General features: G+C 40.7%; 9 protein-coding genes across 15 annotated transcripts; 3 read left to right on the top strand and 6 right to left on the bottom strand.

The window, feature by feature from the left end:
- Positions 1 to 9,612: 9,612 nt before the first annotated feature.
- SPPL2A (signal peptide peptidase like 2A) lies at positions 9,613 to 33,328 on the bottom strand. 4 transcript variants are annotated; one of them, XM_058033466.1, is made up of 17 exons: positions 33,182 to 33,325; positions 29,303 to 29,422; positions 28,400 to 28,582; positions 27,542 to 27,631; positions 24,203 to 24,336; positions 21,989 to 22,140; positions 21,084 to 21,180; positions 20,473 to 20,574; positions 19,786 to 19,867; positions 19,451 to 19,525; positions 18,764 to 18,820; positions 18,553 to 18,606; positions 17,987 to 18,086; positions 17,093 to 17,170; positions 16,633 to 16,793; positions 14,500 to 14,533; positions 9,613 to 9,947 (listed from the first exon to the last, which is right to left on the bottom strand). In XM_058033466.1, exons 1-17 carry the CDS (start codon positions 33,233 to 33,235, stop codon positions 9,916 to 9,918), a joined length of 1,605 nt encoding a protein of 534 aa, XP_057889449.1. In that variant the 5' UTR covers positions 33,236 to 33,325; the 3' UTR covers positions 9,613 to 9,915. The 4 variants fall into 4 exon arrangements, with proteins under 4 accessions (XP_057889449.1, XP_057889448.1, XP_057889450.1 ...); XM_058033465.1 differs by lacking the exon at positions 14,500 to 14,533 and having other exon boundaries at positions 33,182 to 33,324; XM_058033467.1 differs by lacking the exon at positions 18,553 to 18,606 and having other exon boundaries at positions 14,498 to 14,533; positions 33,182 to 33,324.
- Positions 33,329 to 39,584: 6,256 nt separating this feature from the next.
- On the bottom strand, positions 39,585 to 46,784 carry LOC131089114 (CDC42 small effector protein 2-B-like). Of its 3 annotated transcripts, none has more exons than XM_058033658.1 (5): positions 46,697 to 46,784; positions 44,724 to 45,313; positions 43,183 to 43,390; positions 42,656 to 42,757; positions 39,585 to 42,137 (listed from the first exon to the last, which is right to left on the bottom strand). In XM_058033658.1, exons 3-5 carry the CDS (start codon positions 43,234 to 43,236, stop codon positions 42,063 to 42,065), a joined length of 231 nt encoding a protein of 76 aa, XP_057889641.1. In that variant the 5' UTR covers positions 43,237 to 43,390; positions 44,724 to 45,313; positions 46,697 to 46,784; the 3' UTR covers positions 39,585 to 42,062. The 3 variants fall into 3 exon arrangements, with proteins under 3 accessions (XP_057889641.1, XP_057889642.1, XP_057889643.1); XM_058033659.1 differs by having other exon boundaries at positions 44,740 to 45,313; XM_058033660.1 differs by having other exon boundaries at positions 44,784 to 45,313.
- A 129-nt stretch (positions 46,785 to 46,913) lies between these two features.
- Positions 46,914 to 47,590, top strand: LOC131089094 (putative uncharacterized protein PAK6-AS1). The gene is made up of 2 exons (XM_058033630.1): positions 46,914 to 46,936; positions 47,122 to 47,590. The coding sequence occupies exons 1-2, from the start codon at positions 46,914 to 46,916 to the stop codon at positions 47,588 to 47,590; spliced, it is 492 nt and encodes a 163-aa protein (XP_057889613.1).
- A 116-nt stretch (positions 47,591 to 47,706) lies between these two features.
- Positions 47,707 to 50,686, top strand: LOC131088836 (nicotinamide riboside kinase 2-like). The gene is made up of 8 exons (XM_058033179.1): positions 47,707 to 47,989; positions 48,135 to 48,225; positions 48,601 to 48,646; positions 48,786 to 48,972; positions 49,209 to 49,280; positions 49,992 to 50,098; positions 50,294 to 50,385; positions 50,493 to 50,686. The coding sequence occupies exons 1-8, from the start codon at positions 47,964 to 47,966 to the stop codon at positions 50,496 to 50,498; spliced, it is 627 nt and encodes a 208-aa protein (XP_057889162.1). The 5' UTR covers positions 47,707 to 47,963; the 3' UTR covers positions 50,499 to 50,686.
- A 355-nt stretch (positions 50,687 to 51,041) lies between these two features.
- Positions 51,042 to 60,701, bottom strand: SQOR (sulfide quinone oxidoreductase). Of its 2 annotated transcripts, none has more exons than XM_058033178.1 (10): positions 60,635 to 60,701; positions 58,012 to 58,257; positions 57,511 to 57,681; positions 56,984 to 57,037; positions 55,241 to 55,435; positions 54,156 to 54,365; positions 53,512 to 53,695; positions 52,606 to 52,673; positions 51,592 to 51,770; positions 51,042 to 51,392 (listed from the first exon to the last, which is right to left on the bottom strand). In XM_058033178.1, the coding sequence occupies exons 2-10, from the start codon at positions 58,237 to 58,239 to the stop codon at positions 51,335 to 51,337; spliced, it is 1,347 nt and encodes a 448-aa protein (XP_057889161.1). In that variant the 5' UTR covers positions 58,240 to 58,257; positions 60,635 to 60,701; the 3' UTR covers positions 51,042 to 51,334. The 2 variants fall into 2 exon arrangements, with proteins under 2 accessions (XP_057889161.1, XP_057889160.1); XM_058033177.1 differs by lacking the exon at positions 60,635 to 60,701 and adding an exon at positions 59,538 to 59,608.
- Positions 60,702 to 61,482: 781 nt separating this feature from the next.
- Positions 61,483 to 66,503, bottom strand: BLOC1S6 (biogenesis of lysosomal organelles complex 1 subunit 6). The gene is made up of 5 exons (XM_058033295.1): positions 66,396 to 66,503; positions 65,525 to 65,669; positions 64,872 to 64,959; positions 64,183 to 64,269; positions 61,483 to 63,428 (listed from the first exon to the last, which is right to left on the bottom strand). Exons 1-5 carry the CDS (start codon positions 66,451 to 66,453, stop codon positions 63,309 to 63,311), a joined length of 498 nt encoding a protein of 165 aa, XP_057889278.1. The 5' UTR covers positions 66,454 to 66,503; the 3' UTR covers positions 61,483 to 63,308.
- Positions 66,504 to 70,943: 4,440 nt separating this feature from the next.
- SLC30A4 (solute carrier family 30 member 4) lies at positions 70,944 to 86,234 on the top strand. The gene is made up of 7 exons (XM_058033716.1): positions 70,944 to 71,348; positions 76,139 to 76,285; positions 81,207 to 81,360; positions 81,612 to 81,870; positions 82,159 to 82,264; positions 84,454 to 84,588; positions 85,213 to 86,234. Exons 1-7 carry the CDS (start codon positions 70,958 to 70,960, stop codon positions 85,365 to 85,367), a joined length of 1,347 nt encoding a protein of 448 aa, XP_057889699.1. The 5' UTR covers positions 70,944 to 70,957; the 3' UTR covers positions 85,368 to 86,234.
- Positions 86,235 to 95,437: 9,203 nt separating this feature from the next.
- Positions 95,438 to 99,199, bottom strand: C13H15orf48 (chromosome 13 C15orf48 homolog). Its single transcript, XM_058033770.1, has 4 exons — positions 99,113 to 99,199; positions 98,695 to 98,783; positions 97,883 to 97,943; positions 95,438 to 97,247 (listed from the first exon to the last, which is right to left on the bottom strand). Exons 1-4 carry the CDS (start codon positions 99,152 to 99,154, stop codon positions 97,179 to 97,181), a joined length of 261 nt encoding a protein of 86 aa, XP_057889753.1. The 5' UTR covers positions 99,155 to 99,199; the 3' UTR covers positions 95,438 to 97,178.
- Positions 99,200 to 101,328: 2,129 nt separating this feature from the next.
- AFG2B (AFG2 AAA ATPase homolog B) lies at positions 101,329 to 108,154 on the bottom strand. Its single transcript, XM_058033769.1, has 8 exons — positions 107,045 to 108,154; positions 105,857 to 106,042; positions 105,092 to 105,256; positions 104,417 to 104,626; positions 103,802 to 104,029; positions 102,821 to 102,955; positions 102,044 to 102,169; positions 101,329 to 101,681 (listed from the first exon to the last, which is right to left on the bottom strand). The coding sequence occupies exons 1-8, from the start codon at positions 108,119 to 108,121 to the stop codon at positions 101,529 to 101,531; spliced, it is 2,280 nt and encodes a 759-aa protein (XP_057889752.1). The 5' UTR covers positions 108,122 to 108,154; the 3' UTR covers positions 101,329 to 101,528.
- Between the last annotated feature and the right edge of the window lie 11,047 nt (positions 108,155 to 119,201).

Raw genomic sequence — 119,201 nt, 5'->3', positions numbered from 1 at the left:
GATGTTAAAAATGGAGCTTCCGAGAGAGAAACCCGGCTGGCTGGGGAGGCGCGGCTCGCAGAGGAGCCCCGCAAAGGCAGCGGCTCCGCTCGCGTGGGGCTGCCGTGCGTGTTCCCGAGGGGACGGAGCCCGCAGCACCGCACACCTCGGCCCGGCTCCATCCCGTGGGCTCTGCCCCCTGAGGGGACCCGGCCTTGCTCCTGTCAGAGCCGCAGGGCAGCGAGCAGCCTCAGCTCACATTAGTTCACGCTTTTCTTGCCAGCCCTGCTCGCACATGGCACTGCCGCCATTAGCTCCGCGTCGGAGGCATCTTCTAACAGGCCTGAGCCAAACTGGAGGGAATTCCGCTTGGGAAGGAAAAGGAGGATGCTTTTCTTCCACTTCAGTCAACTCACTTTCCCGTTTAGATTAGGAAGTGGCCAGGGGAGGAACCTTGTCTTCTTTGTCTCTGTGTGCAATCTGCAAACTAGGAGAATCCGTTCCACAAATGAAAAGCTTCATACAATAATTTCTGCTATATATGTCATTATACAGCTTTTGCAACAACCTCTGTGCTAGAGCAAATAGCATTTGTAAGGGAAGAATGAGAGATTGGGTGGTTTGGCTTAAATTATTTGTGTCCCTTAAATTAAAAAAATTCAAGAGATCCTGGAAAAATCTCTCATCTCTTTCTGAAATACCATGACCATACAAGAGCAGTAATTATATATAAACTCAATCCAAACATTCAAAGTAATTTAAAACCTTTGGTTTTTCATATCAGGTTTGATCATTTGTCAGCTGTTGTGAGTTATCTCTCTCCCCTTGCTGCAGAATGCCAGCATTAATGTTGGGCTGAGCTAACGTGTGCTCTCACCTGGACCCTGGGCTTGTGCATCACAAGGTAACAGAGTTCACTCCAATGATCAGACAGGCACGATCAGAAATCAAACCCAGCATTAATTTGCAGCAGCCACTTTAGCCTTTTTTTTTCCTTGCCTTTTTTTTTTTTTTTTTTTTTTAACACAACTGTAGCTAACAAGAAACAAAGCATTCTTGCATTAACAACCATTTAGCAGGACAAGTCCAGTTGTAAATTCTGGTGTCAGAACACCTTTGCTGCAGACAATAGGTGCAAATTTGGGAAGCCCCAGCAGCTGAGGCATCCAGCTCAAACTAGGGTGTTGCAGGGAGTTCCTCAGCTGCAGGGGAGCTCCTAATGCTTGTTTTAAGTTAACTTCAGAAGAATTCCTGCTATCTTACATAGATATGAAAATTAGGCTCTTAGGACTCTCAATTTCCATAGAAATGGAAAATTAGGCTTTTCCAGGAAAAACTGTTCTGAGTACAAGATCACACAACAAAGAGGCTCCATTCACTCTCTTACTGTGTAGAAGTCCCAAGCCTGCTGATCTGCCACTACTTGTTCCTGCCCAGATTCCCGTGTGCTAGTTCTTGGCTTAGGGAGCAGGAACAGAAGGAGCAGTGGAACACCAGTAGAATTTATTTTTTTTAAATGGTTCAAGAATCTTCCAAATTAGAGAAAATTGGGGATTTTTGAATTCTTCAGTTGATACCATAAAGCATTTATGAGAAATCACCTCATTCCTTCTCCCTCTCTCCCTCTTTTTCCCTTTCTAATTAATTGATCTAAAGCTCACATCCCACATTAGATGAATGAGTCAGTTCTTCTGTTACTAGATTCTTCACCTCATTTCACAGCAATACTTGGGCTACACTGATTTGATTCTCGTGATTATCATGTTGGCCTCTAAGTTTCGTATTTGTAAATCCAAGAGCTAGAAGAGACAAGGAAATTAGGAAAAAATAGCTGAAGACCAACGGGGGTATTAGTCTTCTCTGGTACAAGCTATTAGTTTAGGAGAATGTGTGTAAGGTGAGGAATTTCCATGCCTTGTTTTCCTGTTGATCCTGCAAAACCGAGATCAACATCAAACTGTTTCAGAGTTCAGCTGCGATAAGCTCAGTTGGAAAGAGCACATTGTTTCAGGAACAGCTTGGGATGAAAATGAAAGGAAAATGAGTCATCAACATCCTCTGTGCCTCGTGCTGTCTGGGGGAGCGTGAGCCTTCGGTGCTGTGGAGGCAAGGACAGGGCAGCAGAGTGACACACATCCCTGTGACCCGGCAGTGAGGCACAGTCACCTCATATCCTCCTACTACCTTGATCAGCCCGTGCAGAACATGGCATGATTTGACCCTAAACTAGCAGTTAGTCATTCAAAAGGTGAATTCTTGTACATTCAGATGTTAAATCTTGTATTTGCTACTCGATTTCTAAGTGTTACCTTTCATTCACACCAAAAGTCAACTCAAAATTCCTCTATCTCTTTCCAAATCAACATCTGTCAGCTGTGAATGACAAGGAAATAATGAAGCATTATTTTATACCTTATGGCATTTAAGGGCCATTAACCTGAAGCAAGCTTCTGTTATCTCAGATTGAAAATAACTGTTTTTTAAAAAAACTCCTTTTGTTATGTGGTTCCAGCAGTTCTCATATCTTATTTTGATATCTCAAATCAAGCTATCAGTCTGTCCTTGACACATTTATGGTGTAATCATCACTAGACCTAGTAGAGTTTGTGATGTCAGCTGCAGTAGGTTTTATGTCCCATTAAACCAACTGTAACTGGATTTCAATGTAAGTGCTAAAGGATAAGAAATTTTTCTTGGGAAGCTCTTATCTCAATATTGCAATGCCCAGTAGCCAGGATGCTGCCCTTTGATTGCTCACCCTCACATGGATTAAACACTGACTCATGCTTGGGAAAAAAAACCACAGCATTCCATTTGATGGGAAACTGAATGAGTTACCATTAAATGAAAGTGACCTGGTTTTGATTTTGTTTGTTTGACACTATTAGAAGTTCTACTAGATATGTGCTATAACTCTGTAGTTGTTCAAAATAAGTTCTAGAGTTCAAGCAGTTAAACAAGTTGCAAATGCTAACTGATAAGGAGATCTAGTTAATGTCCCACTCAAAGCCAAACAGATTCTCTGTAGAAAACATTTTTTTGGTCCCACAGTGAAGTAATCTGTGGCAGAAAAGAGTTATTATTTATTCACTTTTCATATTTTTGAAAAAGGGGTGAATTCTCCCAAATGCCTTATTTTTTCTATGGCCACAGGTTTGTCCTTTTCTGATTTACCCAGGTAAATCATTTCTCCAGCTACAGCTGTAGTGGTAACTCAGCAGTTTACATCCAGACTGCTACTCCTAAAAACTGAAGATAACTTTTTTTTTCCCCACATGGAAGTTCAAAATTTGTCAAGTAAGGCAAAAAACATACAATGACACAGATTAATGGGATCTGTAGGTCCCCTCCATTATCTGTGGAGACTTTTTGGGCTGAAGTTGCTGATTTTTTGGGACAAATTTGTAACTTCACAGTTTTTAAATGGTTTAGTTATTTCAGTTACTTTGTTGGCTTGTGGTACAACTCAGAGTCACACATCCTCTGAAGAGGTCCTGAAGTTTTAGTAATATCTGCATTATATCAAGGTTCCTTAAAAGCAAAAAGCAGTTAGGCTAAGCAATGTGTTAGCTTTAACAGCTGAGACATATTCCCTCAAAAGAAACAGGCATACAGAAATAGGTCATAAAACCCAAGGTAGATTCAAGATACACCAGGAGAATAATGTACACAAAGTTAATTTTGTATATTTAAGAGTCATTAAACAAATTATCCCCTGTGACTGATTCAGACTCCAATCTCACAGACAATAGATGTCTTTAAATTCAAATAACAAAACTGCTCAGGTGTTAAAGTCTTAATACATTGGCATCTCTGTACCACACAGCCCCAGAGAGGGGGGCATGGCTTTGGAGATAAGAGAGCTGATCTGCTGTCACCTGAAGGCCACCAGTGCAGTTCAGCTCCTCTCTGACAACTGCATGCAAGTGTTAACTAAGGGCCAGAGCATAAGGCAAAGTCAGACAGAGGCTTGGGGACACAGATGCAGGGAATGGCACCTGAGGCTTCTCAGTTGTCCGGTGCTTTGCTGGCAATGGCAAATCCCCACTAACCCAGGGAAGGACTGGAGGGTGGCTTTCTGATTTCTGCTTTCTGATGGCTGCACAAAGGGCTCGATGACCAAACACACCAAGCTCGGAGTGCAAAACCAGTAACTCCAGTTCGACTTTGTGCTAGGACTCCTCACATCCAAATTATGCAACAGAGAGTGTGGGTTTTCAGTTTAAAAATCTGCATTAAAGATATTCCATAGTTATAGCAAGGGATATCAAGTTAATGAGGTTATTGAGCACAGGCAATTCAGAATGTTCTTCTACATGCTCCATGAGTGCACAAAAAGAGATACATTACCCAACCCATCATCTAAAGTAGAATGTAAGCAGATCCTGTATTTGGGAATATGATATGTTACTTCCTGCTCAGAAAATAGTGAGAGCTTAACCAACAAAGGCCACAGCCTTGCACAGAACTGCCAAGGGTGTGCCTCCACACATGTCTATTTAGATGTGTAAAATCAGTAGCTGCCAGGAACTGTATGGGTGCATTTACAACATAATGGTGACCCTTTGCAAGATTTTATCACTGCCTGCCTTTAAAAATACAACGAAAATGACTTTATCTCAGTTTCATTCCTTCTGAACCTTCTCCTCCCTTTAGCTTTTTAGAAAAGCTTCCCTGTGAAAATTGTTTCTGCTGCAATCTTTGAGCCTGTAAATTCTTGTGTTTTCATTGGCAGTTGAGCAGATGGTCAGGCAGTGAGGTGGCCTTTGCACAGAGATGTTCCAGGTGCAAGACACAGAGGTGCAGCATCTCCTTCCAGGACTGTGCTGCTTGAACCTTGAGCAGGGAAAGCAACAGCAGCTGAAGGTACCTGAATTTTACCAATGCAAAAAGAGAAAGTTCACAGAGCTCTGCTTCTTGATGTTTTGGGTTTTTTTAAAATCCAAGGATAGGTAACCCATAGTCAAAACATAAAATTTTATGTGACTCTATATGGGACAGATCATAATTGTACAATTTGAAATTCTTACGAGATCATGACCATGATAAAAATGTCACTTTGTCCTGCAGAAGCTTGCTCCTCCGTTTCTTAGAGAAAGAGGTACCAGTGGGCATGCATTTGCTCTTGGTTCCATTGTTACTATAATGTAAATTTACTTAAATTTACTTTACCCAAGTTCACAAATTCCAACAGCCTTTTCACAAAATATAGGGAGAACCAGCATGAACACATTTCAGCCTGATGAAACTGCAAAAACCCTTACTTTTTTTGTTTCCAAATCTAAGCCTGGCAGTTACACCATGATTAATGGAACCCCAGAAAGTCAGTGGGACCATCACATGCAAAAGATCAGCTTGTTTTAAGTTCCTGTTACTGGTGGCTTGAGCTGGTGGGCACGATGGCCGTGTTTGTTTTCACAGAGTCCAAAAGATCAAACCTCCTCATTAATGGTCTCCATACTGGAACAGAGAAACATATTATTGGTCCAAGATTATGTGCAAAGTCACTTCAAATCATGCTGGTACTGCTCCAAATAGAAAAGAGAAAATCAAGGAGGTCCTATGTTCATGGGCAAGGAGAGAGCACAGAAATCAGACAGCAGAATACCCACGAGCACACCCCCAAAAAAGCTCAAAGCTCTTTGATCCAAGCACTTTCTTGGTTAAAAGGTCTTTGAGCTGCAAGCAAAAACCTATTCTCAGCTATTTGATGTCCTGAGTATTCAGAGAAACAGGATCTTGCACATTCTTTATCAGTAAGAGGAATTCCAGAGATACCTGAGCTTCCACCATCAACCTTTCTCAAGAACACAAAACCTTGAACTTTGATTGCTCACCACTGACAAAAAGGATAACAGGCTGAGTTGCCCTTCTTCTTTCCTCAAAAACTGTAGAGATAAAGCATTCACCCAGAAAATGTGCTGTATGGGCTACTTGAAAACAAAACTTTAGCTTCTGAAAGCATTAGAAATCCAAAGACAACTTTTAAATATATTTCAATCTGACAGTTTAGTATAAATTATTCCAAATGGAAAAAAAAAAAAAAAACCAAACCTCAAACTCATGTTGGGGTGATAAAATTTGAGTTTGCCCATGAATTAAAAAAAAAAAAATTGCAGATCATTGGAGCTGGAAAACAAGGAAAAAAAAAAAGCAACCACTTTATAACCAGATCAGTAGAGGTGGAATGCTCCTCTGTGGGTTGCCTAGTTCCAGCAGATTGCCAAGGTCTGTGGCCACTTGTATTTTGTCTGTCTCCAAGAATGGAGACTCTACCACCTCCTGTGTGCAGCCTGTGCCAATGCTTGACCAAACTCACAGGGGAAAGTTTATTTTTGTGTCTAAATGGAATTGTGTTGTAAAGATTGGACTGATCCAAACTGTCAAGTTTAGAAGAAACTGTCTCTTCTACTTGCAGTTTTGAGATTTACAGTTTAGCCAGTGTGTCAGAGGGAGCAGCCTTAATAATGGACTGCATGGGGAACAGACAGTGAAAACCAATCTTGCTGATTGCAGCTATGTCTGTTCTTCTTAACTTCTACTTTTTAAAATAAGTAAATTCAAAGAACATTTTGGAGTGTTCTCTCCCCATTAAGCACTCCCTTACTGTGACTCAAAGCTACTGGAACCTCCAGTGTACAAGCAAGAGAGACTTTAAATACCTAAGAACATGTTACATCCAAAGCACTGTATGAAGGGCTGTAGGGATGGCTCAAGGATCACATATCAAGTGCACTCAGGTTCAGTGATTTTTTCTCTTTCCTCGCCAACACTCCCAACCCAGCCTGGGTTTCAGTTTGAGGCTTGGCTGTTTCCTGTCCTCATGGCTAAGCACCTTCAGCTGAACCATGCCTCTGCAGCACCAGTTCCTGGCTGACTGCAGGGAACTTGTTTCCATCAAGAACTTGGCAGCTGTGAAGTTTCCAGCTGTTTCTCAGGTGTACTTCCAGGGAGCCTCAGCACTAACAAATGTACAACAAGCATTTCCTGAGTCACACACCAGGAAAACTGATGTAGCTCAATTCACTTCACTTCCTCCCTCTTCATCCCAGGGGAGAAAACAGAGAAAAGCAATGTACCAAATGCATCACACAGGTACTTACAAGTGGAATCATCACTTTGATACATCGAGAAAAACTGCAACTACAAATCCATGGGGGTGCATTATGGATTTTTAACTTGGTATTATGAAGTGTTAATTGCTTTGCCATGAACATTCATAGTAGGAAAAGGATGAGTTAGAACAAAGCAATTACTCAACTATTTTTTTCCAAGTAACATTTATTAATAACATTTTTAAGGTGATAACTTAAGAGTCATAAGGAAGGGGGCAGTTGTCAGTAAACATACAATGAAAAGGTAGTAAGATTTTTCTATTAAAGTATGACTAACAAGGCTTTTAACAGTGTTTAGCTCAACCAAATTTAATATTAAAAACATTCAAAATTGCTAGAAGTGTTGCAATCAGTTCTACTGAACTTATAAAAACCTCATTTCAGTAGTCAATACTAACCTACTATTTATATAAAATTTTAAACTCCATTCATAATTTTTGTAAACAAAGCACCTAAGCATTTGAAAGAAAAAAAAGTTAGTTTACATCCCACTAAATGGCAACACGTGTGTGAAACCTCAGGCATGATCAGGCATGGAGTATTATTAGGCACAGAACAAGACAGAGCTTCCACAGCCAGCTGCTGAATACACTTATGTTGCCAAAGGTCTTTTTTATTTATACTAATTCCATTATCACTTACAGCTGAAAATTTAATAAATCCTCCATGTGGAAGATTTCAAAGAGACAAAGAAGTCATCTTACATAGGTTTGTGAAGCTTCTGAGGATTTTCAATTGTACGTGATTTTGAATCAGTTATGACTTCTTCATCTGCTTCAGGAATTTCCAGAAACTTCTTCAAAACCACTGAGCTTTGGCAGATACTGGGCTTGTCAAAAAGCATAACACATCAGAAGACACATTTTCAGTCTGCTATTAAAACACTGAGGTATGCTTTACTTTATTATGAAATGCCAGTTAAAAAAAACAGAAGATGACCACTGTACTCTGAGGCTGTCAGTTCAAGCTCGAGTCAAGGGGGGAACTACTGACATATAAAAACTGCTTTTAATTTCTATTTTCTTAGGGAAGCTGCAAACAAGGTGAGTTATCTTACCCGTATCAACTGGCACCACACTCAATCTCTGTGAATGGCAACAACTGATATCCAGGCTGTCCTTAGTCTGCTCCTGACTCTTGCAAACAAAACTTTAAACTTGATATAAATTAGGTAAATTTGCAGTTAGCCTTTGTTAACTGCCAATACAGATTTTCAATTGGCCTAATTAGCATACTTGCAAAGTAAATCTAGCTAAACTAGATTCAATCAGGGTAAATTTTCCTGAGCTGACATGCCCCAAACTGACTAGAAATGTCTAGAGGTGACCTTCAAACAAAGGAGGCACTGCAGGGAAGCCTCCATGGCCACTGCCCAGCATGTGCTTACTCAGTTGTTTTCTCCAGGGTTCTTGAACTTGTCCTTGCTATAGGAATGACATTCATTTAAAGAATAGGAAAAATGTTTTAACAACTACCTGACATGAGCACTAAGTGAACTCAGTGGTCTCCCCTTGTTGCCTTCTCCAGTTTTCTTTGGTGTCAAGTGTTAGCATTACAGCTATACAAATTTTCTATGCCTAATCCCCTCAATTTGCAGTTTCCTGAAAAAAAGACCAGGTGTCAAACAAACTCAAACTCTTCTAAATGCAAACTAATGATTTAAACTACTTATCCTTTTTCCAAGTCTTCAAAAGCAAAAACAATTTAAGATTAAACAAGTTAAACACATGCATTTGCCTTAGCTAACACAAGTACTACTTTGCACTATTCAAACCTGTTTTGTCTATCAGTTGCAAAGAATTTTCAAAAATACTTTTAAAAAAAGTATGGTGCAGATGCAAAAGGTTAAAAAAAAACAACAAAAAAATCCTGTCCTGTTTTCCCCTATCCCTCTGAACTGATCCACAGCCAAATGAAGACCACAAATACACACCTACTCTCAACAGGTGAGAGAACCAGGCCAGTGCTTAACATTTTATCCCATCCCTTAAAATAGCACCTTCTGAGCAAAAAACCTCTTGCCTGCCACACCAATCTTGTCTGTCAACTATTCCAGGAGTGGCACAGAAGTATTCAGGATTATGTGTAAGTGCCTCCCCTCTTTTATTATTTTTAAATGTTTGGACATGTATATAATCCAAAGACTTGCATCAAAGCTTAACAAATTTCACAATTAAGGCATAAGCCAGTGATACAATGAGGGGAAGTGGGGAGGAAGAGTTCACAACTCCACACTTAATTTGCCCTGTTATTTATTTCATGGCTCACAATGTACATCAACATACACACTATTTACTGAATTACTTGTAGTGATGGAACTATAGTTTCATTCTTCAGTTGCTATAGTTACATTACTATCCAACTTTGCATTCAAAATCTGGAATGAAAACATATGAAGGGTACTTTATTTTTTTTTCAAAGAAACCTAACTAGTTTTAATCAAAACTTTAAAAGAACATTTCACTTATGATGATATGGGCAAGCAACTTTTATAAAAATATACTGTATAGAAACACAGTTGGAAAATTGCATAGAAAATATCCTTTTATTTAAATTGAAATAAGGCACGGTTTTACTAGCTATGGTTTGGCTGTAAAAATGCAACTCTATTTTGATTACTTTTATGTTATTAACAGTATTTTCCATAAAAATATAGGTGCAGGAATAAAAAACCCTTTTACACAGAGTGGGAAACACTCTATTGTAAAATTCACCAAATTTACTGTAATTCAGCTGTCAAAAATTCAAATGCTATTTTAATTCAGGATATCCCACATATTATTGTCCTCCAGGCTGTTCAGTGGCTGATGCTGTGCTTTCTTCATTTCCTGTGTAATCCAGGTGTTCCATCATCTAAAAAAGGGGAAAAAAAAAGGAAAAAGAGATGGCTCTTTATAAAGAAATACTGCTTTACCTCATTGATCTAAAGTATTTGTTAGCTAAGAGAAATATAATTAAACATGTGTTAGAGTGCATTTTAGCAGCGTACATTTAGGAAGTCCTTTATAGATCAGAAGAGTATTTAAGCCAAATAATCAAAGCTGTATTAGCTAATGCTTTCCACTACAAAAGGAGTCTCCAACCAAGGACCCGAGTCCTCTACAAGAAAATGAACTTGTGAGTCAGAAGTATCTCAATTATTAAATACAGAGAACAAAAAACAATTGGGGTTAAGCAAATTTTTCAAAGATATGGCTTGCAAAACTGGAAGTAAACTCTAGGATCTTACCTGACATTTACAGAATTTAATTCAAGCAATAGCTTGATCAGAAAAGACTCTCTCTTGTCATGGCTGTAAAGGCTACCTATATTACACTTAGTCAAAACTAACTGTAGTGTCACATTTCTTTGTAAATTTTCCTTTTATTTCAGAAAGGATAAAGGAAATGGAACTAAAGTCCTGCTTTAGGAGAGAATCCAAACTAGATTATTAAATGGACTGATTCTACTTGGCATTGATGTAACTGATTGGATTGCCTGAATAACTCAAACCAAATTTGTAGTTGCCCTGACTAAAAAGCAGCCTGTTTCCCTATCCTGTTTCCCTATCCACTGTTGTACTGCTGGAGGCAATGAAGGTTCTGTTTTTTCTCCTGGGACAAGGCATTGAATGAATGACAGAGGTAATACACACAATTTGTTAGTGTGACAAACTGAGCCCATCAGTTTGAGGGCTTCAGAACTGAGCATAATTAACAAGGGGCCAAGAACTGCACAGTTTGGGTAGCTGACAGCCAGAGACAGAAGACACAGAATAGTACAACTAAGGCTGAAAAAACAAAATGTCCCAAGGAGGTCATACCCAGAGTGGCAGGATTACTAGGACAATAGATAATGCTTTAAGCATCAAAAGGTAGAAAACCCTACTTCTGTTCTTCCATAGTGGCATATCCTGCCTGTCTTTCTGTGCAACAGCTGCTCACTGTGTGGGTTCTGATCTAAGGTAGGCAGATTTCCATACAATTATTTTCTTGTCTTACTAGCACCTGCTCAGAATCCTTGCCAGGACAAAGGCAGGCTCTGAGACTGCTGTGTTGTACACACTTAGTGTGGTATAATTCTATGTACAGGGTAAAAAGACTTGTTCCATTAACTTTTCTCCTCTAGTTATGACCCAGCTCTGTGCCATTCCTTCTTTTATGCCACCAGAATTGTTTCATGGAAAGTACACAAACATACCTTATCAAAAGCACTTTTGCCTAAATAAGCTGTTTCACAGTCCAGCCACACCAGCATGCTGTGCAGTTAAACCAAGATGACAGTTCCAAAAAAGAAGTCAGTGGGATTGGGGAATGTTTAGGAGAGCCCAGTGGCCACAATATCCATCTAAGACCAGAAAAGGCCGTTCACAACCCTCCCTTCACGTTCCAGAATAATGACAGTAAGAACTAAGGCAGGCACAGTCTTGCCAATAGGCTTAAGGACTGAGTTAGAGCAGCAGCACACACTCAGTCCAGCAGTGAATGCCCAGCTCTTGTGCTAATGACAATCTTGCATTTATTTCAGTAGATCCAGAATTTTCCTCTACATTGACCCAAAATCCACATCAAAAGTCACCAAAATCAAAACACTCCCTACAATTACAGAACTCAAACCATCCCTTTGAATGAGGATTAAAGTATTCATTTCCAGGATAAAACAAGAACAACCTCTCCCCACAGTACCATATTACATCAAGTCATGCCATATATCTCCCTTCAGCCTAGGGAGGATCATCTAATGGCTGGCATAGAGAAAGTAATCTTGCTAAGCATTTTTGTACACTCTTCTCCTATGCAATTGACAAGATGCTTCTAGAAATAAGAGGTAAAAATACTTGCAATAATTCAGTGTATTCCAAAGTCAAACATTCTTCTGCTAGTCTACAACACTAAGCAGTAAAAATGTTCTTTTTTTGTACAAATGCTGGTGATAGCACCTGTATCTAAATCTCCACTTAATAATCAAATTTTGAAGTTAAAATTTAAAACCAAATGCCTTGTAAAACTCTAAAGGTGTTGGAGAGGGGAGGGGGGTGTCTTTTCTATAAATGTTTCAAGGCTAAAAAAGCCACTCCACCCCACTTTTAATCTTCCCTCCACACAGAAGGACAGCCCACAACTTCAAGCTGGGGACAACAGGCACCTCTCTAAAAGCACAAGGTGGCATTTGAGCAGCTTTGTCCACTCAGGTGTCTCCACTGTGGATGCTCTCAGGACAGCCCCTTCCTCAAAGCCTCAGAAGAAGCTGCAGGAATCTTCACAATACCCAGCTGCAGGATGGAGGCACCTGGCTACACTCCTGGGCAAAGCTGCTGTTTTAAGCTAAGAATGAGGCAAAGCAATCTGATTGTACATTGTGGAGAGCTCATGAACATCTCTAAAGTGGAGGAGACTTAGAAGCTTTGCTCTCACATCTGAATTTCTGACAGTTTTTAAGGGGGAGGTGTTAAGACAGCTTTGCAACAAAACCATTTTTGTTTAACCTATCTACTAACATGGTGAATCATTAAAAACTAAAACCAGCAAACTCACCCCCCAAAAATCCACTTCCACAGAGCCAAACTAGAAATGGCAGTACAAGTCTCTCCCTGCAAGAGCACACAGTACCTATGCACACAGTTGCTTTCAAGATTCATGGCAATAATGTTGCATTCATGGAATTCTTAACAACTCCCAGTTATGATGAATTTTCAAGAATCTAAAGAAGTGATTATAAAACTTACTAAATAGCAGGTGCATGCTGTATAACATGCCAGTGACAAATCTGTTGATTTATTACTTCAAAGTCAGATAAGAAGTGCTAAACACTTCAAACTGACAAACTCCAACAAGTTTCAAGACTACTCTCCATGTAGAAGACTTCAGAGTTGCCTTAGGCCACTAGATTTTCCATGATTTTGCTAAAATTATTTCAAAGATTGCACTGATACAAAACCCAGTATTCTAAAATTAAATCAATAACTCTCAAAATAAGTATGAAATTAATTTATCATGAAAGCATCCATGAGCAGTATAAGCAATCCAGAATTATTTTACACTTCACAGCAGCAATACTGCCAGTTAGATGGCAGGAAAGTAAGTACATTACTCTTTCAAGATATCTCTGCACTTCAGTGAATAGTTAAAATGTTTTCTGTGCAGCAACTCTTTACAGCTCAAGACTACACCATAAAAGAGCCACACTGAACATAACTAGAATTTAAGACTGCATCATTATGCAGAAACAGAAATTACCTCAGCTATGAATTATGGGACCTTAGAGCTATCTTGGGGAGTCAAGCATTTGTCATATGTGTAAAGCAGAAACTAACAAAGTGATTTTAACCAACCTATCCAAGAACTGGAGTGTGCACAGCAGGACAGAAGAATTCTAAGTTATAAAAATAGTCTGGCCATCTGCTTTTAATTTGCACTTAACCCCTCCCACTTCCTAATATCATCTTTGGTTTATACCTAATTTCTTTATTATTAAGGCTTTTTAACAAGACTTAAATTGTTAAAGTACTCTTTCTTAGAAGAAAGGAGCTAATGAGAAGAATACTTTTTATTTGAGAATTTAAGATACAGTCAGGCAGAATTCACCAGTTTAAACTGTCTGCAGAGCAGACACCCTATGCTTTATAAATAGATGTATAACTCCAGCAACTATAATTCAAGATTATATTTAAATGCTTAAATTCCACGAGAAGCTGAAATTTGAAAGCTTGCACTGCTCTCTGCAAGCTGTGTGGACAGCAAAAATAAATGGCATCAGTGTTAGCAGTCAGGAGCTGCTGCCAAGAAAGGTCAAAGCTCGCTGCAGCCCAGACGTGCTGTGGCAGGGAGCTGACCCCAGCCCCTGCTCCCCAGCCCAGGGACACACAGGACAGCAGGGAGGACACTGTGGAGCAGGAGGGTGACACAAGAGCTGCAGACATGATTACTGAAGGCAAATTCATAATGCTCAGCGTTGTAACACAAGACAACAAAATTGTTGTTTAGCACTAAGCAGGTTTTCACATCTATGCCGTGACAGAAAAATCAGGTGAAGGACTGCAATACAGGTAACAGAAGAGCAACTAACACCAACTGCAATATTTGAAGACAGCCCTAGGGTTTGGGAAGCTGGAGGGTAGAGAAGCAAACAAAGCCTGCCTTCAGGCTTAGGAATTACAGCTTCATTGCTACTCAATATTATGTTTTCCTGCACTCCTTCAAAAAAGAAAAACCCCAGAAGACCTAAGTGTGACCCCTATTCACACCTAAGTGTGAATACAGATTTGTATCTTGTCTTCAGTTCTACCCTCTTCTACCAAGTAATTTAAACAAAATTAAGAGCTAGATGCAAAAATAGACTGAAAATAGGAAGCAAAAGGGGAAAAAGAAGAAAAAAGGAACTGTAAGACAATTAATAAAGTTGCATTAAAAGAAGGCCATAATCACACCTTGTAGCAAAGGCGTCCTGGAGGAGTCCGATACCTAAATAAAATTCATTCCATTATTAAAATCATATACAACAAAACCAACAAAAAAAAAGTCAGAAAAACCCCAAACTCCAAAAAGGTAACTAATGGACTATTATTATGAAGTTTAGTCACCTGATGCACTCTACATGCTCTTCTACCCCTATTCTTAGGACACTTTGCTCTAACAACTCTGCAAGGTTTTTCTGCTCCCATGAGGGCAAAGCAAACCTCTACACAAAGAGCAGCTCTGCCTGAGCCTCAACCACTGATGTAGCAAAAAAATTGTCTTCTGACACCTTTCCATATCTTTCCTCCTCAAAGTGAGCACTGAAAGCTGGGGATTTCAACCCTGGAGCTGTGTGGGCTGGGGCTGTTTGGGGTTTTGTTTGTTTGCTTGGATTTTTTTGCATGTTTGTATGTCAAGTAAGGACAGTTCAAAATACAGTTTTAGATAAGAAGGACAACATATGAGAAAGATCAACCCTTCAGCTTTTCAAGAGTGACACTTCAATAATACTCTGAGAACAAAAAATAAATATATTCTTCACAAAGTTATAGAAAAATAGAAGTTAGTAAAGTTACACAGAGCTCAACTGCAAGCTCAGACAAGTCTAACTCAGAGATGGTGGAGTGGGGGGTCGAAATCAACATTTTAAATTCTGCTAGAAATGAAGTAATATAACTCAAAACAAGCCGAAGTTCAGAGTAGTTTTAATCCTTCAAGAAACCAGTTGAAAGGACATGAAATAACTACTATGGCAACATAATTCTTTCAAGTATGAGTTTTGCTACAAGAAGTACAAGAAATTTTTGTTGCTAAGGAGACCTGCCAAATTTACTTAGGCCAATCTTACTCAGAACTCAAGTGAGGAAAATAAATTGCAAAGTGTTTTCCCCACAACAAACCCAGAGTTACTGGGCTTCATAAATGTAACTTTGTTTATTTTACAAGAGCAAACAGTGACCAATTTATGTATAAATGCACAGTGAATCAAATTCATTCTGACCTACAGAGGAACATTTCTTTTTCACTGGACATATGAAAGGAGGAGTTGATTTTGTAAACAAAAAGACAGAGTATTTAGTTAAAGCTGAAAATCTGAGTAATTTCACACCTAGGCCAACCTCCAGCTGAAGCAGGTGTAGTGTATTAGATCAATAAAAGGTAGCATTTTGCTGATAATACTTTAGGAGCTGGTGCCTGTAGTTTTACAAGAATTACTCTTGACTTCCACTGATCCACTTAAATTTTCCAATGCTGAAAAAGCAGGAGCTGCTTCTATCCACCATGAACATGACACCCACCTTTTCCCAGAACAGACTATCCAAGCTCCAAGTTCAACATGCCCTAGATATAGGTGATGGTAAATTCAAACAATACTGAACTTAGGTCTCAAGCAAAACACAGAATAACCTTGAGACTGCTCTGTCTGATGATAAATGCCAGCTCACAAGGGTTACTGGCACACCCAGTTACTACAGCACATCTCATGAGGGAAAACGTGCACACGTCAACAGGTGAGAGTTTAAAAACTGCAATTCCTGGGCAGTGTTAGACATAACTAAGGGGTCATACAGAATATCCAAGCAAGTGTGCCCACAGTGTGTGCTGTGACAGGAAACAGTTACAGAACCCAGCTATTTTGTTTCTGAATGCTCCATACAATCCTGATAATGCAGGCCATCTGTGATGCATGGAAAGTTTCTCAAGTTCTAGTTGATCACCAATTTTTTGGAACTGTCTCTAATACAGAACTAGTGCAGTTTGGAGTCTGCATGCTTAGTTCAGTGACTCATGTTATACCACATCAAGATGATAGATGGGGAATGTTAAAATACAAGAAAACATTTCAAAGTAAATAGAACAAATTACTTTTCCTCCCTGAGGATTGAAGCAGCTATTTCATCTCCCTTGAGCTTTCTTCTGCCATGTCAACCACTAGACTAAGATTTTCTAAGAGTAAAGACTACTTTTCCTTATTAGTTCCAGAAGATCACAGGAAAACTTGCAAAAACTGGGTTGCAGGTGATCTATCACCAAGTTCTCAGAGAAGCATATACTCCAAGGAATTAACAAGAGAATAAATAGAATACTCCAGGCCTCCAGCCTACCTGGTAATTGCTTCCTTTCCAAAACTTCTTCATCTCTTTGCGCCTCCAGGCAACCAGGGAGCTCGTGATGAGTGTACATGGCACAAGATAGAGGAGGGCAGGCTGCCCCATCTTCATCAGTGCCAAAACAATGAAAGTCAGCACCATGCCAACAGCATAAGCTATAAAGAGACATTCATATACACACAGTCAGGAACAGGAGAACTTTCAGATTAGTAAGACAATTTCTTTTTAAGCAGTATTTTCCTTGTTAATATAACTGAAGAGACACAATAAGTTGCTCTATATTTCCAAGCAACTCACTGCCATAAAGAAGTCACCTTAAGTACAAGTAGGAACACTAAAAAGTTTCTACTGAGATTCTTGACAACATTGAACCTTACCTGAAGAAAACCATCTAGGTCTGCCATTTTAAAAAAGCTACCATGAAGATCAAGCATGCTGAAATATCACAATTTACCTATTGTGCAGGAAATGTAGTATATAGAAGATGATCTTGTTTGAACATCAAATCTTCGACAATAGGCAACCAGAAGGCCTTGAAGAGAAAAAAAATTAAAAAGGAAGATGATTAATGAAATGTTTAGTCATGATTTTTTTCCTCCCCAATTATCCAAATGAAAGCAGCATAAAAGAATTTATAGTAAGACTTCACATTCTGGTATTTTATCTTCTTCCAATATTTTTTCTGTAAAGGCAAGAACCAGTCTAAGAAATTCTACAGTAAATGGAGAAAAAAACATAATGGAAACATGAGTCAAGCAAGCTTGGAATTAGAGGTTTGGGGTTTTCAAGCAACCTAATTACATTGTGCTATTTTCAGCTTTCTAATACAGAAGTGTAACAACCTATTTTTAATTTCTTCAATAGGATTCTAATGCTCAGTCTTAACATTCAGCAATTTTGTCTGCACATTCTTGATTAAAGCAATTTGCTCAAGACTCCAATTACGGCCAAATTCAGTTCTTCTGAGAAAGATGGAAAAACCTGGCAAAATATTTTACATTACCTCACCTCTAATTACATAGTCTAGGATATGAAAATCCTACGAAGTCACAGAATATTTGCTTTCTGAGATTTTAGTGATATTTAGTTAATACTGACAACTGGATTTACCTACAGTTGTGTTTACTCAATCCAGTACAACAGAAAATGAAAAATCTTTCACTATTTAATTATTCTACAGCATAGTGAGCTTCTTCTCCTATGGCTTTTGTTCTATTCTGCACTGATTGATCAAGGCAAACTGCTGCACTTGATTCAGTAATTACCCTGTGAAAAAACTCTGCAAGCCAGCTAAGAATAAAACCCAAAATATTTATTCATAAGTTAGTTACCAAAGCCATTTGCTCACCTGGGACAATGATGTCTCCAAAACCCAACAATGAAAAGGGCAAGTCACAGAGTGTTGATGCAGAGTGTTCAAGTCTAGGCACTCTAATAACCACGGGTAACTGGAAAACATTATTGCAGAAGCCACATAAATCTCATCTAAAGCATTCTGGTGTTCTGGGTATTTTTGGTTGCTTGAATTAATAAACAGTTATTAATAAACAGTAAATAAACAATAAACCATTAATAAACAGTAAATATAATTAATTTATTGTTAATGCAGACTTCAAAATAGGTAGAACCTGAAGTAAAAACCAGAAACCAACATAGAAAGTAGATAAAGCTTAAGGCAACTGGTAAGCTGGAATTTCAGATTTACAAATAATATGAACACAGAAAAAAAAAAGTTAAAACAATATTTAACCATGTAACAGGAGTAACAAATCTTGATTATTAACCTAACTATAGAATACTGATCAATGATATCCAGGCCCTAAAGAGAAATTTGGACAGTAAGGTTTTCCCCAAAAGAACAGTCTTTTCAGAGGAAATAATTTAAAAATCCAGTATCTGAAATACAATCCTTACTTTCTCATGGGGAGCTGAGCGTTCAGTAGGGACATCCACCAAGTTTCCATCACTCTAGGATCAAACCCAAGTCAACAGGCATTTAATACTTATAAGAAAATAGCAGAAGCTGGCTATATTTTGTGAGAAAGTTATGCTGAAAAGCACACTATGAATTAGCTACACAGAGTCAGTACTTTAATGCTGCACTTATTACAATGACTGTTCATACCTTTTCACTGTTTCCAAAGGGACCAGCTGCAACTTCAACCATTATACTTGCCCCATTCTGAAATTAAAGTTATTTTTCAAAATTAGTGGTTTAATGAACCAAAATTTTCATACTACATTGACAAAAGCTGCTTGTACCTCCACTTACAATTCAGGATTGGAAAAATCCTGAATATCAAAGGGAATGCCCTGGTATTGTACAGTATTATACTGCATTGTTTGACAATAAAAACATGTAGTCCAGCCTAAAATAATGTTAAAAAAACCCCAAACAACAAGTCCACTAGATGTAGCTGGAATTTTAGATAAAAACATGTCAGCTTTTTCTGCCATGAGCTTTCAGCTTCAAAATAAAAGCAGGTTACACTTGCACACAGTTCATACCACACTGCAAGTGATCACTGCAGAAAGTACTAGAGCATATTCCAATAAATGGGTGTTTAAAGCAAAAGAAGGACAAAAACTGGAGGGCAGTAATTTCTCATGATCACACTATCCCTCACATGAAGTGGGAATGGTTTACTTTTGACCATGTGATTGCCATAAAAATTTAGGCCGCTGTTGTCTTACATGGGAAAACTAGAAATCAGCTTTTTCACCTTGAACACTGCACACACTGACCTGTTAAACAAAAATATTCTCCCAATGAGCAGACATTTTTGTTCTTACAGTAAATTCACAGACATACCTTTGTGATAAATGGTGTTATGAAGACAAAAAACACATCATATAGAAGGAGGAGGCCTAGAAGTATTACACAGGACTGGCAAAAAAAAAGAGAAGAAAATATCACTGTAGGTTTTCAAGTATCACACAGCTAGATTCTGGAACCATTGCAGTACCATGTATTTTAATCTGGCATAACATTTAGAACAGGATTCATTTCTTTAATAATTATTAAAAATTGTATAGTTTATGTTTTTTAACATATTTCTTGCATATTGAAAAGACAGTACTTCCTGATAGTAAACTTGCAGGTTCATGGCAGTAGAATATTATCTTAAGTTAAGCAACTTACAGTACCTTAAAGTTGGGCATCTTCAGTGTTTTAATGAAGTTTAGGCAGAAAGCAACTCCCAAAATATCTTGCAAAATCCAAGCCCACCTGAAAAAAAATGCAAAAAATTTTTACAGGTTGTTCAAACTGCTGCTGGAATCTAGATTTTTCTGGAGATAGCAAGGAAAATTTCTCAGAAAGGAAGAAGTTAATTAGTTTTTCAGAATTACTGCTACCAAAACCACAAAAGTCCTAGTTTCAAGATGGTCAATTTATACAACCTCTGATCATAAACAGGTAACTGTGCTGGTAATGGCTGGGATAGATAATTTTCTTCACAATAGCTGGTAAGGGCTGTTTTGGATTTGTGCTGGGAACACTGTTGGTAACACAGGGATGTTGTAGCTACAGCTGAGCAGAGCTATTCCCTGTGCTATTTATTCTGCACCTCTTCTGTGGCAATCATTAGCAATCAAGCTAGTTCTTCCTCATCTTCATAGTTTTTTTATAACTTCAAATTACCACACAGCTCATTTGCATTGCTTTGTTCTCTATTACTCCCATGCTCGTTAAGCTTCAAAATACCTTCATGACTTTTTTTGAAATTGGCACTGGAGTTTAGAAAGGTGCTGCACTCCAGGATTAGCTGTATGCTGGGAAGTTCATTAACACCAATTATTCACCTTACTCTTAAGGTAGAATGCACCACTTACCTGTCTTCATTTCGAAATACTGCCCAGACAACAGCTGCTGCTATGCAGAATATAGCAAGGAAAATAAGCCTCACTTCAATGGTTTTGCTGAAACATGTAATCCTAAAAGAAAATAATTGAATTAAAAGAGAAGGCCTGCAACAGCCAAGACACATGCCTGCTATCATACATCCTTAAGCTGACAAGGTGTTCTCAACCCAACTCCTCTGCTGCCTGTAGCACAGTACTTGCTCCAAACAGGGTCAAATGTGCAGGATCCTCCCCTTACAGAGCCCCTTGATGAACACAATAAGCACACATGACAGGCAACCAGAATTTTGTGAAACCAAGCTCAGACAGCCAACCAGAGTTTTTCAAATTTTACTACAGAATGCTTTCAAATAAAGGTAATGCAGCAAATCTACAACTACTTTAACTGTTGATTATGCTACATATACCTTTAATATTTATTAAAGCAACTTGTAATTTTCTTTTGTAACTATCCCACACACTAAAACCATACAGGAAACAATTCATCAAACTCTTCTTGTATTTCCATGCTGCCTTGAGTAGCAACCAGAAAATACCCAGAGGAAGCCTGTCATTTTTAATAAGTTAAAAGTGCACAATACCTGCACTGCCCAAATGGGATCTCTCCTATTAATGCTGCAAGACAGTTGTACAGGCTCATTGCAGATGCCAGGCAGAAGACTGATATTATGACATAAACTAAATCAAAACAATGAAGACAGGAATCAGGGCCAAAAAATAGAAAACAGCAAATAAACACAGTAACATACATGTGATATTTTGTGTTTAGGAGGTGTCTGACTGGCACTGGGTGATGTGGTTTAAGGGTTACAGTGACAGTACTGAGTAGACAGTTGGACTGGATGATCTTCCATGTCTCTCTCAACCTTGAGGATTCTATAATTCCATACTATAAACTGCTAACAGTTAGAGCAGTGCTCAACAGTCATTGGAGACCACAGCCAGCTCCTGAGTACAGAAAATGCTGAATTCTGAGTGTCTCTGCCATGACAAAGTTCTCATCGAGCAAAAACTTGACTCAGAGGTGTCAGAATTGCTTTCTGGCCAGATCCTCACCAAAAAACTAAAACCAAACACCAAACCCCAACTAGAAAAAATGCTCCCATCCAAAAAACTAAAACCAAACACCAAACCCCGACTAGCAAAAAATGCTCCCATCAAGCAAACTCTTAACACTACTAGGTTGTGACTGCCATCCTCCCAAGAATGTTGACATAAATCTTTTTTTTTTTTGCTCATCATTAGTCACCTCTCTCCCACATGACCTCATTCAGAACAAGCACTGTCAAGGCAGTCTTTGAAAGACAGCTGAAGAAACCTTTCCTTTAAGTAGCAACTGCATCCTTTCAACCCTGAACTCATGCATGGAGAGAATAATTTAAAAAGTTATATTCATTTTAGTTTAGAAATCGAGCTTTTTAGACTTAAACACTTCATAATATCATGTACAAAAGTAAGTCAAATGAGATTATTTATTGTTTCTTACCTAACCATTTGTAGAAGAAATAAAGTAAGACCAGCATGACACAACAGATGACAACAAACAAGATAACTGTTACAGGGGTGAAAGTAACATTTTCTTCCTTTTTCCATCGTGTCTCTCTCTCCCCTGGACTTGCTACTGCTTTCAGATTCTCGCTGTTTAAAGAAAACAACAAACACATTTACCTCAGATGACAGATTATGAAAATGTCTTGCTACAACCAGAATTGATGGTTATAGAACATTTAGACTGACAAGGTTTCAGTTTAGTCCCACACGTTATCATTAGACTTAAACCCAGAGAAAACTGTATGGTTCTTGTTTGAATTTCTCTCCATTTTTAAGAAAGATAAGCACCTCCAACCTAGCACAGATCACAAAGAAAAGATTCTTAACTGTGCTCCTTTCCAATGGTGTGGTAATTGCCAACTTTAAGGGAGCATCCCCAACCAAAAACCTGACCCACGTGAAGAAAAGTAGTACTGCACTCTTAAACTGCTTTTCAGGATGCACACACTGAGTTCAATTAGTGCATCACCTCTGATTAGAAAATTTATTGGGCTAAATGTGGAGAATCTGACAAATATGTCTACAATAAGTCAAAACCAGAGGTATTGCACACTCTTAAAACCTCATCTAGACATTAAGTGTCTGCAAAACCCATTTATGTTAGAGAATGAAACGTGCTAAGTACTAGTTCTTTTACTCTTACACCTCATAATTACAGAGTAAGTGAAAGAGAGGTGGTATAACTGGGGATTTTTCACTGGGAGTAAGATTCCTGTGCATACTTCATATTTACACTTCACCATGCAAAATAAGGAGACTTAAATTGCTGTGTTTGTTCTTTGAGCAGAGAGCCCTTCTACCCTTTAGTACAGACGTGGTGCAAATTGCCCATCAGATAGTGTGCTCCTGAGGAATCCCAAGACCTACCTGCCAAATGCTGAATTCAGCACTGAAACAGCTACCTTCAAAAGAGAGCAACCCACAGGAGCAAGGCACCTTGTTAGATGAATCACCTTCTCAGAAGACATGCTTTGAATAAGCAGCTTTTTTTTAAAAAAAAAAAAGCTTGCCCCAGATTTATGAAAGAGCATTTTAACTAGTTTAATAAATTACATCTAGGTATTTTTAATATGGGAGACAGCACCACATTTTGTTATTTTAGCATTCAGTACAGCCACACCCTGCAGCACTGCAGGGTGAAAAAGAAGCATAATCAGATCCAACCTTTAAAAAAAGAAACACACACACCTCCCCTCCTCCTACTTCTTTAATCTCTTTAAAACAGCTCATTTGCATAACTGTGGGAAAAAGGAAGCTGTTGTTATCACATACAATCCTCTCCTTGTTGTGCTGGGGAGCAAAGCACCAGAACACCACTGAGACCCTGAAGGTAGCAACACATTTAGCATACACAGCCACCCAAGAAATACTGCAGAATAATGCCATGCTCTCAAAGACCAGCTACAGCCAGTTTAACCTCAGAGTAAAAACTTAGAGCTGCGAACCCCTCAAGCACAGAGTAGAAACCCCCAGTACCCCCAATTTCCTCTGCCTTTGCCACACTGTGCACTGCCAATCCCTCCTCCCTGCTCAGGGACTGCTGCTGCCTCCTTGTCCTTGCCCAGTCCTAGAGCTGCTGCTGCTGCCCCAGCTCTGCTGCTCCAGCAGATAAAATAAAAAGCTGAAGCAGATAAGCCAGGCCGGACTTTATCTGGAGCCAGCCAGACACCCAAACTGTGCTTCCCACTGCTCCCAGTGACAGCAGTGCTGCACAGCCAGCTGGGATGGAGCAGCTGAACAGATCCCTACCAATGCAGACACTACAAACAATATGTATTTACCTCCTGAATCACTGCACTTGAAAGTGTAACTAAAATTACCTAATTTCTATTGTGAATATTGGAGAATTATAATATTAGTTACAGAGTGTTTGGTAATTTGTCAAAATGTTTACTCATGCCTCTTCCCAAGAGCTGCATTATCCCTCAGGAATTTTTACAATCTATGCTTGAGGTTCCTCAAAGTCCTCTGGTGATTTTTCAAAGGTTACAGTGCTCAAACATTTAATGACAAAGCAGCTAATTGCACTTAGGTCTCCTAATTTTTTAACTAACAACCTAAAAGAAAATAATTTTTCACTGATCATAGTGACAGCTTTCACAAGCTCTGCAGTCCATGTAATTTAAGCACTTCCATTTAACCAACTTACAGTTCTGCTACTCCACTCCAGTAGCCTCCCAGTGCCACTGTAAACACAGCAATTAGGAAGATGACAACCATACTGTAGTCAAACTCTGGCAAAGGTGGTGAATACAGAGTCACATTAACTTCATTTCCAAGCACCTGAAATATAACACACATGTTGGTTCATAAGGGGAAGAAATTATATTGCTTATTTTCCAACAAGATGTACATCATGATTGCCTACTCTTAATCTACACAATGCTGAGAGGAAGTTTTTAACTCGCTGCACAATGTTTCCCATGCTGCCTTTCAGGGTGGTCAGGTTTGGAAACAAATCTATTACTGTGCAAATCCAGAGATACCACAAGAGAAAATGGAACCTCTTTGCATTCTTCCCACACTTCTCAGAAGTTGTGCCTCTAACCCAAACACCTCCCCAAAATACACCAAGTGCTACTGAAGACATCTGCTCTGCAGGAAAGCACACCTTGAAACACCACTCACAGTTCCACTGGGGTACCAGCAGATCTACCTCTGGCTCTCAAACCCACAGAACCCAGTTCAGAGCCTGACAAGAGGCTTCAGACAGAACACCAGTGACAGCTCGAGGTGGCAGGAAGTTATTCACCAACAGCTTAACACAAACATGTGTTGAGATGGATTCAAAAGAAAAGAAAGCAATTTCACACTATTTTAAAAATTTAAGAGCTAAGGAAAAAGACCAATCAGCTGAAGTACACAAAAGAAAATGGGAGAGAACACGGAGATGTAACTGGTACTGAATCGTACAAAAATCCTGAAAGCAAACCCAAGGTGCTTCCATTTAACTGAAAGGTGAGATTTAAAAAATAAAAAAAGGATGATAATTTGACAGGAAATGGAAAGTAGTAGGGAAGACAAGTTTGCTGTTGCAGTCAAAGTAAGTCCAGACATCTAAAGTAATTGTGCAGTGAGAACAGACTTCAGAGATGCAGAAAAAAACCCCAGATTTGTTTACAGTCTGCATGTGAGATAAAAGCAAGAGGGAGAATACATGCCAGACAGGTTTGGCTTCAGAAAGATCAAACTGGCACTAAAAAGGCTGAATGGGAAGGCCAGTGGTAGAATGGAATACAGTGGCCACAGATGAAGAAAGCTGAATCATTTCAACATCTAAATTTTCTAATTACAGATAATAACCTTTCTGCAGGCTAAAGAAGTCAGAATCATTCCTTTTGCCTGAAGTTATGGAAGTTCAGAAAACAAGGAATAAAATTAAATTCTAGTGAAACACTGTAGTTGTATGAGGTGGAACATAACATTAAAGGAAAAAAAACCTATTCAAATTACAGCATCCTCTATGTAAAAAAAGCCAAACAAAAAAACAAACCACATACACACAAAAGTCCAAACACACACCACAAAGAATCAAAAAGAGGCTAAAAATCCTAAGAGGCTTATACATTTTTAGTATTCCATTCCAATATATCTTAATCCACTTTTTCCCTGAAGTTTCATAAATCTTACAAAGTATAATTCACATTAGAATCTAGGGCAATTGTTTCCTTTTGCTCCTATTGTTCCTCTCTTCACTAAAAACTTCCTAAATCTCAACTTCCACCACAGGGAGCACTAGAATGAAACAGACTGCATCAGGTAACAAACCTGCAAGAGAGCTGTGCACTGACTAAAAGCTTTGTAACACTCTGCTATTGCTATCAAAACTCTTAACAGACTTGGCTCTAAGGGTGAAGAAGGCTAACAGAGATGATTTACTTGTCAAGTAAAAAGAATGCTTATACAAACTACTTCCCTCAGACTGGTGTTGTCTCTCTCTTCTAAAAAAAAGGAGGAAGCTGGAAGCTTTAAAGAGAGTTAAACAAGAAATACAACTGTAGTTGGAAGTGTACAATGGCTGCTGGATTCCAAACAGTGCATATCATTAAAAATAACAGCTGCCAGTGACAGGACAGAAGGCTTTGGCAAAAAAGCAGAGCAGAACCAGGAAAGATCACTTGTAGTCTAGGCTGTGTTCCTCACTACTTTTATGAAGGCAGTCTTATTCTAAGACAAAAATGAATTATTTGATTCAGCAGCAGTGGGAGACATCACCTGGCACACCAACCTACAGCAGAGGTGCTTTGCTGAGTTACCCCAGCTGTACAGAAGTGATTCCACATCACAGCACTCCAAGCATAACTGGGCAATAAAGAAGTGCAGAGAAGACCCAGACCTAACCTGCTCTAGTTCCCTTTCATGTTAGGAGGGCATCCTAAAATCACTCCAGCAAGCAAACAACACCTATCTGACTGAAGAAACAAATCTGAAGACAGAGGACAGCCTGAACCCAGCTGGAGCACTTATCAAGGCTGTGGCAGTCTGGAGACAGCACAAACCTTCAGTCATGCCAGTGCCTATCTGCAGTGACGGCAGCAAACAGCCAAAGTCCTGCCCATCAGGCAGTTCCAGCTTGCATACTCACCTAAGACAACCTCCCATGGCAGCTCTGAAGGTTAAGAGCAGAAATGGTGAAGTGAGCTTGCAAATTCAACTCAAGAAGCTAAGACTACACAGTGCTAGCCTCTGCTATCCCCAGAAAAACATGCAACACAACTCCTGCTCAGCAAAACTATTCAAGACTAAATAAAAAACTCAAAACAACAATATAATAACAACAGAAAAAGCCACACTGATGAAAATATACTGTTTTCCTTAAAACCCTGTGCAATGTTTTGTTATCCTAATATTACATGCCAAGGAAAATAAACTCCAAATACTCCAAAAACAAACTCTCCTGCCTATAAAGTGTAGGAGATAGCACAAATGCTGTATTTTAATAACAGGCATTTGGCACCTCACCAGCAGAAACTCAAACTACACAGCCTAACCACTCTTCAGCTAATGCTGTCACATTATACAGCATCTGGCAAAGGCAAAAAACTCTGTCTTTCCTCAAGATCCAACCTGCCCAGGTGCTGCTTGCCTGAAAGCTCTGGTGCCAGCAGCTACAAGCTCAGCTGTTGTAGCTTCTGCACTAAAGAACTTCTGCACTCTCAGGCTACAGCTCTTCATGTGTGTCAGGCACCTGCAGCTGTATCCATGTCTACTGGAAGACAGCTTATCTTGTACAGCAGGAAACTTTTAAAGTTCCCCATTTCCAGTCAGGTATTGTGTTTCCCATTCTCAGTGTTCTAATCAATCAATCTCTCTTGTTCACCTAATTAGGAAGACCAGTACTTTCACAGCTATATGTCCATCCTCTGTTAGGAATGAAAGCAGCATCTGAGCACATTGAAATCAGGCAGACATCCAGACCTGACACTAAACTATTTGGTCAAATACCTAAGTTTATACAACCATAACATGCTGAAGTTCTGTTACTTACCAGCTGCATATCTACTATGTCATTGTATCTTATGAGAGCAATTGGAATAGTCACATCTTCAAAATCAGTCTTGTTATCCGAAATAGCAGACTAAAAGAGAAAGTGTAAGTGGTAAGTATGTTGAGCCTATTTACAAAGTAGGTTAGATCCCTAAAAGCAGATTATTCTTTCAATTTCAGTGTATTTGTAGGAAGGTAAAAACCAAAAAGCTCATTCATCACCCTTTGCAAAGATTAAAAAAGACAGATGTACTTAAATCAAACAGGTGATAATAGCAACGCATCTGGATTCATACTGCTGTTGTGTTTTTATAGTATTACAAGGGATAATCAAAACTGGTTTTAATTTCTACACTTCTAAAACAAGATGAACTTTTGGTGATGATCACACAAATTCATGAACTGTACATATCTGTACATACATTTTGCAGCTGCAATGGAGAACAAAAAAGCAATGAGACCTCACAAGACCTTTTTTGATTTCCAGTTTTGGATTACATTTCCCTAGCTTATTTTAACTACACACATCTACAAAACAGGATCACCTAAGTTTACATGGAGTTCAGAATGCACTAAATTAGGGAATGATAAAGACAAGTATTTGCATTCAGAAACATGTTTGAAGCTACAAGGAGCATTTAAAAATCCAGCTCTGCAGCTCCTGTGAGCTGATTTAAGCCAGCACTGCAGACCCAGGCAGCACAGCTCTGTGGGGAGGGTAAATGACTGTGCTGCAATCCCACACGTGCTCAGGCTCCTCTGCTTTTGGGGCTTCTCTCAGCTTACCCCGCACAACACTGCATGGCACCAAAACAAGACACTGTTTCAGCAGAGAAGAAAACTGCTTGTTGTCACTTACCAGCCTAGATTTACTGGCAATCAGAAGCATTTTAGCACCCAAGCTTTGTGCAATTCTTGCTTTCTCCAAGAAAGTGCAGTTTCCTCTCATCACTACAACTGCTTTGTCTTTCATTGAGCCAGAAGGAACTTCAGCTGAACTGCAGAGGACTGTAGAAGTCAGGTTTTCCAGAGCCCTGAAAGTCTGCAGAGAAAGAGGGACAAAAGGAATGTGATTAAAGTAGGAAATTTGATATTACAAACAAATTCATCCAGAGGACTACATTGCTATGCTCCTTAACTGGAGATTCGCCAGGAAGAGGTGCAACAGAAAAGAATAATTCAGGAATATAAAATCACAGCAGCAGTTTCTGCAGCCTGCAATAGTGAGGAACACTTGAAGCAGCATAGAGCTGAAATAATCTGGGCATTTCTAAGTGCAATTTCACAGTAGTTGGTACTGTAATTTAAATATGAGAAACTGATTACACAGAAAAATCACCTGTTTTCAAGACAATTAAAGAGTACATGAAACTGATGAGCCAATATAAGAAAAGCTTCAGAAGTTTACCAATTTTTTTAAACAAATAAACAGAAATTTAACTCCCAAATACAGAACTCAGACATAAGGATAACATCCAAAGGGAAAAAAATTAACAGGATAAAATTAATATATAAACACATAAATAAATAAACACAAATACAAAAATTAGTTCTAAGCACAGAGAGAGTATTCCCTTTGTCAACTCTAGATGTTCACTATAGATTTTTTTTTTTGGGTGATTTGAGGGGGACAACATGAAGCAAAACAGCAAATATTCAGTGTAGCACGTATTTAACTCAAAGTTTTGAAGACCATTTATAGCTGACGCAAATTTATACTGCATTCTAGTTTTCTTAGAGAGTATGACTACAAGCTACTTACAGCATTGTCTAAGGTTTTTGGAAGAGATACCCAACTGGAGTTGTAAATGATGCAATAATCCTTAGTTACTGAAGGCACTCCACTTCCAGAGGCGTGCAGGATCCCCTCATCAGCAGCCACCTGCAAGAGATCACAGAGTTCTGAGTTCCACCAAGTTCAGAACATCAGTTATGCAAACATTCTTCTAAAAAGCATATGAAGGGAAAGACCTGGTAGAAAAGAAATTTATTAAATTCATTATATTACATAGTAACTGATTCCATGAGAGAGGGGGAGCTTGAGAGCAGGTTGGAAATCTAGTAAGAACCTAGTTACTGTATAATGCTGCTTATCCTCTTTGCAAATACAGTGTATTTATGTATATGAACAGTCCATGTCACCAAGCAGAATACCAGCAAGAAACCAAAGCAAATGACTTCAGATTATCTTGTGCCTTTTTGTGTAAAATTTTACATGGAAAGCAATTAGAAGAGTACATGGAAAACAGGTGAAGTTCTAGAGTCTTCCTTCCTCACAGACTCTAGAATTTTCCCTACTAACAAAAGTGGGGGATTATATGCATTACATATACATATATATATATATGTATGTATGTATGTATATGTATATATATCATATGACAATTCCCCAAATATTTTTGTCAAGTTACTTAGAAATAATTGTAAACACAAAGAGACCAACTAGTCCACCTTAAGAAGAATTTGTGTAGTCAAGGAAATACTGGTATTTCTTAAGATTAGAGCCCCTCACATAATGACTCCTTTTATTTACAAATACAGCTGAATTTTAAAACACGTGGTAATGTTAGGAATGTGTACTTCTCCCCAAGAATAAATAAAAGTCAGGTATCTAAGTGGATAAATGAACAGACTAAAGATTAGATGCAGCTACAGCTATAAAGCAGTGAAAAGAAATAAACATTATTTGCATCTCAAAGAAGTATACCCATAAAAAACCTGGAAGATGTTCTTATTTCAACTGTTGGTCTTGAAACTGACCTCAATAGCAAGAAGCATCATCAGAGTAAAAAGAAAACTTAAAAATCTTGCTGTAAATTTCAGATGTGTATAGAAAAACCACTAACATATTAATCTAGAAGTAGGCATGGCTATGGGGGAGAAGCTCAAACAGTTAGATACACAATGCTAAGCATTAACAGTGCTAGAGAGGCATTTCTCCTGCAGCTACAAGATCTGTATTCTGCAGCAAGGGAGAGCTGGAGAGAAAATAAAGGCATGTGACGATATTGTTTCAGAGGTTTATGTCTGCCTGGTTTGAATAGCAAAACCCCTTCTTCAGAGGAATCCATTCTGTTGGCCTCAGCACACGAACATCTGCTGGGAGAACTGTGTCAAAGGGCCTGAGCACATTAACTGTTTAACACAGAACAGCTCTTCAGCTGTCAGCTGAAATCAATTGGTCCGTGATTTATGATCAGCACAAAAATGATCAAGCTGCCCTCTTAAATGCATTCACCTAGAAGTACAAGCTAATGGTGAATTAAAAGCAGTAAAGACTTCTAACAGGTGCAAGCCCCAGAGGTTTACATCCATTAAAAGCTCTTTCTGCTTCACCAAATAGAATAAGAAGTGTTTTCTGGGTTCCAGGAAATCAAGTGTTAACACTACACAAGATAAATTCACGTAGAAGGAGTGATTACTTGCTTACATGATATGCATGTTTTGTTTGGCAAGCTTCCCTGCTCTGGGGATTAATCAGGGCACACAATTCATCCTCATCAGGTGGAGAGAGGCAGGACCTGAGCATGACGTGCAGCCACACCTACTCATGCTGAGCTCCAGAGACAGCATTGAGGAGTTAAAAATTAAAAGAAACACCACATGATATGCCTCGCTTGGAACATCTCCAGGGAAATCCTCTTGCATCCAGCTAAAGTCCTGTTACTTTCTAATGGTTTCAGTGTCCTTTCACAACAGACAAGGGCTAGGTTTGGGTAGGTGACCTTGCAGTCAGCTGTGCCACTGAACAAATCCTATTCTCAGTATACACACATTTTTCACCAAGCACATTTTCAATTTTGTTACTTAAGAACAAAACTAAATGTGTGATCACAAAAACATCTCTTGAAAAGATCAACCTGCTTCCCTAGGCTGATTTGTTCTGGCATAAAAGCATTCCAATGGAGAAGAGGCATGACAGCTGTCCTTAAGGGGCATCACCATCTCCTTTGCCTTCAGGTTCAGACAATTCCCAATAACTTCCAAACAAATTGCTTCCTATTTCTGACAGGTAGTTCTCTCATCATATTTCCTTCCCTTATCACCTTTAAATTTTTGTTGTATAATTCCTTATCTTTGATAGAGAAGAAGTCTCTTTCTGTCTCTTAATTGCTAATTTTCCAAAGGTGTCCCAGTCACTGCAGGGATATAACCCTGGGCTGACTGCTGAGTGTCCCAGTAACTGCACCACACAGAATACAGGAAATCAGATGAACCAGGAGACACAGAGACCAAACCAAGCCTTATGCTTACAACATCCATCACAATTAGTACCTAAATAACCCATACAGAAACTCACAGGTACAGACTAGGGAGAAGGTAATCTGTATGTAGCAAGTGACAACATAAAACCCACAGAAACATAAAAAGGCGGGGGGGGGGAATAGCCATGAACAGAACAACCATGATTTTGTTGTTGTGCTGACAGTGGCCCTGTGACACACACAAAACAGCCCTTCTCCCTCCCTCCAGGCACTGTGACCAAGGAGAACAGGAGCCCACGCCCAGAGAGCAGCAGTGACCCTTCCCCAAACCCAACTCCCCACACTCTTCATGTCAATATACTGCTCCTGAGGCAGAATGACCGGGTCCAATGCTCACCACTGCTACAACTGCATCTGCAGAGTAAAGAAGGAGGCAGGACACGGCCTGGACTCTTATAAGAGGGCAGAAGCCCTTTGCTGCCTTGTCAGCAGCAGCAAACCATTGGGGTAAAGGGCAAAGCCAAACCCCAACACGCCAGTGACAGCTACGTGGGACTCAGGAAAAGCCAGGGAGACAAGTTACTGCCCCCACAGGCATTCCCAAGGTACTAAGAGACTGCTGGGCACCTGTTGCTGAGCATAACCAGTGGGGACTTCCTACACAGGAAAGAAGTATTCTGCATCCTGTCTTACTAAAACAAGATAAATTCTGTTAAAATTAAGTAAAAAAACCCCCAAAACCAAACAAGAAAACAATTTTATGGAACAGCATTTAATGCATACATGTCCTTTATACTGCCTAAGCAGATTATGGAGGTTTCTGGCTTCCCCATTTCACTACCTCATTTGGCAGAAGGTGGTCAGCCAGATTTCCACGGCAATGTACAACTGTGGAGAGGGAGAGGCTGCGAATGTGTGCCACACCGAAACCAAAACTGAAGCTGAACGAGATAAAAGTCAGGATACACACGCGCACACACGAGGAGCTTCCCCCTTCCCCGCATCCGAATTTAAACACCGTGTTTATCCACGAAGGCACCCGTGAGATTTGTTATCTCAGCTCCCAAGGCGTGACCGGAGCTGGCCCGGCCTGAGCTCCCCGGGCCCGGTGGGGGGAACCGAGAGGCCTCGCCCGAGGCGCGCCCAGGAGGCCCAAAGCCCCCGGGCCACACTCCGGCCCGACCCCGAGGAGCTCGGGGGCAGGGGGAGCCCAGCCCAGCCCAGCCCGGCCGAGCCGCGGGAGAAGGGAGCTGCGCGGGCCCTGCCCGCCGCGGCCGGCGAGCTCCCGGGAACGAGCCCGGGGGAGAAGGCGAGCCCAGAGAGCCCCTGGGCCGGCAGCGAACAGCAGCGACAGCAGCGCCATCCGCCAGCGCCGGCCCCAGCGGCGCCGCTCGGGCCCGGCCGGCGCGGCAGCGCGGGCCCGCGTCCGTCCTTACCAGCGGGAGCAGCAGGGCCCACAGCGCGGCCCACGGCAGCCCGGCCGCCCCCATCGTCCTCCGCCGGCTGCTCGGGGAGGGGCCTCCCTGGGCTCGGGCTCCGCACGCCCCCGCCGAGCCTTTCACCGGCTCCCGGCGCGGCGCCACTTCCTGTTCCGTCCTCGGCGGCCGCCGCTGCCGGCCGGGCCCGGGACGCCGCGGGCACGGCGGGTGGGGGCGGTGCTGCGGGCGGGGCGGCGCTGCGGGAGCCGGGCGGGCTCGGGGCAGCGCGTCCCGCCCCCGGTGTCCGTGTGTGCCTCGGTGCCCACACCGAGTGCGTTCGCTCGCTGCGGTCCGCAGGGCTCCGTGGCTGTCAGCGGTATCCGCCCAGCAGCTCCCAGTGTTGCAGGCACTGAGGGGCTCACTGAAACTCCTCAGAGCCCCTACAGTAACAGGAAACGGCCGCGTTTGCCTCACGTCTCCCCGCACAAAGCAACCCGAGTGCTTCGCCTCGCGGGAGTGGTGTGGTGAGGATAGCAGGGTGTCGTACGTGAGTGCAACGAGCATGAGAAACAGAACAGTGTGACCTATAACACAAGACTGAGGAAGTTGCGTTGTTTGCTCTTAAAGAACCAAACAAACAAACAAACAAACAAAACCAAAAATCCAACAACCCAACAAGCGCATTTCAGAGATGTCTTCCAGGTTTCGAAAGTATTAAAAGGGCTGTGATGCATCAGATGTAGGAACCAGCAGGGATTTCCAGGAAGGAGATGGGCTGAAGCAGCTCCGTGATTTACCAGCGAAGGAAGTTGCCCAAGATCCCTTTTTTCATGGAGGTTTTCCAGCCCTGGTTCCGCGGTCCGCCCCCTGCCCCTTCCCCTTCCCCTGCCCAAGAGCCAGCACAGGGAGGAGGAAAGGGTGAAGACGAGAAAGATTGTTGTAGGAAGAAGGGAATGTGGCTGTGACTGAGACGGCCGAGGTGTGAGGGAAAGGGAGACGTGAGAGTAGGAGAGTTGAGGTCAACTTCAGCATCAGTAAATCAAAGCCTTGAGTGGGTAACTCAGTTTTGAGTTCCTCACAAACAAAGTGTTTATTAGTTATTACGACTGAGGAAGGAGATCCCTGCGCGCATGGTTTTTCCCCTCTCTCTGCATTTAAGGACAAAGGCATATGGAACATCTCCAGAGAACGTTCCCCACTGCATTATGGCAAATTGTCAAGAAACTGTTCTGTTGCTGCAAAAACTGAGTAATGTTTACATACCTGTACATAAGTAGTGTAATGATCAGTACTGATATTTTGATGGTAACAGACAGGCTTTTTATTTCACTCAGTGACAATCTGCAATTCATCATTATATCAGCAACAGAACAGGCTTGTGCATCTTGTAGAATTGCTGACTTGCAAAAGTGTGTCTAACAATTTCATGTGCTTAAACAGTTAAACAGATAATGGCACACCAGGACACAGCTAATAATTAATATTCTATGCAGAACTGGTATTTAAAAAACAGGCTAGTACGTTGTCCATCTGTGTGTTTCTATTCTGGTGCTGTTGTCAGAGTAACCGTGACACTTTACGCCAACTACTATCTCTTCTACTGAGTCTAACAAGATCTGGATGACAAATGAATACTGATTTACTTCAGTAAATCTGCCCATTCTGTGATCTGTAATGAGCTATGGGCTATGGGTATGTACATTGCACTGTATTTTGGGAATGGAAGAAGTGTTTAATTTGAATTACAAGTGCGTAGCTGCTCCCAGGACCAGATTCCATGGCAGCATGTCCTGCCCTGACACATACTAATCCTTCTCCTTGTGTTCCCCAGGAAAACACAGCAATTTTTACTCTGTCTACAGATGGAAATAAAAATGGGCCAAGGAGAAAGGAATACAATTTCTTCAGAATAAAAGGAAATTGCTCTCTCAAAAGTGTATGTTTGGTTTGATGTCCCCTGCCTTGATGGTTGTTTAAAGATACTGTGAAAACATTTTTACACTAAACATGTATTCTGCAGTCCAGTGGGACTGTGTGGGTTAGAAATACTATGCATATATTGAAATCTTCTTCATGGGCATAATGAACAATTCCTTCCCTCTGCAGTTTTCCACCACTTACACACACTTCTAAACACGAATAATTTCATTCACAAGGAAAGAAATCCAAAATAGCATCATTTCCAGGGCTGTTCTCCTAATTCTAACATTGCATTTATGTTTTTTCATAATGAACAGCCTCTTGGCTTTTCAGTAAATAGCTTGACCAAAAAACATTTTACTCTTCCTATTAATTCTTTCAGTGCCTCACATTTTCACAGCTTTTTGGCTGGAGTCTGGAAGCAAACAGCAAAATAACATAGTGAAACCTCTTGGGTACAGGAAACATTGTTGCTGAAGCCTGCAGTCTCTGTGAGACAGGCACACATGGCAGCAATGGGGACATGTGCAACAGCCCCGTGGGACCTGCATCTCCTGGCAAGAGACTGATCCAAAACATATGAGGGACAGCACTTAAGAACTATTTATTAATACAAACACATGTTCAGCAACTTTTCCCCATGTACCAGCAGCCTTATCTGCACACCAGTAAATATTAATTTCTGCAAGGAAGAGATACCCTAGTTCACTGAATATTATGCAGCAGAGAGAATAACTAATTGAAATGTATTTTCAAGGTAATGTTTCAACTAGATGAAAGAAATGAGTGAAAGCCTGACTCATATACCATTATGTGGCACCATTAGCATGCATTAATGAAGCACTGTGAACCTTACTTTTGAATTACATTCTTAAGTCACACCCTCAAAGGCATTGAGTCAGGTTTTAATATTCCTTGGTGGTAGAGACTGCAGGGGTGAATGTGGGTGACTGCATTTAAAAGGGTATTTCTTTCACCATTCATCTGCAACTTCAGTTCATGTTGAGTCCAGACTTTCAAACTTGCGGATATTTGATCAATTTTAAAAACAGATTTCTGACTGGAATAAATACCATTGTTTTGTCAGACCTGTGAATCCTTAATAATGCACAGCTCACTAAATACCGGTTAATAGGGCAGTCTTCATTCACCTTTACACTCATGTAACTTATGTAAAATGTACACCTATTTCTTAAGCACCAACAAGGTCAGATGCATGTAAATACACTATTATATATAAAATAAAAAGAATCCTGTAACCACTTTTTCTAGCTCTTTGATGAAGAAATACGAAATTAATTAGTCATCCACTTGTACAGGCCAATGTCAGCTTTAAAAGCACATTCAATTATCTTCCAATGATTTAAATGTAGATTTTAAGTCAATTTTTTAACTTTTCAGTATGCCAGAGTATCATACTAATTTCAGATTAAAAGAATGGCTTATTTTCTTACACATTACTTAAGATGGTTTAAGTATATACATATATATTAAGACATATATATTAAAACAGTAAAATACATGATTCAAGTTTTTTTTTCCCTCTGAATTAGGATGGGCCCTTAGTAATAAGAACCTTGGTTTTGTTCAGTTTGGATTCATATGCAAAATATTAGAGGAAACTTAACATTTGTTAGAATATTCTTCCCCTTCATATTGTTTTAATAACAACAAAAAAACTTCAAAGTTTCACTGAATAAAGCAGTTTCAACACAGTTTTGTAGCCTTAATTTCATGAGTAATTCATTGCAGAGGTCTCAACAGACACCTCAAAGCTGTGGTTCTTGTCCAGCCATTACAACTCTCTTACATTAAAAGCAGGTTAAGAGAACTTCCACTTAAACTAAGGTTTTGGGTATCATTTTAGGAATTGGTCATGCTAATGGGGTGCACACAAACAGGATGTATGGAGCAAGTGACAGCCACAAGGTGTTCAGTAGCCATCCTGCAATGCCTGGTAAGCTGGGTTTAGGCAGTGCAGAGGCCAAAGCAGGCCGTGCCATGGGTGCCCTGTACCTCATCCTCCCTGAAGGGACACAGCTTTAGTTGTGAGCTTGTTCCTCTCTGAGCTCCCAGGTGCAGACAGGAGCTGCGCTTCAGTATCAAGCACCTCAAGCTGGGAGATTTTTTGGCACAAGAACACGTACCAGTACCATCCCTGTCTACTCAAAGTGCTTTCCCTATTCTGTTTCATCTTTCCATTCTCTACACAACAGCAGGAGAAAAAGTATTAATGGAAATCTGGTATAGCCATGGTGACCTTCTGGCATCTCAGTCTGCAGAGTCCATCAAATTGTCACCCAGCCCTCCTCAGGCACAAGGAATTCTTCAGGACATTTCACTCCAACCTGTCCATATCCTCCCAATACCTGGAATCTGAGTATCAGCTGGATCTACTTCATTTCCCTGAAGTTTTGGAACTGCAGTGGACCAAAGGCAGATACCCTTTTACTACTGCTAATTTGTATTAATGTTTTTATTTGGCTACTGTTCCAATGGGTGCAGCAAGGCTTGCCATTTAGAACATCTACAACCTCACATACAGCAGAAAAAAGGGAAGAATCCCTCTTGTCTTTCAAACATAAATGTGACATCAGTCTGCAACTGCTGAAAGCAGAGCTACCTTTGTGGGTGGCTCTGTACTTTCTGAAAACAGCTTTGTAAGCCACTGCAGGAAGAGGATACTGCCATTCATTAGAGTTATATTGGCAATCTGTGTCTCAAAGTCCCAGCTTAGTCATGCATTTAAGTGCCTAATTTCCTCCATATACCAATTATGCATATATTATGGGTATTTTCCAACTGATATCAAAGCTGTCTTGTGCATTGCAGATAAGAAACGTCAACATGAGCATGTTCTGCTCCTTCCTCATTAATGTGCACCACATTGCCTCTCTGTGGCTAAATCTCCCTCACTTCCATACCTCATTTTTTCTGTAGCTCCTGATCAGCCTGTTGGCTCTTCAACACCTTCCCTGCAGTAGGAAGAGTTAAGCAATAACAAGGGGATTTTATGCTTTCCCATAGCAAAGGAAGACTGGCTTAGAGCTGTGTGTGAGGAAAAGTTTAATTCCACAGCTTAATGCTCTGTTGAGGAAACAACTGTCCAACAGAGCAGTTGTTAGTGAGGACCTGTTCTGTACAGGACCTGTTCTGTACACATAAAAGGATGAGAAACCTTTTATGTGTACAGTGTAACCACATAAATATTAACAGGAAAATTACTGGTCTGAGTACCTTGTGTCTTCTGTGTCAGACAAATCTCTGTGTCTGAAGGAAGAGCAGTTGATCTGTAGAAGTCCAGGCACCAACCACGTAGAGCATCTCTTTAGGCACTCAGGACTCCACCTTTATAGGTAAGCAGCTAAAATTTTGAATTTTAAGCATTAACCACAAAGTATCTGGAAGCCTTATAGGAACGCACTCACCAGAGAATATCTTAGCACCACTGTGAAGCAGCACTGTTTTCTTCCTGTAGTCCCACAGCAATTATGAAAGGCAGATAAGACTGTTCTCATCTTCAACTGTTGGCTTTTCAAGGCAATGTCACAGTGCTGACAGCAAAGTAAATCCAAGCATGGTCAGGAGCAGCCATTTAATCATCTTTCACTGACAGATTGGAGTTTCTTTTTCCAGTGATACTATATTTAGTAGCATATAATGAATTTCATGAACATGGATTTTAACACTGTTGAATTGTGCTTATTCTTACTGGCATAGTTAGATTAAGTATTTATTAATCTCTCAACATGTTTTGTCTCTACAGAGTGGAAGCTATAACAGCACCAGGTAGTCCAATATGGCAAGAGCATACAAAGGAATAGTGCCACGTGTGTGTGTTGCAAGTTATCATATCACAGGCAACTTGGAGCATAGCACTGACACCCTGTAATTGTATAAAGCTGCTCTGCAGGAAATAAAAAAGACATGTTAGGCTGTGAAAAAGACAAATACATTTTCTATATACTGACCACAGGTGCCTGCACTATTATGGAACAGTCAGTAAAGCCTGGCAGGAACATCAAGGGATAAGACAGCAAGAATTGAAAATACCTCCCCCAAATTCTTTTTCCCAAGGAAGCAAACAGTGCTAAGATTCTGCCAGACTACATAAAAACCAGTTGATCCTGCTCTGCTTGCAAGTTATTTTACTTCTGACTAAAAAAGGGAAACCATAAAATGGCATCATGTCAGAGCTGCAGTGTTTCTTGATTGTCTTGATGTAAGGTCTTGACAGCCTACAATGTAGATTAAAAAGTTTGATCAATTGTTATTATTTCTGTATTTTATTTCACTCAAGCTCAAAAATCCACCAAACCCCACAACGGAGTAAGAACTTGCATAGAACAGAGAAGACTTGATGTAAAATTGTGCTCTCTAGTGGAGAAATTTCATTCTGTGCAATAAAACCTCAAGCCATGCTGATCCATCCACTTAACCAACAGATTTTCAGTGCAGAGAAAGTATCAACATTTTCCACTATATGAAAAGAGTGCCAGTGCCCAGTTCAAAATGTTTATTATAGCTAAGATAGGCTCATAATGAGTTACATGACAGATTACAGGTACATAAGGTTTCTAAATATAGAAGAAAAAATACCTAAGCCCTAAGACATGTGTTATGTTTGTTAGATTTTTTTAAAGTAATGACACTTTTAATGTAATAGCAAAACATTTCTTTTTATTAATGTTACACTTTATTATGATCCTATATAATACTATATAGCCTGATGAAAATAGGTTACTTTCACACCAGATAGTGCTACTTGGTTTACATGATCAAAACTAGGATTTTTCTCTAAATTAAGTGTTTAATAACAAATTTTCTGTTCATTTCTTTTTAGAGAGAAGAACGGAAATATTCACCAACTCCTTTTTTCCTAGTTCTAGCACTAATTTTAAATCTGCTGAATGGGTCTTCAAGAAACCCTCACTCCCATTCAATGTGTGTTCTTACAGTGTTAACAAAATACAGCCCATTTCTTACATGACAAGTGCCCTATCACCACTTTTTCTGGGCAGATATAGATGACTGAATGCATTAATTCTGTGTAATAGCAGATTAATTAGAGTCTATTCTTTCAAAAAACTTGGCCACTTTCTACTTCCTCAACACAATACAGGATTTAGATTCTTTAAACTCTGTATCTTAACTAGGCTGTTAGAATATATCTCAAGTTAGAAGACAGAAATGTAAAAAATTTGTAAAAGCTAAATGTACAGTTAACGATGCTAATTTTAAAACATATTAATATCTGGTGTGCATTCTAATTCAAGAATAAGGATCTAGCAAGACATGGATATTAAATTTCTCTTATGTGGTTACAGAATGCTGTGATCAGCTGTTGACTGTTACAGAAAGCAATACTCCCTCTTCCTTTTTGTAACTAAAAGATAAAATGGGGGGGAGGGGAAAAGCTGTTTTTTTGAACTTATTCAGAAACACAGAGCTACCATTCATGTTTTATGTTCCCAAATATACTCAGAAAAGGCAGCCTAACAATTCAGGAAAGCTAGCAGCCTAGATTTAAGAAGTATCACAACTATAAACAGAATCATACAAGTTAAAAGATTTGCTATAATATATAATATTTTTTTTTTAATGGAGAAAAGTTTGTAACTGATCTTCTGCCGAGAGCAAGGGCAGAGTTTGCTGACTTCCAGCATAACTTGTGCTGATATGGCAGCAATTTAAACACTTATAATTAGTTAATCCCATGAGAGCAAGCAGATTTCCTGTTTCTACAATGGCAGTCATACAGAATTTTGAGCTGGGGAACAATTGTCAGTGATTGGGTAAGAGAAAAACCCAGTTCTGCTTCAGCAGTTTTGTCATGTCACTTAATAGAAAGATGAATAAGAACTAAGTAATAAACTGTAGTTTGAGTATGTCTAAATATTTATGGATATTTATTTAAATATTTATGAAGTGCTGGAACTCTGCAAAATGCTGTTCCCATTTATACTCTCCTGCAACTTTTCACAAGTTTCTTTAAATGTGTGTCCTTCACGTGGCCGTATCACTTACACCACACGCAAGAAAAGATTAATTTCATATAAAACAGACAATCTTGAAATTAAGGAGCCAGAAAGACAAGCAAGATACCCCTTGAAGCCTTGTGTGGTTACTGTTACAGAGAGGTAACATAGAAAGGGATCTTAAATGTGTTTAGTTTAAAATTCAATGGTAGTCAAGCACAACTAACACACACTTGTGAGCACATGGTAGCACCACTGGAAGTTAACTGGCAGGTACAATTAGCTGTGTTGCAGTAACAGCTGCCAGTCACAGCAGTGTGTGTGCATGGATGGGAGACAGCCCAGTCACTGAGGGACACAGCTCTTGCTCTCAGTCTCATCTGAGAGTCAGAATGTTAGCAAAAGTTTCATTTTTAGATAAAAAAGTGCTATCTTGGCAAGGCAGAAGTTTCACTGTGTTTTGCAGACTCAGCTAACTGTCCTACATTAGAGTTCATTCATTATCAAAAGGCATTAAAAATACCAAAGATTTATGCATTAGGTTGTAAAGCATCAAAAAAACAGATCCAAAGTTATCTGACAGCTACAAGGTCATACTTAGCAACTCAGTTTAGCTCATGTAAGAAGAGAAATCATGCAACACCTTCGAATTAAACATCCTCTGCATTTCCTGAGAGGAGAAAAAGATGCCAAAATCCCAGACAATTCATACTGACCTCCAACTGATATGAAAGCTTTGAGAAGCTTTTGGGACAGAGCTAGGAAGTCATCCACAGTGACAAATTACAGTTGTTACTACAACACTACCATGAAAGACCATTTTAAGGATAATTTACAATAAATCCTTCAGATGATGCTGTGCAAAGAACACCAAAGCTTTTACTGACCAATTTTTAATTCAGGTGCTCTCCCTACTCCATGACAACAAGGTTTTAGAGAATATGAAAGCACAGTCCAAGGGGTCCTCATAAGACAGCAGATTTCAGCCTTCTCTCAGTTTTCTATATTTCAACAGTTGCAGAAGTGCCATTTGTGTAGCCTCCTTTAGACTTCATGTGGTCCTGAATTGACACAGTCTAGGAAAAAAAAAAGCCTATTAGAAGACATCTTATAAATTCTGGTTGCCAGAGCAATTATTAAAGGCATCAATTTGAAAGGGCAGGTGGGCCATATGTTTGCAATGCTGAGTCCCAACAGTAGGGAGAAATAATAACTAAAGACAGGACTGTTAAATACTATTTTAAGGCAGTTTTGGGATCCATTTTGCTATACAAAATCCACTTATTCTTACATCCCTCACCCTCCACAGCTTTGATTTCAAGGTGATTTGGTTCTAGCATCAAGTGCATCCATAGAATCTGCATCCAAAAGGTTCTTATAGCATGTAAAGATACTGAGGAAATGAGCATTTCATTCTCAGTGTATCTCCCACAGTATCTCATATTTACAAAGCAAAAGACAGTTCTTCTGATGCTACCCTATACCCTCAAGATTTTTCTCTGTGTTATAATTACCTAGTATTTTATTAGCTACCTGCTCTGCAGGTTACTGAGGGGAGAGGTGTGCCTCTCCCTCCCCAGGGGTGCACACTTACTGAGGAATAGTCACTGCTCATCTCCCCAGCCCCGACGTGCGCGGTGTGCACAAAGTTCATGGGCTCTCCAATCATATTCCGGTCCAGTCTCCGGCGCCTCTTCTATGAGAAAATAAAATATCTTAGGGCTCTATTCAGAAAACATCAGCAGCTTTCAGCCAGAAACAAGTAGCCAAGATAAAAATAGATAGCCAAGACTGACCCCAAATGTCACCTCATGGCAAGCAGGCTGAAGTGTCAGACTGTTCACAGTAGGACACTATGAAAGTCACTTTTATTCCTGCTAATTGAATTCTAGCAAAAGCTTTCTTTACTGCTGGAAAGCCAGGGCCTGAGAACAGCAAACAGTCACACTGTCTAAGTTTCTGGCAGAGAACACAGTTCAAACATAGCTTAACAGGACTGGTTTTAGCTTTTGCATTACTTTGCCCAAACTAATCAAAACAACAGTAATGAAAGTGTTTCCCACGTAACTGGAAGACCAAATTTCAAATCCAATAAAGGATGGCAGTTGTGCATCGACCTACCGGTGGGGGCTGTTCACCATTGCACCAGTTAAAACAAACCAGGAACTCAGTCATTATATTTCTCAGGAGGTAAAAGGGTCTTGTTGAGTGTAATTCTCTGGGAGTTCGAGCAGTACAAGGACAAGTGCAGTTCCTAGAGTGAGCTTAGAAAGGAAATGCTTGTGCAGGGTCACTGGTAGAGATCACAGAATGCATCTGATAAATATACCTGCAAAGAGATTAATATTTAAATTTATATTAAAATATATCAAAATTTTGTAACAGTTATTGAGCAATAGGCAGTTCCTAAGACTAAAACAAACCTGTTACATTCTTAAACATTCCTATAGAGAAGAGGAGCAACAATTTAAAATTACTATGTTCACATCAGAAATCAGGGTTAAGAACCCTGCATATTTACAGAGAGTACTTATGAACCATTCATAACTATAAGTAACCATTACTTATGAATTATTTTTAGAAGTAATTTAAGTCATGAAACTTTACTGTTCTGTAAGAAATCAGCTTTGAACAGATTGATCTGCTAACATTAACAAACTAAGGCCTTACATATGATATGGTTACTCTACTTAGGGAAAAGCTCAAAGCAAAGAGCCTTCTACAATTCCAAATAGCCCTTAAAAGAGAAAAGAAGAGCCTTGCATACCAGCAAGAAAACCATGCATCAGAGCCTAGAGCTTCCCAGAATGTATAAAAGTGTTAACATAGCAATCATGAACTGGAGACACAACCAGGAAACTCACTGACTCTAAGTACCATGAGACAGCCCAACTTTTAGTAGTTACTGACTTCTTTTTTTTTTTTAATGTATCTTTGTTCAAAGCAAGCCTTGGGTTATAGACTAGCCTTTGCTATCAAATTTTTCATACCCCAGATCATTAAAATAATATCACAACATGTTCATTTAAAGAAACTTTTGTTGTTTTTCTGAAGTTTACAGCTTAACAGAAGTTAAACAGTATAATTTCATCAATTCAGTCTTTCTGAACTCTCACTAAAGCTTTCACAGCAAACCAGCATAAGCTTCAGAGGCATTTCCTCCTTCATAGGCATTTCTTATTAGTCCCACAATTATGTAATTACCACATCTATTTCTTTCACTTTTGTGGTTTTCTAACATTTCATCATGTCTCACTTCAAGCAGATTTTTAAAATTTCTGTGATTTATCTTTCAAAGCATGCAATGTGTGCCCCTTTGTTTTAAGCAGTCTATATGATACATTTCTGCAGAATGTCTTACATTATTCCAGTTTGTCCTAGGTGGTTTTAATACAATTCATTATCTGCCTCAATTATCATTTTTCACCTCATGCCCACCACCTGGAGGGACAGTGGTTCACACAACCATAAAGACAAGCACAAGTCAAAGCTTTTGCCAGCACTTCACATTAACTGTGGATTTTTGGGGTTTGTTGCATGTTAATGAGACCACATCAAAGCTAAGCTTTTCTTAAGTGTGTCAGTGCACAGAGATCACCTATTTGCAAAGCAGAGTGACTGATGGACCCCTGCCCTTCCCAAAGCAGCAGCTGAACGCCTACCGTCCTCCTGCCGTACCCCCGTGTGCGTGTCCATCTCCCTGCGCGGGGCTCCGTGCGTACCTCGGCGCTGCCTGCCGCTCGCGGAGAGTCCTGACAGGATGGTGTGTCCTCATTCAAGCGCTGGCACACTCCCAGCTCCCGTCTTGGCAGCTTCAGCACATTTACAGTTCATATTCCTGGGTTATAATTAGTCCTGTTGGCTAAGCAAGAACGCTCCGCTGCGCTCCCATGCCCTGCGGCGGCTCCTCCGCTCCGGGAGGTGCTGCACAAGTCTCCTGTGCGCTTCACGCGTCCCTACAGGTGTCAGAAACGCAGAGAGGAGACCAAAAATAGAGCCCTGCTCTGGCGTCAGATTTGTGCAGCCGTGCAGTTTTCTCAGCACTCCCCATGCAGCCTGTGGCTCACTTCCACCCTGCGGCAGCTCTGCAGGTGTCCTGCTGGCACACGGCGTGCTGAACGCCTTCCTGTTGTCTTTTACATCAGAACGCTTCTTTTCCTCTGCATGACTCAGAGAATCATCCCCCAGGACAGGAACGTTTGTGCCAGGGCATGGGACACCACCTTGCTCCCAGAGACTCAAGGTTTCCACACTAACCAGAAGAATTTTAAAAACATCTGAATGTTTTCAGGCTCGCCCGAGACAAGTAAAAGCCAACATGAATCCCCGAAGCAAGGAGAAAACAACATTTTGTCACAGTTGGCACACAGAGCAGAACGGGACAATATCCTGTTGTTCTTTCCCTCTGTTTTTCACCATGGCAGCAGTATCATCCAGGCCAGGAGACAAAGGGCCTGGGAATGGCTAGCACGCGCAGACACGGCCCTGGATGTGCTGGCAGGATGCACAGCCCTGCCGGAGTCCAGGACTTAAAGTGCCCCAGAGCTTTGGGAATGCTGAGATAAACCTCCCTGAGTGTAACAATCAGCTTCTACCACTGCTGTGTATTAAAAAGTATTCAAAGTCTTGCTGTATTTTACTTGTAAAATATCAACACAAAATGTTGGCCTGAATTGAACCAAAACCTGATTCTTTACATAGACAGGGGAGACACATGGTAATGTTGATAAATAGCATCACTAAACATATTTATTCTTCCCAACTGTCCTTCGGACTCAAGGTCAGATCATGCAAAATCCTTGCCTCGAGCTGTTAGTGCAGGACAATGAGGGTACAGTGAGTGAATATTGTCTCAGGCTGCCATCCCCCTGCCCTAAATCAGTGTTAAACTGGGATTACTGCTGGGCCCACTTCATTCCAGCTCTGGCAGCACCGAGTTCATGCAAGGAGCAGTGTATTTCAGCCTAAGTGCCTTTCTAAAAACCACCAGGCTTCTAATTTGTTCATTATCCCTCCTTTGCTCACTTGACATCAACATCATGTTAAAAGCCTCAAACTGTTGTATGTTTACATATTTGAATGACAAGGAGTGGCAAAAGACAGCAAAACTTGTATGAGTTTTGAGAATGAAGCTTGGAGAGTGCATCTTGCTTGGTAAAAAGGTGAAGAGTACAAAAACAATTATTAAGAATTTGGAAGAACCTTGGGGCCAAAACAGCTAAAAGATGCTGTAGAGTGAACTTAGCTGCCTGTAAATAGCATTCTGATTTTACCAGTGTATGTAAAATACAGATTACAGATTCCTCAAACTATATAATAATAATGCCACTATGTATCATTAATTTATATACTGGTCTACCTTCCTGGAGCTTTGCAGAAAGCTGAGAATAAGGTTTTACCTATGTAGGATTTTAGAATCCTACCTGTGTAGGATTTTTAACCTAAGAAATTGGGATGTACTCTCTGAGGACACCCTTCTTTCCAAAGCTAAGTAGACATATATTTAAAAAATAATTCTTCAAAACCTAACCGACCAACCAAAAATAAAGAAACACCAAAAAATCTCCTCACACATAAAACCCCCCAAACCACAAAGGCAGTCCCTCTGTTTAAAAGTGAAAATGAGCTAAATTACCTTAATCTTGAAAATAAAAATTTATTTTCAACTAAGTGTCTGTTGTCCTTAAATAAGAAGAAATGCCAAGAGACCAAAGTATGTGTTCTATTTGGAAGTTAAAACAACTGCAAGAGAAATCAACTAAGGTTTGCTTGCAGTTTTACCAGAAAAACCAGTAAAAATAAAGAAAAACAAGTAAATGGTTGGCAACACATCGACCGCCAATAGTGTAAACATGTTGAACGGATTAAGTGGCTTGTAAATTATGAAATTCACTGTTACTAAAAAAAAAACTATGATCATAAATTTCCCTCCTTTACAGAAGGAAAAAAAAGCCTTAACAAGAAAAGGCAGAGTTCCCCAGGCACAGCAGAGGAGCAAACACGACGGCCAAAGAAAAGCCTATGAGGGCAGCGGAAAAAGCAGGAATTGCCGCCATTTAGAGAGGGCCGCAGGACAGAATCCCTCGGTGTGGCTTTCGCCGTCGGTGTTCCCCGAGCCTCCCGAGGCCCCGGCCAGGCCCGAGGACGCGCCGTGACCTTGACCCAGCGATGCTGCCGGGGCCGCCCGGGACAGCGGCAGGGGGCGCCCCCCGCGCTCGCGGCCTTCCCGCCCCGCCGCTCCCTCAGGAGCCTCGCGCGCCCTCACGCGGAGCCACGGCCGCTCTCGGCCCCAGCGCGGCCCCGCTCCTCACTGCAGAACCGGGCCGGTGTCCGGAGCGGGGCCCGGTCCAGCCGCCGGCGGCCCGAGCACCCGGCACTGCCGCAACTCCGCCCTCACGGGAGGGGAGCGCGCGGCCCGGAGCCAGCAGGGGGCGCCGCGCCCCCACCGGTCCCGCCTCCGCCCTTCCTCGGCGCGAGGCCGTCGAGCGCCCCCGAGCGGTCGCGCTTTAACACGGCCGGACGTGAGTGAGCGCGCCCCAGCCAATGGCCGCGAGCCGTTCGCGGCACGCCGCTTTCTATTGGCTGCGCGGCGGAGGCGGCCGCCCAATGGGCGCGGCGGAGCGCGAAGGCAAGGCGCGCGCGCGCGGGCACCGCCCCCCTTTGCGGAGCGCGCGGCGCGGCGCGGACCGGCCCTGCTGCTGCTCTGAGCGACCATGGCGCTGCCCAGCAGTTGACGTTTGGCTTCTCCCCTCTCCACCTTCTCCTCTTTCTCCGGCCCCTTCCTTCCCTCTGCCCGGGTCCCGGCTCAGGCACCTAGACGGCCGGTACCGGAGACACCGGGTCCCCCCCCGCCCCTCAGAAACAGGCAGTAGGAGTCGGGCCGGGCGGCCGCCGGACGCACCATGAACATCATCATCGGCATCGGCGGGTGAGAGCCGGACCGGGCGGGGACGGCGGCTCGGGCCGCGGGACGGGCGCGGGTCTCTCGTCCCGGCCCCTCCCGGTGCCGCAGTGGGGGTGGGGGGTGGACCGGCCGCACGTGGCGCTTCCCGACGGCCGCGCTCTCGCCGCAGGGTCACCAACGGCGGCAAGACCACGCTGACCCGCCGGCTGATGCGGGCCCTGCCCAACTGCAGCGTGGTGCACCAGGATGACTTCTTCAAGGTGAGCGGGCCCGCCGGCCCCTGCAGGCCGCGGCAGGGCGCGGGGTGACCCCCTGCGCTTCCGCCCGCGCTGCTGGCGCGCCGCCCGCCCTGCGCCGCCCTGCCCGCGGCTCTGCGCTCCCGGCGGGGCCGGATAAGGCTGCGCTGAGCGGCACCCCACGGCTTCCGCGCTCGTGTCCGTGGGAAGATAGAGCAGCACGCGGCTTTATCGTACCGCTCCTTTTATCTGCATGCAAAGGAACCTGGTGGAGGGTTAAGATTCCCCTTGAAAGCTTCAGGGTTTGGATCTTGAATTTTGCTTTGAAACGGGTATTGAACTTCTCAGTAGTTGTCCTGACCATGCAGGTTTGTTTTTTTTTTCTTGTTACTGTTTCAGCCCCAAGATGAGATCGAAGTTGAAGATGGGTTTAAACAGTATGATGGTAAGCCTTTGTTAGTGTTTGCAAAGCATAACTCAAAATCTTTGAGTATATTGATTCTTTATGTGCACTGCTTTGTACTGACTCTATCACTAGATGATATTGAATTGCTGCTTAATGAGAGTTGTCTCTTTTGTCTTAGTGATTAGTGCATTAGATATGGAAGCTATGATGAGTACCATAAATGCTTGGATAAAAAACCCAGTCAAGTTTGAACGTTCTCATGGGATCAACAACACACTGGATGCCCAGATCTTGGAAGATAAGGAGGGAGGAGATGAAACAATCCACATTCTTATTGTCGAAGGCTTCCTACTTTACACCTACAGGTAATCAATGGTGCCGTCATACATTTTGATTTTTACATTATTTTATGTAATGGGCAAACCTCCAAGGGAATGAAAAGACATTTCTAAACCAAGAGTTAGTAGCTGGCATTGACTACTGCCAAGTTTAGGAGTCACAAGTCTAAAGGTGGCTCTAAGTACAGGAAATAGATAAAGTTTACTTTTCTGGGTCTTGCTACTAATTAGTTGAGGTGTAATCAAGTAGGTGTCTCTTTCAGGCCACTGATTGATGTGTTCCACCATCGGTACTTTCTTTCCATTCCATATGAAGAGTGTAAAAGGAGAAGAAGGTAAGTTTGCCTGATTTCTAGCCCAATACCATCTAACTCATTCAAGTAATTTTTTCAAAGAGTTTAAAATTTAGACTTTAGTATTAGCCATTCAAGACTTTGTTTCTCTGAAGCTTTTAGATGAGATGGGATAGAGGCAAATATAGCTGCTGAGTTAGAATACTGTAGCTTCCTTCACCAAACTGACCTCTGACTTCCCACCAAGCTGTTGTGTCATGCATGTAACACTCAGTTTCTGCACACACCTTCCACTAAGCTTTCTCCCATCCCATGCTGGTTTTCCAGTTACACAGTTCCCAGGTCTCAGACTATCTGAGGTTTTACATTTGGCTGTGTTGTTGCACACACACACTGTTCTTACTGCAAATGAAAACTTGAATTATATTTCAAGAGGAATAAGACAGCTAATTTACCCAAAGTTCTGTTAAAGCTTTTAAGAGTTTATGGATCAATATTTAGATCAGTCTGTCTTGGGAACTCTTTTTGCATTTTAATCACTTTGGCCCTGCACATCAAATTTCAGTTTAGTTGCGTGAGTTGATGCTTGCAGCTCTTGCTAACTATGAACTTCTGATAAGCTCAGAAACCAAACTGGAGTCAATGGGCTCAGGCAAATGTTTAGAGAAGCCCAATGAAGGATCTGTCATTTCCCTGAATTGTTATTGGAGTACTTGTGAGTAACAATGCCTTAATTGTTACAATTCCTTACAGTTCAAGGAATTACACTGTACCGGATCCACCTGGATTGTTTGATGGCCACGTTTGGCCTATGTACATCAAGCACAGGAAGATAATGGAAGAACTTGAAGTTGATGTGGGTAAGTCTAATGACAAAAGCACTTTATGAGATTGCTTTTCAAACCTGTGCATTACATCCTGGTTAGATGCATGAGAGGTGAGGCAGGTGGAGGGAGTATATTTCTCTGATACCAGCTAGGTGCATGCTTTTTAAGTGAGGATCTGGCAAGCTTACAAAGACATTGTTATAGTTCTCTTATTTTACTTTCTTTAAGTGCATTTGAATGGGACAAAATCCAAGGAGGAGCTGTTTAATGATGTGTATGGACAGATCCAGAATAAGATTGAGGAACTGCTTAACACCCAGGTATATGTCCAGGTTATGTTGCAAATCAAAGGCAAACTTTTTAAAACCTGTTTTGGAAAGTATGAAGCTGCAACTCAAAATATGTTCACATCTATTTTTCTGTTTAGAAATAAGCTGCTGCTGATTCTTGTGAGTGAAGATAATTCCTGTTTGCTCCACGCTGTCTACCTGACTGCCTCTAAAGTTCCAGCTTCTGTGAAGACTCAACTCCCAAATTCAACTTTGTTCAACCTTTCCCTTGAAAACTGAGTTCTGTATGGCCACAATTAAAAAGCACTTCCCCCTTGTCTGTGATCCTAAATTGTGCTTCAGTCTAGTATGCCTTCTCAGGTGACTCTTCATGATGTTCTTAGTGTCACAGTTTAAAACATTATAGTGGAACTGATGTGAAGTGGTTCAGCTATCCTAGGAGAGTGTGTGTATCTATATACACACACTGCTTTGACTATTTTGCTTTCAAAACTCAGCATGCATTCCTCTAAGAATTATGTAGCAGGTATGCTTAGAGATTAGGATTTATGTTCTTCAAAAATAAGAGAACTGGAGGCGTTCAGGCCATTTTACTAGCACTGAATAACTGTTAAATCTAGTGCATGCATTGATTTTGGATGCAGACAAATCAGTTTAGGTTCAGGAAGAAAATTTTGCATACAGAATAGCTTTGAAAGTATTTATTGCTGTAGCAATTCCTGTAGTAATCTGTAAGGTAAGGCAAGGTAAGATTCCTGTGCAAATACAGAAGTAGTTTAAGGCCTCAGGTGACATAAAAGAGCATGAAAAGAGCACTAAAGAGGCTTTAATCTATAGTAGGAGGAAAAGTAAATTATTGACCAAAGCTTGATTTAAAAAAAATGTCTGCCAGGTATTCCAAGAGGGAAGATATGTACTGATCCCATGTGAAACCAGTCCACTTCTTTGGAAGGTTTTGACCAATGCTGAGAAGCAGCAGTTACTTCAAGCTCAGATGCATCATCTTCCTGACAGGAGCTGGTCCTCCCCAGTATCCCCTGGAAACAGAAAGTTCTTTCACATACTATCAAAGTAGGGCCTGGGGAAAGGGTTTTTTCTTATAAGATACTGTACTGTGAAGAGATGAGCATTAGAGTGTTGCTCTGATCACAGCTGAGGATGTACTTTGCTTGTATTTCAGCAAGGAACTAAACCAGGACAGGTGTCTATACCTGATTGGGTTTTTTCAATACTTACTTAAGTAGTGCATTCCAATAGAGCAGAGGCATCATATCAGCTTTCATGTGGTACATGGTTCTTCTCTCCTTACTCTGGTCAATGGGAAAGGTCTCCAAAGGCTGACCATTGTAGTCAAACTCTGCCAGAATCACCTTGTTGTAGGCTGTCACTAGTGGGCAGGATGTGTATCCATCATACTGCAATGAAATACACCCACTGCTCATTATTCTGATCAAAGCCTAAAGGCCATGGCTAACATTCACATTTCAAAATAACTTTCTAGGAGGTTTCAGCATTTCCAGTGTAAATATCAGTGAAACTGGAAAGCTGCTAAGCCAGTTCTGGTTTATTACCTGTAATATTAAGCCACTCTTTCAAATTTACTCTTTTTAATTTGCTTAACATTGCTTAAATTAGACCTAACCTAGAACAAAACAGGGCATAATGTCATTAATGGCTGTTCAGTGTCACCAGTGGAACTGGTGACCAGCAGACCTGGGTGAGAGCTGGTGTTTGCTTCAACAAGGCAGCGGGAACTGCAGTGAGAACTTCGGGAGAATTGCAGGATATTCAGGTTAGTGCCCCCAAGGAAGCCATGTCTAAAATAAAAGTAAAGGCTCAAGGACAAATTTGAACATAATTTAGGCTTAACAGCTGTCGTACAGAAGCTTCAGTTTACCTCCGTAGAAGATCATATCCTACGCAGGAGAAACAAGTTTGCAAGAGTTTTTCTGGAGCAGGTATTACCTCAACAGTGTAAGTAAATCACTAGCACTGATGAAAACCCTGACTAATCAGCCTCTAACCTCTCAAGTCAGAAGTCAGGGCTTCAAGGAGGTAATACTTTCAGTGGCAGTATGTACTGTGCAATTCCATTACTACTCTGACATGCAGCAAGTGACCATTTAGCACAACTGCAGAGGCAAAGCCTTCCCTGCCTTCTGGTTCACACACTCAGCTGCTTGCAAGACTTCCTGCATAAGGAAGAAAACATTCAAGAGAATTTCTCTCTAAGACAAGAACTGTAAGTACCTTTTTAACTGGCAACTTGTTCTTCATTACCAGAGAAATGGTTTTATCAAGGACTCCAGACTGTGCAGCTAAATAAGAAAGAAATAGAAATGTACTAAGACTATTTCAGCCAACAATTGTCATTACTAAAGCAAACAGTATTAGCCAGGCATTTTGTTGGACAATTCAGCTGCAATTGAAATTACATGTAAATTTACTGTCCCAGATTAAAAAAAAGGACTAATGCTTTGGCCTCACTGTTTCGAACATGTTAACATGTTAAAGCTTAATGAAACTTGAGCTGATATTTTTAGCCTATGCCCATTCTGCTATGATAAATTATACTTGCTCAGTCTTATCAAATACTGACATTCTGGCACACTGAAGTTGTGTTTCATTTTGAGTGCTGTAACTGTAGACCCATTTACTGAAGTTACGTACCCTACCCTTTCATTACATCAATAACATACTGTATAGCCTGGGGTTTTTTCTGCTCTTATTTGCATTTTATCAGTTGTGAGACCATACACTTAAAGTGTTTTAATTGTGGAACCTATGGCTACAAGGCCAGAACGTGTGACTTTTTGATAGTGACTTATCAGTTAGGTGGCACATGCATGAGGAGCTAAGATAAAGCAGAATGGTTCATTACTGAATGATGATGTAACACAAGAACACGTCATTCATTATGTGACATTCTATGAACACAAAAAGTAGAATTAGTTAATCTGTGAGGCATCTGGAACAACAGAATTGTTGGGTTAGTGGCATCAACATGGTCTGTAGGTAGCTGGTTGGCCCAGGAGCCTCTGGTCTTTTGGAAAGCTCAAAATTGAAGTCATGACCTCAGGAATAGCAAATTAAACAAAAAGCTTACTGTCTCCGCTCTGGTCACTTACACACACAAACATACACGTGCCACTTTACCTACAGCTGCAGCAGTTTTTGATGTTGGAAGGTTAGTGCAGTCTCCAATACCAAAGACATTAGGATATTTTTTATGTTGTAGAGTCTCCTTATCCACATCCACCCAGCCACTTGCATCAGAGACAGGACTGTCAATGAGTACAGCAGGTGGCCCCATTGGGGGTGTGACATGAAGCATTTCATACTGAACAGAAAGAAAAGACAATGGTTAGTTCATCAGAACAAACTATCTGTTGGTATAAGGCAATAAACAGAGTGTGGAGAGAGGGTTTCTTGGGTTTGTGTTTGTTTTGGTTTTTTAAACACAAGTATATAGAATGAAAATCTGCCCTCAAATTTCAAGTGCATCCTTTAATTAACATGAACCTTATCAAGCAACTCCATTTGGAAGCAATTTGCCTTCCTCCATACACACCTGAGACATTCCCATGGTATACAGGACTCCAGGCATTATTTATGAGACATTTTTTCTTCTCTCCACCTTGGTTTCAAAATTTTTAATATTCTGCTAAAGTTAGAGATAGTACTCTCAGGGGGAAGAGCAATGCACAATGAGGCAGACTGTGTTCTAACAATGTAAAAGTTACTTTGCAGTACACAAGGAAAAGAAATAGAACCAAATGAAGGGTCTGAAAGCTCCTGACCTGAAAAATTTCAGTCTCTCCAGGTATGTCCAACTTTTCAAACACAGCTTCTTGCTTGTCTGCTCGAACTTCGATGAGGTTGCGCTTGTAGTTAACAACAATGTTCTTGTCCTTTATTATTTCAAGCAATGCATCAGCATATTTCTTTACACCAAAAATCACACCAAGTGAGGTGTTGAATATGATGTTTGCTTTGGAACGTTTTCCTGTCTGCAGGAGGAGATCCAATTAGCCTTTTCTATTAAGAAACTGTGACAAGAGGAGACAAAAGAACTGTGCTGCACTACTAAAGAGCTGATAGAACTATTCATGCAGTTCAATTATTAATGAATGTTTAATTAATATTTCACAGCATGTTGGAAGGTAGACTCTTTCAGCATGAGGTACTGAAGATACATCACACAACTCGTGAGAAGAGGTGGCTGCAAAGCACTGAGGAACTGCTGTATGCAGGTTAAATTCTTTAAGCAGTTTAGTGTTAAAAAGCTTTCAAAAATCTTCACTTCTGTGCATAATTCAGGTACTCACCCAGCCAGGTAGCTCATGAAACTTAAACACATATGAAGCTGAAGTTGTCTTTTGCTTCCACTAAGCTTGCTTTAACAGCCTGGCTAAGACTCCTCCTGATGCTGAGACAATGCACCCCAAGGAGCAAGCATAACCATTTTTCAGACTAGTAGACAAATGGCAACAGGTATGAAGTACTTAAAGTAACAAGAATGATGTAATACCAGCCAGCATTCTTTTGGTGCAACATTTATAGTAATAAATTAGGCTGAGAACAGTTGTATTTCCTGCTCACCAGATGCAGGGCAAGCCATTTTTTCAGTATGAAATTCTGAACTGAATTTCTGAATTCTACAAGTTTCTCTGGTATTAAATATTTGCTAAATATTTATGTACAATCCATTTACCTGCATTCCTGACATATTAAAAATGAAAAACCAACTCAGTCACTTCAATAATCCTGAGTCACAGCACTCTCATGTCTTTTATATTTGTTTTAAAGATAATATGAAACCCTTAGAACAAGCCTTCCTTCCAACTGTGAGGAAAAGCACTGGCAGAGAGGGTAAAAGACTTACTTTTCTCAAGTATGCATCTGCTAAATACATAATCTTCTGAGGAGCCCCTGCACACTTCACTGGAGTATTTGGAAAAGTGAAGATAGCATTTCCTTCTTTAAAATCTTGTAAAGCTCTCCATGTTTTCTCTACTGTCTGGACTGAATAATTGGAACCTATTTTAGGGTGTTTAAAACCTTCAGGCAAGCCTTTGATCTAGGAAAAGAGAAATCAAGGTTTCAAGTACAGATGGCAAAAGTTTTGTCATCATTGACAAGTATTAAATACAGACTGAGAAATAACTACATAAGAAGTTTCTATCAATAGGAAAGTCCATACTTACTTGCTACTTGGTATTTTTAAAAATAGGCCTAGCAATAAAACAGTTATTTCCTTTAGAATTTAGTATATGATTTTGTAGATGTACATTTAGTGAAATTGGTCTGCAACATCTGAGCCTAAGTCTTCAGTGCAGACCCAGTCCCAAGTTTTTGTTGACTGAAATTCAGAGTAAGAATATATAAAGTCACTGCCCCATCATCACAAGTAAAAATAATGTTAAAAAAAAGCCTTATGAAAATGTATAAGGTGAATAAAACTTTTCTGTAGTCAGTTGCAGATACTTGTATTTGCCTAGGATTTTGTTTTAACCAATCTCCATCCAGTAATTATTTCCCTAATACTCCTACTGTGACCTGAGCATGTGATTGTGAGAAAGGAAGTGGTATCCATTTCAACATAATGGATTGCAGAAATTCTGTGAGAATATGAAGTCATGTTACATGCATTGCCATGTGTTTGGGATGTTCCAGTCTGCACCAGAATACACTGCTGGTGAAGAGAAACCATCTCCCTTTTTCAAGTGTCCACTTTTGTTTTAAAGTTGCTATGAATTTGCATTACAGAGTGTGATTAACTGTGTTAATGGCTTCTACTAGTGAACACTGAATTTATTTTTATCAGCTTGTACTGAAGCAATGGATATAAAGACTGAGAGGAGGGTCACTGAACATGCTGCAACTCCTCATTCCACTGACCTAATCACCAGAGCTTATTTGTGACTGTAGCTGAGACCAGCTCTTGCTTGACATATATCTTGAAAGCTTTTCAAACAGATACTTAAATATATTGTCAGGTACTACATCATCGTCAGGTCAGGGTAAAACCACAAGAGTCAAATTGCTCAGACATCTTGCCTTTGTGTTTTCCTCCTCCTACATATCACTGTGGTCATTCTTGCACCAACATTTTCCTCAGAGTGTCACTGTGTGCAGTGTACAGGAAACATTTCAAAGGGAAGGGCCCCAGGGCCTATTTAAACACAAGCCTGTTAACCCAGCTGGCTCCTTCTGAAGTGCATCCTTTAAGAAAGGTGAGGGTAGCTCAAATTAATTCTGCAGGTCAGATTCTACTGACTGCTCCGTTTTCCTCATTCTGTGTACATCAGAGATGCCTCAGATTCCAGTCAGTACACCTTATTATCTCATTATTACAGCTGCCTTAAAGCTCTGGATTTAGCTTACTGCCCCATCTGCTGATATTGCTACAGAGATGCAACAAAGTTGTCATAAAAGGCTTTCCCAAGAGTAATTTGGATTATTACACAGGGATCTGTGGAAGGGTAAAGACATTAGTCTGCCTTCTAGCTCTAATTCATAGTATTCAATACCTTGCAGTATATACAGTTCTGAAAAGCCATTTTCTTTTATGAATGTACATGTTGCTATTAAAATTAGTAAATATATGATTCTGTAAAACAAATACCTTTTCATAATGCAGACTAATTCCAAGAGCAATTATCAGATACTTGTAAGATACCTGTTGTGTAAGGAATAAAAAGAATTTTAGACAAAGAAAGCAAAGCATTACATCAAAGTAAATTTCAGTTACCTGACAGCAACAGAGTCACAAGGAAAGAGGTACAGGGAGCATCAGTAGCATAAATTAGGCTCTAAAAATTCTAGTTAAAATGCTAACTGCATTATGAGTTACACAGCCTCTGTTATACACAGACCCAGGTATCTGGAGCAAAAATATTCTCTCTCTTCAGTTCACCATAAACAGGGCAAAGGCTTATGATAATAGTATTTTAAGTTGATGTTATTCTAACCTAGTTATCTACCACAGTTTTTATTAAAAAAAGATATTAGGATCAAGTATATAAGACTAATTGGAATTTCCCAGCCTCCTAGATGCTGGAGGCCTTGCTCAATAGGCAGTTCTAAGGGAATCTGCAGGGAAGGGACAGAACTCATGACATAAAATAAAAAACTTCTTTTTTTCATTATTACCTTGATGTCATTCTCCAGGCAGACATAGTTCTTATCTGGATTGAATGCTGTAACTTGAGATTTGATCCACTCAACACCTGAAGGAATCAGACTTTCTGTGGGACGTGCAGAAGCTGCCAGCTGCTTTGCACCACCACCAACCAGGGTCCACAGGGGCTGATAGTAATGAGTCTGAAACAAAAGTTCAAACGGACATTTCAAAACTGTTTAAAGGGACTTAAAGGCACATCACTCCAAATGGGAGCAATGTGCTCTAAGCATTGTACTATTCTTAACAAAAGAAGCTGTATAAACAACCAAGATTTTTCCATTCCAAAGCTGCAGGGATGCACCAATCTCACAAAAAAGAAAGTGTAATATGTAATCTTTTGAAAGATGGTTAGTTGGCTTACTTTCCAGAGTTAAAAACTTGTAGGGCTGGAGAGGGATGAGAATCAGACCCATCTGGTCACATGTAAAATGCTTATTCTTTACAGTGCTTCAGAGCAGAGGGACACTCACCTTACTTGGCTCAACAACAGCCACATTTTCTGCCCCCACTCTCCTCTTCATGCGAGCACTCATGGAGATGCCACCAGCGCCTCCGCCCAACACAAGAACTTCATAATAATCCCTGACAGCACACCTGGCTGCTGTGTGTAAGGAGCTCATCTGCTGCATTCCTGGTTTCAGCAGCCACAAACCAGAACGGAGACAGGAGCAGGAAAACACTGCTCCAACTGCTGACATCTTTCATTAAGTGGGAAGCTAGGAGATAAGGAAAGGCACCAGTAACAATTACAGGAGACAGAATTTATATCTATTTAAATGCCTGCGTTAGTTTTCAAGGCAAAAATTATAATAATAAATTCTTCAAGTCATCAGGCAAGAATTACAGCTTTTTCATTTATTTACTCATTTATGTTACTTACAGACTGGAATTTCAAAATTACACCCGAAACCTAAAATACTTTCAAGAAAATCTGCCAATGTCAGCTTCAAAAATTCTCCACTACACTAGATGTAGTTCAGCAACTCATTCTGCACCTTTATGTGCTATCTTGACATCCCTCATGTCTGTGTATCATGAATTCTTTATAATATATGCCCTGTTATTAATCCTTATCGTTACAATTTAGGACACAGAGGGAAAAAATCTCAGAGACATCCACTGTAAAAAAATGTTACTAATTTTGTTTTGCAGATGCAAAACATGATGCAAATATTTTCTTCTCATCCCCTCCCCATTCAGAACAAAACACCCAAATCCACGGGAAGTTAGTTTAATTTAAGAAGGCTGTTTATCATCTGCACAGGCAGCTATTTAAAAATGTGCACTTCCATTTATAGATCTCTTTTCCCTTTCACTCTAAGGCTATTTGCATGTTTTTAGAATAAGTCTGTTTAATAATGAAGAAAAGGCACTTTAAAGAAATCATAGTTAAGGCTGAGCAGGAGAGCTCAGTACCTCAGTATCTCAACTAGAGCCTAAACAAACACGTCACCCAAGCACGGCAGTTCCTGCAGAGTTCTTGCTCAGTACAACTGCAATTTCTTCCTCTCCAGGGCACCGACCGTATGCTAAACTTCTCAGACTGCCCGCTTTATCGGACCAGTTTATTGAAGGAAGTTGGAACAAATAAAGTTAGACAAGTCCTACTGACAAGAAGTCCAGACAGATTATTGCAACTATTCTTTAGCAGATAGCCCAGATCAGCAGTGGAAGCACTCCACCCATGCGCGTGGGCGAGCTCGGGGGCAGCTCCCGGCGGGCTCCAGACCTGCGAGCCCTCAGCCGCGGTCACAGCGGCCGCTGCTGCTCCGCGGCCCCGAGGCGGGGGCACCCGGCCCGGCGGGGGAGCAGGGCGCTGACCCCGGGGCCGGGGCACGACCCGCTCCGCGCTGGGCGAGGCCGCTGCGGCCCGCAGGCTCCCCGCAGGCTGCCCACCGGCACGGCCCCCGCCGCCTCCCGGCTCGGCCCACGCCGCCACCCGCGGTCCGTCACGGCAGCCCGGACCCCCCGGGCCCGCTCCCCGCTCCGCACTCACCGCTCCTTGCGCCGAGCGCGCTCCTTGTGTGCAATCGGCGCCGGTGCCGGGAGCGGCGGGGCGGAGCTCGGGGCTCCGGGTGCTGCCCAGCCGCGGACAAAGGCCACGGTCCGGCCGGGAAGGGCCGGGCCGGGCTGGACCGGGTGGCGCAGCCGGTGGTGGTCGCGGAACCCCCGCGAGCGGCTGAGCCGGGCGTTCCGCTCGGGCCAGGTACCGCTGGCACCCGCAGCTCCAACCCCGTGCTTCCCAAAGTTTGAAACTCCAGTCCTAACCTGGCCCCCTGCCAATCCCCGGTAACCCAGCCGTGCATTCGGCATTGGCCTCCGTCCCAGGCAGCGGCGCAGTCCCACCCGGACACGCACGGCACGGGACGGGTCACTCACATCGCCGTTACCGACAGCAGAATCACCGCTAATACAGTACCGGCCATGGCGGGAGCACGGATACTGCAATAGCTGAACTTTCATGGAGGGAGCAATGATACTTCAATATCTCTTTCTCTTACCTTATAGTTTGAGCGCCAGCCCAAACTATAATCTAGGAGCCCTTTTCCATAGACATAGAGAACTAGCAAAATTATTAAGCTTAGTAAAATAACATCAAAGGCTCTCTTTTCAAAGCTGCTAACACCCAGAGTTCCTGGGTTTCAGTGGACAGAAAATGCACTGAAAGAAGACACAAATCAGTACTTTTTAAAGGGTGCCATAGAGATCAGACCTTTTGTTAATACAGAGACTTCTCTAAAGAGAAAAAAGCCCCAGGGTTTATAGTTCTATCCTTTAAAACACCCAAACTACCCATTTTACAATTTTTATGAGTTTCTCAACTTCCTGTTTCCAGCTGCCTTTGTATTATCACAGTGCAGCCTTTTTTCCACATTTTTTGTTCTAAGAGGTTCATCCTCATCTCTGTTCATGAGAAAATTGTTGGCCTGTTTTTTTAAACATGTATTTTTAAGACTGCCTTTAAACATTGCAGTATTTTCTTTAAGCTCCCATGCATATTTCCCCACAGACTGCAGTTTTAATTAAAAAAAATTACTCAGATGAATTCCCTAATTCAGAAACTCACAAAGCAAACGTGATGAAACTCCTCACCTGCAGCGCAGACGCCTCCAGCAGCCGTAGGGAACAAGCACTGCCTCAACCTTTCCAAAGTCCAGGCTGGATGAGAGGGTGGGAGCTGCTGTGAGGGCTGGGCAGACACTGCCTAACCCTAACCCTAACCCTGGACTACCACATTTATCTACTCCATAAGGAACTTTTTATAAAATCAAGCATGACTGAGTGTACACAGCAACAGAACTGCTCACTCAGGCTGTGCACGATGATGCAAGCACATATTTTTACACGTCAGTATTGTTAATTTCATCCAATGCAGCATTTACTTTTATGCATTAAGACTTACAAGAGTATTTGGTAGAACATCCTATAGATGTAGAACAAACTATAATGAATTATAGTTTTCACTGAAGTAATTTAAGAACACATTAATAGAAGTTATGTAAATGGAACAAACGTCATCCTATACATTTTTATTAATTTCCCCCTTTATTACAGAAATGTCATTTAATAAAATTAGGTCCTTATTCATAGAAAACCCAGATCTTACCATGCTTTTAAGGGAAAATTAATCAATCTCATTTTTATGTACGTGCATGTGATTCCTCAACTGAGCACCACTGTCAGCTTTTACTCCTTTGACTGGAAATGATCCCAAATGCTGAAATGTACCAAATTTCAAAAGTATCAATTTCTATGAATTTCTTAGAATTGTCTAGTTTTAATTAAAGTAATGATTTTTTTGAAACAAAAGAAAACAAAATCCCACAAAACCACAGTCCTTTGGAAAAAAACTACACAGTTCTTGACAGAGAGAAAGAATATGACTTGATACAGTAAACTGGATTCTATGAGGGCACACAAATCAAGAAATATCAAAGGAATTCAATCCTGATTTGGATACTGAGGCATCCAGTTTCATGTTATAGTTTAATGAGAACGATTTTAATTCCCAGAATTTGATTGTGAAATTACATAACAAAATAAAATACTTAGACAACATTTAGTTATGTACATTCTGCTCCAAAAAAATGGACTGTGGAAATTCTTTACATTTCTCTTAGAAATACATACAAACCACAGCAGAGGCCAACAATCCACTGGCAATTAACAGCCATGAGTCAACTTCAGGGAAAAATACCTGGGGAAAGTTTTAATCTAATACTGCTTCACTAAAAGCATTTCAGTTTGTTCTCCTTGTCCCAAAACATTAACCCAGTTTACCTTGCATGATGCCTGGGTACTTAGAGTACGTCTTTCACAGAAGAAGATAACAAATATTAAGAACAGGAAATAAGGAGTTCAGAAAATGATAGTACAGAAAGTCCCGGCAGGTGCACACTGTGTGAGTCACCTAAAACAGAAGGAAAACAAAATGGACTGTGCCCCTGTAAGACATTCCTATACATATTTTAAGGAAAACTTTACATAGCTTACCCTTTATCTCACTTCAAAACACATAATTTACATTATTACTTAAGAAGAAACACAGATATACTGGAAAAGAGACACAGTTATAAAATAACTAGTTTGTTAGCCTGTAGGAACAAATAATTTAAAGCTCTTTCACTAGTCTAGACAATTTGTACATTCATTTGAATGGCAGTCCACACCAAGTGCTGCAATTACATTCAGAGAAATGGGTATCAACCTCCATTCCAAATTTCTCATCAATAGACACTAATATAATCATCATTCTGGGTGAGGACTCTTAAAAAAATGTCTTAGATAGCCCTGAAGTGCAAATGATTCATTTGTTAAGGAAAAAACACTAAATGCAGTAGTTTTCCCACAAGTGGCTGAATTTCACATGAAGTGGAAAAGTTTAGTTTTGTTTATGTTTTATTTTGTCACACAAGATAAAGAAATTACAACTTCTAATCCCACAAAAATATGCTTAGACCACACAAGTCTTCCTAATAAACCATTAGAGAAGCAAAAGTTTCCTGGTTTGACTTAAATGTTTGTGAAAGCACAAATTCATAAATCTTTGCATAGTGCACACATCAATTATGACAATCTTTAGTGTTCTGCTTCTCCCCTGCCAATCATTTCAGCTGGGAACTTAGGAACTTATTCAGAAGTTACCTTAAAGCTGTTCTTAAGTTACTTGATGACAAAAAAAAAAAAAAAAAAGAAAAAAAAAGATTTCTGCAATGAAGTGAACTTTTAAGAAAATACACTGCTATTTTCTTCAGTTCTTTAGAGATGAATCAAACTGAGGCTGCACAAGAAATCAGTATTTATGATCAAAGACAGATCCCAACTGCAAGAAACAAAGCAGTTTCAGTGAAAATGGAGCTGCTAAAGTCTGGTGTGACAACTGAACTTTAAAAAGTTCTCTGCATTTTGTCTGAAAAACATGTGCCAGCCATCAGATCTCTCAGAATTCTGAACACCAAAAGAACAGACGACAACTAAAATGGATAGATACTTAAAACTGTGATGCCTAGTTCTCCTATATACATATATATAAAAATTAACTTACATTATAATATCAAACTGCATAGCATTACAAAAGAAGGCAACTTGAATGGCCGAAATTAAAAAACGTGAATGTTACCAACTCTATTATTACCATTTTGGAATTTATAATACCAGAGAGTAGACTGTTGCTAGCAACAGCTGTAGCCCAATTTAAGCAAAGTCTGCCTTAATTCCAGTGAATGTAGAAATCATTAATTCAGACAAGTTGTTGCATGCTCTGTTTTCAGGTCCTCTTTGCAGGTTTTGCTGTTAACTGTTTCTCTCTTTCAAGTTCCTTTTCACGTTGCTGCTCCCGTTCCAACTCTTCCTTCTGCCTCTTTTGTTGCAGCTTAAGTGCCCTTTTCTAAATAGAAAAGACAAGAAAATAACTGTAAGTTTTACAGATATATTTAATTTGAAGCAACAAACAAAATCCCTCCCATTGTGCCTCTCTCCAACACACCCTCCTTATGACTGAATGTAGCATAAACTGTTCCTTTTTGCTTCATCCCTCCCACTTTCAGCTTACTGTTCAGAAATGGGAAGTTTGTGATCCACACTGGGAAAACACAAACTGGAGCCCCTTCAGTCTCACTAAAAGTCACCCTTTGGGTATACCTGACAAGGTTCTTACCATGCAATTTACTGCCTCCAAGAAAAAATTCTCTTGTTGAACACACTGACTAATCTTGCCAGAATGTAACCAGGCTGTCTACACAGCATGAAACTAGTGAACTTATGCCACTGTTCATGGTACATTAAACAAAAGGAGAAATTCTTACATTGGTGACAATCTAGTTTTCATTGAAATGAAACTGAAACACCAAAGAGAACTGCTTGGAATGGAGTGGACTAAAGCAACAAAACAAGGCATGATTCTTACACCACCTAAACATGAAGATTACACTGAAAGAGTAGTTCAGATGTGTAAGATGCCTGAGCACCATTAAGAGCAAGTGAAAGGTTAAAAACATACATGGCTTGGAGCTACTGAAAACATAATTTTAAGATAAAATTATATTTTAATCAGAATCTTCAGCATGCATCCAAAATAAAAGTTAGAAGTCAATAATACATAAGTATCTGTATTGGAAAGTGAAAATATTTATCCCACTTACTTTTAACTTTGATGTCTTCTCATGCAGCATCATCATTTCATTTCTAATATTCACTAACTTGTTGTGATAGTGTTTAGCTTCTGAAAACTTAAAAACCATAACTGTTAAAGCACTGACTGTCAAGTTAGAACAGCTGTTTTCTAAAGCTACACAGTAAAATAGCAATCAAAAACAGTGATTACCAGAACAGTTTGATAATGGAACAAACATGTTCAAGTTTATATATAAAATTTACATATCACATATATTAATAGAGAAAGCTACTACATCTCAACACTTGCACACAGTAATCTACTGAGTTAAGATTCATGAAAAAGAACAAAAATATTACAATTTTATGCACCATACAGGAGTGTTTCATGCACCATTCCTGCTAGTCTGGAGGGGTGCACAGAGCCCATGGTGGAATCTCAATCCTACTGAAAAAATGTGTACAATTGCTTTGGCTGCTGGCTATGAACAGCCAGTGCCACCAATGCTGCCTGCCTGAGCCTGCACTCTTCCCACTGCCCTTCCTATTTAAGGGAAACATGCTGCTTCCCACCCTCTCCAGCAGCTTGTCCCTAATATCTGAGCTGGTTTTCCTTCTGTAGGTCATTAAGAAAAAGGAAAGGACACAAGTTGCTAGGAATGCTTCAGCAAGAAGATCTATGCTAATCTAGAATTTAAAAAGCATTAGTGATACTTACCAAAGCATTGATATCAACGATGGAGTTACACTCTTTGAATTTTGAAATTTCTTGTTCTAATGTTTCTAGCAGTACCACTTGGTTCTGTCTAAAACAAAAAAAAGATGCATAAACCCAAAGTACAGCACCACATCTGCTTTTCAACCAGCGCTTTAAACAGACTTTTAACCAAAACAGTATCAATACACACTTCCCAACACCACATCAGTGTACAAAGAACTCTTATCTGTTTAGCTCCCTAGTTGTATTTTTCCAGTGTTTTGCAATATGGCTTAGAGACTGAACAATAAATAATATATCTCACTACAAGCTTCCCTGAATACAAACTGCATGTCTCCTACCAAAATCAATCCAGCTTTTAGCACACTTTTCCACTACAGAAGTGAATAATCATTTAAGAATTCTAGGTCTTCTGTTCTGCCTGGCTTAGGGGATTTTACTCTTCTAGTGTTACACATTCTTCAGCCATAGTGCTCACAGGCTGCACTGCAGCTTACACACCCCCTGCTACTCCCACAGATCTGCATTATTCAGACTGCTCGAGTCAGGATACAGAAATGCTGATAAACTAACCTCCAGATAAAGGGAGCTGGCACATTATATTGAAAAGAGCAGCAAACCAAGTATGAAGTTGGTTCCAAAAATCTGCTTACGTAAGTTCCTGCAGTGCTGATTTTGATCGCTGAAGATCAGGCAGATAGTGGGAAATCAATCCTTCAGTCAGCTGCTCCACAGCCTTCTCATCTATTAAAGGCAGATCTTCTACAACTCCTTCATCTGGAGACGCATCACTGGGACCTACACCAAAGAACAGCAAGGCTGAGTGTAGTGTGACAGGTCAGCACACACTTCAAGCTTCACCTAGAGCAACTATATTTTACTTTTCAAAAAATGAAATGCATTAAATCACATTAAAATTCTCTGCACTTTTTCAACAAAACTTGACTTTCGTCTTCCTCCTCTTCTTTATTCCTTCCTTGTTCTTAGTCCTGTATCACAGGCTTCCTGGTAAACCCTTTTATGTGCACAGCAGCAGAATAGAAAGAGGGAAATACATCTGTTACATATATATCTTTAAAAAAAATTTGAGTATTCCAGTCTACTGAAGAAAAAAATGGGTAACATCAGTGTTCTAACTATGTATCAAGTGTACCTAAAACATTAACAGCCCCCAACCTTTGCTTTCAAAATCTGAAAGCCAGGCTATGAAAGGTCTTCGCCAGTCACTCCAAACACGAAGAGTCCATGCCGAACTCCAAGAACTGAACTTCACAGCCTGGAAGTTTTGTAGGGGCACGCTACGATTATTTTTTGTCCTCTGGTGGACGATAAAAGCCTTCACAGGTCCCCGCACGGGGGAGATCGCTGCGGGAGGCAGCCCCTGCCCTGGGAGCGAGCCCGCCCGGAACCCCGGCTGTGGGGGAGCCTCCCGGCGGGCGCTCCGCTCTGACCGGGCCCGGCGGCGGCTCCCGCCTCTCCCCGGCTCTCCCCGCGTCCCGCCCGGCCCGGGCTCCCCTCACGTACCCAGCGAGCGCCCGGGGTCACCCGCGGCCGCCGCCTCCTTCCCCTCCGCGCCGCTCATGGCTGCCGCTCCCGGCGCCCTCAGGCAGGCCAGAGCAGGGTACGGCAGGGCAGGGCAGGGCAGGGCCGCCCCAGCCCGCGGCAGGCGGGTCCGGCTGCCCTCACCGAACGGGCCGGCCCGGCGCCCCCCGGCCCGCGCCCCGCCGCCGCCGCACCATAGAGCCGCCGCCGCGCTCCGGGCCTGGGCCGCGCCGGGCACGGAAGTGACGCGGAGTGACGATGGCGCCGGGCAGCGGGGCCGCGCCGGGCAGCGGGGCCGCGCCGGGCAGCGGGGCCGCGCCGGGCAGCGGGGCCGCGCCGGGCAGCGGGGCCGCGCCGGGCAGCGGGGCCGCGCCGGGCAGCGGGGCCGCGCCGGGCAGCGGGGCCGCGCCCGCTCGCGCGGTGGCAGTGGCAGTGGCGGTGCCGGGCGCTCCTTGACGCCGCTCCCCGGGGTGCCTGACTCGCCCGGAGCGGTCGGGAGCCGCCTGGCCCCGGGAGCAGCCGCTGGGGCCGGGGCCGAGCCTCGCCGTGCGCGGGTTCCGGCCCCGCGGAGACCCCGCCGTGGTGCCGGGCCCTGAGCGAGCGGGGCGCGATGGCCCCGGCCCGGCCTGCCCGGGACAGCGGCTGCCCGGCGGGAGCAGCACAGCGCGGCCCAGGGAGCTGCTGCCGCCCAGGAAACACCTACTGTCACCGCCGGTGCCCTTTCCTAGGGACATCCTTGCTCTTGTATTTTATAGATTTGCATTCGCCAGAAACCGTGAAAAGACTTTATAGTACTTGTAGCTTTTGTGTATGTGTCTGTCTCTGCGTCCCCCCAACAGTGTGCAAGAGCAGAATCACTTCACGCAGAATCTTAGGATGTTCTGAGTTGGAAGGGGCCCAGAGGGATCATTAGGCTTGGCTCTTAAGTGAGTGGCCCATACGGGGATCAAACTGCCCCCTTGGTGTTATCAGCACCCTGCCCTGACCAGCTTGCAAGTATATATATATATTCTTAAATGAAAATCAGTTTTGTATGGTAGGATTTAAGGGTTTTTTCCTCTTTTACCTATAAAGGTCTTTTCAGGAAATGCAGGTGCAACTATAGAAAAACTGAAGGACTACTCAGAAAAAAAAAAATTAATGCTGTATTTTAATATATACCCAAACCTTAAAGATTAAATTCAATTCAGGCAGTCCCCCTAATGATTTTCAGAAACAGATTGAGGCAAAAAAGGGGCTTTTGAGGTGATCTGTCAACCTTAAAACTAACATTTCTAACAGCAAGATTGTTGCAAATTAATTTGCATTTTTCTTCTTATGCATATTCTAATTAACTTTTGCTCACAATTATGTCACTATTCCATCATCAGATTAAAGACCCATTTTTCTGCTTTTTTAAAGAAGCAACAAGAGGAAGTTGTTAACTAACTCAAAGAGACTCAGATTTTTAATTCCAACTGGTTAGCCATTTTACTTAAAGTTTCTTTTGGTAAGGGGGAAAACCCACAACTTTTGTTGAAAGTTTCACTGGGAAAGACTTTGCAGTTTCCAGATGGAATTTCTAGTAAGAACAAGTGAGATAATGACACTGAAATAGTCTCACTTGAGATGTGGGAGTTTCAGATTTGTGCTCCTGCTTTGCCTGTTCCAGGCCTTCCCACGTCTTGCAGAAATAGACTAAGGATTGGAATAGAAAACTGCTATCTGGTTTTCTAGACAAATTAAAATTTAACTGTTTGTTAACCCAAATGTTCCAAAAAAGAGAATGATAGAAAACTTTTCTTGTTCCTTTTCTTCTGCAAAATGTCCTCTGTTTCACAGTAACTATTTCCCAAGTGCCTATGTTTGTAATACTGTTAGCACCACATAACTGTGTGTCATTTTATGCTGTAGCAACTGTGTTCAGAAACCATTTATGAACACTGTCACATAGGCATTTTGGATTTTATTGCTTGCAACTGATTTAAGCAGTTATATCTATTGTAACCGTGCCCCACCCTAGAAGTGTGAGTGAAAATGGAGTTAAGTTTGCTTGAACTGTATAGCAAATGGGATGTTTTAAACCATCAGCATTGGAGGTGCCACGGGACTTCAGGGATGACAACATGAAAAGGAAATACTTCACATTAATAGATAACCTCTCAGAGACTCTCTGTCCTCATTCAGTAAATGCGACTATAGAAAGAGTGGAGCCTTGGCTGTTACAATGAAGAAATCGAGTGTAGCTGGTACAAACGGTTCTGTTCAGAGAACAGAGGCTCATCTTTCCAATGCATGAGCTGGTTCTTGACTTGATAACACATCTGGTCTTAGTTATTCAGTAAAAGGTGAGCTGGCAAACCTTGGTGCCCTGGTTTACTGTGTCAGCCCCCCAGCTAAATATCCTTCCTCAGTGCTGGAACTTTCAGTTCCAGTTCCAGTAGGTGTGGCAAAGCTTCAGTGTAAAGCCCAACATTTTAAGACAGTTTTAAATGCAGTTCTTTTGGTGCCTCCTGGCTGCTCATGCCTGTGTGTCCTTCACTCACTTTGTGCTGGTACAAGTGGTGAAACTCTTGAAACACAGAGTGAGTTAAATCACGCAGAGAGAACAGAAACATCCAAAATGGGTGAACTGGAACACAGCTGGGAGCACTTTCCTGGGCAGCAAGGCTGGCTTAACTGGTTCCCATCCTTGGCTGCTCGTTCTGACTCCCACACTGTTCGCTGTCCCCTCCTTGTCATATGGATGTCTGTGCAAGCTGAGATCATGCAAGCAGTCTCAGTTACACATACAAATATATCCAAAACCCTCCCAATATGCATTGTTTAATTCTGACCCATTTCAGGGACTCAGTGTGTTGTCTGGCCCCTGAACAACTGTGCTGGTGACAATGCTGGGGAATCATGAGGTGGGTTAAAGGGCAGGAGATGGCACTTTAGCCACTTGAAAAATAACCTGAGTATTCATGCTCAGGAAAACAGCCACGTTGTAAAGTGGCAAGGGAGCTCAGATAAAGCGTCATACTTGTCTATTTTTGGACATCATTAAGAGAACAACAATAAGCAACCTCCACCCAAGGCCAGTTTACCACAGAGGACTCCCTTCCCACGGGGCCAGTTCCAAGAAGGGGCTCACTCCCTGTCCTGCAGCTCTACCCTGATGCCTACCAGAATCTGCTATCAGCCTTTGGCCAGGAAAGGAGTGTCCTTCTCCAAAATCCTGCACTTCTGTACAGCCCTAAAGTCTTCCCTTGGTAACTTCCTACAACCCAGTAACAAAGCAAGATATGTACTTTCTCTCTGACAGGCATGATTTCCCAGAAACGTTTATGGCTTAGCAAACTGACTGAAGACAGTAATAGAATTTGGCTATAGGTACAAACTGATGCAGAACACGTGTAAGCTGAAACTCAGAAAAAATTTCAAATACTCAGACTATGAGGAGCAGGAAAAACCTCTCAGAAAAATTAATAAAGGCAAGAATCTAATTGCTATTGTGTTAGAGCACAGCTATGAAAGGAATTATACATCAGCAGGGTCTCTGAGGTTTGTTTCTCCTTACATCCTTTAAGGAATGTGCAGAAAGGCATCTGAAACTTCCTACAACTGTACCTTAACAGAGTTACTGAAACAATGTAAAGAGCTGTGCCGTGACAGAAGAGCAAGACAAAAGCAATACAATGCAAACTTCTGCCGTTCAAAATCTGAAGCCAGAGCACGGAACTATGCAGTTCAGGCTTCCAGCGTACTGAACACAGCTTCCTGCCTATCAGGGACAACCATACCTGCATTGTATGGCTTTGGCAGTTCTAAGCCTCTACGTCGCATGGCATTTACCCGCTGAACACAAAGGCACAGAGGGACGGGAACAGCCCCTCAGGCCACTCCGAGGGACGCGCGGGTGCCGCCGCCGCTCCGGGCGGGCCCCTGCGCCCCCCGAGCCCCGCAGCGCGGTGCCCCCGCTCCGCGGGCAGCGCGGGCGCGGCGGGGCGGCGGCGGCGGGACTCGAACACGCGGCCGTCCCGGGCGGGCGGCGCAGGCGCGGTGCCGGCGGGGTCCGCGGGCGCGCAGGGGACGCGACTCCCACCAACTGCGGCCCGGGGCGGCCCCGGGAGCGCGCAGGGATTGCGAGGGCGGCGCGCTGCCCGGCCGCGGCGGAGCGCGGAGCGGAGGGATGTGACGCGCATGGCGGCGGCGGCGGCGCTCCCCCTGCGCCGGCAGGGAGGCGGCCCCGCGCCGGGCGCCGCCTGCCCGGCCGCGGCGTGACCGGGGCCGCGCCGGCTGAGCGCTGCGCGGGGTGACCGGGGCTCGGGCGGTGACAGCGCCTCGCGGCGCGGTGCCCGGCGCGGAGGCGGCGCTGCGGTCCGGCGGTGCCGGGGCGCTCCGCGGCGGAGCCCCGCGCCCCTTTCCGTCCGACCTGCGCGGGGCCCGGCGGGGCGATGTAGGGGACATGCCCTGACGGGACGACGAGCGGTCGGGGCGCCGCCTGCGAGGGCACAGCTGCGCCAGCGGAGCCGCCCGCGGCGGGTCGGCCGCGCCCGGCGAGGCCCCCGAGCGCCGCCGCTATGGCTGGGGCCGGGCTCTGGGCGAGCATCAAGTCCCTGCTAGGGAAGAGCGAGGACCCTCTGTTCCTGAACGACTCCAGTGCCTTTGACTTCTCGGATGAGGTGGGGGATGAGGACTTCCCCAGGTTTAACAAGCTGCGTGTGGTGGTGGCGGACGACGGCTCGGAGGCGGCCCCGGAGACGCCGGTGAACGGGGCGTCCCCGGGGCTGCCGTCCGACGACGAGTCCCTGCTGGAGCGGGACATCGCCCTGCGCAGCGCCCGGGCCGGCCGGCCGGACCCCTGCAGCGGCTGCAGCCGCCGGCGAGAGCGCTCCAAGCAGAGGAAGGTGAAGAAGCGGCTGACGCTCGCTGCCCTCCTCTACCTCCTCTTCATGACGGGGGAGCTCATAGGTGAGTCGGGGGCCTGCGGTGCCTCACAGCTCGTTAGGCTGCTCTGGCCTTGGCCTTGAACCATCAGTCCTTTAGAAAGACCACAGAGATGAGCTGCACGTGCAGAAGTGAGAGGGAATTAAGTCTGCCTGTATTTTCCTTGAAAGAATTTGCAACTTTCCTTACCCGAATCTCTTATCAATTCCCCGGAGTGGCATAAAATATACAAATTTTTCTTTGACTAATGGATTTTATTTCTTCTTGTAAGTTTTTAAGTTGTTTTTAACAAAGGAGAAGTGGCATGAACAATTTCAATCACAATATTTTAAAATCAACGGCCATAAAATCTTGCTGTGCTTGCAGCAAGAGAAGAAGAGGAAAATACAGTTTTAAATGTGACATTTACCATAATAATGGAAGTAATACTCGGGGGTATTTGTCTTTATCCAGATACAGCAACACACACTATTACTTAGAACTAAGAAGACAAGTCCTGAGCTGTCAACAGCAATCCAGTGGAGACATCACTCCCTTGAGAACTTCTTGATGTCCTGCTGTGCTCTGGACTAGCATGTGCTCCATCCAGACATAAATCATATGAGCACAGTCATTTAAAGTGACTATTACTTTAATGCTTCCTGCTACAACATATAGGAATACCAAGTAGTTGCATGAAATTAGTTGTGGTTTTTGTTAGTACTTGCAGAAGTATAGTGGGGTTTTACCTGAAAATTCGTTCCCAATATAAACACCTGATTGTTGAAGAATGAACCCATTTCTCAAGTTCAGCTTTTATTGCTCCCTCCCAATGGCTATGCTGTGTAGGATGAAGGACGAGGAGAACCTGTGCATTATACACCAACATTATACAACTATGCTTTATCAAATAGGCTATAGCAGCATAGACTTGAAATAAAGTATGAGTGTCCTTGAGATGCATGGATTAGCTGTTAAATATTATGCCTTTTAAGATTTAAAATGCCTTTGCCTTATCATTTTTACAAAGTTCAGTATTTATCTGTTAATCTCTGTTCACTTACTGTGTCCTGTTGCTATCTGTGTTTTGGATACAGCCATGCAGTGCAAGTGTCTGTTGGGTGTGACTCAGCCTCCTGAAAAATGCTTTAATGTTCTCATCCACTGTCCCCTGATTTAGAGTTGTGAGGAACACTGCTCAGTGCCAGTACCTTCATATGTATGTTGAGCCAGGTCTCTCCATAGCAATTAATTGCTTTTAAATGTCTTAAATTTCAACATTCAAGTCTGAATCAGAGCTAATCAGATTAATTACTTGCCATAATTCAAGCACACACACAAAATCAAATCATAAAAACTTTCTGGAAGTGAAGAACAGCAGCATGGGATCTACATCCTCCTCCTGACTTCTGCAAATTGAGTCAATTGAGTACTTGTGTGAAGTGAGCTCATGCTCTTGGATGCTTTTGCTAGGACAACTGTGAATCGTGTTCTTAAGACAAACTTGTGCAAGATGGATAGGGAACAAAATAATTGCTAGAGGACAGCTATTGCAGTTTGTCCCACAGATGTAGGGGGAAAAAAACCCCTACAATAGATTTTCCATTTTTCAGAGAGAGACCATAATACTGCCTGTGTCTACAGCAGTTTTATTTGGGGCCTTATTTCAGGAATGTGGGTTAATGGAAAAAAGTGGCTTTGCCTTTCTGCATGTCTCAGTGTGTGGCTGGTCATTAATAACAGGCCACAATACATCAGCTTATTATTACTGCTAAGGCAGTATGTGTCAAACCTGTGGGGATTTGGCTGAATGCCTCCATTTGCCCCCTGGCTCCATGTTTTTCCTCTGGATGAGATTTTGGTTCAGCATGAACTCAGGTAAATTTGATAAGCAATAGTGTTGTATTTTAGGCTTAGACATCCTTTAACATGAGAGTGATGTTAGTTGATTGTGTCAGAGTTCTGATGTACACTGAATTTAGTTTATCTGGAGGGCCTCATACTGAATAATGTCTGAGCTGTTGGCAGATTGATGCTCAGGTCACTGGGAGTGTTTCTGTTTGGGGCTGTGGATCCAATTCATGCTGTTGGAGACCTCTCCATAGCTAGTGCAGGGAGAGCTCTAGAAATAATAGATGTTGAGAGTAAAAATACTCTGATCACTGTCACATCATCTTTGTTCTTCTCTCAGAGGGCTTGGGCAGGCTGGATTTGTCTGCACAGAGTGTTAGTGCTGTGCAGTGGACTCGTCCTCCTCAGCTCTGGGTGTGCTGTTCCCAGCCATATTTCATTCTTTGGACACAGAATCAGAGCACTGAAGTTCAGACCCATCAAATATTCAGGCATCCATCTTCCACAGAGAATAAATAGAGGGTTTGGATATCTCTGTAATTCTGTGGATCTTGACCTGAATGACTTGTCACAGGGCGAGTAATAATGAGCACAAGAGTAATTAGAGATACAGCCCCCAAGTCCTGGCTCAGTGTCCCACCTGTTTAATTTATTTCACTCCAGCCCTGTACTGTGTTGTCTTTGGTTGGTTTGAAATTTCCAAATTTTATTAATTGATCTGAAGCTCAGGTATTTGGGAAACTCTGATGGTGTAGGGTATTTTAACTGACTTCTTTCTATGATCTTTGACGGATTTGAGTTTCTAAATGAAAGGCAGAAGATTCTATCAGACAATTAAATTTTTCAGTAAAAATCTTTCTGGTGTCTGTTACCGATGTCAAGATGAAGGAAATCTTGTTTCAGCAGCTTTTTTTGTGAGATCTTGATTGGCATATTTTCTCCAAACTCATTACTTCAGCCTATCTCAGTGTTTGCTGCTTCATTTGATGACCAGTTAGATAACAATTTACACTTTGGGGAAACCATTGTGCATCAAGAAATGAAAAACATATTGCAAGTCCTAATTAGCTTTTCTCACAGGGTTTTGATGTTTTCAGCTATGTTTAGAGATTTCTAATTGATCATCCATGAGGAGAACTGCTGTCCTTCATGGGTCACTGAAAACAGTGGTGAGCCATCAAGCTATTTGTAAAGGTTACAGATGTATTTTTTTCCAAGTTACCAATTGTATCTAAACAGCCCCTAGGCAATACCTTTAACCACGTGATGAACAGATACCTTTAGAAACAGAGAACCTTTGATTTCAGGATTTTCTAAATGGCAATTATGTTTTCTTAATCCACATGCTGCATTATGTTTAGCTTCAGTATCTGAATTCCTTCCTCATACTTTTGTTTTGAAAATCTTTAAAAGTGGGAGGCTAGCTGAAGTGGAATTAACTCATCTTGGATGAAGTGATGCTCAAAATAATACATAAGAATTAACATATATACTGTAAATAATGATATATGTAAAGTGCTGAACTAAATGTCCTTACATATAAATTATTGTTTCTTTGTTGACTATAAAAGAGGTTGAGTTGCACTTTCTAAATATTTTTTTTAAGTTATGAGAGAACACAAATTAATTCAGAAAGGAAAGGCATAACTCATTTTACCCAAAAAGCTGCTGATTGCTAAATCTTAAAAAGTCATTGTTTTTGAGCTGCAATGGCCTTTTGGAGAATTTCAGCCTCAGAAGAATTTGACATAGAAGCTTCTGAACAATGGAAGAAAGGGGCTGGAGGAAAGGAGCTGTGTGAAATGTAGTGCATTTGATAGGTGGCCACAGCACAAACAGAACTGCAGGGCAGCTGTGCTCTGTGTTTGGCTGGGAGGAGAGAGTAGCTCTCTCTGCAGGTGTGTACATAAGAACACCCACAGCCACACACACACAAAGGTTTTATGACCAGTCTTAAAAGCCATCAGCCAGTTGTGAATTCCCCTTTGCTATTTCCTCTGGTCAGCCTCTTCACTAAGACAATTTTAATTGTATATGAAGATTTCTTTATTTGAAATGTTAGTTGGAGCCTGAAGCCTGCCAAATGGCACACCAGATGCACACTTTGCTCAGTACAATTTACAGGCTGCATGACAATCTCAAGGTAAAAAGAGAAACCAAATATTAGCTGAGCTGACACTGAAGATTTGATCTTTTCTGAGATAATGGGCTTACCTTCAAGCATATGGAAGACAACACAGCCTGTCCTTGATTCCCCTCTGTATAAGGGATACTTAGGTGAGAGGTGCATTGTTTAAATCTCTCACTCATCCAGCAGCAGCTCTAGCAAGTGAATTGGAACAAAGATATTAACCTTTGATCTCAGGTTATTTGTCTCAATGCAGCTCATTATTACAAGAAAAATTATGGTAATCAATAACAAAGAAAAATGCTGTACAAGTGAAAGTCATTGTCTGCAATAGATATTGCAAGAACTTCCACACTTCTGCCAGGATGGGGAATAATTAACGTTAAATGATAAAGTAATGAAAATAAAAAGGTGACAGGGTAAATTTCATGGTCATCGAATCTATGGAGTTCTGTTCCCGTTCTGTTATGTCAGAGTGTTTAACAGATGTAGTTTAACAAAAGAATCAGTTGATTAAACACATGTGCAGTAATATGAAGAGAAAAGATACAAAACTGTTTTGGACCTGATCTTGCAAACATTATGATGCAAGTAGTCTCTGTTAGAATAACAGGAGTGAATCCTTTTTATGTTACTCTTAATAGAAAGCACACTTGACTGCACTTTTAACTATGGTAGCTTTAAATTACAGCATGGCATTTTGCTTGTAATGGCAAACACCCCTCCATGTTTAGTGGGTATAAGAAGGGCTCTCATATACTATTCTGAAAAGAAATAACTGTAAGCTGTGCAAGAGGATATTATGTAAAATAATTAAAAATGTCTTATGTTGTGACTTTTCCTATTATGTTTTCAGGTGGCTATGTTGCTAACAGTCTAGCAATTATGACAGATGCACTTCACATGCTCACTGACCTTAGTGGTATTATTTTGACCCTCCTTGCTCTCTGGCTGTCTGCAAAATCTCCAACAAAGAGATTCACTTTTGGATTTCATCGCTTAGGTATGTAGCTATCAGATTCTGCTGGTAAAGAGTATTTGAAGCAAGGACTGTAAAGAGCACCTAATTCTAGAAGAACAGGTAGCTAGAAAGAAAGTAGCAACAAGCCTAAGAGTTGCTTTAACTGACTCTCAATGTCCTGTCACTGGCCATTGGGGATGCACTGCTTAGGCTGTATTGCTACAAGTGAATAGATTAAAGAAACCAAAAAACCAAACTCGGCCAAAAGTTTGATGGCAGAATTTCATTCACTGGGAGCAGGGCAAGTCCCTCCATTTCTGTGGGACTGGCACTTAGCAGATTGAGTTGAATTCTGAATGCTTGATTCATCTTCCTTCTTGAAGAGGAAGGCTGGGGAATTGAATTCATGGTGACATTGATGGTGCAGGAGCTGTGCATGTCAGCCCGTGGTTGTTCACAACAGATTATTGCCAGTGCCCAGGAGTTAAAAAATCTTGTTGACTTCAGCAGAATTGTGATACTGGAAAAAGGTCCTATTCAATGTGAAAAATTACATTTTAATCCACAGCTAAGAAGTTATGTAGAACATATTATTAGAGAGCTCTGCCCTGCCAAAGCTCATATAAATCAGGATTCCTCTTGCATTCCCCAAACCACAGAAAGCTGAGGTCAAAATGCCCCATGGTTTGCAAAATACAGCAAGTTACTTAACCTCTGTTCAGTTTAGGTGTCTCTAAAAAGAAGTATAAACAGAATTATGGACTAACCCTTGGAAGAATATTTTCAGGATTTATTACTTCATGTTTGGAAATGTAATGATGATAAAGGGTGTTTTCGTGTGGTTGCTAACTGGATATAATACCCAGCTGCAGGTCTGTAGACACTTTAGCAAAAACTTCAAAGTATTTTTTTCATTAAATAGATAATTTCTAGTGTCCCAGTTTTCTACCTGTTTTCTATAACACTCTATAGCATACATTTTTCAAGGAATTTCATTCTTGTGTAGTCAATATTTGCAATTCTTATTTTGGCTGCTAGAACAGCAGTAGAATTCAACAACTCCATCACTCCTTGTCATTTGTCATCAGTTAGTCACTAGTGCATGAATGCATAACTCTGTACACTAGCAAAGCTCTTTGGGGCTCTAGCAAGAAAGCATTAGCAATGCCAGCATTTCCCATTACAAACTTTTCTTTCATGAAGTTTTAATTTTGTGATAGGAGCTCCTCTGATGCTGAAACCTGACCTTGCAGGTATGCCCCTGGCATTTGCTCATACTCTCCAGAAGGATGTTAGCATTTATACATACTTTAACCCTATTTCAAAATAATTTGGGTAGTTTACATGTCTTTGTAACTTTTCTAAAATCAAATAGCAAATACCTTGAATCTGCCTAGCTGAAAACAGGGGTTTATGTTAAAAAATAATAGGACCTTACTTAACCATTAAAATATTCTCAGTTCTGTAAATTTTTGCTGACTTTTCAATTAATGTGAAAGAAGAAATCCCTGAGCATTCCTGCCACCTCATTTTCTGTATGTTTTTTTCTTTCCAGTTTACTGCCAGGAAAAATACTAGTCATGAACTAGCCAGACTGATCCAGTGGTGGTTCCTGGGCCAGATGTGGCCCATAAAATTAATCTGTACTGCTCTTCTCTCTAGGAGCAGCTACAGGGAGCAGCCTCTCAGTTCTGCAGCAATTGCTCCTCCTTTTCTGCTCCCAGTGCCAGCAGGTGGTCAAAGACTAGAACAGGTTGTGGAGTGGAAATAGATGAAACCCACCTGGAAGCAGCCCTGAGCAAGCTGCTGTGGCTGACCCTCCTTTGAGCAGGACTGCACAGGTTCCAGGGGTTCCTTTCCACTTCAGCCACCCTGCATGAGCAGCAGCAGTGCAGCTCTCTGGATGAGCAGCAGGAGAGCCTGAGGCTGGGAAGGAGTTTCTGTGCAGGAAGGAAGAGGAAGTGAGTCAAGCTTTGCCAGGGACCCCCAAAGTACAGAAGATCTGATGGTTCAAAATTCAAAATACAGTATTTTTAAAAATCACACTTGTGAAATTTATTTGCCTGATTTTAGGCACCCAGTCTGAATGCTGTGGCCTGAGGGCCCAGTTTCACACATCAGTGAGTGCTGGCAATGGAACAAAGCAGTTTCTAGGGTATATCCTTGTTGTAACACATTTTTCCAAGTAACCTATATGTAAGAAGCTTGTCAGCAAATAATATCAGTTCAACAATAGTTTAAACTTCACAAGAGAGATGTTAAAACATGTCAGGATGTTAGAAGTAGGGTACAGATTGGGTATCTGTCACAGAAGAATATGTAGTTTATTTCTTTAAAGCTGGGAATATGTGCAAGAACTGTGTCATCACTGACCTGCTCTACATTAAGTTTTAAGATAATCCATCCATTCAGTAGTCATGAAAACATTCTAATGAACAAATATATTGTTCATTGTTATTATTTTTGTTTGCAGAGTGATGAATTTTCAATTATTCCCATAAATTTCACTTTGTAAAAGCAACAGACCTGTTAGTTGTCTAGTCAAATTCCAGAAGGAAGTGAGCACTAATTCTCATCTATTTGAATTCTTTTTGAATACATAATATATAAGTTCCATCTTCAGTTTTGTTCCATTTTCATTTGTGAAAAGGAAGCTGACAGATTCAGGAATAGGTTAGAAAAGTGAAGACAAAATAATGGAAACTGTAGTCATGTTAAAGAAGAATTAAATTCTTGAAGCCAAAAATAGTTCAGTTTCCCCATACCTCCTTTTCAGCAAGACACTGAGCAGATTTAAGCACAGATATGGAACCTGGCACTCGTCCATTGCTGCAGAGACAATGTTAGTAATGACAGAATCAGCCAGTCCACTGAGACTGTGCACAGTTCATTTCACAAGAAGGGAAAGATCTCAGCACAAATCTACAATGCTGACATGACAGTGACTCTGGAAGAAACTGCAAGGAAAACACTGGTTTCCAATGCAGAAAATATGGGTTTAGATTGTAAAAGCACATTATATTATTTCTCTGGTAAATGCTAATGTGCTATGGCTTCACAAGTTTTTAAAACATTCTGGAAAACCGTCTAAGCAATGTATTGTGTATTTTTAGGACTGTTGCCCTGAATAATCTGCCAGCTTCGTAAAGATAATTTCCATTTCTGTGGCTATTTCCAGGATTTTCAAGTTGCTCTGAAATCATCTCAGATTATGACAGTTGACTTTCAGAGCCTTGTTACTGCCTGGTAGTGCTGTTCCTCATCCAGGCACTGACACACTACCCAGCAGCTGAATGTGTTGGTGTGAGTTTCTTCTCCCATAATGATTTTAATAATTCAGTGCATGGATCAACAGATTTTGGTGACATTAAAATGCTGATATAGCTGTAATAATAAATAAAATTAAAACACTTCTGTGTTAGAGAAGACATCTGCGGTAACCCAAGTTGTACTTCAGGCTGACAGATTGAAAGCAGAGGAAGAAGAGAGGCAATTCTCAGATGAGTATTCTTAGAACTATGGTACAGCCAAGGGCAGAATTTTGCCCTTACTGGGGAATAAATCAGGGCAACATGTGTGGAACTAGGGGGAAGAACAACCATTACAATTCCAAGTAAATTAATTCCACCTCTGATCTTTGAGTTCACAGAGGAAGGCTGAGATCCCAGTGATCCATCTGGCAAGTGACAGTAATGAGCATTATGCATAATGATTACAGATTACTCAGGCACGGCTGCAGATTTATATGCAATACAATGGAGCAAGCATTAAGGCTTTCCCAGGGCTTTTTGTAAAGCCCTGTATTAACTTGATTATAACTGAGACAGTCTTTAACTAATGTTTTCTCTGCCAGCTGTGTTGACTTTTTTTTAAGTTTCAGCTGCTGCAGGCGATAGTTTTCAGAATATGAAGCTGGAGGATAAAAGTACATTCATGATAAAAGCAATCTAGTGGCCCATTTGGAAATACCTATTTTCTTTACAGTAGGGCCTTAAAACTGTAGTGTGGACTCATCCTTCTCAGGTTTGTGTACTATTACCAGCACAATTTCATGAGTGGGGAATGAGGCAGCACAAAAGTCCCAACCTATAAAATATTTAGCCCTGTTTACTCCCATCTGAACAGCAGGAATCTCACAGAGAACTGTAACCACGTTCCACAGATGTAAATAGCAGCAGAAAGCACAGAACAATGAAATACTAGTTTTTATTAGTTTTGCAATTTTTATCTTTATTTAGATATGTGTTTCCTTTTGAAAGTCCCTGCTGATCAGATAAAATTCCTATGCCAAAATAATAGTCCTGATGCTTTTGCTTTTTGTTAAATAATAGTATTTGGTAAATACTAGATAATGTTAGAACAGCATATCACAGCAATACAGAAACTTACCCTAAGCAAGCCTTTGTAGCTGAAATCTGCCTCAGATAACACTTATGAACACATATGTCAAGGAGCTTAAGAGTATAGTGTGTGACAAATTTATACTGTTTGATTTCTTTAACTTTTTGTAATTTCTTCTCCATCCTAACTAAAACAAAAAAGGATATATAAAAATAATTTCTAAACCCAGCTTAATACTCTGGACACTTAAAATCAAGGTTTCCCTTATTTGTGGGTAGGCTGGTAATGTTTGAGATCACCTGTCCTCCTCATCCCTGGACAAGGCCTTTGCCTGTGAATTCTCAGGCAAATGTTCTGGGTATCTGAAGAAGTCAGGATCATTACCTGTGCAGAAGTTAGCAGGGAAAACGTAATTTGAGGTATATACTGATGACAGGGACATGTGAAGGAGTTTATTAGAAGAAACTCAGTTGGTTAATCCTATTTTACAAGTTTTATTTATCACACAACTTGTTTGTTTATGGATAAAATAGTTAAAACGAGGCCCTGTCCACATTCTAATTTGGAAATAGAAATGGATCTGAGGCATGTTTTTATAATGTTTTTTCCTTTCTGCTTGCAGAAGTACTGTCAGCCATCATTAGTGTACTGCTGGTCTATATCCTTATGGCATTCCTGTTGTATGAGGCTGTTCAGAGAACAATCCATATGGACTATGAAATAAATGGTGATATCATGCTCATCACAGCAGCCGTTGGTGTTGCAGTTAACTTAATGTAAGATCTCTCTCTCTCCATTAACACTCATAAATGTATTCTCAATAAGCTGCTAATTCAGTCATGGCCTGTAACTTTGTCATGGGATGTAATTTTGCTGGACCTCTTAATTTTCCCAAATAAGACAAGAAATTACACCGGGTATTATTTTTCAATTATTTGGTTTAAAATGAAAAAACCCCAACAAACCCTCCCCACCCAAAAAACCCTAAAGCCTGTTTCTTGAAGCATTTATCTCCTTTCCCTTTCAGAATGGGATTTTTGCTGAATCAATCTGGCCACCTTCACTCCCACTCCCATTCCCACGCTCACTCTCATGTACCTCAGCCAAGCTCTCCAAGCGCAGCCCAGGGCAGCAGCCACGGGCACAGCAGCCACGGGCACAGCAGCCATGGGCACAGCAGCCATGGGCACAGCAGCCTGGCAGTGAGAGCAGCCTTTGTGCACGCCCTGGGGGACCTGGTGCAGAGCATTGGGGTGCTTGTAGCTGCCTACATCATCCGCTTTAAGGTAAGGAAAGGCCTCTCCTGGAGGCACGGGGAATCTTGGCGGTTCACTCTGGTGGTTAAAGTCAAAAGGGACCTGTTTTTATAAGTTATTAAAAATACCTTTTTAATGATATTTTATGATAAGCTTCGTACATCATGCAAATTAAGCAAGACTGTCTCTACTATATATATTGTAACTATTCAAACGTGGAAACTTGGAACCAGAAGTAACTGTGTCTTCTGAGTCACATTTTTGTAAGTGATCTTGTTTTCATACATCCTTTGACATTGTGAAATTTCCCTTTTGCAGCCAGAATACAAGATTGCTGATCCTATATGTACATATGTGTTTTCCATACTGGTGGTTTTTACAACAGTTCGAATTCTGTGTGACACGGGAGTTATTATTCTGGAAGGTAAGATCTGTGCCCAATCTGCAGTGCTTTACATGGAAAATACCAGATTTCTAGACATCATAATCCCCATCTCTATGTGGATTGTACCTGGAGACCTGTCTGTCTTGGTGCTGCTTTAGTCTGGTGGTTCTTTATGGCTCCTCTAAATTGCAGCAGTTTTTAGGTATCTTTCACTGTGGCCAGAACAACACAAGTCCTGTATCTGCACACTCTTTACCATCAGGAGATGCAGATGTGAAATGTACAGAACTTTCTAGTGTGTCTGCAGTGACTCTCAGCTGAATCAAGTGAACATTTGCCCAGACTCAGTTCTACACTCTCACTTCTATTACTTGTACAGTCAAAGTGAATGTGCATGCAGGTAAAAGGAGGCACCAAGCACAGGCAAATGGCTGGACATGTGGTTCATGCCAGTCCTGTCTTCCCTTTTCCCACAAGTGCCTTTGTATTACTTGTGTGTATCTGCTCTTCCCATAGGGGAAGCTGCAAGTTAAGAGTGATGTAAAATGCAGAAAAAAAAAAGAGAAGAAAAAGCTGAATATGGGCTGAAGGATCTTATCTTGTGTGACATAGAGGGAAGCATGTCAGCAGCATCCGTTGCTTTATCACAGCTTACATGGCAACTATTACTGCTTGATCTAGTACTATTACTTTATAAAATGAAGATATTAGGGCTGGGAGAAAAATCCTAGGTTTTAACTGCACATTCCTAACTGTCTCATGAATTAACTGTCTCGTGAATTACCATCGACTTTACTTTTATTAGGTAACAAGTTTAAATCAGAAACCTCAGAATCTTCAGTTAAGTGCTTTTGCTGTCACATAAGATTTTTAAAAAAATCTAACAAAGTAGAAGTTCACTGAGAAGGTATCCCAGTTGTCATAAAAGTCTCCATATTAATTAAGTCATTGAAAGTGATGGTATGTGGGCTTTATGCATGCTAGGAAACTTTTCCAATTCAAATTCAGAATCACCAGAGAATGGACTTGCATTTATACTGGAAACTGCTGCTGCAACACCAAGGCCCTTGAAGTTGTATCAACTTTTGGTATTAACTTCCATTTCCTCATTATACTTAGAATGCAAAATTTAAAAATTAAATAGCTGTCCAACACAAGCAATGAGATTCTAGCTTTTAATATAGATTTATAAGGCAGAATGGAAGCCCATCACAAGTATGATGTAGATAAGAGAATTTAAGTCCATTTTTCTTGGGAAAAAGAAAGCTGTACAAATACCAGACAGTTAGCTAGTTATTTATCAGCTAAATCATTTTTGATGGTCTCCACTAGAAGGAAAATTTTGTTTCATGTGAGGCAGTCCTAGACACTGAACTTTCAAAAGAGACAGTACTGGAAATAATGTAATTTAAGAGACAGTAAGGCACCAGGTTCAGAGAAGTTATGCAAAAAGTCTGAAGAAATCTGAGAAGCAAGTTGCTGAAATCCTCTCAGTATACATAAACTCCATAAATCTGGAAGATAAGCAATAAAAGCTGCTGTAGCATCAAAACTACTCAGAAAGAGTTTATTCAGTACTTGCATTAGTTTTTGACCCAAGTTGATAATCTAAAATTTTGATTTTGCCCTTTGTACAGAAAAAGGATGTGGTGGTAAGTTAGAGATGTGCTGCTGAAAATACCAAAAGGACTTGGTCTCTGATTTGCAGAGAGGACACTGTAAAACACAGTCCTATGTGTTGACCACTGCACATGGATTACTGCAGCCTGTGAACATGATCCCAGGTACCTGAAATGCAGTTTCAGGAGACAGGCCCTAGCTTTTTTTTTTTTTTTTTTTTTTTTTTTTTTTTTTTTTTTTTTTTTTTTAACAGATTTTGATCCTGGAGTCCAGCCTAAGCTGTTACTAAGGGTTAGAAGTGCAGTGAAGTTGTCAACAAAAGTACATCATTGTAAATGATATCTAATGCTGCTGTTGCCAGAGTGTGGATTCTGGACAGGACAGATTCCACCGAGACAGCTCTGCAATTCCTGTACAACTTCTGTATCCATACCAGACTTCACTGGCCCATTTCCATATTGTTTTCGGTTGATAACATGGAAGTTACTAATCACCTCCAACAGCACAAATTCTATTTTCTTGACATTGAGATCTGTTGTAACGTTTTTAAAGGCTACTGAGACTCTGCAGAAGACAGAATTAATTTTATCTCATGTTTGGTATCACAGGAGTTCCAAGGCACTTAAATGTGGATCGCATCAAGGAAGACTTGATGAAAATTGAGGATGTTTATTCTATAGAAGATTTAAATGTTTGGTCTCTCACTGCAGGGAAAACAACTGCCATAGTCCACTTGCAACTAGGTAAGCTGCTGGATAGCGTAATTCTAAATTAAATCCAAGTTTAGGAAAAACCCCACCACTTCCTCTTCATACTGTTATTTAAATTGAACCAAGAAATACCATTCTGGGGAAGGAAAATCTGCTAACTCTGGTTTTGTACAGCAAGGAATAGAATACCTTGGCCAAGAAAGACATGGTGTAAATGAGAACTGTGCAAATAAAAATTTTTATACCAAAACGTCCAATGCAGGGAAAAAAACCAACACAAAATTTCTCCTCAGAAATTTTCTTACATGTTTAGGAAAAGAAAGGGTGAAGTTCTAATGTGGAACAATCAACACATGAAAAATAAATGTTTTGCCCAAAATGTGTGCTGAGTCAGACATCCAACTATACTATGAATATTAGTTCTTAGTAGGAAAGCTCAGGTTTTTGGGGGGATAGTATCAAATACATACAGAGTTCTATCAAGAGAGGAGTAAAATGATGAAGAGAGAGTACACAGTGACCACAAGAACAATATTAAATTAATAAAGTGTGAGCAAAAATTATTCTCAACGGTGGCACTGTGATAAGTTTGAGAACATTTGCATTGCTCAGGTTTCTCAAGGAGTGAATTTATTAATTCTTTTCTTAATTTTGCAGTTCCTGGTAGTTCATCTAAATGGGAGGACGTTCAGTCCAAGGCCCGGCAGCTGCTGCTGAACACGTTCGGAATGTACAAGTGCTCTGTCCAGCTTCAGAGCTACAAACAGGAAATGAGCAAAACCTGTGCGAATTGTCAGAGTTCCAGTGCCTAATTTCATATGTTTTGGGAACTGCTGCCTTATTCTTTACCTTGTGTAGTCAAAGACTGAGAGCAATAAATACAAAATGAAAATTATCCAATAGTAACCATTAATATGTGGATTTGTACCATGGGACATGCAGCAGGGAGAACCGGTGCTGCAAAAAGTGCAGTGGTTGCCCTACAGAACATTTATTTCACTCTCTCCGTTGTACTGGTCTATTCAATTTATTATGGTTTTGAGACAAAGCTGGGTTTGGATTATTGTTTACAAACTGGAACGTGGCTCTGCAGATACCTCACAAATTACAGTCCAATATTGTCCTTTAAACATTACGTACCACAAAGTACCTGCACTCCAAAAGGAGCATCAGGCATTCAGTATTTCAGTCAAAAGTCTCTAAAGCTGATCATACCAGGGTTGCACAATATATCATGATCCCCAAATTCATTCTTCAGTATTTTTGCAATAGTAATTTTCACACAGTATCTCAAATTATTAACATGTACATTAAGTTGAATTCTTGTGGAAACTGTCTCTTTGGAGAGACTGTAAATTACAGAATTTACTGTACCCAGACCAGAAAGTTAGCTTTAATCTGGGCATTCAGAGATCCAGACAGGAAGATCCTTGCCCAGACTTCTGGTATTTATCTAGAGACCCAACACTGGACCCAAAGTGTTTTAAGTGATCAGTTATCTTTAATGTGTTTTAGAATAGGATTTATACATTAGAAACAGGTTATTTATTTTATAAAGTTTTGACTTGTAAGAGGAATTTATTATTAATAATCTTGAATGTCTAAACCATAATTTGATTCACATTAAAAGGCCAGTTGATTAGCATGCGTTCTAATTGTAATTAATAAATGTCCTGTAATTGATAATTTTTCCCATGATTGTTTTGTTTTAAAAGAAAAGTCAAATGATAGAAGTGCTATTTGACTTGGAAATACTCTCAAATGCAATCTACAGATATGTGCATCCAACAGGAAAGTGGGGAGCAGAAGTTTTAGACATGCACAATTCCATCCATCACAATCTCTGACCTTTAATCTTTAAGCACAGCGTGGCAGCATCCTGACAGGAGTGCCACTGTGACAGCAGTTCCCACTACTTAGCTTATGGAGAAAGCAAAATCCAAGCAAGATCTGTAACCTGAAGGTGTTGGACAACAATATCATAACAACCTACAGTGGCAGAAAGGCCCTTTTGTATTTACAGAGAGGAGGCAACCTGAAAGACTGTGTATTCATCTGGGCAGCTCAGAATCCACAAAGTGGAACTGTTTGGCCTCATTGTGGAACCCCTGTATTCTGAATGTACCCAAGATAATAAATCTTTACACTAAGCTATCATTCACCTACAAGGCCAGATTTAACCTGCTTCTGACGTCAATGGCATTCAAGAAGCTAAGAGCAGCAAGAACATGATGTACAAAGTTCAGAAGATGGCAAGAACTTGGCTTCAAGTATTTTTTGTTTATTCTGTACTTTCACCTTATGCAGAACTTCCACTGACATGGAAAGTAGTTCTCTGTGTGGATCAAAAAGGAAAGCTTTTGCCAGTTATGGTTATTGTGATATTCAGCTGTGAATACTTCAGCTATTTTCTGTTTTGAAACTCGCTAGGGTTTCACATTTTCATAAGGCTGATTTGGAGGTAACAATTTTTGCTTCTTGTCCTCTTTCTGGAGGTAGGGATCACATGATTAATTTTTATTGATGAAAGCTGACAGCACATTGAGAATCTGGACAGAGTGCACATAACACCAGATTGTATCTGTTTGGGCAAGGAACAGGAACACTGGTGTACAGCATGGGAGTGTGTGCAGCTGAAAAGCAGCACTGTGCTTGGGAAGGTAATGCTGCAATACAAACACTACCATCAATTAAGCCATATCACAGTTCATTAAAAATGTGCATCCCATCCTTTCAAACGTACTGGCAAAAACCACAAACAACAGGTATTTTGCACATACTAATGCTCAAATGGGTTTTAATTAAATTGGGGTTTACAGTTGATGTAATTAGATGTTGAAGTACAGTAGACATGTATTGTATTTGCAGTTTTTTAATAATTTACTATACATTTGTTTAATTGAAGAAAAAAGGTGTGTTGTTCTATTGTGGGTTTTATTAAATCGATTATTAAACTTCACATTGTCTTATAAAATATTTATTTGTATTTCTCTCTCTCATCATCTTTGAATTCTTACAGCAATCTGATTCTTAGGGCAGCTGTGTTTTGAAATGTCTGAACACTCAGCTTCAACTCAGTTTGCAGATGCTATACATAGAATTAATTAAGTCTGTGTTTAGTCAGAAGAACTTAAGACTTGTGATTTCACATGCAATAACTGCACTTCAGAAAGTGTAAGCTGACAAAGCATGGTGAAGGATTATCATGAAGCAACTTGCAAAACATTCCTGAAACCCTACATTCACCTTTGAGGGGCCCTTGCTACCAAGGTCTGTAGACTGGAAGTTCAGAGAAAAGGCAACAGAAGACAAAATGAGAATAAAGAATAAAATAATCAGTAAGCTTTTATGGATACTCCAAGATTGTTTTCAGTATCAGCTTAGAGGAAAGGGGCATTATTATAAATAAGGCCTCCTGTTTTTCCAAGCCAGATTATTTAATGTGGCTATGATAGTTTACACACTCTTACACTATTCTTTTCCTTCTTACAAATCCTCTGCCTGAAATGAAAATGCATATACTTGACAGAATTTCTTTCCAAACAAAAAACTTCCAAGATTCAAGCAGGTTTCCACAACCAGCATCCCTGGTTTCCAGAGCTGTGCTGGAATACTCTTGCTGACTGAACAGATGAAATCCCAAGAAAATTCTGCCACTTCTGAAAGTCCACACTGGGAGAAGGTTTTTCCTTTCTAAATCTGTGATTGTCACCCATCCTTTTCTGAAGCACAGATACAGTTTTGATGACAACCTACTCATATGAGTCAATTAAACATTTTCATATGAGTAGACTGCAAACCCTCACATCCTACTCTTCCCTTCTGAAGTGTTCTTATCCTAAAAAGAAAATTTTCAGAGACATATTTTGTTTCTGAATGTTTTCCTTGCTTAATTATGTGGTTTGGTTTTTGTTTTTAATTGTGTTGACATTTTGTCTTTTCAATACCAGAAGCATTTCTTTCTTCACCAGCAGAATTACCATTTAAAATGTCATACTTGAATCTGGTCTTCAATTATCTCACTACTGTACATATCTGCTATTTCTTGCAGAATCACTCCCAAGTGGCAGAGTGACTCAGAAAAGCAGAAGGCTGGCATTTCAAAGTAATTTTCTGACATAGAAGCAAAAGCCCCAGAAGACACCCATCAAGTAATGAGTGGCAAGGATTCTGCTCAGGTATTTTGGTGGCATCTCATGAGGACACTGCACTGATGCTGCACAGGCAGGGCTGTTAAAGCATTATTTCTCTCTACAAATCACTGTAAGTGTAATGAACAAAAGTGAGTGCTTGGGTAAAAGACATGGTACATTCTGCAGCAGCTTCCTAGTCCAATAAATGAATCCATTGCCAGAGAAGAAGTTCCCTTGGGATCTCAAGAGAAGGGGACAACCCCTGGAAGTATCCAGCTCACTTCCCTCTATCCAAAAGGGCGTTGCCAAGGTCTTTTTTCTTGCTGGTTGCTCCAAACACATTCAGCTTTCCCATGAGTGAGCACACATACCTCCAATGTCATTTTTCACCAACTCTTTGCATTATGCCACTGCTCTCAGTTTCCCTCTCTGTTTTCTTGCCATATTCTGTCATCTCCACAGTTTCATTAATAATGTCCAGCTCACACACTGGGCACTGCTGCTTCCAGGGTCACCAGGAGCTTCTCTCACTGCACCAGGGGTGGAACACACCCCAAGAACTCTGCTGTTCAAATACAGGCCTGCCTTTGCCCGAAGATAATTTCCTCTTTGATCAATAAAATAAAAATAAAGCCTTTTAACCAAGTTGCTAATTAACAGGAAAGACCTAATTTGAAAGCCTCTAGATTTCCTTTCTACCATAAAAAAATAATATAAACGTCCTCCACATTCCCCACTCTTAATTTCCTTTCCAGTTTCATCCTCTCCTCCCCTCTCTAACAAAGCGTGCTGGGCACTGACAGTGTCTGTGCTCTGGAGCTGGAAAATCCCCTGCTGGTCTACCCTTATTCCATTTTCCACAGCTGAATGCTCTAGGAAGGACACTACATGCTCCTTCATTCTCTGAAATACCTGACACAACTTTGGAAGCTACTAGAATAATTATGGATCCTTTCCATTTTCTGTTTTGCAGCCACCAGAGCAATCTGCTCTTAAAACACACGTGTAGCTGCCTTCTGTGTGTAAAGCTGTAAAATGATGATATCCTCATCATTATATTTGCTCTTTTGAGTATTTTTGCTCTTTTATCTCTGTTTTCTCTCGGTTTGCACAGTTTGAAAGCAACTGGTGCTAAGTATGCAGGATAAAATAACCGTCTTTATTACAGCAATGAAGCATTTATACTTTTTATGGCATCAATTTATATAGGGGAAAAAAAGTGCCATTTCATAAGCAAAAGTATAATTTTATCCTTAAGATGACTGTTTTATGATTGCCTTATTATTATACATGGTAAAAAGATAAGTTGTTTCTCCAGGACCATTATCAGCCAGTACATGAGGGCACATAAATCATCAGTGTTGTCTGTATTGAGTGTGTTTTGCATTGTTTTACATAGCAAACTAAGTCCTGATACACACAGGGATTTTTAGTTCAGCTGATGAATAAACAAAAGGACTCAGATGGCAAGCAGACTAAAAATTTGCATTTATCCCAGGTGCATTAAGAGCACCCAAGTCCCTGCAATCTTTCTATTTCTTTTCCCAAAGCACACATACAAAGAAATTATTTAATAAATCCCTAAATAAATTGATGAAACATGAACATGAACATGATGGTGCTCTATAGTTCAACGTAGCACACAATTATTTTGCATTTTTTTACAGATTTCTCATGCTCCTGTTTCCCCCGTGAGAACAAGCGTGACTCACCTGTATGGACAAAGGCTCTCCTCCCCTGGGAGCTTTCCAGGCCGTTCCCGGCTTTTCCAGACGATGGCGCAGCGCTCCCAGCGTTCACCAAGAGCTCCGAGCTGAGCAGAGCCACGGGCACTTCCCGCTGCCAAGGGAATATATTCTATTACACGTCCTGGAAATGTCTTATTAGTCAGTAAAGAAACAGCAACTCAACTCCAAAACACTCCCGCCCCCCCAAAATAAACCCTCACCAAACCCTCTTATTTTTTCCTAAAAAAGCTACAGGGGATTTAACTTTTTAATGGATGCAATAAGGAAAAGAACAAACCTAGCACAGACTGCCTGATCAATTACTGGGAAGGAGTTTAGACACTTCTTGAAGGCATATATGGGTAAATACATGGAATGCATGCTCCAGTGCTTTCCTCCAGTTACAAACATCTAAGGAAAAAAATCATATCAATAGAAATTATTTGAGGCTACAGATATCTGAAATGTAATTAGATTATATTAATTAATATTAATACTTAACAAGGTAAGTTATCATGCAAGCCCTTTGTTTCTATGAAAATAAGAATTCCTTCTTTGGGGTGCTGAATTCATGTTTCCAGGACAACAGATTCTTCCATCTGAAACATTCCTGACTGTGTTTTTTTTTCTGAAGAATCAGAGGACACTTTCAATCAAAAACATAAACCGAGGGAAACAATTTTGTTTCAAACTAGGCAGGTACAATTATAAATGACAAATATTGTTGTGTTTGCATTCTGGAATTGCTAGTACAGTGGTGGTTTTGGATTTAGTGGAACATACTTCAGAGATAGAAAATACAGATGAGGGAGGCTGATGAACTCAGATCACAACATCCTTCCAGTAAAGTCTTCTTTCATTTCTTGAAGCTATTAAGCAATTCTGTATTTTCTAAGCTATTGCAGAAGAGACACACCTTAAACTGGAAACAAATTGCCCAACCAGTTACACACTGGTTTCTTTCTATTAGCTTGAAACAGAACCTAGATGGAATAAATGAGGATGGTTTTCAAGCAACCTAGCTTCCTCAACTTGCCACAGAGCAAAGTTCAAGTCATATAATAGAAAAATCAAAGTACAGTAACTCTCTGCTTATCAAATGTTAAAGGTTTATGGGCATTTAGCTGTAAATGAAGATATGTTTTAGATGTGAATAGCTATGCAGGATATCTCGTTACATTAACTCTATTAACTGTCTTTGTAAAGCAGCAATGAAAGCAGAATATTTTTCTTCCACAGACTTATTACATCTGAGATTGCACTGAGGAGAGGATCAAGAGAAGAGCTAGTTCCTAATTTTAGCTGCCAGAGCTAGAAGGAAGCTGCTCACAGAGTTGGAGTAATAACAAAATTAAAGACTACTAATCAGCCCACCCCCTGCTATGGCTAAGTAGGGGTATTAATACTGCAGGGTTGTTTGCATGGCTTTTTAAAAATTTCTTTTTATTTTTTAAGAGTTCATATTTTGTTTATTATACAAGGTTTGTTTGTGTACAAAAAAAGGAAAGAGAGAAGAAAATATAAAGCCAGGTCATGTGGGTAGTGCAGATAGCAACTGGGAAACATTGGACTTCATCACACTACCATGCAACCAAGTATGGAACATACTACTGTAGCTGGAGCAAATTGTGGTGGTCAGAAATTAAATCAATACCAATTTCCTTTACAGACTGCAAAGTGATCTGTTGTGCAGTTCAACTAAGACATCTGATGGTTTTACAGTCACTTTTCTCCTAAACAAGGTATATTTTACCTGTCTAGTCCACATCAAAGACTTTCATTACTGTATGAAAAAAGAATATTGGCGTTTCCCCCATCTCCCTTCTTTGTTGGGTTGCCATACTTTCTTTTATCTGTTTAATGAAGAAGAAAAAATCCCAGTAGATAAAGAACTTCATTTAGCCTTTGCTTTTTGTAAATGATTACACTTCCTTTCAACAAATGTACTGTAGCTACAGCAATAACCTGTGCTGTACTGTTCCTTAAGGAATGCAGGTTGTACCTGTGGCACTGCCAGCCAGACAAGTGTGGGGATTTCTAAAAGCAGACAGGAAGGTCAAATACTTTGGTTCTTTATTGAGGGAATCCACCTATGACTTTGGGGGTAATTCTGTTTATTGCAGAGGGTGTACACCTGTGCCCTTTACACCTACTGAGAAGTGACACCCTCAACAGTAAATCCTCAAACACCAACTTCCCTGTAACACCCTGATTTGTGTAATGGAAACGCCTCCTCTGTGAACTAATAAAAATACAGGAACTTGAGCACAGACATGCCCAGTTCTGAAACATTTTAATTTTTCTTGAGAGAGAATTTTCAAAAAACACATACTAGTACAAATACACAACCACTGCAAACTTTACTGTATTAATTTCATGCCTCCCTGAAATCAGTATAAAACATTCACCTAACTTCAAACTGATGCTTTTTCATCTACTTTGTAAAACATGCTATTGTAACATGGAAATTATGGGCAAAAGTTTGGCAATGAGGCAATGACTAGAACTGCAAGTCATTGTGACTGGGATTGTGCTGTGGATTTGGATTTCTGCTTTAGGGAGTGAGGTGGATACTGCAGTCTTGAAGATGAATTAATTTTTTCTGACCATAGTATGCTTCATTCGAAGTTTGCCAAGAGGAAAACTAAACACAGTAATGGCAGCATAATGCTAACATATTTAATACTGCTGCAGCATGGGCAGCACAGTGCTAACAGTCTTCAAAAAAAATTTAGGCTTTATTGAATTATAAAAGTCACAGCAGAAGGGAAAGATGCATCATTAAATGAAACAGTTTTAACAGCTTGAACATGTTTCCCTTTCTTTTAATGCAGTAAATTGGTGATTTATTAGCAGTAGATGACTGCTTTTCTTTGGAAAACTGATAAGATTTTTCTGTTACGACCAGGGATCAGGACTTTCTGCATTTACTTCCTTGTTTGTGAAGCAGCAGCATCAGATAAAGGACAGAGCTGTGCAGTGTCACAACCCCTGAACAGAGGCCACAGAGCCAGCCTGGCACACCAGGAAGTCTTGGAAATCTTAAATGTGAAAACCAACACCAAACCAAACCCTTTGTCATGCCCCTGTTGGTAAGAGATGAGGGTTTATTTAAACTATTTGGTAACTTGGCAGTGAAGGCCAGCACTGGTCTATATCCTGGTACCCAAACTGTCTCCAGGGCTCCCAAGCAGTGCTGTGCCACCCCATCCCACACCTTGCTCACATGGCCCTCAGTCCCCACACAGGCACGGTGGTGATGCTGCAGGACAGCTCTCCCTTGTTAGGGTGAAATCTGTCCCAGCCCAGGCTCCCCGTGCTGTGAGGGGCTCTCCCACATCCTGAGTGAGTCCTGAAGGGCAACACCTCCCCCATAATGGCTCTGGCCAGAACGTATGCACAACAAAATTATCTAAAAGTAAATGCTAATTAAACTAAACCCCTTGTTCACCTGGGCAAGGTCCAGCATAAATAGGGCTGGCACAGCCTGGTGAGGGTGTGTGATCTTTGGCCAGGGCGCGGCGCACAGGCCGAGGTGCTCTGGATGCAGTGTCACCTCACGGCTTCCCAGGGGCCATTACTGCCATGGCTGCTGCCCCATGGAGAGAGCTGTGGGCACACAAGCTGCCTCCTCCCTGTTCACAGCAGCACTGGGGGGCAACACCCACCAACCCCAGTGCCCCAGGCCAAGCCAGCTGTAGTGCTTTGATTTCTATTTCAGTTACACTTTTTATGGGATTTCATTGTCTGTGCTCCTGTATGGCATGTGGATGTGCCGGACAGCAAAGGCTTCAGACAGCAAAGGAAAACTGTGCCATGTTTGTTTAAGCTGAAAGCTTTTCCAGAAGTGTCCAACACCAAATATTGGCTGGATTCAGTGAATCATTCCCATTACTCTTGTTTGTTTTCCACAGCCAGTCCTAGGGACAGCCACCTTCTGCACTAAGGCAGACAACAACTGCAGGATGAACCATTTCCTTCAACAGGTGCATCAGCCCCCCCTCTAAGTCACTGTTTTCTGCACAAAGCCACCACTGAAGGAACCAGACAGTGCAGAACTGCACTGATAGCACCTTGTGGCAGAGAAATGCAGGGGGGCAGAAGGAGAAATGCTGACACTGGGGCTATCACATGCAAAGAAACAAAAAACCCCAACACACTCTGCCACACCACCACAAGGTCTGCAGATTTAAGGCCTTGAGGAACTACTGTAATAACAAAAATTAGCAATTCATTGTATATACACTGCAAAAAGCAGCCTTCTATTCTTCTCTTCTTCCAGAAAGCTATTTACATATAGACTACATAGAAAAATTTAGAGAAGCATGACCATAGATTCTAATGGTGGATTTCTAATAATGATTAGAACTATTAAAACACATTTCTAATGGCTTCCAACCTATACTGGAAACTCTAACAAACTAGTGACTATTTTTATTAAACTTCATAATTAATATGAAATTTGGAAGTGATATAGTTCCATGTAAATGTACTAGGTAGGGTGAGCAGAGATAGTGATTGTTAAAAAAAGTCAACATTAACTAAACCAAAATCAAGAGCAGAATGGAGTAGGAGACTAAAGACAGCAAAGGAAATAGAGAGAAATAAGAAAGTTGCTAAATAATTTCAACAGCCTCTAGATTGTTCATGGAATTAAGACTCATGGGTTTGCATGACACAGATAGGGAAGCCTTACTGTTCTCATAAACATCAGCTCATAAAATTCAACCAGTTGAATCTTTACTGTTTGAGGAACAAGGAAATAACTTGTACATTGCTTTATGGATTTATGTTGAGTAGCTGATTGGGGAGACACAGTAATTGCTCTTGGTGTATGCTACTTATATGAAAAAATATTCTATGCAGGAGACATTTTTAGGGACAGTCAGAAAAGACACAAAACCCTAACAGCTTTTACAATATTCATAATCTTTTTGAACTGCCAAAAAAAATTTTTTGATTTCTTAGATTGTGTGAAAACCCTCCCCAGAAATCCATATTAATAAAGAAAAACAGAACAGCTTACAAAGGAAAACAGATTTATTACCACAGCTGTTATGCTTCAGGACATGATAAAATAAGCAACAACCTATGACAGCAGTCACACAGTGTGACAGCAGTCACACTGCTAAATGTGCTACTAGAAACATCACTGAAATGTGGCTAAATACAAAAATTAACTAAAATTTACTTACATTTATTATTCCAATGTTGACAGATACTTAGGTCATAGTATTTGCAGCTAAAAAAAGTGAGTTATTGAAGAACAATTAATGCATCAACTTGGAGCATGGCATTTTGTTTTTGCTACAGTCCAGTAGAAATACACAGAAAGATTTTAAAATATTCTGTTTTAAAATACTTAAAACTTGTATTCCTCAGAGCTCTGTATTTTTGTGGTTCTATGATATTCAATCTTCTTGTAATGTCATTCCTTAAACACAAGCTTATTCTGAAGACTAGTAGTTCCTCTCACTCTAAAACATAAATGTTGCTGAGTCATCCTTACTAGATAAACAAATATTTATGCAACATTTAGATTATTTTTTTTCTCAGTTGAAGAAAACAGCTTCTGAAGCCAAGCCACCTTGGAATTAAGGAGACAGCTTTTCTAAATGAAGCTTGTCTTTGCTGCAGCAGAATGACCTAAAGCACTTGACTATTACTCATTTAAGGGGACTTTTCCCAATTAGCAATTGTTTCACTTTTGCTCCCTTCCTTGCAGAAAGGGATGACTTTACTGGGACCCTGCCCATTACATTCTTTCCCTGGCCAACCCATGATCAAACACACAGAAGCTTAAAGAGGAACTGCCTCTTCATAGAATCATTCCTAATTTTAATCAGCTAGTTTCTATTTGATAAAAGAGATATACCTAATAGCACGTAGAAATCTTTAAAAATATTGTTAATTGTGCAGTACATTGCAGCTTGCACTTGAACAACCTTGCACAAAGATAAGAAATTAACACTGTGTAGTTTTGGATGATGCAGATTTTCTAATTCTAGTAACTTCAAAGACATTTAATCATGAACAATATTTACCTGATTTTCATTTTCCTTCTAGCCATGCTTAACCCTTAGGTTTTGATGTTCTAAATCTGCAGTCTCAAATACAATTAGAATTAAATAAGAAGGTTAAAGAACCTATTGGACTCCTCAGTGTGTAAGTTTCAATATTTGCAGCACAACATTAGTTTTGTTAATCTGTTCTCACATTTAACAGAGACAAGGAATGCAAGTGCACTGTATGACCACATATGCTGCCATACAAAGACATCCTCTGGTTATGCCTTTAGTCTCCATACAACATTGAAATACAGAACAGAAAGTTCAGTCTCTCTGAAAGGAGACTAGGATTCCCAATTTAGAAAGGCTTTTGAATTTACATGAAATGTAAAAATTTAGAATTTATTTTATTAAAAATTAATAAAATGGCAAAACTAATGTGTTTTGAAACAAATCCTGAAATTCTACAAAAACTATAAAGGCTTTTTTGATCCATAATCACCATCTGAATACTCAAAAATTTACATCAAATGCTTATTGAAAATGATTATTTTGATTCAGATTTTTGGACTATGTGGATGCTGTATGCCAGCTTCTAAAGCAACATCAAACTCCTCATCCAGAGGCCAAAAAAATGTAGGGAGACCCTAAAAATGTAGCAGAAGCATTTCCGCACACTGATTTCAGTAGTCAAGTTTGTGCAGAAATGATTCCACTAGATTCATAGGGTACCTTTGGGAGGCAACAGAAACTTCTCACTTCGTCAGCTTTTTCACCTCTTCCAGCTCTTTTATAGGTTGCCACTGCTGATTGATTGTTACCAGCTGGAAGAAATGGAAAATATGAAAGTCAGGAAAATCCCAGTGAGCATTTACTCAACTCCCACAGCTCCCCATATCAAACACCAGCTTATTGCTGAAGAAGTTCTAGTGGCTTTACATTTTCCTTTCAGAAATATGCAACAGATGACAAAATAATTTGCTGAACAAAATCACTTGGATATTAATTAAGTAATCTGCCAAATAACTTTACTTTTCCTTATCCTAAGTGCTCTAATAAATTAAGATCTTTTTCCTTCAGGCTACAGTACTCAAACATTCTTACTCAATTCTGTAATTCAGGAACAAGTTAAGAGTAAACAGCACTTCCTTATACTCCAAGTTTCCACTGTTATCAATGGAATGGAGTAAATGGCTGTTTGGGGTGGGAATGGACATAGGACAACAAGTGCAGTATGAATTTAAGATCAGACCTACAGTGTAAGAGATGCCTATCATTAGCTAATAGAGTGAAGATATAAAGTAATCAAAGAAGTATTTGTTTCCACTTTTAACTAGATACACGTCAACTTTACACTTGTTCTCTTGTTCATATTTTACTAGTTCTCACACATTGAAAGAAGTGATTCATTGTGTTGGAAATTTATGCTATTTATACATATATTATATGTACAAATTACCTTCTGAGGCTTGGTAGGATCAATAGTTTCCCATGGTTCTGAACTGCCAATCTTGTGAATGCTTTAAAAGAAGATAAAACAGGTATTATGTTTTAAGGTGTGTCCTTGAACACATTTTCATATGAGCAGCCTATTGTCAGTAGAACTATTCACCTTGGTAAGCAGTTCCCTAAAACACAAGTTTACAGGTTTGGGCACTGTATTTTAAAATCTGGATAGGAATCAATGATAGCTTGCTTTTTTTGCAGCTTCCAAAGCACCAAGCAAGCCAGCACTGTTCACATACCATTGTGAGAAGCAAGCTGAAAAATCAAAACTGAATAAAGACACAAGGGACTTTTACCCTAACAGTTAAAATGCCTATTCCAATCACTTTAAAATAAATAAATATACTCCCAAAACCTTTAAGAGTGTAGGATTTGGCTCCAGTTATCAGCCAAGCCATTGGAATACTATCAAATACTGCTCTTTATATACAAGTCAATAGCCTGGTTGCAATATATGTGCATCTCATCTACCAATGTGATTATATGACATTCTTAATTATAACATTTAAAACTTCTTATACCTAAAGCAAAGCCCCCATAATTATTAAATCAAAAGTTAGGAAATAACTTGGACTACACTCCAAATTAATTAATTTCCTCACTGTTTACAATCTGCAGATACTTTAGTCATTATCAGTACTCCCAGCACTCTGGAACATGTGCCTGGCACAATTTCTTTTTTTCCTGTGTGTAAAACATGATAGTCAAATACTCGGTTGAATAAAACAAGTTAGGGTAAGCTCCAAGCAATAAGTTTTTGCTTACATCACATCAGATTTGTGGAAGAGGGAATAGATACAAAAAGAGAACGCCCCAGCTGCTGCGAAGGACAATATTCCGGCCAGGGGAATGAGCTGAAAGATAAAATAGAGAAAAGAGCTGACCTTATGTCCCAGCTACAGACACACGAGTAGGGGAGCAAGGGTTACACAGAACTAGGCAGGGATTACCTGTTCCTGTATATTTCCTCTATATTACTCTTTACAGCATTTCACTTTTAATACGTGAATTTCACTTTTACCTCTACATTACCCTTCTCCACACCTCACTTTTAACACATCAACTTTATGCATGTCCCATTTCCTCGGGAAACCAAGTGGCAACCCCGGTGCAGCCGCCCGAGCCCCCCGCATCCCTCCCGGCGGGCGGGTAACCACGGCCCCGACCCCTCAGGCAAACTCACTTCTTTTTTCGTTCTAAGCGTGTGCAAGATGCCCTTGCTCATGCTGGCAGCGGCTGCGGAGCGGCTCAGACAGCTCTCAGCTCTCCCCGGCTGCGGCAGGAGGTGCCGGCCGGACCCGCCCCGCGCTCTTTGAGCCCAAAGCCCTGAGGGGCGGCACAGCGCACCCCCGGGGGACAGCGCCCCCCGGCGGCCGGACAGAGCGGGCCCTGAGGGGCGGCACAGCGCGCCCCCCGGCGGCCGGACAGAGCGGGCCCTGAGGGGCGGCACAGCGCGCCCCCCAGCGGCCGGACAGAGCGGGCCCTGAGGGGACACAGCGTACCCCCCGGCGGCCGGACAGAGCGGGCCCTGAGGGGGGGACAGCGCGCCCCCCGGCGGCCGGACAGAGCGGGCCCTGAGGGGGGACACAGCGCGCCCCCCGGCGGCCGGACAGAGCGGGCCCTGAGGGGGGGAACAGCGCGCCCCCCGGCGGCCGGACAGAGCGGGCCCTGAGGGGGGACACAGCGCGCCCCCCGGCGGCCGGACAGAGCAGGCCCTGAGGGGCAGCAGAGCGCGAAGCGGGCCCGCGGGCCGGCAGCGCCCCCTGCAGGTGCCGGAGGGAGCGGCCGGACAGAGCCTGTGCCGGTCCCGCGCCAGCCCTTCTCTCCCCGTGCCTGCAGCACTCCAACCTGGCTTCTCTGCTTCTCCTTTGTCCTCCTGTCTGTCCCCTCCTCCAGGTACCTAGGCAAACGCCCTGAGCTGCCTCTGCAGAGCTCGGAGAGCTGCCTATAGTGACCACAAGAGGAGCCCAGTGTCACTGGGTCCTCTCGCGCTGCAGCAAAAGCTCAACCCAGGCCCAGGTTCTCATCACTGTCCTGTGTTCCACAGCTCCTCTCACTTCCCAATATCATTTCCCAATATCCCTCTCTGAGCAAAACTACCAGGGGCAGGCTGGAGGTGAGAGCAGGTGACTCCATCCATTGGTTTCTCCCCTTCTCCCTTGCCCGCTGGAAAGCAGTGAGAGGAAGGAGAGGCTGCCTGCACTGCATGTTCTGCTACTCCCAGCAGCAAGGAACAGACATGATAGGGCACAAGGAGCTCAGCTGGTCCTTCTAGGGAGCAGGTGTGGAAATGCAGCAGCAGCATCTTGGAGGAGCTGGCAGCATCTTACTGTAACAACTTTGAGATGCAGCAATTCCAATGCAAACTCTCCAACACTGGGAAGCCAAACAGTTTTCATACTTTTTCTCAGCACTGCTGCTGAGAAACCTTTGTGTATTTATGAGCACTCTCTATTTGTTGCTACCAATAAAGCTACAGGATGGTCCCTTCTATAAATTGGTGATGAAAGCCAAGCTGTAGGGCAGTTGTTTGTACCTGAGCCCTTTCCTAGGTTACAACAGCTTCTACTACTGCCTTTCGCCTTGCTCAGCCACCAACTGCCTTGGAAGTTCCTTTTGTGATCCATCTCACTATAAACCACACTCAGTGCAGTCCCTAGTGTGCCTGTTATGAGAAAGAAATAATTGTTAATGGGCTTATAATTTCTGAACCTTGGCTAAAATAAGGAACGGTCTTTGAGAGTGGTGTACTTTGTTCTCGAGCATTTTCACTGGGAAAAAGAAAAGGTAATAAAAAATAATAAAAACCTTCCTACTCTAGTAAGTTAAAATGCACACTTACATACATGTAATACCAATTTCCTTAGAAGTGTCTGTGTATTTTAGAAGGCAACCCACAAAAATGTATTGACAAGGAATGACTGGGTGGGGAAAATAATTCTGCAGAAATTGTCATTATGCAAACTCCCTTTTCTAAAGAAGAAATTATAGTTTGAGTTGATTACATACTTGGTGTCTGCTTACTAAATCCTGTTTGTACAGTAAGCAGTAACTAATCCAAAATTACTCCCCAAACCCCTGACTTCCAGACCTACACCAAGGAGTTAAGCACTGGCAACCCTTCCACTGCCACTGTATTTTGGAATCTGCTTGTAAGAATGTAAGCCTAGACAGGCACATATAAAACACTTTACATTTTATATAGAGTGAGACTTCTTCCTATTTAATTTCCCAAAAGCTTTTCTATTTCCTATGTATTTGCTGTCTTCTGGACACTTCACAACACATTTTACATTTTCTTACTATGCCATTTTTGTAATTAAAAGTAGGAAATCTACAGTAACACTAAGCTGTTCCATAGTGTTTTATCTAAGTATTTCAATTACTTGTTTCATCAGATGTAAACCTACCCAAAGCAAACAAGATTTTAATTTATTATTCATTATTTAAATTACAGAAATTTTCAAAAGTGACACTTTACTGTATTTCACACTCCCTGAAAACTACAGTAAGTACAATTTTAAAAAGCAGGAAAGATGCAAACCTTTTAAAAATCTTTGTAATATATTTGAAAATACTTATGCCACTCCTTTATAGATTCAAGAGGCTAATTCTTGATTAGAGAATTTTTCATAAAATTCCAAGTCTTTTATGGTTAAAGATGGTTTTACAGTCTGCAATGATTTCACAAAATGTTCCTGTTTTACAGCAGTGGCTTCGAGTCCATTCTCTTGCAATGCCAACAAAGCAGCCTTTAAAAGAAAAAAAAAACAACTTAGTCCTTATCATGTTTTAAATTGTAAAGAGTACTGTAAGTACTCTAAAATATTTTACAAGGAACAAAGCATTAGTTAAAGCATCTGAAAACAGCACTGTATAACTTATGGTTATTTAGCAAGAGATAAAGATCCAGGTAGGGTTACCATAACTTTTTATTTAAAGAACGAACCCTTGGTCAGTTCTTCTGTTTTAACCATTCTCTTTGGATTTTCAATGCAAATTGGCAAAGCATCTCTACTACACATGGCTCAGTAACATCTATGAGTTAACTCTTTTTTCATTCAAAGTTGTTATTTAGAGTTTATTTCACAGATGAGCCAGGAATATTTCTTACCTCCTTGCACAGGTTTTCAATATCAGCTCCAGAAAAGAGGTTTGTCAGGACTGCCACATCTTCTAATGACACATCAGTATCTAATGGAATTTTTTCAGTGCAGATTTTCAAAATGGAAAGTCTTCCCTGTAAATTGGTGCATATTATGCAAGAAAACAAAACCAACCAAACAAAAAATTAATCTTTTTTCAAAGCAGTACCAAACTTGAAATTAGAGCCAAGGAAAATCCAGAAAAGCACAAAATCTACCAGGCTTTGGTGGAAGAATAAAATGCTACTAATGGAGATAATACACTTCTGGTTGTCTCAAATATTTAAGTTCTATTATTCACAGTCACTGCTTGCTTCATGAAAACGCAGTATTTTAGGCTGAACAGGCCTGATTTGACATGCTTTGGGACAACTTTTTTTTGTGAAGCTCAGGACAAATAGCTACACTAGCCTTAGGAACAGTACACAAGAATTATTTGAAGCAAGGACAGACAACTTATTTTGATATTTCCTGAACTGTAGCTTGATTTAGTAAATATACATTTTCCCTATTTTCCAGATGCAATATGATAACTACCTACGCCAGTTAAAATGCTATTGGTGTTTAAAATACAAATATCTTTATGACTTTTAAATTTTTTTCATTGTACCTTGAATTTGTTGACTGATCTCCAGTGAAACACCCATCAGTTGTGAAGGATGTTACAGAAATATACCCCCTTTGCTCTTAAAGCATGCTGGCAATCAACATCTCTCCCTTTAAAGCCATGCATAGATGTGTAATACCTTCAGATCTGGAGGTGGAATATAAATCATCTTGTCCAGCCTTCCAGGACGGAGCAAGGCATCATCCAACATATCTGGTCTATTTGTTGCAGCAACTACCATGAAATCCTTGTTTAAAGTTTCCTGAAACTCTAGCTGAGTAAGAGATCATGTAAACAAATTAGTGCAACATGGTTGAGATAGATATTATCAAAAGATATTAGTTAACTACTAATGAGAAGAGGGGAAGGGCAAAAAGATAATGTAATTTTACATTTTACTTTCCCTACAATATTAGTATTTTATCTTTCTTGAGGTAAAAAAATGACTTGCAGGGCAGATTACATGACAAAGAAGAAATATAGTTAGTATCTGCCTTGGCAATACATAAAGACTTTCCTTTGGCCAGATTGTAATGAAGAACATTTTATATGCAAAAAAAATGAGTATCCTACAATTATTCCCCCAAAGAGTATCATAATAAGAAAGAATTTATATACAAAAAAAGCTAAATATTAAATGTTGTGAACAATTCACTGACAAGGGAAGGTACAAGTTTAAGTAACTAACAGATCATAACTGTGCTGCTTTATATGCATCACATGTGAGAAAGAGCTGCAAATGAAGCAGGGGAAGGACTTAGAAAAAGTAAGCTCAGGGAGGAACTTACTTAAGAGTAAAAATCACACAATCAATCTAAAAAATTACTTTAGTGCCAATAAAAGGATTTTTGTGACAGAAGATGAACACTCAACTAGTAATGCCTGTGTGGGTATTTTGGTCAAACAAAGCCTCACCGAGGAACAGTGTATGTAAAAACAATCAGCAGCCTATATACAGTATCCTCTAAAAACTAGTAATTATGACAGAGCAAAACAGCTTCTTGCATGTTTTTAAGTCCAAAGATTTAAAGATTAAAATGTGAATGCAAACAACTAAAATTTTTGAAATAGCTGGACAGCACTTCTCATTCTTCCTGTACAGAAAAGGGAGCATAAATACCTTTCTTTCCTCGTCACTTTGCTCTTGGCACTGAGCCTCAAGCTGTAGCTTGCCTCCTCTTCTTTCTGTAACCTTCAGCCCAATCCCATCCAATTCATTGAGAAGCACAGAGAGAACCCTCTCTGAGACACCATGGCCAGTTCTGCAGAGTGCCCGAGATCCCAAGATGGAATCAATCTCATCCAGGAATATTATTGCTGGAGTATTTGCTCTTGCTTGGCGAAAAACCTTTTCAACAAATTGTAATAAAATAAAACATTAATGCCTGAAAAAAGAATCCCAGAATATACCCTGTATTTTACTTAACTTTAAAGGTACATTTGTAATGATTCTTAAGAGCTGTTCTGGCTTACATTTACCTTTGGCAAATTCTGCTTCTTTTTTATATTCCTAAATGAACTGAAAATAAAAGGGTAGGCATTTGAAGTCTGATATTGGTGTAATTTCAGAGATAGTTTCTCTCTTTATCTACATGTGAATCTCTAAGCCATTTCTATTTTATAATCAGATGAGAGCACTATCATCTTTTCAACAACAAAATTAAGGTCTAACTAATACTTTACAAAAAGCAACCAAAAATACACTACAGAACTTTACATAAATTAAAAACTGTACCTGAGACAAAATCTTCTCTGAATCTCCAACATAAGGTGAGAAGAGGTCAGCACCACTCACAGAGAGAAAGGAACAGTGACAACTCGTGGCCACAGCCCTCACCAGCGTGGTTTTGGCACACCCAGAGGGCCCATAGAGAAGAATCCCCTTGGGATGAGACAGGCCCATCCTGGCAAATGCCTCAGGAAATTTCATAGGCCACTCAATACTCTGGCAGTACATAAAAAAGAGATGAAATTCTTAGTGACAACCAATCAATAAAACTGCCAAGTACAAAATTTCCTCTCCTTGATACAAACATTAATTGGAAATTGGGGAATAGCGATTTAGTCTTTCTTCATATATTGCCCCCTGCTTAAACTTTCTATTTGAAACAGAACTAAAAGCATTCCTGAAGAGATAACAGCCAAGAGCCATCCCTGGATAAATATTCAGGAATGGACAAATTATCTTGCTACAAGTATTTTTCAGCTACTAAAAACATGCCTATTTTCCCATATTATTATGCTTGGTGGTGGTATCTTGAGATTACAAGATTACACTGTAATAATGGTTAAAATACAATTTATAATCAGGTAATTTGCAAAATAAATACTTTTCATAATGCCAGGTACAGAATACCTTGGAGTACATTTTAGAAATTAGTTATTTATCTAAATAAGTTTAATACATTACCTGTTTTAACTTTAATTTCACATCTTCAAGGCCACCAATTTGCTCCCAAGTTACAGGTTTACACTCTGTTAGTCCAACTGCACTTCGAAAAGAGGATGGTTGAATTTTTTTAAAAGCTTCTTGGAAATCTCCCATGGTAATCCTGTTTTCAGTTTTAGCTGAATCCTGAAAAATAAGCCCAGATACAGAATATTAACAACATTTTAATGCAATATTTAAATGCTGCATTAATATGCAAAAAGCTTCACATAAGGCTAAATGCAACTAATAAGGAAGTAAATTCCTGACCTAATGAGCTTAAACACTGCAGACACAAAAATGCAACATAAAGTAAAATATATCCTCTTTAATACCAAGTTTTTACACAGGAAAAAAGCCAGTTTTAACAGAAATTAATATTTCCGAGAAAACTACTAGCCCCTAAATTATAGCTCCATTAGGCAGTGATCTGCTAAATCAAATAGTTGCTTTCAGGGTTAACATACATTACATCCTACAATCTTATGAATAGAAATAAAAAAGTTGCAAAATCCATTTTCACCACATACTGAAGAATGTATTTTATCTCAAACAGGCTTACAAAATACCACTATTAAACCACAGATGCAGTAACTGAACTAAGGTGAGAACTTAGAGCAAAACCAACATATTTATAATATGCTTGGTGTGACTCTTCAACTTGTTGAGCTTTTCAAGTAAATTATTAATGAGGAAAGGGCAGTACCAACATTACTGACATTGTTCTTGACTGATTTGCAACCATACCCAAGAGCTGTGGGACACAGCCTGCATGGCAGCTTCTCTGCAGAGTGCTGTAAGGTCAGCTCCAACATACCCAGTGGTCATTTCTGCCAGCTTAGCCAAATCAACCTCTGCAGAAATGGGCATGTCAGATGTCAGCAACTGCAGGATGGATCTTCTCTGTGTAACTGTTGGGGTCCCAATAATAACCTAAACCAAACAGAATAAACAAAAATTTTAAGTAGATAATTTGCCATATGCATTTATTTTACAGACCTAAGCAAGCAATTTTGTCCCTTCTTTATACTGGCTACTGAAAATTTATAAATACTTATATCCCAACTAAAGAGTTTTACAGGAAACCTATTGCCAGCACTATACAAATTACAAGTATTTAAAATGCCATTTACATTCCAAGGGAACAGTGTTTGCATAAAGAGTTTTTGATAAGACACTCAGATAGCATTTATCTAGTCCTGTAACACTGAAATAATAATTTCCTTATATCACAAGCACTAAATTAGATTAATATGATAGGAAAAAATGAAATAGATAAACATTAATATAATATTGAAAACCTGGTAAAACTTCATCCTAAAAATACATCTCAACAATCTATAAATATCAGAAAATTAAAGAACTCGATTAAACTGGTGGAGGAGTGGGTTTAGCCAGGAAAATAAACAATACAAGCACAAGCACTGTGTGCTGTATAACTGCATGTGGTTTTCTTCTTTGGACTACTAGGCTAATGGAAGTTTTCCAGAGTACACCCAACCTCTGTTACTGAAACCTGAATAGAAGTTTTGACACAACAGGTTACTAGTTCTCTGTCACAATTAATTTTTAAGGAGAAATACACGAATGTTCAATCTAGGATTTAAATGGAAAAAAATCCAGTCTTGTAAAGCTAAGCATCTGTAAACAAACAAACCCCCTGAAGATCAGGTCAATGTCTCTATAATAAAGAAATAAAAAGACTCCTCCCATCCATTTTCACGTATATGAAGCTCTCAGTGTTCTGAGCAAAAAACCACAAAATAACCATACCAAATTTGCAGCAAACTACAGACAGAAACAAGACACCTGTCCCAACCTGTAGAATCCCACTATGAAACATGACTAGAAGATATTAATAAAACTATGAACAGCCCCCTTCCAACTCAATAAGGAAAGAAAAATGCGAGTGTATGATCAGCAGGGTTTATTTACCTCTCTGTCAAATCTGCCAGGTCTCCTCAGCGCAGGCTCCAGGGCATCAGGCCTGTTTGTGGCTGCCACAATGACCATCCTGCCCTCACTGCCCACACCGTCCAGCAGCGTCAGCAACTGAGCAACTATCCGATCCTCAGGAGCATTGTTTGAACTTCCTCGCTTTGGGCATAAAGAATCAATCTCGTCAAAAAACAGAATGGTTGGGCCCTCGCTTGACATCTCTCTGCCCTTTTCAAAGACTCTTCGCAAATTCTCTTCACCTTCCCCTGGTCTTGAACCATGGAGGGCTGGGCCACTGATGCCCAGCAGATACGCACCCAGCTCTTTTGCTACTGCCTTTACCAGGAGCGTTTTCCCTACACCTGGGGGCCCAATTAACAGCACTCCATTCGGGACAGAAAGACCCAGCTTCTTGAAAGTTTTTGGAAAGCGGAAAGGCAAATCAATCATTTCTTTCAAAGACTTCCCCACATCATCCAGTCCTGCAATTTGAGTTTTGGCAGTGTCTTCTGATAGATGTCGGTACCATTCTAAAGTGATCACCTCCTTAATTTTTATGCTTGTTTGGGGAGTTATCAATCCAGCTCCTTCCTCCAAAGGAGACGCAGACAGTATTTCAACATACACCACGGGATTTTCGGGACTTGGGGCGACAGTAACAACATAACCTGGCGAAACATACACATTTCTTAGCAGTTCTCGGATAGTCTCCTGCAACACCGCTCTGGCAATGGACTTTTTCAGCGCGGCGCTCTTGAGGACCACTCTGAGGGTCGCTGCTCGCAGGGGTCCGTGCGGCAGCAGCCGCAGCCGGTCCAAGCTCAGCGAGAGCCCGCGCAGCTCCCGGCCCGGCAGCCCCGCCGTGCTGCAGCTCAGGTCGGCCTGCAGGTACCCGTCCGCCAGGTCGTGCCGGGGCCACGCCGTGCACACACAGCAGCCGCCGGGCAAGGAGATCCTCAGCGGGGCGCCGATCCTGGCTCCCAGCAAGGAGAGCGCGGCAGGTCCCAAGCGGCACCGCTGCGTGCCCTCATCTCGCGGGTCCAGCGGGAGCAGCTTTAAGACTGCCGCCTCCATCGCTGCCTCCGAGAGGGAGGGCAGCAACCCTCCCTGCTCTGCGCGAGCCCGTCGGCTCCTTACTCACCGCGTCTGGCCCTCCCGCGGGGCTCCCGCTCCGCCACCGCCCGGCGCACCGCGGCCGCCCGGCACTGCCGAGCCGGGGCGGGCGGGACGGGACGGGACGGGACCCCGGGTGGGGAGCGGACGGGCCGGAGGGCAGCCGAGCCGCGCGCGCGCTGACAGGCGGCCCCGCGCATGCGCCACAGCGGAGCACGCGCACTGTGCCCCGCCTCAGCCCCCTCAGCCTCGCGGAATGAATTCGGTGGGAATGGAGCTCCGAGATCATCGAATGCAGGCTGTGTTTAACCACCGTGTCAGTCTGACCGCGGCACTCAGTGCCATGTCCAGTCTGTCCTTAAACACAGCCCGGGACGGTGATTCCTGAACGGTTCATTCCATATCTAGTCGCTCTTCCTGTGAAGGATTTTTTCCTAATATTCAACTTAAACCTTCCCTGGTGCGGCTTGAGTTCTGTGGCCTTTTGTCCTGTCTGGGAGAAGAGGCCAAGCCCCACCTGGCCTCAGCCTCCTTTCAGAGAGTTGTGGAGACCTTTAAGGTCCTGCCTGACCTCTTTTTTTCCAGGCTGAGCCCTCCATGTTCCCTCAGCCATTCTTCATAGGACTTGTGCTCCAGACGCTTCACCATCTTCCTTGGCATTCTCTGGACCTGCTCCAGTCCCTCAATGTCCTTCCTGAACTGAAGGGCCCAGAAATGGCCACAGTACTCAATGTCCGCCATCTCCCTCGCGCCCTCCCTCAGCCTCTGCCCTGGGCCTTCCCTTTTGAAGGGCTGACAAAGCAATGCTTGTGAGGTGAGTGCTGTGCCCTGGAGGCTTCTTATACCCTCATCCCATCGATGAAATACATTGACCCCCTTTCTAATTGTCATCTGGCTCGTTCTCCACACAGCTGGTTGTGACAGGGCTTGTTTGCCACCCTCATTTCTTTGCCCTCTTTTTGTCTCCTCAGCACTGCCTGTTTGTTCAGGGCTTCTGAAACATGTTCCCAAATGTTGGGCATCTCCATTCCTGGGCCCCTGCCAGTGCTTCCCTCTGCTCCTCTGTCACCACCGGTCACCATTGATTCAGCTATGAGTACTGGGGAGCCACACCATTGGCTTGAGAAACTGTTGATACAAGTAATTAAGACACAGATACCAATTCAACACTTGGTAAGCCTGTTGCAGTATGTGCTCTGACAAATGCTTAGTCAGCATTTAAGAAAAGTTTTGGTCGCCACCTTCTTAGATTGTGCCACAAATTGTGCGGTGCTTTTATAAAATCTTTCCAGGAGGTCTGTCAGTGTTGTGGGCTACTAAGATAAAATTTAGTATGTTCACAGTTTTATTCTTTAAAGTAACTTCATTTTAAATAAAGTCACACATGTGCTGAATACACACACACTTTGAGACCACAGACATACAAGAATTGGGATCTCAAGTGCTTGATGCTCGTCAGACACAGTTAAATTCACAGAAAACCCAGAGAAGGTGGTTTACAGCACAATTACAAACTGTCCTGCATTGTATCCTGGAGGTGTCAGGAGGGACAGTGTAAGAAAACCTTTGTGATGGTGTCCTGGTTAATCACATGCCTTATTGAACCAAGGCTCTACACAAAATACTTCAGTAAGCCATATGAATAAAAGCAGGCAGTGTTAAGAGAACCAGTTCATAATAATTCTAAATGCTGAATATGAACTCACAAAATTTTGTAGGGCTGTGTAGTGTGAAAAGCAGTAAGCCTTCTCTTTAAGCCTAATTATATGCAAAAGGACCTGTAATAACTTTTTTTAAATTCATGAACAAATTTTCTCATTTCAGTGTTTATTTTCTATTCCTCTACTCCTGGATATCTACTTAATCTTTCTTTTCATGGCACGGTTCTGTACTGCACACATACACAAATGTTTATATGGAATATGCTCATATGGAATATTTAGACTTACCAGGTATTTGGTGTAGGACATACTAATGTCTGTCCAGAGAATGTACAGACAAAAGATTATAAGGAGCTTTCATTCCAAGAAGGCAAATGTATTTTCAAGCCAATGTCTTATAAACATATTCTCTTGTTTTATTTCTTTCCATCAAAGGTTCTCATAAACATGAGTGCCCTCAAGTACATACTGGATTAAACAAAAAACATACTCTGTTTAAAATGGCAGATTTCTGTTTCAGAGTTTCAAACTGTAAGTGGTAGACTCCCTGCTTGGTTTTAGAAAGTTGTGTTTAGGAAAGGAAAGTATGGAAAGTTGAATATTTGCAATGAGCTCTGTGGTTTATATTCATATATAGTGGTTCCCTCTAACAGACTTATTGTATCTGGAATATCTGATTTCTTATGAGAAGGAAAACACCTGCAAATCTAATGTTAAGTAACAAAGTGACAAAAGTTAGTGTCCAATGTAAAAACTCTGCTATTGTTGCTTGATGTGCACATTTCAGTAAATTTATCCTTAAATTTCTTTTAAGTTTTTACTGTATTTTATTGCTGTAATGCTGATTATTTTACTTCAAATAAATACACTGATAGTTCACTTCTTTTTAGTATAGTGAAGCCCCCAGAAAACTAATATGTCCTATTGAAAGAGCAGAGGATTGGCTTATTTTGAACAAATTGTGGAATCACATGTATATTATTTATATATTTTCTTAGAAAACTTTGCTGAGTGACATTGCCCTCATGTCAAATGCACACTTTTTAGTAGCCATGCTCCTGAATAATTTACAGATCCCAAAATTTACAAAGTGGCAAACAATATTCCTCCAAGAATCTAGTTTAAATTGACAAAAACCTGAAAGTAATGTTTTAAACAGTTTTCTCACTGTTCACTAGATGGCAGCTGATCTTCAAGAATGGCTGCATTTCTCCTTTCAGATCTGGTAATTTGGAGGGAGTAGTCATCAGTAGTCATCAGTTCTTGGACAAATCAGATATTATCCAGCATTGTCTTCACTCCATTTCCAATATGAAACTGAAAAAATGGCACAGTCAATGTTCAGATAATTTTCAGCTTCATTACTTTTTCTTGATGGCCTTGTTGCTTTCTATTTCTAGGGAATCATGTTCCTTTTTTTTTTTTTTTTTTTTTTTTTTATTCTTAGTGCACCAGACTAACTTCTTTTACAGTAGAACATGCAATTTTTAAAGGTTCTAAAAAGAAAGAACAATATTTCATTGGGTTCTTTTTCCCTTTATATATGTAGTGGGTTTTGGTGGACTAATGTTCAAATTTCCCAATTATTATGACTCAAGAAATAAAATAATTGTCTTGTTACAATAATTCCCTGCATACAAAGTAAATAAAATATTAAACTGATTCTTTTTTTAGGTTTTACCCTATCTAATCCTGGAATGGAAATTTTCATTTTAAATTGACAAGTTAACTGTGTTTTTAACATGGTCTTTTTTTGTGGTAGATGGATTTGAAGACGTGGCCTGATTGTTTATTAATCAAATAAGGATTGTTCAAAGTGAGTAGCTGGTATGTGTATGCTTTAGGGTGGGATTTTTGTATTTGTGGAGGTTCTTTGACTAAGTATAAGTTCTCTATGACACTTAGGCCAGATATTGCACATTTCAAACACCAGGCTTTGTTATAACAAAAGCTCATAAATAAATAGTAAAGGCATGCTTAAAAATGGAATGGAAAGACATTTTGTATGTCTGCATGTCTTTCTGGGAGGGCCACCCTCAATGTGTTTACTTAATTTTCTAGTGAGCATCCAGTCTTGTATCTTTACATGGAAAAAGTTCCATTGCAGTGAGGAATCTGGATGGGCAAGGCCCAGGGGATGGGTTAGGCCAGGCCTCACAGTGTGGAAATCTCTGCCTGCTGACAGAAGTTCTGGTGAAGTCACTGCACCTTGGCTGGACACCACTGGTGTGCATCTCTAGCAGGAGTCATTGCCATCCTGGCAGGTGCATCAGGAAAATGTCTGCCTGCACCTGGAGCCTGCCAGGGGAAACTCACTTGTCTTAACTTGCCAAGGAAAGGATTTTATGCTCAGGCTCTACATTTTTTTGGGAGTGACTGGAGTCCCAGCTGCACATTCCCTTCTCTTGAAACTTTGGGGTGAAAGCTTTTCAAAGAAGGGAGAATGGACAGGTATTTTAACAGGGTACATTTTAAAATTTGTCAGTGTCTGTCTATGACACCTTTTCATTACTGCCTAGGGATGCTTGGTTATTTGTTTCTGCAAAATGAATAATCCAGTGGTTCACTAAATCTTCTTTTGGATATGTAACATTGAGGTCCTTGTGTGGTGTTCAGTATAGGAATGAGAGTGGATTGGCTGAGAATTAGAGAAGGGCCATACAAACCTGAGGGTTTGTGGCATGTTAAATTCAGTATACAGCTATGAGAACAAAGGGGAACAAAGGGAAGAACAGTTAAAGGGAAGGGTCACTTTTATAGCATCAGGATAGATGATTCCATGGAAATGTCAGCTCACTGCTTGATGTGCAAAAAGCAAATAATTTTTTAGCCTTAATTTAAAAAGGAACCAAGAATATAACAAAAACTGTCTCAGTCCTATTGTGTTTGTGGTATCCCTATACTTCTCCTGTCCTCAAAATACATATTAGAACTGGGAAAGGTTCAGAGAAGGCAGCAAGAATTATCAAAGGTATGGAATGGTTTAAATCCAGGCAATGATTAAAAGTAGGTTATGTCTCCTCAAGACAGGAGAAAAACTTTGAGGTGGCCGTGTAAGAGGTTTGCAAAATTGCAATTTGGATTGGAAATGCTAGTTTTAAAGGTCTCTTCCAATGCCAGAACAACTGATGTTACTCAGATCTCTGTTCAAAACAAAGAAAAGGAGGAAATCCATCACATGGTTCGTGGTAGATCTGTAGAACTTCATGGACCTACATGGTTTATGTAGAATGGTCTTGCACCTTTCTAGGGCTTTTCCCAGTGCTTCCTAGGAATATTCCCAAATGCTTTCAAGGAATTCCCCTTGTGCTATTATGGAATTATCACAATTTCTTTTTAGGCTTGATAGAAATTTTCATGGTGCTTTCTGAAAGTTTTCTTTCCTTGCTTTGTAGGAATTTCTGCCAATGGTTCCTAGAAATGTTCTATTTTCTCTTCTGTTTTCTAGGTATTTTCTGAGTGTATCCTAGAGGTTTGTCTGGCGTTTGCCCCATGTTTTCCAGGAATTTTCCAGGTGCATCCAGGAATCCCCTCTGTGCCTTCTAGGAAGTGTTTCTTGAAGAATTTCTAGGAATTCTCTCTACCTTGAAGGAACATTCTTACATTCCAAGAATCCATTGAGAACTGTCTAAAGATTGTACCCAGACATTCTGGAATCCTTGCAGTGCCTGCTTTTTGAGCAGGAGCAGAACTCAAAGGCTATAGGTCTGAAGCTGGTTGTTCAGTAGATTGGTTTTCCAACTTAGAACTTAGCTTGAAAAATGTTTAACCATTTTTTTTACACTTCTCTTCTTCCACACCACAGCTATTGTTGTACTTTTTTCTCTCGTTTACTTCAATTCAGATAGGTAGGTTTTCTTTTTTATCTTTTTGAGGTTTTGTCATAGGCCATGGTACTTTATTCAGAACAGCTGTTATCTCTTCCTTGCACAATCACAGAGTATTCATGTTAGACTATTGTTTAGAATGATTTTTAGAGCAGGAATGTTGTTGAATCTTAACTTAAAAACTCAGCAAGATCAGGTAATTTACAATTTTTATTGATAGGAGTCAATTAAATACATTGATCTCTGAACAAATATTTTAATATAGAGGTAGCACAAAGACTAAATACTAAATCAGCAGCTAATTAGAGTAATTAAGAATAAGATATATGTGAAACATCTGTATTACCCTGACCAGCATCACCTGCACTCAGGTTATTATTTTTTTCAGGTACTTGTTTTGCTCATTCCACTTGGCTTTGGTTCCCAATAATTATTTTTTATGGTTAGGTTCAATGCCCTTATTTAAAGTATTTTTGTGAAATTTGAAATCCCTTCCCTTTGGAGACTGTAAAATTAGGTAAATGCATTAGCAATTAATCCATTTGTGTTATCATGGGAAACAATCAGCTTTTAGGAGGGGAGCTCAGCGCTTAATTATGTTAAAAGCCTTTGATGCACTTGTTTTTGCTTCCTTTTGTTTCAATGTTTTTGTTCCCAGGCCCTCTCAGGACTCAGAATCTGATGGGCCTTAATTTCCCTGACCACATTTACCTGGGCTCCCCAGCCACACCCTGCCCATGAGCCTCGGGCTCTGTTTAAGCTCAGACTTGGGCTTTGCTCTGGGATGGTTTCAGCGGTTGATTTGTGTTTTTACAGAGGTCTCTGGAGTGCCTGGTTTGTTTATAGACCTGCTCCTGTTGGTACAGTTTTATCTGCTGGCCTGGGCTTTTGGCCATTGTCCCTAGGCCTGTGTTGCTTGGGTTTCAGCTTCTTTGGGTGTGCCTTGCCATCCCACTTACCAAATTTGATTGCTGGTTTCTAACTCTTCCAGAGCTGCTGCTCCTTCTTCTCCAGATCTGTTTTGTAGTGTTGCTGATATGTTGATAGTATGTAGCAATGTGTACATTAGAACTTTTCTTTACATAGATGCCCTTCCTTGTTTGGGAACTGTTTCCTTGTAAGGTTTTCTGTTTTACTTTCATGCTAGCCAAGTTCTCTATAAACCACTGTCAGTTGGTGAGGGTTTCTGAAACTATTTGAGTAGTTACCACACACTGTCATCTCTTGTAACTTATTGTTGTGGAGTCCCGTTTGCCTACTTTTATTCACAGTTTAATTATCTAGTGGAATGTAGAATATTCCATTTTAAAATTAAGGAAGCAAATATATTCTAAGAAATACTTGTGATTAAATGCTATTATTACTATTTTTGGAGATACCCTGAAACTTGTGTCATCTCCCTAGTGTAGAGTCCTTACAAAGCACGTTAATACTTGTCATAGCAATTCTTTAGTCTTTTATTTATGATTTTATACAAAGGGTGAGGGAGAGCACAAGAAAGCATTATGATGATATTTCTTCACTGGGAAGCAATTTTGTTATGGAAAGATCATAGTTAGCAGTTGCATCTAGATAATAATTTTGATTAAAATGGGTGGAACTATTCTTAACCTATTAGCTAGTTCTCTTTCTGTGGAAAGGTATATGAACACCTTCAATTTTCTGAGACATTTGAGGTTTTAGTATTATCTGAGAAATGCTGATGAAGTTGGCAAAATCTGACTTCACCTTAGCAGCAGTAATTTCATACAGTTATAGCCCATGCAGTGGTAAGTCTTGAATTTTGTTAGTTAAACATTGTGTTCTCAACTACGTGCAATGTATTTGTTTTTTCTGCTAAAGAAATTGTCTTTAAAGCATCAAATATGCTACAGTATTTATAGAAGTCATCTGTGCTCTTTGACAGAAGCAAATGACAAAGTAGAAAGGGACTAAGTACAGAAAGAAAGTCAGTGACTTGTGACTAGGGAACCTTGGATAGGCTCCATGAAGGCAGTAAAAAGTAGGAAAGAGTATGAAAGGAAAGCAGGTGTTCTTAGAACTGAAACCTGCACTTTTTCTGTCTTTACAGGGATGCATGTATTCCTTTTGGGAATGTGAAGTAATTCTACAGATATTTTTGAGCTGTTATATATCAGAATAGCTGTGTGGTTTATCCATATTTATGCACATCTCTTAGACTTTAGCTGGAGAGGTATTTTTGAAACTGGAGAGACAGTCAATCCAATTGAGAAATTGTCTGTGAGGAGTATAATAATTTTAGTCTCTGCCTTTGGGAGGGGGTCCTATGCCTTCAGCATTCCTCTTTGCTAAAACAAATATCTTGGAACGTAGTCATGCCCAAATATTGACATGTCTTCCCTTGTCATCATCTCTTAATTACATCAATTATTCTAAACTTGTAGGAATTTTCACTGTCTGGGTTTTTGCATTTCTGTATTTAAGATGCCTTGTCTATGAAGGTTTTAAGATATTTAAGGCTACTGGAATGAGTTGTTTTCATACTTCCCACTCCAAACTTTGATGACTGATCTTACTGATATGAGACTGTTACAACTTGACAAAGGGAGTAGGAATGATTTCTATGTTAGAAGAGTTCCATACCTCAGAAAACTTTACAAAGCAAAATATTTCACAGAATGAGATCTTCTCTTGTAATATACTGACTTTCAGTTGCTGGTGGTTAAGTAATGTCACTGAAATACTGTCATGAACAAAAATGGAAGAAAACTATAGCAAGAATTTTCAATGACTGATTTCCTTAGCTTCTGACTTTGGAAGTTGGAAGAAGTTTCTTTTTTTTTTTTTTCTTCTAATAGGAGAAGATTGAAAATTCACACAGAAATAATGACTAAGTCATGTTTCTAGGTTCCTAGGTGTGTTATAAAATTCCTTAGAGTGGGCCTGAATGGAAAAGGGTTCAATTATTGCTCATGCTGCTTCATCATTCATCTTTTTTCCCATTTCTTCTCTTTCAAAGTTCCTCATTACCTGGGTTCTACTCCTTAAAATTAATTCCTTGTTACCCTAGATATTGTTGTGGAAATTGAATTTCTTAGCTACCAAAGAAATGGAAACAATTAGGTTTGTAAATCAACATTGTCAGTGGATATAGAAAATGTATTTAAGGCATTGGGAATTACATGAATTCTGTGTGGTTTTTTTTTCTGGCATTCAAGATGGTGAAGCTGACCCTGGAGAAGGATGTTCTCAAGAACAAATGAGCTGCTGCCTGCATGAATAACTTGAAGACATTGATGATTTTAAGGCTTGAAGTTTGCAAGTACTTTGAATTTATGTCAGTATTCAGGTGGTACCAAGGGCCACCCCTGTTCTTTTGCAAGAACTGTAGTAATGTATTACTTTGAAAAATTGCCATGAGGATTTCTTTTTCCTAATAAGGGAGGGTTCTTTTCCTTCAACTTTTCCTGGTGTAAGAATTACAAACTCATCCTGTTTATAATGAGATCAACTTAGTGCTGTGATGCAGATGTTGTAATTAGACTTTGATCTTAACTCAAGTAGCTTTTTTCATTGGAGTAACTAAGCAACGTTCTGCTAATGGCATCAGTTTGGGGATCCTGCCTTGTGCTTTAGGGAGCTGGCTGGATAAATCTGTGCAAAAGAGGATTTGATTCAGTTACTTACATTGTTTTGAAATTTCAGCCTAACTATGTGTTCAGGTAGGCATGGAGTTAGCAGAACTGAAAAAGGGGAAGGCTGGGAATATTTGCAATAGGAATACCTTCTTCTGCAAAGGTTTAAACCTTATTAACTGTGCAATGAGCAGACCCATTGAAGTATCAAGTCAGAAGCTTCAGAATGCTCTTCCAAATTCACGTTACATGGATCACTGACAGTGAAAACTTGCACTGCTCATGCAAACAGAAAGAGAGACTGATTTTTGAATTTCAATCTACCAAGCCAACAACGTGACCATAGGCATAGTTTGTTACATCACCCAACCTGATGGGGCAGCTTGAAAAGCACCATGTAAGTCAGTGGCCTGAAGGAAATGTTTTTCCAGAATGCTTTCCCAAAGAAGATTCTTGTCAAGTATAACTTCATTGTAATTGAAAATGATGACTAAAATTTGTGAACGATCAAAGTGAATAATTAAAAAATAATAAGGCCACTTGTCAAATTGAGTCTTGTGAATGGTAAACAGCTGTTTGTTGTTGTGGTGAATTAGGTCTGTGAGGAAATATCAGTGAAATAATTAACCTGTTGAGGTTGGTGGAGCTGCATCCAGTCATAGCAAATTGAATCATGACTTCAAATGTCTTTGTTGTATTTGATGATTAGCAGAGTATGAATATTTTCCTTTCTAAAATGCTGTAAGATAAAATTTATTTTATTTTTCATAATGGTGTAGCCTGAAAAGCAGGACTATTGAAATTGCTAATGCATCAATTAAACCATCTTTGCTGCCTTTCTTCAATAAGCTGGATTCTTTAGTTAGGAAATTTTTGTTGGTCTGCAATTTGAAGAAAGAAACTATACAATATCTCAGTTATTCTCTTAGGGAACTTAACTTTTTTCTCATTTTGGGAATTCTAAGAAATCAGAACTTCTGAAATAAATTAGAAATTAAACTTAGCTTTCACATGAACCATATTTTAGAGACCAGAGGAGTCATCTGATGAAGGAAGATGGTGTAATCACTTGTAGCTGAGTACACTGTTAGTAATTGCTAGTGCAGATGTCCAGGAAGTGTCCTTAGAGCATGTTAAGTCATGTGAATTGTGACTAGGGAATTCAACCCATGAGACACATGTGACAGTTCTCTCCCACAAATCTACAAGACTGAAAGAAACTACTGATTAAATATATTTAAAGATTAATTCTTTCTGAACACAAATTTTTTTCCCTCTGAATGTTCTGTGTAGATCTACTTCTTGAACAAATGCTTTCATAAAACTAATGATTCTGTTTTGGCTTTTCCAATCTGTTATGAAATGAAACATCTCAGTAGAAACACCTTTCCTCAAGTCATGCGGTTTGTTTTACCCACAGTGCTTTGATTCTTAACTTTTTTCTTTTTATCAGCCTTTTTTCAAAGCTGTTAGAGATTGTGCCATTTTTAAGATGTTCATTTTCACTTAAGAAAGCTAGAGATCAGGCTGGATCTCTTCAAAGCTCTAAATTCACTTCATTGAAACCCAAAGCTACATAAGCCGTAGTTTAAATTTCTGTAAAGGTGTTCTCTTGCTTTGGTTTATTTTTTCTGAAATATTGCCTTTGTCTTTACAAAAAGGTGCAAGCAGGGAAATTGAAGTGTTTAAAGTATTTTCATGTTTTGTTTTTAAAGAGGACCTGCTCAGTCATGTGACATCTCTCTGGAATGACACTGAATATAAGAGTGGGGGTAAGTAGCTTGTTGGTACAAAGCTTTTGCAAGACTGCCTCCCCAGATACATGCCCATGTTTTTGTTACACCCAGGTTTGATAAAGTGAGTGGATTAACAGCCTCTCAGCCAGATTCCCACTGGATACCTGACAGTGCACTTGTAATTTCATTTTTTCCAGTAGTCTGAAATTAGAGGATAATGC

The sequence above is a fragment of the Melospiza georgiana genome, chromosome 13 (assembly GCF_028018845.1).
Source record: "Melospiza georgiana isolate bMelGeo1 chromosome 13, bMelGeo1.pri, whole genome shotgun sequence".
In the NCBI taxonomy this organism is placed as follows: Eukaryota; Metazoa; Chordata; class Aves; order Passeriformes; family Passerellidae; genus Melospiza; species Melospiza georgiana.
Note: the sequence above shows the minus strand (reverse complement) of the source record. Positions and strands in the feature narration are given on the sequence as shown.

What these genes read in the sequence shown, in the direction of transcription:
- AFG2B (XM_058033769.1), bottom strand. Translation starts at nt 108,121, where the DNA reads ATGGAGGCGGCAGTCTTAAAGCTGCTCCCGCTGGACCCGCGAGATGAG. An exon ending in CTGTGTCCCACAGCTCTTGG is followed by an intron (nt 105,257 to 105,856) that starts GTATGGTTGCAA and finishes CTTATTTTTCAG; the next exon opens with GATTCAGCTAAAACTGAAAA. An exon ending in TTGAAAACCTGTGCAAGGAG is followed by an intron (nt 101,682 to 102,043) that starts GTAAGAAATATT and finishes TTTCTTTTAAAG; the next exon opens with GCTGCTTTGTTGGCATTGCA.
- C13H15orf48 (XM_058033770.1), bottom strand. Translation starts at nt 99,154, where the DNA reads ATGAGCAAGGGCATCTTGCACACGCTTAGAACGAAAAAAGAA. An exon ending in TTCCACAAATCTGATGTGAT is followed by an intron (nt 97,944 to 98,694) that starts GTAAGCAAAAAC and finishes CTTCTTTTAAAG; the next exon opens with CATTCACAAGATTGGCAGTT. An exon ending in ATCCTACCAAGCCTCAGAAG is followed by an intron (nt 97,248 to 97,882) that starts GTAATTTGTACA and finishes CATTTCTTCCAG; the next exon opens with CTGGTAACAATCAATCAGCA.
- LOC131089114 (XM_058033658.1), bottom strand. Translation starts at nt 43,236, where the DNA reads ATGACTGAGTTCCTGGTTTGTTTTAACTGGTGCAATGGTGAACAGCCC. An exon ending in ATGGTGAACAGCCCCCACCG is followed by an intron (nt 42,758 to 43,182) that starts GTAGGTCGATGC and finishes ATTTTCTCATAG; the next exon opens with AAGAGGCGCCGGAGACTGGA. An exon ending in TGAGCAGTGACTATTCCTCA is followed by an intron (nt 42,138 to 42,655) that starts GTAAGTGTGCAC and finishes TTTTTTTCCTAG; the next exon opens with ACTGTGTCAATTCAGGACCA.
- SQOR (XM_058033178.1), bottom strand. Translation starts at nt 58,239, where the DNA reads ATGTCAGCAGTTGGAGCAGTGTTTTCCTGCTCCTGTCTCCGTTCTGGT. An exon ending in CTGTTGTTGAGCCAAGTAAG is followed by an intron (nt 57,682 to 58,011) that starts GTGAGTGTCCCT and finishes CTTTTGTTTCAG; the next exon opens with ACTCATTACTATCAGCCCCT. An exon ending in ACAAGTTGCCAGTTAAAAAG is followed by an intron (nt 51,771 to 52,605) that starts GTACTTACAGTT and finishes ATTTCATTGCAG; the next exon opens with TATGATGGATACACATCCTG.
- SPPL2A (XM_058033465.1), bottom strand. Translation starts at nt 33,235, where the DNA reads ATGGGGGCGGCCGGGCTGCCGTGGGCCGCGCTGTGGGCCCTGCTGCTC. An exon ending in TTGCCAGTAAATCTAGGCTG is followed by an intron (nt 27,632 to 28,399) that starts GTAAGTGACAAC and finishes TTTCTCTTTTAG; the next exon opens with TCTGCTATTTCGGATAACAA. An exon ending in TGGAGACATCATTGTCCCAG is followed by an intron (nt 17,171 to 17,986) that starts GTGAGCAAATGG and finishes TTTCTCTTCAAG; the next exon opens with GCCTTCTGGTTGCCTATTGT.
- BLOC1S6 (XM_058033295.1), bottom strand. Translation starts at nt 66,453, where the DNA reads ATGAGCGGCGCGGAGGGGAAGGAGGCGGCGGCCGCGGGTGACCCCGGG. An exon ending in TCAGCACTGCAGGAACTTAC is followed by an intron (nt 64,960 to 65,524) that starts GTAAGCAGATTT and finishes TTTTTGTTTTAG; the next exon opens with ACAGAACCAAGTGGTACTGC. An exon ending in TCGTTGATATCAATGCTTTG is followed by an intron (nt 64,270 to 64,871) that starts GTAAGTATCACT and finishes ATGGTTTTTAAG; the next exon opens with TTTTCAGAAGCTAAACACTA.
- LOC131089094 (XM_058033630.1), top strand. Translation starts at nt 46,914, where the DNA reads ATGTTGAACGGATTAAGTGGCTT. An exon ending in TTGAACGGATTAAGTGGCTT is followed by an intron (nt 46,937 to 47,121) that starts GTAAATTATGAA and finishes GCCGCCATTTAG; the next exon opens with AGAGGGCCGCAGGACAGAAT.
- SLC30A4 (XM_058033716.1), top strand. Translation starts at nt 70,958, where the DNA reads ATGGCTGGGGCCGGGCTCTGGGCGAGCATCAAGTCCCTGCTAGGGAAG. An exon ending in GGTGTTGCAGTTAACTTAAT is followed by an intron (nt 81,361 to 81,611) that starts GTAAGATCTCTC and finishes TTTCCCTTTCAG; the next exon opens with AATGGGATTTTTGCTGAATC. An exon ending in CATAGTCCACTTGCAACTAG is followed by an intron (nt 84,589 to 85,212) that starts GTAAGCTGCTGG and finishes TTAATTTTGCAG; the next exon opens with TTCCTGGTAGTTCATCTAAA.
- LOC131088836 (XM_058033179.1), top strand. Translation starts at nt 47,964, where the DNA reads ATGAACATCATCATCGGCATCGGCGG. An exon ending in GAGTGTAAAAGGAGAAGAAG is followed by an intron (nt 49,281 to 49,991) that starts GTAAGTTTGCCT and finishes AATTCCTTACAG; the next exon opens with TTCAAGGAATTACACTGTAC. An exon ending in AGAACTTGAAGTTGATGTGG is followed by an intron (nt 50,099 to 50,293) that starts GTAAGTCTAATG and finishes ACTTTCTTTAAG; the next exon opens with TGCATTTGAATGGGACAAAA.